The 139,625-nt window shown below is 52.9% G+C and overlaps 2 protein-coding genes across 6 annotated transcripts; one reads left to right on the forward strand and one right to left on the reverse strand.

Annotated features, from left to right (window-relative positions):
* The first annotated feature begins 12,697 nt into the window (after positions 1–12,697).
* MYH9 (myosin heavy chain 9) lies at positions 12,698–105,694 on the forward strand. The gene is made up of 41 exons (XM_030856098.2): positions 12,698–12,908; positions 46,046–46,383; positions 50,567–50,723; positions 63,990–64,017; positions 64,790–64,883; positions 68,927–69,019; positions 69,499–69,562; positions 70,124–70,222; positions 70,630–70,773; positions 71,512–71,607; positions 72,419–72,537; positions 74,337–74,489; positions 75,491–75,664; positions 76,351–76,524; positions 78,822–78,936; positions 81,438–81,631; positions 81,960–82,081; positions 82,858–82,927; positions 84,758–84,918; positions 85,766–85,874; positions 86,892–87,023; positions 87,419–87,625; positions 88,151–88,288; positions 88,934–89,057; positions 90,973–91,144; positions 91,930–92,142; positions 92,804–92,948; positions 94,163–94,369; positions 94,594–94,698; positions 95,050–95,202; positions 96,329–96,577; positions 97,530–97,742; positions 97,896–98,108; positions 98,409–98,570; positions 99,632–99,760; positions 101,023–101,111; positions 101,194–101,317; positions 101,616–101,824; positions 102,468–102,576; positions 102,682–102,854; positions 104,143–105,694. The coding sequence occupies exons 2-41, from the start codon at positions 46,051–46,053 to the stop codon at positions 104,258–104,260; spliced, it is 5,883 nt and encodes a 1,960-aa protein (XP_030711958.1). The 5' UTR covers positions 12,698–12,908; positions 46,046–46,050; the 3' UTR covers positions 104,261–105,694.
* A 15,647-nt stretch (positions 105,695–121,341) lies between these two features.
* LOC115852859 (apolipoprotein L2-like) lies at positions 121,342–138,354 on the reverse strand. 5 transcript variants are annotated; one of them, XM_060305861.2, is made up of 3 exons: positions 138,229–138,354; positions 132,814–132,931; positions 121,342–122,535 (listed from the first exon to the last, which is right to left on the reverse strand). In XM_060305861.2, the coding sequence occupies exon 3, from the start codon at positions 122,478–122,480 to the stop codon at positions 121,674–121,676; it is 807 nt and encodes a 268-aa protein (XP_060161844.1). In that variant the 5' UTR covers positions 122,481–122,535; positions 132,814–132,931; positions 138,229–138,354; the 3' UTR covers positions 121,342–121,673. The 5 variants fall into 5 exon arrangements, with proteins under 5 accessions (XP_060161844.1, XP_069902529.1, XP_060161840.1 ...); XM_070046428.1 differs by lacking the exon at positions 138,229–138,354 and adding an exon at positions 133,029–133,161; XM_060305857.2 differs by lacking the exon at positions 138,229–138,354 and adding an exon at positions 123,274–123,342 and having other exon boundaries at positions 132,814–132,918.
* Positions 138,355–139,625: the final 1,271 nt, after the last annotated feature.

A 139,625-nucleotide genomic window follows, 5' to 3' on the forward strand; every position in this document is an offset into this window, starting at 1 on the left:
AATAGCCTGTGATCTCTGGCAAGTCAAAACTGCTCATTCTAGCCTCAGTTTACTCACCTGCAAAATGGGGATAAACACAACCTTCCTCAAACAGTAAATGTCAAGATGAAGCGAGGCAGCATGAGAATGCAGATGCAAAAGCTAAACGCTGTAAACCTGCATGAAAGTTGGTTATTGTCATCTGATGAGTGGATAAGCAAAATGTGGTGTAGCCATACAACGGAATATCTTTCAGCAATAGAAGGAATGAAGTACCGATACATGGTCCTGCGTAAATGAACCTGGAACACTCATGCTAAGTGAAAGAAGCCAGACACCAAGGACCATATATTGTATGATTCCATTTACATAAGCTGTCCAGAATAGGCACATCTATAGAGACAGGCAGTAGATTAGTGGTTGCCTAGGGCAGGGGGAGGAGGTTGGGGGGAAATGGGGATTGACTGCTAATAGATATGGGGTTTCTTTGGAGTGATGACGAAAATGTTCTGGAATTAAATAGTGGTCATGGTTGCCCAACTCCATGACTATACTCAAAATCACTGAATTGTACACTTTACATGGGTGAAAGGTATGTGAATTATATCTCAAAAAAGTTCTTAAGAAAAATAGAGGCATGGTTATTTATTCTCCAGCACCCATCTGTGGAAAGACACCATGCAACAAACACAAATGAATAATTGTATTATCTAACATTGATGTCATGCTTTCACATCTATTCTTTTTTAAAAAGTTTTTATTGAAATATAGTTGATTAACAATGTTGTGTTTGTTTCAGGTGTACAGCAAAGTGATTCAGTTATATATATATATATATTCTTTTTTTAGATTCTTTTCCGTTATAGGTTATTATAAGATATTGAATATAGTTCCCAACAGTAGTTCCTTGGTTATCTACCCCCTATATGGTAGTGTGTCTATTTTAACTTTTATTAGGTTATTTATTTGTTCATTCGCTTTACAAACATTTAACTGTGCCGGGTCATGGGGATACAGGCACAAACAAAGCAGTGATCTGTGCAGAGGAAGCTCCTGGCTCCTTGTTCGGAAGCAGGCAGGCTGATAGTACAAGGATGCTATGACAGAAACAAGCCCAGTGTGTTATGGGAAGAGGACCTCCGTACCAGGTAGGAAGATCTGAGAGGCCTCCTGAAGGAGTCAACACACTCAGAGGCTGAAGAGGAATGGGGAGAAGTGTGTGTGCATCTTTGAGTGACGGCAGGGAGACCAGGGTGGACCCTAGACAGAAAAAGGTAAATTGGGCTTGGGAGCCCATGCACCAGATTCCTGGCATGATGTTTGTTGAGTGTGTGCTAAGAGAGAGGCCCTGAGTACTATTCCAGGAAAGGAGAAGGCATGGTCCTGTGCTCAGTAATCTTTTTTTTTTAAGATGTGATATATTTTATTTAATTAATTAATTAATTAATTATTTTTTGGCCATGCCGTGCGGCATGCGGGATCTTAGTTCCCTGACCAGGGATTGAACCCGTGCCCCCTCCAGTGGAAGCCTGGAGTCTTAACCACTGGACCGCCAGGGAAGTCCCAGTAATCATTTGTTGAATGAATAACAAATTTATAAAATAAGGACCCTCAGGACCCACCACCTCGGATACTGACTGGATGCAAATCTCCCCAGAGATTCCAACGTCCACTGGAGTGGAAGCTCCTCTGTAGGACCGCAGGTCACCTGATTAAGCCCAGTGTTTGCCCCACTTAAAGACGATGCAAAGCACCTGGAGGGCTTGTTAACATGCAGATTTGGATTCCGTGGGTCTGGGCTGGGTCCTGAGACTCCGGGCTTCTAACCAGCTCCCAGGTGAGGCTGGTGCCGCTACGCTGCTGGTCCGGAGACCCGAGTTTCTGCAGCAGGTCCTCGTCCTTTCCTACCCCTCCTGCCTCCTTGACACTTCCCACCCAGGCACCGAGCTGCTGAGTCCTGCACAGTCTGTGTCTTCTCCCCACTGGGGCTTGCACTCAGTTTTCCTGCCTGGAATAAGCTGCTCCTCCCGCTTCCCCTAGATGTCCTCCTTCTGCCCCCACACACCCCTCAAGTGCTTATTCTTTGCAGCCCTTACCAGGCTGTTCTGTTAGCACCAGCATCAGAGCAGAGACTGAAGCTTGTCCGTCACCAAATCCTGGCATCTGGCACAGGGGCTGGCAAATAACCCACCCTCAGGAAATACTTGGGGATAGCACTTACTCCGCCCTGACTCCTGTGGGTGTTTGACGTACATGATGTCGTTTCATCCTCACAACCACCCAGCTCTGTAAGGAGTTATCATCATCCCCATTTTCCAAATGAGGATACTGAGGCACAGTAGGTGCTGGAGTCTGGATTGTGACCCAGGAGGCAAAAGACAGGACACGATGGAAGGGGAAACGTGTGGTCAGAGGATGCTCTATGTCAGGAGGAGGGAGGGGTCTCTTGCTAGAGGGGGATCGGGGTCTGGACGGATGGGTTGGGGCCAGCGGGCAGAATCGCCAGAGAAGGTATGAAAGCAGTGGTGGGACAGTGGCCAATTCGTAGAATGGGCAGGTTCAGTGAGCTGCTGCTGCTTGCGGGGTGAGTCCCTGCAGAGGACCAGAGGGTGACAGGTCTTATCAGGAGATTGGAGATAATCGCATGCAGCCCAGGAAACCAGGCTAGGAGTTTGGGCTTCACAAGGAAAGCACTGCAAAGGTTATTGGCCGGAGAAGGGCAGAACGTAATCTAGGCTCTTTGAGGGCCAGAGCAGAGTCTACGAAGACAGAGCATCAAAATGAGAGGTTTTGGATTTTGTGCAGTGAGCACACCTGGGTTCAAATCTCAGCCTCACCACCTATTAGCTGAACAACCTTGATCAAGTCACTTAACGATCTGTGCTTATTTTCTTCTCTGTAAAATGAGGAGCAAAAGTCATGATGATTGGGTCGTTGAGAGTAATGAACCAATAATAATCCTAAAGTTGTTATCAGAACGTGAGCGATCTAGTATAATCTTGGACAAATTACTTAACTCCTCTGAGCCTCGGTTTCCTCATCTGTGAAATGGGGGAGAATAATAGTACCCACATCAAAAGACTGAGATGAGGATGTAATAAGGCAATGGATGTGCCAAGTGCTTAGCTCCATGCCTGACACATAGTAAGAGTTCAGTAAGTCTGTGCTGAGCTGATGCTCATAGCTGGGCTCCAGGACATCAATCTTGGGATGTGGAAAATACCAGTGGAAATGGGAAGAGACAGTGGGGGAGAGCCCTGCTGGGAAGCTCAGGTCACGGTCTGGAGGGGAGGAGGGGAGGGCAAGTGCCCGAGAGCAAGGAGATGCTGGGGAGAAGGAAAGGAAGACTGGGTGAGGTGGGGGTAAGGGGAGTGAGGAGTGAAGTCAGGGAGTCAGGGAGGAGAAAGGACAGGGGAGCGAGAGAGGCCTCTGGGCTTGGGTCTGGTTGGCATGGAGAGGCTGGCAACGTGAGTAGAGCTGGGAGTCAGGTGTGCAGACAGGTTTGGCGAGAACCTCATCATCACACAACCGAACAATAGGGAAATGCACCAAGAATCTTGGGTAAAACTGTAGGTGATTTAGATGTTTTTCTTTATGCTTAAAATTGTTTTCTAGGTTTAAAAAATGAGAATGTATTATTTTATACCTATATTTTAATTTGTAGCGTATCTTTTTATATTTAAATTTGATTTATTTAAATAGATAATACATTCATATGAGTCTCAATTTAAGAGAGAGAAAGGTTTTTTTCAGTGAAAATTCTCCTACTCCTGTTTCCCCATCAGCCAGCTCTTCTAAGAACAGCCAGTGTTACTTCTTGTATATCCTTCCCAAGATACTCTATGTTTAGTCCAAAATGTATTATCTTAGCATAAAAAATTATGTGGATTAAAAAAGACTGAAGGGCACGTGCAACAAAAGAAAAAAATAGGCAAATTGAACTTCATGAAAAAAAATTCTGTGCATCAGAAAACACTATCAACAGAGGGCTTCCCTGGTGGCGCAGTGGTTAAGAATCCACCTGCCACTGCAGGGAACTTGGGTTCGAGTCCTGATCCGGGAAGATCCCACATGCCGCAGAGCAACTAAGCCCGTGCGCCACAACCACTGAAGCCTGCACGCCTAGAGCCCACACCACAAGAAGACAAGCCACCGCAATGAGAAGCCCACACACCGCAACGAAGAGTAGCCCCTGCTCTCCGCAACTGGAGAAAGCCCGCACGCAACAACGAAGATCCAATGCAGCCAAAAAAAAAACAAAACAAAAAACAGTATCAACAGAGTAAAAAGGCAACCCAGAGATTAGGAGGAAATACTTGCAAATTATATATCTGATAAGGGATTAATATTCAGAGTATACAGAGAACTCCTAAAATTCATCAACAAAAAATCCCAACAGTCTGATTCCAAAATGGGCAAAGGACTTGAATAGACATTTCTCCAAAGAAGATATACAAACGGCCAATAAGCGCACGAAAAGATGCTCAACATCGCTAATCATCAGGGAAATGCAAATCAAAACCACAATGAGATACCATCTCACAGCCATTAAAACGGCTACTACCAAGAAAAAATTTTTTCATCTATTTTCCTGTTGCATATATCGTCTTTGTTGACAGTACTTAAAAAACAATTTATTATTACAGAAAATAAGCAGAAGGGAGGATGTGGACAAATTGGAATCCTTGTGCACTCTTGGTAGGAAGGTAAAATATATAGCTGCTGTGAAAAACAGTATGGTATTCCTAAAAAAATTAAAAATAGAATTACCAAATGATTCAGCAATTCTACTTTTGAGCATATACCAAAGAACTGAAAACAGAAGCGATATCTGTGCATTCATGTTCACAGCAGTATTAGTCACAATAGCTAAAATGTGGAAGCTACCCAAGTATCCATCAATGGTTAAAAGGATAAGCAAAATATGGGATGTACATGCAATAGAATATTACTCAGCATTAGAAAAGAAGGAATTCTGACATATGCTACAACATGGATGAAAGTTGAGGACATTATGCTATGTGAAGTAAGCCAGTCACAAAAAGGCAAATACTGTTGATTCCACTTACCAGGAGTGACAGACCTAGAGTCAGACTCATAGGGACAGGGCTTCCCTGGTGGCGCAGTGGTTGGGAGTCCGCCTGCCGATGCAGGGGACATGGGTTCGCGCCCCGGTCTGGGAAGATCCTACATGCCGCGGAGCGGCTGGGCCCGTGAGCCATGGCCGCTGAGCCTGCGCGTCCGGAGCGTGTGCTCCGCAACGGGAGAGGCCACAGCAGTGAGAGGCCCGCGTACCGCAAAAAAAAAAAAAAAAAACTCATAGGGACAGAAAGTAGAATAGTGGTTTCCCAGGAGGTGGGGGCAGAGCAAGAGAGGAGGATGGGGAGTTACTAGTTACTGGGTATAGGGTTTCAGTTTTGCAAGATCAGAAGAGTTTTGGAGCAGGATGGTGGTGACGGTTTCACAACAATATGAGTGTCCTTAATGCCACAGAACCGTACACTTAAACCTGATTAAGATGGTAAATTTTACGTTATGTATGTATTTTAACCACAATAAAAACAAATTAAAAAATAGAGACTGGGGCTTCCCTGGTGGCGCAGTGGTTGAGAGTCCGCCTGCCGATGCAGGGGACGCAGGTTCGTGCCCCGATCTGGGAAGATCCCACATGCCGCAGAGCGGCTGGGCCCGTGAGCCATGGCCGCTGAGCCTGCGCGTCCGGAGCCTGTGCTCCGCAACGGGAGAGGCCGCAACAGTGAGAGGCCCGCGTACCGCAAAAAAAAAAAAAAAAAAGGGAGACTGAACATCAGGAAGAGGCTGGTGTTGGAGATACGGATTTGCAAGTCATTCACATGGCTATAATATTTAAAAGTGGGGGAGTGGGTTAGAAGCCCAGCTCTAGGACAGAGGAGAAGAGGGGAGAAGAGAGCTGGAAATAGGGGGAACCTCAGTATAGTATGTGGCACATATGCTCTGAAGCTGCGCTGACATGGGCCGAACTCTGATCCCACCACTGTGTGAACTTGGCAAGTCACTTAAGTTCTCTGAGCCTCCTCTTCCTCATCTGTAAAATGGAGATAATATTCATCTCTAACCTCACAGTATCCTTGCGAGGATTAAATGAGATGATATTTAAACAAGGCATTTAGCACCGTGCCTGTCACATGGTAAATCACTCAATAAATGTCAGCCTCTGGCAGAGGCGCTATTAAAAGTATTTAAGGACAGATACAACCCAGGTACCAACCAATTGGAAGAAATACCACCTTCAAAAAACAGATGCAGGGGTTTCCCTGGTGGCACAGTGGTTGAGAGTCCACCTGCCGATGCAGGGCACACAGGTTCGTGCCCCGGTCTGGGAGGATCCCACATGCCATGGAGCGACTGGGCCCGTGAGCCATGGCCACTGAGCCTGCGCGTCCGGAGCCTGTGCTCCGTGACGGGAGGGGCCACAGCGGTGAGAGGCCCGCGTACCGCAAAAAAATAATAAAATAAAAATTAAAAAAACCCAAAAAACAGATGCAGCGCAAACATGTGCATTCCAGCAATCATGGAAGAGAGAAAAGGGAAGGTGACCAGTCCTTCTGGGGAGTTTCTAGAAAGTCTGTGCTGGGAGGAGGGGATGTCGAGCACCTTCAAAATCCATCCAGGAAGGCAAGACCTGAGTGAGGCATTGGGTTGTGGACCACGGACGGGCAGTTTTCGGAGAGAGGGAGGGGCCCAAGGTGAATGAGAGCAAGGTGAGGTATCAGGGAACCTCATGCAGATGCTGCGATTTAAGGCTCGCTTTCTGGAGAAGTCTGCTGATGAGAAGGAGGGGAGAACGAGGAATGTATCGCCCATTAGAGTATTTTCACTGCCCTAAAAATCCTCTGTGCTCTGCCCTGTTTGGCCCTCCCTCTTCCCACAACCCCTCGACAACCACTGATCTTTTCATTTTCTCCATAGCTTTGCCTTTTTCAGAATGTCATGTAGTTGGAATCATATAGCAGGCAGTTTTTTTCATATTGGTATCTTTCACTTAATAATATGTGTTTAAACTTCCTCCACGTCTTTTCATGGCTCCAGAGTTCATTTATTTTTAGTGCTAATATTTCATTGTCTGGATGTACAACAGTTTATCCATTCACCTACAGAAGGACATGTTGGTTGCTTCCAAGCTTGTGCAATTATGAATAAAGCTACTATAATCATCTGTGTGCAGGATTTTGGGTATATGTAAGTTTTCAACTCCTCTGGGTAAACACCAAGGAGCACAATTGCTGGATCATACGGTAAGAGTACATTTAGTTTTGTAAGAAACCACCACACCGGCTTCCAAAGTGGCTTTGCATGCCCACCAGCAATCAACGAGAGTTCCAGTTGCTCCACATCCTCAGCAGCATTTGGTGTTGTTAGTGTTTTGGATTTTGGCCATTCTAATGGGTGTGTATCGGTGGCTCATTGTTGTTTAAAATTGCATTTCTCTGACAACATATGATGTGGAGCATCTTTTCATATGCTTATCTGCCCTCTGTATATCTTTTTCTGTTAAGGTCTTTGTCTTTTTTTTTTTTTTTGCGGTACGCGGGCCTCTCACTGTTGTGGCCTCTCCCGTTGCGGAGCACAGGCTCCGGACGCGCAGGCTCAGCGGCCATGGCTCACGGGCCCAGCCGCCCCACGGCATGTGGGATCTTCCTGGACCGGGGCACGAACCCGCGTCCCCTGCATCGGCAGGCAGCCTCTCAACCACTGCGCCACCAGGGAAGCCCGTTTTTTTTAAAAATAAATTTATTTATTTATTTTATTTTTGGCTGCCTTGTGTCTTTGTTGCTGCGCGCGGGCTTTTCTCTAGTTACAGCGAGCGGGGGCTACTCTTCGTTGCGGTGCGCGGGCTTCTCATTGGGTGGCTTCTCTTGTTGCAGAGCACAGGCTCTAGGCGCGCGGGCTTCAGTAGTTATGGCACTCGGGCTCAGTAGTTGTAGCTCACGGGCTCTAGAGCGCAGGCTCAGTAGTTGTGGCGCACAGGCTTAGTTGCTCCGCAGCACGTGGGATCTTCCCCGACCAGGGCTCGAACCCGTGTCCCCTGCATTGGCAGGTGGATTCTTAACCACTGCACCACCAGGGAAGCCCCATTGTACTGTTGATAGCCTTTTCTCTTCCTAGTTTTTGGCTGTGTTAAGCTGCTATGAACATTTCCTTCTTTTAAATTTTATTCATTTATTTATTTTTGGCGGCAGTGGGTCTTCGTTGCTGCACGCGAGCTTTCTCTATTTGCGGTGAGCAGTGCGCGGGCTTCTCATTGCGGTGGTTTCTCTTGTTGCAGAGCATGGGCTCTAGAGCACAGGCTCAGTACTTGTGGCACACGGGCTTAGTTGCTCCCCGGCATGTGGGATCTTCCCCGACCAGGGCTCGAACCCGTGTCCCCTGCATCGGCAGGTGGACTCTCAACCACTGCGCCACCAGGGAAGCCCTAACTTGCATTTTATAACTAATGATGTTTAGCACCTTTTCATTTGCTTACTGGCTAGTTATTTTTTTATGTAGTACTCATTCAAGTCTGCCCATTAAAAAAAATTGGGTTGTCTGTCTTTTTCTTAACATAGATGTTCTTGATAAATTCTGGATACACACCCTTGGTTATATATAATGTACTGTAAATATTTTCTCCTAGTCTGTGGTCTGATTTTTCACTCTCTTAAATGTATCTTTTGATGAATGAAAGTGCTTAATTTTAATGAAGTTCTAGTTAACAATTTTTCCTATGGTTCCTATTCATAATTTTTGTGTCTTAAAATCTTTTTGCCTACTTCAAGGTCATGAAGAACTTTTTTCTAGAAGTTTTATTGTTTAGTTTTCACATTTAGGTCTTGGATTCAGCCTAAACTATTTCTCTCAAAAGTATAAGACAAGGGGTAAAGATTCATGTTTCCATGTGCAGATAGGTGATTGACCTAGAACCAGTTATTAAAAAGACCATCTTTTCCCCATTTATTTTGCAGTGGCACCTTTGTAATAAATCAGATGACCATATATATATGTGGATCTCTCAATTTTATTTTAAATATGTGTGTGTATAAAGATTTGAAGGAAATAAGATTTGTTAACAGTTGCTACAGTGTGGTGGTAAGGTTGTGGGTGGTTTTGATTTGTCTTCTTTTTGATGTTTTTCTACACCAACCGTAATACTATTTTAATACTCAGACAAAAGAGATAAAATATTTTTCTAAAATATTACGAGGGTAGACACCATTGAGGGTGCAGGTTCTGGGAGATAGAGGAAGGGTTAGGCTGGACAGTAAGTAGGAGGGCTTCCTGCTTTAGGGAAGAATCCAGGCTAGTAGATGGGGAGGAGAGAATTCAGAGTTTATCTGACAGGTTATCTTCTGAGTGACCTCAGTTTCCAGGAAAGGGTGGTGTAGGAGACTGAGGGTGAGGAAAATGGAAATGATCATTTTCCATAATGTTGTGTTGTAAGTACACATTGTTAGCGGTTTATAAAACACTTATAAGCCTGCTTCTGTGTTCCTCCCAACAGTTCTGCGGACTGGGCAAGCCCCCGTGATTACATCCATTTTATTTATTTAAATTTATTTATTTTTATTTTATTTATTGTTGGCTGTGTTGGGTCTTCATTGCTGCACGCGGGCTTTCTCTAATTGCCGCGAGCGGGGGCTACTCTTCGTTGAGGTGCGCGGGCTTCTCATTGTGGTGGCTTCTCTTGCTGTGGAGCACAGGCTCTAGGCGCTTGGGCTTCAGTAATTGTGGCACACGGGCTCAGTAGTTGTGGCTCGCGGGCTCTACAGCGCAGGCTCAGTGGTTGTGCATGGGCTTAGTTGCTCCGTAGCATGTGGGATCTTCCCGGACCAGGGCTCAAACCCATGTCCCCTGCATTGGCAGGCAGATTCTTAACCACCGCGCCACCAGGGAAGTCCCTACAACCATTTTACAGATAAGGAAACAGATGCTCTCTGATTCCTCTTCAAGCATCCACTAAGGACCATTTTATGCCAAGCCTTGTGTCAGTTCTGGGTCCACAAATAAGTCATACTTCCTATCTGCCCTCAGGCAGCTCTTAGCAGAGAAAACAGTTAAGTACATGGACAATTAAAATCTAGTGTGTAAAAAAAAAAAAAAAATCTAGTGTGTAAATACTATGAGAGATAAATTCAAGATGATGTAGGGGTGGACTTCCCTGGTGGTGCAGTGGTTAAGAACCCTCCTGCCAATGCAGGGGACATGGGTTTGAGGCCTCGTCCGGGAAGATCTCACATGCCACAGGGTAACTAAGCCCGTGCACCACAACTACTGAGCCTGTGCTATAGAGCCCGTGAGCCACAACTACTGAGCCCGCATGCCACAACTACTGAGCCTGCGTGCCACAACTACTGAAGCCCACACGCCTAGAGCCTGTGCTCCGCAACAAGAGAAGCCACTGCATGAGAAGCCCACGCGCTGCAGCACAGAGTAGCTGCTGCTCGCTGCAACCAGAGAAAGCCGGTGCAAAGCAATGAAGACCCAACACAGCCAAAAATAAATTAATAAAAATAAATTAATAAAAATAAATTAATTAAAAATAAAGATGACGTGGGGGTGAGTCTTTTTCTCCCAGTTTTGAAAAAATTATGCAAGTGATATATGTGTTAGAAATACAGATAAGAAAAAGAAAAAAATCAGTCACAGTCCTTCTGCCAAGACATAACCCCTACTTACACTTTGATATAATGCCTTTTAAACCTCGTTCTCTCTCTGAGACATACATACATGTACACACATAACACACACACAAACATTATGAAAAAATAAATGAAATCCTGCTATCATAGCATTCTATAATTTGCTCTTCCTCACTTAGTATATTTTAAGTCAGTAAATACAAATCTAGATACAATTTTTGATGACTTTCTGGGTAGTATTCAACATGTGGATGTATTAAAATTTATTCAACCTTTTACATTGTACATTTATTTCTAATATTTAATGACTATAAACAATGTTGTAAAGAACTTTTAAACCCATCTTGGTGCACTTTTCCAGTTATTATTTTATGATTAATTATCAGAGAAAATTGATCAATTTATTTTCCCACCTGTATCTCTAAACCTGGCTAACAGTGGACATTTTTATTTATTTATTTTTTTAATTTGATAGGTGGAAAATGGCATCCCGTGTAGTTTTGTTTGTATTTCAGATGACTAATTTTTTCATAATTACGGGCCATTTATATTTCTTCTCTCTTTTTTTTTTTTTTTTTTTTTGCGGTACGCGGGCCTCTCACTGTTGTGGCCTCTCCCGTTGCGGAGCACAGGCTCCGGACGCGCAGGCTCAGCGGCCATGGCTCACGGGCCTAGCCGCTCGGCGGCATGTGGGATCTTCCCGGACCGGGGAACGAACCCGTGTCCCCTGCATCGGCAGGCGGACTCCCAACCACTGCGCCACCAGGGAAGCCTTATATTTCTTCTCTTTTAATAGCCTGTTCCTTTTTGGGCTATTTTTATTTTGGAGTATTGGGGGTTTTTCTTATGGAAGCAGAAGAGCTCTTTACATATTGTTGATAATAATTCTTTGTCACAGAGTTGCAAAATCTTTTTTCCAGTTTTCTCTTGCCTTTAGATCATACTTTTTTTGAAGCTCATTTGGGAGAATAGTCATGATAGGAAGAACATTCCAAAAGGAAATAGTAATGAGAAATTTGCCCTCTTAGATATAAAATGTATTATAAAGCTACCATCCTTAAAGTATTGTGGAACTGGCACAGGAACACACAGAAAGGTCACTGGATACAACTCAGAAACAGATCCAAGAATATATGAGTTCGGTAGGTGATGGTGGTGTGTGGATAGCTGGCTATTACAAAAATTATATTCGATTTCTTTCCCACTCCAGAATTCAAATGAATTCCAGATGGATTAAAAATGTAAAAAAATCTTAAAAAAACAAAATTAATCCTCTTGTGTGGGCAGTAACCAGGGGAAAAAAATGCGCTTTGCCTACCTAAAAAAACCCCCAAAAACATTTTGCAACAAATACCCGAAAGGAAGTGTGCGAGTTAACCACGTGGAGGTAAAGAGAGGCTCGGAAGGGCACTCCAGGCTCAGGGAACCCGTTCGTGCAAAGGTCTGGAGGCTGAAAGACGGCAGCATGCCCACTCCAAAGAGCGGGTCAGAAATCGAACTCAGGGAGCACAAAACGGATCCGGGGCTGAGTCCAGGTCCGCCCCCACAGGCCTTCTTAATTGTAAAATAGCACTTTTCCCATATATGGTACTTAATGTCTGTTCTGGTAGAATGACATGGGTCAGGGAAAACAGCTCGCGGGGCGGGGTGTCAGAAACCCGGACTTCCCCAGTCTGCTCCCGCCTGGCCTCGCCCTGGGTCAGGCAATGCGCCAAAATCCCGGCCGGGAGGCCTCTGAGAGTCTAATCCTCCTGATTGGACTCTCTCTGTGTCAATCCTCCTCCTGGAACCTGGTTGTCTGTTGGGCCCGCCCTAGGGGGCGGGGCTCCCGCCTAGGAAGCGCGGGGGAAGGTGGAGAGGGTGGAGGTGGGGGCGAATGGGGAGAATGAATTCCCACCCCTCTGTTCCCATAGGCTCCGCCCGCTGCCTTCCCACAGGTCAATATGTCTGTCCATCATGACCAGAAGCGGGCTGGAGTGGGTGAGACAACTCGGGAGGCGGATTCATCCCGCCAGGCTCCGCCCCGCAGCCGGCGCCCCGCTCGGAATGGGCCCGCGCGGAGAGGGCGGGGCGGGAAGGAGGCGAGGAGCAGAGCAGGGTGCGGTGAGGCGCGCATATCACCGCGGTTCCTGAGCAGGGTACCGAAGGCTGAGCGAGGCTGACCTGCTGCAGCTCCCGCCTCAGGCGCTCGTCCCATCCCGTAGTCGCCCGAGCGCTCGAGAAAGACCTCTCGGGAGAAGCAGCGCTTGTTCCCCGGGGCAGATCCAGGTTCAGGTGAGCGAGCCCCACCGGCGGGTCCCGCCCCAAGCAGGCGAGCGGCTACGGGACGCGCGGCGTCTGGGGCAAGCGGGCCGATGTGTGGTTCTTGGCCTCCGCGCAGCCGGCGACCGGCGCGGGCGGGCGCGAAAACTGCGGGGCCGGTCCGGGGCACCGCATCCTTCGCTCCGGGAGGGTCTCCGGGACCTCTGCGCGGACGCTCCGGGAAGGCGCCGTTGGAAGCGAGGCCTCGTGGAGCAGAGGAAGGCTTCGGGGCCGAGCGCTCCCCGGAAACCCTCCGTTCCACCCGCCCCCTCCCGCTGGCGCACTCCGCCAGCCGGGCACCCGGGAGCCTCGACCTCCCCCTGCTGTCGGGGCAGGCGCCCCGCCCTCGCCTCGCCCAGTGCCCAAGTTGGGCAAACTTTTTAACCCCTTCTGGGGAGCCTCTGTCCCTTGGACCCAGCCGCACGGGTGAGGGTAAGGTGGGAGGCTCGGGGAGGGGGTTCCTTTGGAAGTTGCCGGGCGTTTTCGAAACGGAGGTAACGGGTAGGCGGGGACCGTTTGGCAACTGTCAGGGCGTCTTCCTGAGTCAGAATCGGAGAATCCTGCTGCAGACATTGCGCTCTGCTGTTTCACCCCTCCGCTCCAGACTTCCTCATTCGGCCGGCTGCGATCGGCTGGGCGGAGGAGGGGAACCGGGAGAGGTGCGGGTGGGTGCATGGGAAGGGGTACCCGGCGGAGACCGCGGCTCGAGGCAGGAAAGACTCCCCTCCTCCCCCACAGATCCTCATCCGTTGACTTTTGACTTCTGCTCCCCGGGAGAGGAAGGCCCGCACCAATGTCCGCGGCCCGGCGCGCACCTGATTCCAGCGCACCTGCGGGCCGCCCCAGCAGGGCGGGGGCGGGGAGAGCTGGGCCCTGCTCCTCTAGGATCCGGCCTGGGCTATTGCATCGTTCCCGTTTGGGCCAGATCCGGGGTTTTCTACTTACCTCCCACCCCCACCCCGCCCCATTTGTCCCTGTGCAGGGTCCTCACCCCATGCTATCCTCGGGCCACGCCGAGGGCGGGACTGCATCCCCCCCATCGCATGCCTCCCGAGAACCCCGGTGTCTCAAACAGGCCAGGTACCCTCCTGGACCAGGTTGTCGGCTGTCTTGAGGCGGGGGCAGGGCGAGCGTCGGGGCTGCTGTCTGCGGCCCCACCCAGCCGGTGTGGGGAGAAGGTTCCCGGGAAGTCCCAGGTCCTGGGGACGGGCGGTTCTCTCCGCTGGGCACTTGAGAGGCCCAGTCGCTTCTCGGTTCAGTGCACCCTTTCCTGGGTTTAACAGGATCGCAAAGTAACGAGTAACTGTCGAAGGGGAAGAGCCTTAGAGCCTTCCTGCAACACTGTGGCCATTTCTGACTATCTGAGCCTGTAACCTCACCGGGTGCTTTATTCCCTTTTTGGTAGGGAGGGAGGCTGCCTTAAGGCCTATTTAGACAGTCACTTGATTAATATTAGTCCATCTACGTACAAGGCTGCTAGGGGTGGGGGGCGGGTACACAGATGTGTAACTGAGCAAATATTTAACTGGCTTCTCTGTGCCAGGGACTCTGCCAGGTGGTAGGGGGGTGAGGTTGAGCAAGACCTGGCCCCTGCCCTGGGGCATCTAGGGGAGAGCTGAAACAAATCTTCAGATGACTCTAATGTGAGGCAGAGATGACAGAGACTCTAGAAGGGTGCTGTGAGTCATGGGGATTGGGAGAAGGGAGCCAGCCTATCCGTGGGGGAACCCAGAGGCCTCTGCCCAGGGGCAGTTGACAGTCCTCAGGGGGAAATAGTGGCCCAGTGACTGAAATACAAAAGCAGCCTGTGATGAGTGTCCCAAGCAGGCCGCAGACAAAGGACTCGAGGAATTCTGAGAGGGGGCCACTACTGTCTGGGATGAGGAGGGAAGCCGCCCCCAGGAAGGAGGACGTTGCAGGTTTGGCAAACCAGGCAAGCATTCAGTGTCGGGAAAGTGAGGACTCATTTAGTGGATAATTGAGGGGTAATTAAAAACATCAAGAGATTGCTCCATGTAATTTGAGAGCCGCTGTGCCCCCAGATGGCTGCAGGGTGACACTGAAAAGCTCTACTCTTCACATTCAGCAAGTCCCGGCAGTGCCCGTGGGCAGATCCAGGTGCTGGGATTGGCAGGCTCTGTTTGGGGAAGGGCAGCCCAAGAGGTGCATTCTGTGGGGCTCCTAGTCTGAAGGGCATTTGAGGGTAGAGGAAAGAGAGGGGCAGGGCTTTCTGGTTTTTATTTTTTATTATTTTTTTATTTTTATTTATTTATTTTTTTGTGGTACGCGGGCCTCTCACCGTTGTGGCCTCTCCCGCAGCGGAGCACAGGCTCCGGACGCGCAGGCTCAGCGACCATGGCTCACGGGCCCAGCCGCTCCGCGGTTTGTGGGATCTTCCCGGACCGGGGCACGAACCTGTTTCCCCTGCATCGGCAGGCGGACCCCCAACCACTGCGCCACCAGGGAAGCCCTATTTTTTATTTTTAAACTTTTTAACCTAAGGGGTTGGAGATGGGACCACTTCCCTCTTACAGGATGAAGGACGCATGTTAATCACAGCCTGCCTCTTGCCCGTTTTTGCTCCAGAAAAAAACAAAACAAGGATCTGTTGAGGGCTTTTTAAAGGGAGAAAAGCGCACTCAAAAATGCTGCATTGTTGTGTTGCCTGGTGGAGGGTATTGCTAGAAGCCAGGCTAGCTGTGCTTTCTTCACTTCCTCTTCCAGCTAATCCTTCCATAAAGTACTTAAGACAGCCTTTACCAGCTTGACATCCTTATTTCAAAGGGAGAGGAGGGCTTGGCTGTTGTTTTCCTGTGAGCCTGGCCCTACCCTTCTCTTGGAGGGGGAGAAAGAGAAACCCAAGGCAAAGGGAAAAAAGAAAAAAAAAAAATCCGTGCCTTGACAGCTTCCTCCCAAGCATCATGTTCCAAAAATATTTAGAATAACAAAATCTGTGTGTCTTCTTAATTAAACAAACGTCCTAATTTGCTGAGCATAATACAGCATCTCTGCCCGCAGGGGCAGGAAGTGCATTTTCCCTTTGTGCAGCCTCAGAGAGTCACTGCCTCTCGGCTTTAACCCTTGGTGTGCTGAGCCCCTGGGCTTAAGCCCTCTGGTGACAATGGCGTGGAACCCCGGCTGCCCCCTGGGAAGCGGTGAGCCTGTGACTTATGGAATCCCGTTCTTGAGAGCTGGGAAGAGTGGGGTCGTGAGCTTTGGCACTAGGCAGAGTTCAGCTCCCGACGCTGCCACTTTATGACTGTAAGCAAGTCATGTCACCTCCCTGAGCCTCAGTGTCCTCATCTGTAATATGGGAATCATGGTGCTTCTCCTGCAGGGTTAGATGTAAGAACTAAAAGAAATAAAGGATATAAAGGGCCTGATATATAGTGACTATGTACGTTTTTAACTTAACTCCTGGGGTGTCCGGTGAGGAAACGGGAGGCGGGGTAGATGGATTTCCCGGCTTTTAGCGCAGTGCTGTTTGTACTTCTAAAAATGGTGCGCTTGTGTGTGTGCAGTGCTCATTGACCACAAAGCCCGAGTGGTGAAAACACAGGTGCTTCCGGGTCCCATCTGCTGATGCTTTTGGATGCTCTTGGTGATGAGCTTGTGCTCACTAGCCTTGTTGCAGGGCCCTGGCCCAGGCAGAAGGTACACAAACTCACTGCGATTTTAGTTCTCAAACACGGTTTCCGTGATCTAGGAGAGAGCCAAGGGGTGACATGCAGAGAGCACTGGACTTAGTGTCTGGAGGCCTGGCTTCTGGCTCTGGCTCCGGTTGGGGGAACATTTGATTTTGGTAGGAGGTGCCGTATCGCTCCGTAAAGGCATCATACCAGTTTATGTGTCCACCAATTATACCTGAAACATGCACTTTAATTTCTCCAAGATTAATTTTAATTTCTCCAAGATGCCCCAGTTTCTTAGGCACTCTCATGCCCTGTTGGTGGGAGTCTAAGTTGTAACAACTCTCTTTTGAGGAGGTAGTTTGGCAATATTTGTCAAAGCATTGTCTTTCTGACTGATTTCTAGGAACTCACCCGGCAGATAAACTCAAACGTGCAAAAGGAAATGTCCGAGGACATTCTTCGCAGCATCGTCATAGAAAAAGACAGGAAACAAGCTAACTGTCCATTAAGAGGGTCAAATAAATCATGGCACAGCTGTACAGCGGGAATCCTTGCAGCCCTTGAAAAAATGAGGCTGACCTATAGGTACCGATAGGCCATACTCTTCAAGATACATTGTAAGTGGATAAAACTAGAAGCAAAGTAGGATACGTGTTGCTCCCTTTTGGGTGAAACAGGGTGTGTCGCCTGGGCTCTATGCACGGAAAGCTACAGAAACCCGGGTAATAGTGGTTGTCTCTAGATAGGGCCCAGGAAGCCGGAGTCCGGGGTGAGCGTTACTTTTTTCACTAAATGCCTTTTCACATGCGTTGCCCTTAAATAGTCAAAAATTCAAAATTTTCTTAGTTTTATTATCTATACAAATAAGTGGTCGGCTGGCCAGTCTCAGAGGTCTCCGCTTTAAAATGCATTTTGCTCAGGATTCCAGATTGCACACTGAGTGCCTATTGTATGCAGGGAGGGAGGAAGGGTCTTAAAAATGGGCTGAATTGCTCTGTGGTTGGACCATTTTCGGGCCTGTTTTCTTCTCCATGATGTCATATTATCACCAGAGTAACCCCTTTAGACAAATGTCTACTCTGATCCACTCCCTCGTGTTCTGGAAGATGGTAGATGGTTGCTTTTTCTCTGCAGTATGAGAAAAGGAAGCCTGCAAGATGTGTCTGGAAAGTATTTCAGGATGCCCCTTTGCCAGCTTTCCCACAATCCCCCTGGCTCCAAACGGTCCTCTTGTCCTTGCCTGGGGAGACCACCCTGACCAGAAGACCAGACCTTTATTCTCTTGGGTCCTCCTCATTTGGAAACTTGGGGTCATTGCAACCCACCCCGTCTCCGGTTGTCCCTCACACATCTGGCCTGTGGTTTTTATGTATTAATAACATTGGAAAAGCCCAAATTCTTGAGAAGATGTGATCAGAGGGGTGTTTTGAATTGGAGGGCCCCGATCCCCCTCTCAAGGAGGACTGCCTTAGTCTTGCATGATGTGGGCCCCCGAGAAGACGTAGGCTCTGCTCACCACCGAGTTGGTGCTTTCAGCCGGTGGAAGACCCCTTCAGGGTCTCGGGCAGGGCTGTGTCCCTCCCAGGCAGCCTGTAGGCCTCCTGGAAAGTGGCGTGAGTCACACAGGAGCACCCAGAATGAGCCTGCGTCTAAAATGGGCCTGCCAGCCCGTGGGCGGGCGGTTTGAAGTCTGGATGCCAGCCTGTATCTGCCCCCTCTGCCCGCACCTGCCCCTCAGGCTTTGAGGGGCACCAGATATTTGGGGAGCTGCCCCCTTGCGTCTGATGCGGGTCTCTTTAAAAAGTAACTGAGGCAGGCAGGCTGCAGTTGGACTTTCTCAGGCCCTCATTCTGCCGACTGGTTTCTCCAGCCTGAGGTGATTCAGTACCCAGGATGGGACACAGCACACCCGGGCCTGGGCAGGTGGGCCCAGAGAAGGCTCCTGGCCGACCTTTGGCTGAGGGCGAGGCCGTGTAGGGAGTTTCTTTGCAGCCTGACTCTCAGGTTCTCACCGTGGTGTCTTCAGCAGCTGTCTTCGTCTCTAGCCTGGGTGCGGAAGCCTCCCGCTGTGGCTGGAGGGAACCTTGCAGGGCCTTCTGGAAGTTGCCACTGAAGGGTATGGCTTCCTGCCTGGGCAGGTTGGGCTGTGGCCTGCAGGGAAGTCGAAGGTGCAACCGACCTTCCCCCCGCCTGCAGGTCACTTCCTTAGGGCCTCTCAGAGGTCCTTGGTCCTTATGGTCCTTACCGTGTTGCCCAGAGGACCAGGGGTCCTCCAGGGGAGGTCCCTCTCTCACCTCCATGGATGTTATTTTAGGAACTTCCATCTCAGGTTTTCTTTTCCTTTCATTTAACTCTAATCCTGAATGATGCCCCGCTTAAAAGGAAAATCAACAGCGACAGGACAGTCCTCCCTACTGAATTTGCTTAGGATTATAGAATGTCTGAGCTGGAAGGGGTCTTAGGGATAGTGTAATTTTTGCCGCCTCCCCCCGCAGTTAGAGGAGTGAGTCGCCCAAGCTCATTCTGTGAGTTGGTAGAAGAACGCCCTGGCCCCTGGTTTCCCTTAACCCCAGTGCCTTTCTCTCAAAATCACGTGGCCTCGCTTAAAAGTGGTTTTGAGCTGTTATCATGCCTTTCCTCAACTTTATGCACTGTTTAGCCCAGCAACACGTACTTAGCTCCTTTAATCTTCCCTCAAGAGTCTGTTTTTCCACACCCTTAATCTTTTTCTTTTGGGGGGTGGGGGGGAGGGGCCCAAGGGTTAAGAAATGGGGTGGGAAGTGTTTCGGGTTTCTCTGAACTTCTTCCAGTTGGACAGTTCCACTTGGGCTGGAAGTTCCTGCAGCTCAAAAATCAATATTTCACATGGGGCAGCGCCAGGCAGCGAGCGGGTGGGCCACTCAGAGAACCACACCAGCTCTCCACGGTCCTTCAGCCAGTCCTGGTTTCTAGTAATTTTAGACGTCACTTAACGTCTTGGGTGATCGCTGTGTTGTATCTTTGATACAAAACCCACGTAGAGGGAACCAAACCAGAGCTTTGGGATCTGGTGGAGCTAGGACCAGACCCTTGCCTTTCCTCCCACTGCTAGGCTGGAGCCTCAGTTTCCTCATCTACCACATGGAGATGTCGCTTTTGTAGGCTTGTTGTAATTTATATATAAACATACGCCAAGTGGGCCAGTTCTTTCCTCCTCCTCTTCCTCCCTTTTGCAGGTCGTCGCCAACATCCTCTGTCCTCCGGTGTTTGGAGATGTATGTTCAGGTTTTAAAGATTCTGAATTTGCGCAACAAGCCCGTCCCTCGATAACGTGGTGCGGAGGGATGACTGAGGAACCTGCGAAAGTTTCCCTGGGCTTGGAGGCTGAGGTTTTCCAGGCCTGCAGCCTTTGCATTCTTCTCCGCAGACCGTACAGTTCAACTGGTGACTGATCTGAGTCGGTTTAAGCATTTTAAAAAAGCGATTATAAAGCTGCCAGGGCACCTTTTTTTTGAGTTGTCTATGTTCAAAAGCCGCCACATTTCCTGTGTTTTGCATTAAGTCACAGGGCTGGAGAAGGCAGCTTCCTGTCTGATAAACATAAAGACGAGAGGCATTTGGAACCATTTGGGTGACTTAATCTAACTGGGCTGGAATGGGGGAGAAGGTTTTAGACCCCACTGAACTGAGAGGTCAGAGGTGGGGTCTTCTTTCATCTCTCCATCCCCAGTTTCTCGCCAGCGCCGGGCATGGACTTGACCTCTCGTCCTTGTTGCACGAGTGGAGTTCAGGTCTCACTGGTACCTGTGCCTGTAAGCCTGGGGACGCGGGGGGCCAGGCAGCCAGAGCTCTAGATTGCCGTTTAGTGATCTCTCCATTTCATAAAAGGCGGATGCTCGGTACTTGTCTGGAAGTCTCTGGGATAAGAAAGTTGGTGGCAGGGAGCTTTTTTAAGTTTTAAAGTTTTAAAGTTTTTGTCTGTTTTTTAATATTGAAGAGCCAACTGTTGGGTATTGATCCCAAATTTCTTGGCCAAGTCAGTCGTCAGAGATGCCTTGGGCTCCTGCTGTGTGGCCTGCCCTGTGCTGGGCCTGCTGGGGCTTCAGTGGGGACAAGGGCAGAGAGCCCATCCCTGGCCTCAGGAGCCCTACCCTTTATTAGGGAGTTGGGACACTGGGACGGAGACTTGGGACGTGAGGCAGCCCGTGCCACCCTGAGTGAGCAGGGATTTCTGGGCATCTCGAGCCAGCTTCCTGGAGGCTAGGATCATCTGGGAGGAGGAGGGAAGATGAGGAAGGTGGGCAAGGAAGGAAGGAAGAGGCTCTGGTGGAGGGACGCTGGCCTGGTAATCAGGATATCTAGGTTGAAGTCCCAGCCCTGCCCGTAATAGTAATAACAATAAGAGATAAATTTTATTGAGCACTTGCTAGGTGCCAGGTGCTGTGCTAGTGCTTTTACATGAATTCTCTCATTCAATTCATTCCCAGGAGGTAGGAAGTTGATCCCCATTTTACAGATGAGACTGAGCAGGGATTCAGACTCAGGCGCCCTGACCCCTGTGTGTCCCTACAGATGCCCTTCCCTCCTGGGCTTGCCTGTTCTCACTTGGCAGTGAAGGGTCAGACTGGTCCCTGAGTCCTCCTTCCTCGCCAGTGGCCGAGAATTAATGAAAAGAGTAGGGCTTTGGGCCGGGGCAGGATGGGGCACCTCACCCCTAGTGCAGTTAGCTGTTTGGAGCGAGGTTGCCAGTTCGATAGTGTTGCCTTGGCTACTGACTTCACCTTTAACCTCAACCGACCATTTTTCAAATGTGTGTGTGTTTTGTCCTAAGGGAGGGCAGCGTAAATCCCGGCTGCCGTGCCTGCCTGCTGTTGGCGGGGACCTGGCTGGTCCTCACTGGGAGCCAGCCAGCCAGAGGGCCCGCCACCATCTCCATAGTGGGCTCTTCTTGACATCAGCCCACTTGCAGACTTGCATTCCTTCCTGCTTCCTTTGTCCATCTGTCTATCATCATTCAGTAACCACTCCTCAGAGCTTTACAGTGTATGCTGGGTGCTTGCCTGGGTGCTGGGAATAAGGAGGGGAAGGAATCAGGGGCCCTTGTTTCCAGGAGCTGTTGGTGTCCCACCAGAGTGCTGGGGGCCCAGGGGGATCTGAGAAGGCTTCCTGGAGGAGGTAGCATCTGAGCTGATTGCAAGGTAGGGATGTGGCACAGCGCATCCAGGGAACAGGGCTGGGACCTTGTTCATTCACTCAGACTTCGGTGGAGCTTTGTAAGCGTGATGCAGGTGGCCAAGGCCCTCTGAGTCACCCTGGGCTAGTAAAAGATTTCTTCTCCTTAGTGGCTCCAGGCCCCGGCCCCATCTCAAAGCCCCTTAAGCAGCCCAAATGGCCCATTAAGGTCTGCTTCCTTGTGCCATTTCCTGGGCAATGTGGCGGTCCGGGATTCCACTCCCAGGCCCTTAACCTCTGGGTGGCTGCTGGGAATTCTGCCTGTGCCCTCTGGTTATGTGGTCAGCAAGGACACTGTTCCCAGCTGAAGGATTTGGGATGACATTTTTCATGGAGTGTTGAGAGAGACAGTTGTTCCTGGAATAGGTTCCCTTTTTCTTTTTTTAATTAATTAATTTTTTATTTTATTTTATTTATTTTTGGCTGCGTTGGGTCTTCGTTGTGTGCGGGCTTTCTCTAGTTGTGGCGAGCGGGGCTACTCTTCGTTGCAATGTGCAGTCTTCTCATTGCTGTAGCTTCTCTTGTGGAGCACGGGCTCTAGGAGCACGGGCTTCAGTAGTTGTGGCATGTGGGCTTCAGTAGTTGTGGCACGCGGGCTCCAGAGCGCAGGCTCAGTAGTCGTGGTGCACGGGCTTAGTTGCTCTGCAGCATGTGGGATCTTCCCGGACCAGGGCTTGAACTCGTGTCCCCTGCATTGGCAGGCGGATTCTTAACCACTGTGCCACCAGGGAAGCCCCTCGTTTCCCTTTTTAAAGTAAAAGAAAAGCAAGGAGGGGAGGTTTGTTTATAGCACAAATGATATAATAACAAACCTGGCAAGAAGCAAATTTGCCCCTCACTCCATCCACTGTTTGCATTTTTCTGGGTTTCCTGTCCATATACTTGCATATTTTACAAAATTAAATGCTAAAATTAAATTAGATACTGTCGTGTGTTGTGACTACTCAGTGCTGTAATATAAAGTTTCCTATGTTGCAGCAGTCTCCACAGTTATTATTTTAATCGCTATGTTATGGTCCACGGTGGGAAAGAACCATTATTGACTTTGCCAGAAAGTTCCATGGGTTTTATTGAGTCTTTTGGAAATTCATTAATGCAGCAAATACAGAAACTGTTGGGTGGTTAGGGTGTAGATGAATGAGACATCCCAGATCCTGCCCTCAGGGGGCTCACAGTCTATACCCAGGGAAGAATCACTTCACTTGGGTGTCGTTGGTTGTGATGGTGGTGAGCCCTGGAGAAAGTGGCAGCTTAGATGCCCTGGTAGAGTTGATGGAAAAGGTAAAACCACTTTGTCATCAGTGGTGAGAAAGCGCAGGAACGTGGACCTGGGAGATCTTTCTGGGCTCATTGGAGGAAGATCTTTATGCTCTCCCTCCCCGAGTGGTTGGTTCACGCAGGTCTGGACCAGAAAACGCCTGGGGTGGGGTGGCGGTGGGCGGTAGTGAGGGACAGCAGCTCCGAGGGACCATGTCAGTGGGGGGGGGGTTCTGGCCCTCTGAGGGAGGCCCCTTGGTGACCACGGTGGGAGGCGGCCAAGGGTGGGGACATCTGAGAACCGTCCAAAGCCAGGCAGGCCACTTGGGCTGTGCTGTGGCTCCTGCCTCTGGGGAAGGAACCAACTGTGGCAACAAGTTGCAACAGCGTAGTTTTGTTGTAAAGAGGAAGTTGCAGAATCTTAGTGGCTGCTTTTAAGCAGACAGACCTTTACAACAGTAAAGGAGTTTTGGGGGGCGGGGCTGGGTGTGAGGGGAGAAGGCGGGTGGTCAAGGGCCTAGAAACTGGGCTACAGTGTCTTTGTTCTGGTGTTTTCTTTCGTTCCAGATTAATGGCTTCCTTGCCAAGGCTTCTTGCCTCTTTCCAGCTGCCCACTGCCCCTGTCCCCCAGCCCCAGCTTCTGGCTCAAGGGAGCCTGGCCTGAATGCTGCAGTCTTCCTAGAGCGCAGGAGAGAAGCCAGCCCCATCCCCGTACCCACACCCCGAGGGAGTGAGGGGGGATGAGAGGGCCAGGGCGGGCCGTCGTCACTGGGACACCTCCGTGGTGCTGTCTGTTTCAGGTTTTGCCGACCTCATCGGGTCCCCTCTCCAGGCTGCAGCGGCGTTTTGGATCAGTACCAGGTCCGCAGGGTTGAGGTTTCAGTAGGAGAGCTCTGTCGTCCTCAGTGTGCTCCCCTCTCCATCAAATACACACTCAGAAAACCAAAAACAAACCCTAAACCTCACCTAACCTTATTTTTTACATATTGACTTTAAATTAGTAATGAGAATAAACCATTAGCTGGGGATTTCAGCACTTAGATCATAATGTTCCCTGGTGGTCAAGGTGAGGTCCAGTGTGTATCTTTTTTTTTTTTTTTTTGCGGTACGCGGGCCTCTCACTGTTGTGGTCTCTCCCGTTGCGGAGCACAGGCTCCGGACGCGCAGGCTCAGCGGCCATGGCTCACGGGCCCAGCCGCTCCGCGGCATGTGGGATCTTCCCGGACCGGGGCACGAACCTGCGTCCCCTGCATCGGCAGGCGGACTCTCAACCACTGCGCCACCAGGGAAGCCCCAGTGTGTATCTTTTTTAAATCTCCTGTCACCTTATTTACACTACTGTTTGGCGGTGATGATAGACTAGAGATTATCTTTGAATTTATACGATTTAAAATTATTTACCAGCTTTTATATTGGAGGAGTAGAGGTGGGGCAGGAATAGAGAATTAGATAAAGCGGAAGGAGGCAGCGGGGCGTGGAGAAGGGAGTGGGTGACTCTAGAAGTGGCAGCTGGGTTTAAATCCCATTTTTACTCAGTTTATTTATTCATTAAATATGTATCAAATGCTGGCTGTCTGCTAGAGTCTGTTTCAGTGCTGGGGATACATGACTGGGTAAAAGTAACCGAAGTCTGTGGTTGACGTTCCAGTGGGGAGGAGCAGACAGCAGACAGCCAAACAGGCTCACCGTGGCAGGTCAGGGTGGCGGTCATGCTGTAGAGAATGATGGTCAGGTGAAGGCATGTACAGAGCACCAAAGGCTGGGCTGCTTAAACAACAGAAATTTATTTCTCACCGTTCTGGAGGCTGGAAGTCCAAGATCACAGTGTCTGCAGGGTTGGTTTCTGCTGAGGTCTCTCTCCTTGGCTTGCAGATGGCCTCCCTCTTGCAGCCTCTTCACTCAGTCTTCCCTCTTTGCACACATCCCTGCTGTGTCCAAAGCCCCTCCTTTTACTAGGACACCAGTCAGATTGGATTAGGGCCCACCCTCATGGTCTCATTTTCACCTAAAGACTTCTTTAAAGACCCTCTCTCCAAATACAATCACATTCTGAGGTACCGGGGGTGAAGGCTGCAGTATGTGAATTTGGGGGGCAGGGTGCAGACCATAAGAGGGGAGAGGGGAGTGGGTATGTGTCAGTGTCAGAGGAGGCCTCTCTAACCCAGGGACACTCTAACGGTCCCTCTAGGACTTCTCCCTACTTCACCAGTTGTTCCTTTAACTGCTTCGAGCCCCAGTTTGCTCACCTGTAAAATCTGGTTAATAAAACACATCTTGTGGTGTCCTTTGGGCAGCTAAAGTGTGGAAGTCACTCCGTGCACTGTCTGGTTCATGGGGGACCCCCAGTAAATGTGTCTCCATACCCTCTTCTGCCCCCCGCCCGCCCTTGGTTCACAGAGCGCCTTTGCCTTCTGTCTTCTTTCATCCTCTCTGCTCCTGAGTTCCACTCCTCGACATCAAAGTGCCGCAGTAACCAGGCCCCCAGAATGGACCAGGGGTGGACAGTTCTTAGGTCGCTCTGCCTTCCTTACAGGGGTGATGGCATCCTCCGCCCATTCTTGTGGAGCAAGTGTTCTTGGAGATGACTTCTCCTCTCTGAGGAGCCATAAACACTGCTTTTACGTGAGCAAGAGGAAACGCTTGCGGAAAACTCTGCAGGATTAGAAAATCCCAGTTGCTGGCCGAAGTGTTGGGTGGCTGCCTGCCAGGGAGAGCTTCCCTTGCTCTGTCAGCACCCACGCCCCCCACTGGTTTCTGTCTTAGCCCTTCTCGACCCTACTTGCTGGTGTCCCTGCCCTATTAGAGGACTTGCCACTGGAACCCTTGCACTGTATGTGGCCCACTGTAAGCACTTAATACATGCTTCAGAGAGGAGTGAATATATTCATACTGGAGCGTGAACCAAACAGACCTGGTTCAGCATGAGCACTGTCACTTAGCTCTGTGTGACCTTGGGTAGATGGCTTTATTTCTTTGGGGTCTGAGGTTTAACCACTGTGCCATGGTTCTGTCTGGTACTTGTGTACATAGGCAGGGGACTTGGAGTCAGACCCTCTGTCCTAATTCGGATTCTCCCCTGTGCCAGCTCTTGGGGGAGTCATGCATCGTTCCTGTGCATATGTTTCCTTGTCTGTGGAATGGGGAAAATAACTACCATGAGCGTTTTGGTGCTCAATAAAGTTTAGCTTTATTGTTTATTTGTTTTATTAACATACAGTTTCTCCAGCCCAGTGCCAGGCTGTCTATTATAAATATATCTATTTTATCCATTTTTAACAAACCGATCTTCATGTACTTTTTCTATCACTGTGAAGTTTGAAGTCACACTCAGGTTACTGCAGTTGAAGTCTCCCACTCCCACGAGGGTGGCGGTATCGATGTTCCCATTTTAGAGCTAGGAAAATCGAGGCTCAAAGAACCTAAGTGCCTCACCCCAGGTAGTACGGGAGAGATCTCAGGTCCTCTCCCCGCTCCTCTAATTTTCAGGCCAGTGATTGTCCATATCTGCTTCCGTTGCCTCTCTTGCCCTCTCATCCCACTTAACCCTTTAAGTAGATAGTGTCTGTGAAGCTGGGGGCTTGTAGACTTTCACGCTTTTGTACACAACCTTAATGCAGTGGTTGTCGGCCCGGTGCCTCCCTGGCTTATGGTGCCAGGTGTGAAATACAGCCTTCCCTGCTCCACTGGAGACACACATCCGTGGGCGGCAGGTGCGGGTGGGCGGCCAGGTGTGTGAGATGGGCTCAGCATGGCTCCTACAGGGAATCTTAGCTGTTCCCCCTCAGCCTTCCAGCACTGCTCCTGCCTCCTAGCTGCCTCCTGGCCGCCTCCTAGCCCACCAGCCTGCCTTCTGCCCAGAGCTGGGCCCGCTGCCCCCCAACCATCTCCTGCGCCTGCCAGGGTGTGGAGGAAGTGGCTGTGTTGCCCCGAGCGCTCATGAAAAATGCCTCATCACGGGATACATCACTGGCCGCCGAGCCCGGTGGAATTCCCAAGGCCCCGTCCGCACTGTGGCTTCTCACCTCCCTCCAGACCTCCCTGGAGTTGGTTCTGCCCACTTGCTGGCTGGCATTTGAAACCTCACATCAGTGAGGAAGGAACAGACAGTGGCCTCCAAGGCCGAGACTGAAGATGCAGCATGGCAACGTCCCTCCCAGCCTCTTACCAGCCACGTGCCCTGGAGCCCGGTTGTCCTCAAAGTGCGGACACGCTGGGGACACTGGGCCGAGGGCTCTTCCGGGTTGCAAACCCCCGTGTGCAGATCTCCACAGTCTACACACCTAGGGCAGACCAGTGTGACAGAGGCTGAAAAAGGATGGCTCTCTTCCCCTTTAAGACAAGTCTCAGGCTTTAGTTATCCTTAGGTTGAAGTAGCCAAGCCCCCGTCCCCTCCTGGCTTTCAGACAAGAATCTGAAGAATGTGATACTCCACTGAGGACCTGAGCAAAGATGGGGGCTGGGGCAGGATTCTGGGCCCTTCGGGGACTTTCGCCTGCCGCCTTTGTGCTCCTGGACCTGGACATTCCAAACTGGTTGTGGTCGGGAGTGTGAACCACAGGCCTGTTAAATTCCTGCCTCCTCAGTGGGATCCGCAGGGGACAGCTGGGAGGGGCGGGGAGGGAAACCTTCCCCTTCTGACAAGCACATCTGAGAGAAATCGGGTTAAAGGAGTTTGCAGGTGAAACTTGCCTGATGCGAGGGGGCTTGCGTCGGCCGCTTGGGTGCTGGGTGGCAGGGAAGGTTGTGGGCCGTCCCCTTCCTGACCCATTGCTGACGGCCGGCCACCAGGTCTTCTCACCAGCCTTGCCTACTGCTCTGTGCCTCTGCTGCCTCTCTGCATGTTCAGAGCCTGCTGGGTAGGCGCAGACTCCGCGGTACAGGCAACAGCAGCTACTTCTTGCACCCTGGGCTTTGGTTTCCTCATCTGCAAAGCAGGACGCTAACAGAACCTACCTCTGCGTTGTCGTGTGCAGTAGTGAGGTCTCATGTGAGAAGCACCCAGAACTAAGTGTCAGCATGGTCCTGTACTAGGGGCTTTGTGATTCCTGAGATGAAGAAAGGGAGGTGCAGAATGCTTAAATTATGTTCCCAGGACTTTCCTGGTGGTGCAGTGGTTAAGAATCCACCTGCCAAAGCAGGGGACATGGGTTCGAGCCCTGGTCCAGGAAGATCCCACATGCCGCGGAGCAACTAAGCCCGTGCGCCACAACTACAGAGCCAGCGCTCTAGAGCCCGCAAACCACAACTACTGAAGCCCACGCACTTAGAGCCTGTGCCCTGCAAAAAGAGAAGCCACTGCATGAGAAGCCTGCGCACCACAACGAAGCGTAGCCTCTGCTCGCCGCAACTAGAGAAAGCCCGCGTGCAGCAACGAAGACCCAACATAGCCAAAAATAAATTAAAAAAAAAAATTATGTTCCCAGAATCCCTCAGCCAGTGAATGGAGACTCCAGTGCCCACATCCAGGTTGGCCGGATGTGTCCCATCCTGCGCTGATCCCACAGCCTCTGTGGGGTGTGTGTGCACACGTCTGCGTGTGCACGTCTGTGTGTGGGGGAGGGGAGGCTCCGCCCAGGGCAGGCTGGTATGGCCGCATCTGGCCACTCCCTAAGGCAGGGTCCACCACGGTTTCTCTCACACAGCTTCAGCCTTGGCCCCTCTGGGACCAGCCTGTGGCCCGGGCAAAGGAATGATTCTCAGCGGGTGGTTAAACAAGCGGCGGCCAGGTTTCTGGTGACAGATGTGGTGAGGTCATCCCTGCGACCAGGCTCCCTGCTCAAGGACAGCTGGGCTGGCCGACCTTTCAGACACGGGTGCTAGCACACTATGCTCTAGGAGCTGTCATTCAATTTTTGTGTCAAGTGTGAAATAAGTGGGTTTTATCTTCACCCCGTGTGTGGCTCGTATTTGGGTCACTTTCTCCCGGGAGGGCGAAGGCTCTGGGATGCCGCTTGTGCAGACTGGCTTCTCTGGAGGGCTTGTCTCTGCCCGCCCTCCAGCCTGTGTGCCCAGGGCTGGCTCCCTGCTGGCTCAGTGGTGAACAGGCCCAAGGGATGGAAACGAAAGGGAGACGGTTTGCCGTCCAGTTTTGGATGTTTTGTTTCTGCCGTCCAGAGTGATCAGAGCAGCCCAGGGGACATGGCCTCCTGCTGTCACCATCCCGGGTCCTCTGCTTCCCAGGCAAACTCTCACTATTGGGCCATCCCGACCGCAGCCCCTCTGGAGATGATGAAGGAAGAAAACCCTCTGAAGTCAGTTCACGTTGCCTTGGTGGAGAAGGAGGCCACTCCAGTGCCCCTTTGCCTTTGAGCTGGTAACCAGGGGGCTGGTAAAAGTCCGTGGACTGTACTTGAGGGTCTCTGTGACCCCCTAAGTTGATACACAAAGGGTTCACAGCCTCCAACCAATTCTCAAAGGGGTCTTTGATGGCTGGAAGTGTTAAAAACCACTGATCAAGAGAAATGGGGACTTTGGGTTTCCTGTTTATAGAGTGTGTGTGTATGTGTGTGTGTGTCTGTGTATAAACAGATGTGCAGAGGCATATCTGTTTATACACAGACACAGACACACACACACACAGGCTATTATCGGCAGCAAGGTCTGTTCATTATAGGGTTAGGTGACATTGTCCCCAGGATATAAATGCGAGGAGAGTACCCTTCCTGGGGCAGTGGGCTTTTCCTCTCCCATCTCATCTGTATGAAGCCTTTTATATAGCACTTCTGGGCATCTCTTCAGTGTGGGGCTCTGCCTGGAGCTTTGAGTGGTGATGTTTTGATAGTAGTGGATTTGATCTGTTGTTACTCTGCATACAGAAGAAACTGGGCTCTTCTTTCTTTCTGTCCTTGTGATTTTCCACCTGGGCTCCAGGTCCTCAAAAGATGTTTCCTAAACCCCAGGTCCCCACAGGTCACTTCACCTCCCTGAGCATCGGTCTCCCTCTTTTTTAAGGGGGACGGTGGGGAGCAGGGAATGGGGCAGGGGCCGTAGGATACCTGCCATGGCTTTACTGAGGGTGTCGGGATCAAATGATGGGAGCGGCAGGGGACCAGCAGTCCAGCCCATGTCAGGTGACTGGGCTGCTACAGCTGCCACCTTACAGGCTGGAGGTTTGACACCGCCCCCCCGCCCCGCCCCAGCCTTGCTTTGGCTTTGGACTCAACTTTTGCTTGTGAACTTCACTGTTATCTTGGGCAAGTCGCTGGCCTAGTCTGAGCCTCACATACCCAGTGAAGGCTGAGGGCAGATGGGTGTTTCTCAGGCTGTCAGTTGAGACTCGCTGGTGGGTTGTGAGATTACCGGTGGCAACCAGTAGTGTTAGGAATTAAATAGACTCGAGTGCATAGCGTGCACATATCATTTTGCAAAGCTTTTGTTTGACACATTTGCGTATTCGCGATAAAAAGCTTTTAAATCTTTTTTTTCTACTGCGACTTGAGAGTTTAAAAAAAATGTTGGCGCCCCCAGGATGAGATGCTTCTTGCGGGGGGCTGGGTGAGGTGGGGTCTTTCAGCCCTGACTTGTGTGGTTCCTGCCCACAGGTCTGAGCTGAACTGGGTCTCCTCCACCCCTGCAGCTGAGCCCGTAAATGGAGCTCCCTGCAGGATCAAACTCTTTAACTAAAGTTCTTCACAAAATTCTGGGAAGTGAGCTGCATTCCTGGGGTGGAATAAATCATGCTGAGTGAGGCTAGGCAGGATGTGACTTCAAACCCCCCGAGTGGGCTTTGTGAGGGCAGCATTTGTGACTGACTCATTATGAGCTAGCTCAGCAGCGACACAAACTCCTTGAGAGAAGAGGCAAGACTGTCCGGGAGGGGCACCGGCGGGCCCGGGGCGCCGCCAAGCACCGCTCCTCCCTTAGCTCATTTTGGTCCCCACAATAGTCCTGTGAGTTGAGCCATGCTCTGACCGCATTGCAGAGATGGGGCTGTCAGCTCTCCGCTGGGGGCTGCACAGCTCCACGCCCTCCTGTCCTCCCAGCTGACCCGGGGAGTGGGGGGGCAGCTGGTAGTATCTCCAGTTGATGCATGGAGAAACCGAGGCCTAGGGGCCCAGTCAACCTGGCCCAGTTTGTTCTGTTAGTAAAGTGACGGGTCTGCAATCCCCCAGCCAGTCTTGGCTGTCTCCTGAGTCTGATTTTCTAAGACGCCTTCCATAAAGGTCATGAATTAAGTTATCACCATTTGGAAGGTCTCTCTCCTCTCAGGGCTGCCTTACTTAAATGACTGCCTGATCAATACAGGAAGATCGTTGTTGACCTCTAGCCAGTCGTGTGTCAGTTAGAAACAAAACAGAGATTAGTGTACATCAGATTTAGCTGGAAGGGCGGTGGAGAAGAATGAGGCTGCTGATACGATCCTGAATGGCCACAGAGAAGGCTCAGCCCATTCTGGGCCTTTACTGCCTTGTCTACTAAAGAGAACCACTGAGGTTTGGAAAATAAGATGCAGGATTACTGGGCTTATCCTCAGGCACTTTAAGAATGGGTGGCAGAGAATCGGTTGGGCTTGGTCCTTGGAGTTTGGACCTTTCGGGAGACTGGAACCTTCCCCATTTCTAAAGTTCATTAGGGATTACTCAGCACCTACGCAGGTCCGTCCTCAGGGACCTGGTGGTGACTGGGATCCACCGTGGCCCTAGAGCTCTCAGCCCAGCAGAATGGGATCGGGATGGCTATTGGTGGCAGCGGCTACGATATTCAGGGATTTTGTTTGTTTTTTGTGTCATTTGAACATCACTCAGAATAACAAGCTGCCAAAGACCTGGTGGGCCCTGGACTGAGGGGTCTTCAAACTTGTCTTTCGTTTCTGACCTCAAGTTGGGCTTCTCAGCCATCGTGATGTGGACTCAGGAAACCCGCGTGCTGCATTTTCCCATTGAGACTGCGGCCGTATAATTAAATCTTCTCAGTATGGTTATTTTTCTGTGTTGGGCTTCAGCAAACTGTGCTTGCGTGCTTGGGGAAAGAAAAACCGTCCTATCAGCAGAACCAAAGGGAAGGAATAACTTGACTGCAGGGATCTGAAGGTTTGTGTCGCCCCTGTGCGAGTGTGGGAAGCTCTTGAGGGTTCAGGAGATGCGATCTGCGGGAGGACAGGGTGGTGTGTCCGTGCACAGTTCCTGATGAGAAGTCAGCCAAGCTATTCTGTCAAACCCGGGGGTGCATCTGGGAGGATAATGGGCACCTTGCTCTTTGGGGGGGACCCCACCACCACGTCTGAAACGACTTGCTTCTCTACAGTTTCTCCTGGGCAGCCGAGTGGAAGGAAGCTCATTACCGAGTAGGTGAGGCACCTGTGTGATCTCACTACACAAATATTGAACCAGTTAAAAGCAAAGTCAACATCCAGTGCAGACAACTTACCCGCAGACCTGCTGGCAGCTGCTCGCCCAGCTTCTTCCCATTGAGTGAGAGCTGCATTGCTGCTGTGCCTGTCCTGTCCTTTGACACCAGACAGGAGGGGTTAGGAGGGAATGGTGATTCTGCTGGACAGCCAGGTTCCAGAAGACACAACGTGAGCTGTTAACCCGAGCATTCTGAATAGGCGAGTTCACGTCCACAGGCACCGACTGACTGAGGACCTTCTCTCTGAACCCTGGGCTCAGTCAGCACCTGAAGGAGTTCCGGGGACTATGGAGACAGGCAGAGAGGTTCTGGTGGTTCTGGTATAAGGCAGACTGTGCTGGAGCAGGCCTGGGGAGAGGAGAGAGAAAGAGGAATAATATACCGGCTGTTAGGAAAGGCTGCCTGGGTGAGTGGAGAATTGTGATGAAGCGAAGACTGTCTTCTGGGGAGTTGTATGTTTTTTTTGTTTGTTTGTTTGATAAATTTATTTCTTTATTTATTTTTGGCTGTGTTGGGTCTTCGTTGTTGCACGCAAGTTTTCTCTAGTTGCAGCGAGCGGGGCCTACTCTTTGTTGTGGTGCATGGGCTTCACATTGCGGTGGCTTCTCTTGTTGCGGAGCACGGGCTCTAGGCACGCGGCCTTCAGTAGTTGTGGCATGCGGGCTCAGTAGTTGTGGCTCACGGGCTCTAGAGCGCAGGCTGAGTGGTTGTGGCCCACGGGCTTAGTTGCTCCGCAGCATGTGGGATCTTCCCGGACCAGGGATCGAACCCGTGTCCCCTGCATTGCCAGGTGGAGTCTTAACCACTGCGCCACCAGGGAAGTCCTGGTTTGAATGAGAGTGTCTGGCAGGGGACAGGAGAGATGGGGCTGGAAAGGTAGTTGGAGGCACTGGTTGCGGGAATTGGTTGGGCTCTAAAGGCCATAGGGATCTTTCTCTTTAGGTGGGAAAGGTCGTCATTCTGAATGGTGGATTTCTTAAATAGCAGAGCTGTTTTCAAGCTCTGCTTCCTGCCCTGATTAATTGCTTGATTCATTCATTAAAAATGTACCTTGTGGGGCTTCCCTGGTGGCGCAGTGGTTGAGAGTCCGCCTGCCGATGCAGGGGACACGGGTTCGTGCCCCGGTCCTGGAAGATCCCACATGCCGCGGGGCGGCTCGGCCCGTGAGCCATGGCTGCTGAGCCTGCGCATCCGGAGCCTGTGCTCCGCAACAGGAGAGACCACAACCGTGAGAGGCCCGCGGACCGCAAAAAAAAAAAAAAAAAAAAAAAAAATGTACCTTGTGGCCCCTGAGGACAGGATGGTATCTTAGTGGAGGAGACTCAGTTGGGCACTTTGGTCTCTGACACATGATGCAGGAGATCTATGCCCAGGACACTTTGGTGCCACTGGCCAGAGAGTTCCTGGGATGCTGGGTCACTTCTCACTTAGGAGGAAGTGACCGCAGTGGGCATGGACTGCCAGGGTTCTCCTTGCCTGGGTTCTCCCTGAGCTGGGCTGTTCGGAGTGGTAGCTCAGAGGGTGAAGTCTGCCTCCATTTGCCCCCCCTCGTGTGGCACGTGATCTCTTTCTCCCCAGCCTTATCAAGGAACTCTTTCTCCTCTCAGGTTGGAAGCCCCCTCCTGGCTGGTGCATGGTACTTTCCAGCTGCTGACTTCTCTCATTGCCCTCTTAAACTGAGGTCAGGGAGGGTGATCTCTTTATTTCATTTATTTATTTATTTATTTATTTATTTATCCCCCCCCCCCCCCCCCCCCCCGCAGCGAGGAGGGTGATCTCTTTAAAATACAAATCCAGGGCTTCCCTGGTGGCGCAGTGGTTGAGAGTCCGCCTGCCCATGCAGGGGACACGGGTTTGTGCCCTGGTCCGCGAGATCCCACATGCCTCGGAGCTGCTGGGCCTGTGGGCCATGGCCCCTGGGCCTGTGCGTCTGGAGCCTGTTGCTCCGTAACGGGAGGGGCCACGGTGGGAGGGGCCATGGTGGTGAGAGCCTACCGCAAAAACAAACAAACAAACAAAAAAAACAAATCCAGTGATGTCACCCTCCCCCACTTCCCCTTGTCCCTAGAGTAAAGTCCACATTCCTCAACTTGGCTGATAAGATACTGGGTGAGCAGCTGTGCACCCTCCTCCTCCACCCCCAGTCTCCAGCTACTCCCTCCCACGCCCCCTGCCCCTCCCCCCGTGCCTCACTAGGAGGAGGGAATCTGCATACTCAAGTCTGGTGTCACTTTTGATGGCCTGGGTTCCTTGGGTGCAGGCCGTGTATCTCGGCGTTCCCTGGGGAACTCAGGAGTCCTGGGAAGCCCCTCCAGATGGCCTCTGAGGAGGGAAGGGTGAAGGGGATGGGATCTGGGGCTCTGGTGCTAAATTCCTCTCTGGCCTGTCTCTGGTCTGGTTTTCTTATCTGCTAAGCATCAGTACGGGCTTGGGTTGGAATACTGCTCATGGAAACAAGTCCCAGCTTCTTCTGTAAGCAAACAACATTCCTGAGGTGGGGAGGGGAGGGGCCCATCCGCCATTCTCCCATTCCTCAGCAGCTTCTGGGCTCTGGGCTGCTGGGGGGCCCCTCCCCCCTTCATAGCCTGGGGAGAGTGAGCACCTCGGGGTGGGGGCTGCTGTGAGGTTGGCCCTGGGTGACTCAGTGGCTGAACAGCCCCCGTGCTTATGCAGGAAGGCTTCTGTGTCTATTATCTTGTTTGAGCCTGACAACAGCTGCCCAGCAAGGGTCACCCAGCTGGTCAGTGCCAAGCCGGACTCAACCCCTGCTCCTCTGCCACAGACCTCCTGCACACATCCCACCAGACCAGCATTTCCCAGGCCAGCATCAAGAAATATTTTTCATGAAGGATATTTCTGGGCGTTAAGCCTGAATGGGCAAAATGAAGTGGGTTTCCTTACTGCAGGCTTCTGAGAACCTTCTGTGTGCCTCTCGGCTCAGCAGAAGGGCCATGGGATGCAGCATTTCCAACCTTCCTTGGCCAGAAAACCCTCTCCCCTTGGGCAAATCACTTAGGAGGCTAAGGTGGCTAAGAGTCACGGGATTGTACCGCCTTGTTCTCTGTGGAGTAGCGCAACCTGGAGAAAGTCACCAAGCTTCTGGAAGGTTTTTTCGTAAGTCCCAGGTATCATTCCAGGAAGGGTTAGGATTAATCAGGTCAGGAGGACAAGACAGAGGAGTTGGGAGGCAGTTCCTAGTAAATGTCGGATTCTTTGCTGGGAAGTTGAGTTACAGCTCCTCCAATGGTTGACGGTCCATACTTTTTTCTCTTTCTAAAGCTAGGAAATTGAGGTGTTCCCAGTTTGAAGATCACAGGAATCCTGAACTGGGGATCAAACCCAGGGCCGTCCAACTCCAAATTCGTGCCCATTCCATTCCTTTCCATCATGGTGCATTACAAACATTTTATCTTGGGATCTGCAGAGTCGGTGCCCCACCAGGCAGTGGTTTCTCCAAGTCCTGTCTGTCTCTTTGTTCTGAATTGATACCAGAGAACGTGCCTGAGGCACTTGCTCAGCAGATGCAGACCAAGGACAGGAGAGGCAGGAAGCATGGCCCAGGGCTTTTCCTGGCTCCCAATGAGGGCAGAGGCCTCGCCACCGCAGCTGAGGTCCTTTCTGCTATGTCTGGTGGTAGATGGCAGGCACCTCCATCTTGGTTAATCAGGGGGCGCTAGATGGTTCCAGAAAACTGAGATGGTTTATTCAGCCTTATGCAGAGCTTCTTGGGGTCCAGTAAGTTATCTTTAGTACTATTTCTCTTTGTGGGTTGAAAGCCCCAATATGCTTTATTTCCCTTTTTGCTTGGGGGATATAAAAATTAGTCCACAAATGGCTCGGGTTTTGTAACAAAGAAGACAGATAAGGTGGCTACGACCCTGGTGTGTGCTTTCAGCTCTGCTCTCCCTGTCACTTCAGCTCTTATACTCTCTGGCTTCTTTGCATAGCGCTTCGAAAACCTTCCCCATTACTCCTCCTGCCTCCTCTTCATCTTGTTCCTTATTCATTCATTCAGGAAACTTTAACTGAGCACCTGCTCCAAGTCGGGCATTGCCCTAGACGTTTGAAGACGAATGAGAGCTGGTCCCTGTCCTCAGATAAAACTGCACATCATGACAATCCAGCTGCTGGATTACTGCAGTGGATACAGGACAGAGCCCAGAGGGGAGGGACGTGAGGGAAGTCTTTTCACAGCTATCAGAGGACGGAGTGTGGAGCTATTTGAGAGAGGGTTCCTGGTGCAGAGGACACCTCTTCTTCGAAGGCCCGGAGGCGTAAGCAGAGTGGGATGTGAAGGAATTGTTTATGAGGATCTGGGAAAGGCTTAGGCTGCACCACAAAGGGAGGGCAGGGGGAAAGGAAGAGCTAGGAGCACAGAGGAGATCAATGGGTAGGGTCACAAGGGCCTACTCACCGTGCAGAGATGATTTGATTTTATTTGGGGGAAGTCGCAGAGCCCTTGAACTGTTGGATGGGCTAGGAATACCAATAAAATAGAAAGTAGCATGCCTAGAAATGGAGCTGCTGAGTCATCCTGAAGGCAGTGAGGAGGCTGGATTTGAAGGAGGTGGAAGATGCAGGGCTTCGAAGAAGAACCAGCAAGGAGTAGCTGTAACAACCCAGAAAGGACTGGAGGCAGGCCTGGTATGGAAGGGGTGCTGGCCATGAGGTTGGTGGAGGGCTTGCTAATCCACCGGGGAGGAATTGACAGTGACTGTCTTGGGTGAAGAGAAGGACAGTGTCTTAGCTGGAGATGGAGACCTAGAAGAGGGTGCAAGTTTGGGGAGAGGAGGGTGGGGGGAGTTCAGGTGTGATGATGCTTGTGGGTCCACCAGGTGGAGACGTCCCTCTGGTAGGTGGGAAACATTCACCTGGGTATCATCCCTGGAACTAATCCTTTTTCTTTTTACTTTTTATCTTTTTTTTTTTTTTTTTAATTTTTGGCCATGGGCTTCCCTGGTGGTGTGGGGGTTGAGAGTCCGCCTGCCGACGCAGGGGACACGGGTTCGTGCCCCGGTCCGGGAGGATCCCACGTGCCGCGGAGCGGCTGGGCCCGTGAGCCATGGCCGCTGAGGCTGCGCGTCTGGAGCCTGTGCTCCGCAATGGGAGAGGCCACAGCAGTAAGAGGCCCGCGTACCGCAAAAAAAAAAAAATTTTTTTTGGCCATGCCGCTCGGCTTGTAGGATCTTAGTTCCCTGACCAGGGATGGAACCCGTGCCCTCGGCAATGAGAGTGCAGAGTCCTAACTACTGAACTGCCAGGGAATTCCCTCCCTGGGACTAATTCTGATTTGCCAAAACCATCCAGTAAATAGCATTTGATGGATTTCTCAGGACTATGGGGTGAGCTGGCCCAGCCATGGACGCGCTCCCCCCTGCCCTGCCCGCAATGTGGCTGCTTTCTGTCTTCCATTAATCAGGGCCTCTTTTTTTTTTTTAATTAATGAATTTATTTATTTTGGTCTTTGCTGCTGCACGTGGGCTTTCTCTAGTTGTGGCAAGCGGGGGCTACTCTTCGTTGCGGTGCACAGGCCTCACATTGCGCTGGCTTCTCTCGTTGTGGAGCATGGGCTCTAGGTGTGCAGGCTTCAGTAGTTGCAGCACGTGGGCTCAGTAGTTGTGGCACACGGGCTTAGTTGCTCCTCGGCATGTGGGATCTTCCCAGACCAGGGATCAAACCCATGTCTCCTGCATTGGCAGGCGGATTCTTAACCACTGCGCCACGAGGGAAGCCTGTCACCGGGGCCTCTTGATGCTGGTGAACTTTGCTTATGAATCACTGCCTGAGCTGCCGTGTTGGAGGCTCTGAGGGAGATTCATGTCCTGTCTGGGGAAGTACATCAGCCTCCTTTGCCTGATTTATTTTTTTTAACTGGGCATTTAGGAATCTTTAAAGTACAGTCCAGTAGTGGTCGTATCCCTTAAAATACAGTGTATTACAAGGGACAGTCCTTCCTCGGTGACAGCACCATCCATGATGGTCATTGTTTGGGTCCTGGGAATGATTTCACTCTGAGGACTTCTGTTTTGAGAGTTGGCTTGTGCCCTTGAGAGTTGGGAGAGGATTTACTAAGGAGAGGTCTGGGTCCCTGATGCAATATTTGTTCATACTAATCCCTTAAATCAGTGGTTCTCAACTGGGTGCAGTTTCCCCCCACTCCCCACCTTTGGCAATGTCTGAAGACAATCTTGGTTGTCAAAACTGGGGACCAAGTGCCCCTGTCATCCAGTGGATAGAGGTCAGAGATGCTGCTAAACATCTTCCAATGCACAGGACAGGCCCCACAGCAAAGAATTATCTGGTCCCCAATGTTCACAGTGCTGAGGCTGAGAAACCTTGCCATAACTGATCACATAATTTTGTAGTTCATGAAAAACTATACCTTCTCCCTTGGCCTGGAATACTTTTTGATCATCCTTCTCCTCCCCCATCAGTATTCTACCCATCTTCCGGGACCCAGCTTAAATGTCATCTCCTCCATGAAACTCTGCCTTGAGTTTCCAAGTTTTCCATTGAATCACCCCTTTCTCTGTTCCTACAAGCAAGTTGCTTGTTCCTCTGTTTTCCTTCATGGAGTCTTGATCCGTGGTTGGTGGCATCTGCGGATTTGAAGGGCCAGCAGTACTTCTTCTTCATCCATACAGCCAACCTATCTGTTGGGCCCCCACCATATCTGGTGCTGGGTGCAGCTGTGAAAGGGAGAGGAGACCAAGGAGCTTGCTTTCTGTCCACTCTGTACTCTCTATAAAGTCCCAGATTGGCACTGTCACTAGTGGTATGTGTCTATCCTGTCATCTCACTACATTACAAGCTCCTTGGGTCCTCTGCACCTTTGTCACAGTATTTTTGCACGTAGAGCCTCAGTATGTATTAGTTGATTGAATAAGTAAATCTCATGAGTTTGAAAATTTCTATATTACTTCAGCAGGTGCTTTCATAGGCTCTTTTTTTTATTAAAAATTTTAATTTTTATTTTATTTATTTATTTTGTGGCTGTGTTGGGTCTTCGTTGCTGCACGCGGTTGCAGTACGATGGGGTGAGCTGGCCCAGCCATGGACGCGCTCCCCCCTGCCCTGCCCTCAGCGTGGCTGCTTTCTGTCTTCCATTAATCACCTGGGCCTTTTTGTTTTTTAAAATTAATTAATTAATTAATTTTGGTCTTTGCTGCTGCGTGCGGGCTTTCTCTAGTTGTAGCAAGCGGGGGTTACTCTTCGTTGCAGTGCACAGGCTTCTCATTGCGGTGGCTTCTCTGTGTTGCCGAGCATGGGCCCGAGGCACGTGGCCTTAAGTAGTTACGCACACGGGCTCAGTAGTTGTGGCTTGTGGTCTCTAGAGCGCAGGCTCAGTAGTTGCGGCGCACGGGCTTAGTTGCTCCGCGGCATGTGGCATCTTCCCAGACCAGGGATCGAACCTGTGTCCCCTGCGTTGGCAGGCAGATTCTTATCTACTGCGCCACCAGGGAAGCCCAGCTCTTTTTTTTTTAACTTTTTATTTTATATTGGAGTATAGTTGATTAACAATGTTGTGTTAGTTTCAGGTGTACAGCAAAGTGATTCAGTTATACATATACATGTATCTATTCTTTTTCAAATTCTTTTCCTTAACAATGGAACTCAGGCACCTCGATAGTTTAATTTCACTCAAAAGCAATGACTATAAGGAGAAAGAGAAGGGGCCTGTTTACCTGTGCTCTCTGGGATGGGGGTGGGGATTAAAAAAAAAAATTAAAGGGGCCTGCTTGCGTACATCAGTGACTGAGCTGAAACAGGGCTCTGCTGTCTGGGTTGAGGCAGCCTGGGTCTCTGAACTGGAACCTTGGCTCAGAGAACTTGAATGGCTCCCCCAAGGTCACGGCCCTCACCTTACTTTTAGCTCCGCCGATTTAAGGTGGAAATGTGAAGAGTCCCTTGTACAAACCAGCACAAGGGGATGGGGTTTGCAGCCTCGAGCTGGCATAATTAGAGCTGGCATAATTAATGTCCGTTTCACTGGTTTGCTTCCCCAGCGGGGTTCTAGGGTTGTGTTCTCCCCATGGCCGCGGAGAGCTCGCGGGAAGGCAGTCTCAAGTGGAAACTGAGCAGGGCCTTGCAGCCGAGTGGCTCTGAGTTTGAACCTGGCTCTTGTGACTTGTCTGAGCCTCATTTCCCCCACCTGTCATATGCATATGATGACATACCCCTTATGAAATGATTGTGAGGACTGAGTGAGAAAACGGAGAGCTCAGTAGCAGGCTCTCATTACTTTAAGATGAGTTAAGATGGTAGCTTTAAGATGAGTTGTGATGACTTTGAAAGCTCCAAGCCTAGAAGTTGGCCCGTGGAAGGCTACATAAATCCTACCGTCTAGGAATGGAAAAGCTCACAGTGTCTGGACCACTGATTTGTCCTAGTACAATAAATTATGTCTCTAAGGGGCTCGCAGATTCTTTTCCAAACAAGCACACAAGCAAGTACAAAGAGAACCAACCAAGGGGAGGGAGGGAAGGAAGGAGGGAGGGGGAGGGAGAGGATGCCTTCGGAAAACAGGAAGGAGCAAAAGATCCAAATGGATCTTTGGGGGGGAGGGGAGAAGGCAAAGAATCGAGGAATGACATTTTGTGTTAAAAGCAGAGGTTTTTGGTCAACCTATCTACTTTCAGTTTCATCATTTCCTGAGAATCCTAATTTAGCCTCTGGTTGTGTCCTCTCGATTATGGCCTAAAAAGGCAACGACTTGGGTTTCTTGGAGTTGGACTGGCACCCACAGGAAGCCGGCATGGAAAGGGCTGGCTTTAGCCTGATCTGATCTCCAATGGGCCAGAGCCGCCTCCTTTCTCCTTAACCCGTTGCTGGCCTGCTGAGTCCCACAACTTCCCAGGACTTCTGAGGTTCCCTGATCTGAGCCACGAGCTCTTTCCTGCAGACGGTTTTCTTAGTGCTGGTGTCGTTGCTGCCACGTGGGTACCCTGCCCAAGCGGCCGTGCACACCAGTGTACCCTCGGGGGCCAGAAAAACACCCGGACAGATGTTCCTTTGCTCCCATAACTCCACTTGAGAACTTATGTCAAGGTGGTCCATTAGATAAGAGGAAAAGAGCTAGTAAGCGGTATTTTTTTTTTAAATCACTTTGGAATATCATGCAGCCATTAAAAGTGATCACTAACGAGGCTTTGGGGTCAGGGGTCCTGGGTTCGAGTCCTCCTCGCCCCCAGCTGTGTCAACAACAGGTTACTTTCCTCTCAGAGCCTCTGCTTTGTCCCCTGTAACAATGAAGCATTTGGATAAAAACCATCAAGAAGCAGACTAAGAAGCAGACTATGGCCCTGTGGGGAAGTGGTCAGAGTGAGGAGAGAAAATACAAAATGTGAAACTCCCTGCCTGAGATAGTTAAAAATCAAGTGTTTCTATGAGCTGGGACTAGAAGGGACCATTAAAAAAAAAGAGAGAGAAAACTAATTTTTGTGGGGAGAGTGTCAGGAATTTGGTGGTGCGTCTTTTTCTTTCATCTTGTAAACTGTTCTATTACACGCAGTTTTAAAAAAATTTCAGAGGCCGTTTAGCATGGTCCCAAGACAGAGCGGGGAGAAGTGGCGGGTGCTGGCGGCCGCAATCAGGCAGCCGCCTCCCTGGTGTCCTTTCTATAAAGCCCCTTCCTTCACTGCTCACAGCTCTGGACGGTGGCGGCTTGCTCCACCTGCATCCTTAGAGGTGAGAGTTAACCTGTGTGCTGGCTTCCCCGCCAGGGACACAAGAGTCAGCAGCCACTGGGGCCCAGGAGCCTCTACCTGACACAGGTGGAAACAGGAGCTCCGTTGCTGCCCTGTGGCCCCCAAATCCTTGAATGTGGATGTTCCTGTCCAGGCCTGGTGAGAAGACTCTTGAATAGAAACTCCATTGTTTATCGTGACCTCTGCAGCTCTCCCCACCGGTCTAGCCCCATGTATTGATCTGGGCACATCATTCCGGCAGAGTCGCTGAAACCAAAGGGCTCTGTCCTTGGCCTGGTCAAGCAGCCGTGTTTAATGAAAAGTCCTGCTCAGAGAGGGGTGCTGAGGCCAGTCGGGACTCCTCAAACCCACTGTCCAGGGGTGGCTTGGCCTCGCTGGAGGCAGAGGGCTGCAGCCCGATTCAGCTCTGAGGGGGTGGGGTGTACCCCTCCCTCTTATAGGAAGTATGGCTTGGCCTGCAAATCTCAGATAGCTATCAGAGGTAGACCGTGCTGGCCTGTACCTGCCCCCTGCCCCCCCACTGAGGCCTGAAGGTAGGGTAGAACCAGGAGCTGAAGGTGGGGGGTTGGGTGGAGTCTTCCCTGCTACCTGCTGCAATGTTCATGGCCTCCAGTGCAGGCTCACTGATGAAAGGGCCTGGCAGTTCACCCAGATTCCCAGGGTAGGCCAAAGGCCAAACGCCCAGGGCCTGCAACCTGGAGGTAGCCCGCATACTCTTTGCTCTAGGTTCCCCCGGGGTTGGAGTTGCTGGGGTGAACTGGAGTTTGATGAGGACCAGAAGTCATTCTGCCATCACTGAGGGATCACTCACTGTTGACGGTCTCAGGCCGAGGGAGTGAGAATGTTGGATTTCACCCTGCTCTGCTTTTTTTTTTTTTTTTTTTTTTTTGTGGTACGCGGGCCTCTCACTGTTGTGGCCTCTCCCGTTGTGGAGCACAGGCTCCGGACGCGCAGGCTCAGCAGCCATGGCTCACGGGCCCAGCCGCTCCGCGGCATGTGGGATCTTCCCGGATCGGGGCACGAACCCACGTCCCCTGCATCGGCAGGCGGACTCTCAACCACTGCGCCACCAGGGAAGCCCTGCTCTGCTTTTTGACAGGCCACATGGTCCATACAAGGAAGGCTCATTCTCAGCCTCCCTGGCTGCCTGATGATGCCCAGTGAATATCTGCTGAATGTTGTGGGATGCATTCCCCTGTACCGCCCGTGCTCCCCTCAGCTTACTGACAGTTTCAGCCCAGCCCCAATGTTGGCCTGACTTCTTTTGCAAGACCCCAGGCACAAGTATGCTGGGAAGAGGCCAGGCCTGGGGACCAGGCAGATCTGGGTTAGCCCATAACTGGGCCGGGCAACTCTGGACAAGCGACTTGCCCTCTCTGGACTGTTTCCTCATTTGTAAACTGGGGAAAATAAGAGCTTTTTTTTCCCAGGGTGACTGATGGTTAGGTGAGGTTGGGAATAAACCGAACTTGATGTTGGTAGGTAGGTACTTAATGATTGGCCCCTTCCCCCCTTCTCTTGGAGTGATCTTGTAAAGGGTGCCTTCACCGGACTGGGTTGGTGGAACTCCTAACGAGCAGTGGACTTGGGGTTTTGGGGGACAGGGTTGACGTGAATCCCTTTTTGCATATCGATGGGAGATCGTCCTCTCCTTTCCGGGTTTCAAGTCTGAGGAACCAGCAGCCAGGGAGGCTCTGTGCTCACTGATTGTTGCGAGCTCTCGAGCACGGTGGTGACGTGACTGGGGAGATCGGTTTGGGGACCCTGGGTGCTAGGACTTTGCAGAGGGCGACTGGCCCGTGGTCAGATGGACGGCAGAGAGGCAGAAGACAACTGGTATTTACTCTGGCACAGAGAAGCCTTTGATCTGTTTGAACGGACTGGCCAGTGTGGAGGTGAGGACGGCTGGATTTGGGCCTGTCTAGCCTCCAGACCCACCCGGAAGATGAGGCCGGCCAGGTGGTCTGCAGCCATCCCATTCCTGCCTTGTTTGCTGCTGCCTGACTCCGGGCCCTGCCTGCTGCTTCTGGGGGTGGTCCTCGCAGGTGGATGGCGCCCCTTGGTCCCCCCAGAGGGGCTGCCAGGGTTTGCTTGTGCTGCGAACGTAAACAAAGCCCCTGGCTGAGCTCGCTGGGGAGGCTGCCAGGCCCTGCCGCTTGGCTTTGCCTTCCCTTGTGGTGGGTGGGAGCTGGCAGACTTCCTAGAAAACAGCCTCTCCTGGAGTGAGTCCAGGGGAGCCCCTCAGCCTTGATCTGGAAACCATTTAATGAGCCCAGATAAGAAGGCCTGGGCAGCCCAGACTTTCGCTTTTGTTCTCTGCCTCCCAAGCCTTCAGCCTCCTTGGCATCCAAATTCCTGTTGGGATCAGGAAGCATGAAAGACTGTGAGACTCTGGGTTTGGATCTGGGGTCCTCCTGGCTTCCTGGGCCTGGGGAGGGAGCCTTGATCTCACAAGGGAAAAGCTTCCCGGTGTCATGAGCTAGTCAGTGAGCTTCTGGGTTGTTCCTCTGGTGGCTGTGGGCTGGCTCTGTCCTAGACCAGGGTTTCTTTTTCTTTTATTAATTTAATTTAATTATTTATTTATTTTTTGGCTGCGTTGGGTCTTCGCTACTGCGTGCAGGCTTTCCCTAGTTGCAGCAAGCAGGGGCTACTCTTTGTTGTGGTGCACAGGCTTCTCATTGTGGTGGCTTCTCTTGTTGTGGAGCACGGACTCTAGGCAAGCAGGCTTCAGTAGTTGTGGCATGCGGGCTCAGTAGTTATGGCTCACGGGCTCTAGAGCACAGGCTCAGTAGTTGTGGCGCACGGGCTTAGTTGTTCTGCGGCATGTGGGATCTTCCCAGACCAGGGCTCGAACCCGTGTCCCCTGCATTGGCAGGTGGATTCTTAATCACTGCGCCACCAGGGAAGCCCCTAGACCAGGGTTTCTTAGTCCTGCTTTTGGTTCACTCAAAGCAGCTGTCCTCCCCGCTGATCCCAGCCTGAGCCTGTGAGCAGGAATAAGTACTGTGGTTAGACTGTGGGAGACCACAGAGACCAGGAGTCCTTCTTAGGTAACTCTGGACTAAACCCCTTACCTCCAGAGAGCTTCTGTTTCCTCATCTGTAAAATGGGATGATAACACGTACTTTACCCACTTTACAGAGTTGTTAGGAGGAGGATCTTCTGAGACAGTGAAGTGTGTGTGATAGTATTTCATAAACTATAAAACCACTCAGATAAGAGGGATCATTATTTTATCTTTCTTTTGCAAATCAGCTTCAAAAAAGGCAAACACACATGGACTTATGTTCTCCTCGCCCATAAATTATGAGCGTTGCCTTTTTACATTAGTGCCTCAGAAGGGAAGCACTCATTACTCTCCACGATGTGTCCTGGAGCCTGACTTCTTTTCTTCTCGCCTTATTTCTTCGGCGATGGAATTAAAATCTGTTGGCAACATATTGGTGTTGCGTTTTCTTCTCTTGGTTGACTCCGTGAAGTAAGAAAAAGTTTTTTAAACTGGAGCCTTCCACTCTGTGCACTTGTAGTCAGTTGCCTTTTTTGGGTTAACTAGAAATGCGTTCTTGTTGGAAGTCCTCTTAAACTGTGTGCTCACTTTCCTGCCTTAGCAGGTGTGGCTTAGTGTGACTCTAATTACATCTGTCTGAGACTTATTATGCATATCATTTGGCACAATCGTTGTTTATAGATTTGTTTGTGCATCAGTCCTGGGATACGACTTACCGTTAATTCCTTACTGAATCTCTGATATCAACTTGTTTTTTCAGTGATGTACACCTTTCTCCCGAAAGTAGAGGGCAAGAAAATTTTGACAAATTGTACGATCTGGTTATATATAATTTTACTTATCATAATGCTGTACAGTTTGCACACACATGACGCGAGTGATCTCTCTGTGGCTGGTATAGTTGTAGCTAACGTTGTATCCTTTTTTTCTCCCGGTCCTGGCTCTAAGTCACCATGGCGCAGCAAGCTGCCGATAAGTATCTCTATGTGGATAAAAACTTCATCAATAACCCGCTGGCCCAGGCTGACTGGGCCGCCAAGAAGCTGGTATGGGTGCCTTCAGACAAGAGTGGCTTTGAGCCCGCCAGTCTCAAGGAAGAGATGGGTGAGGAGGCCATCGTGGAGCTGGTGGAGAACGGGAAGAAGGTGAAGGTGAACAAGGATGATATCCAGAAGATGAACCCACCCAAGTTCTCCAAGGTGGAGGACATGGCGGAGCTCACGTGCCTCAACGAAGCCTCGGTGCTGCACAACCTCAAGGAGCGCTACTACTCAGGGCTCATCTACGTAAGTGAGCGGGGCTCTGCACGGGTGGGAGGTTCCAGGGCTCATCTACATAAAGTGGGCGGGCTCTGCACGGGAGGGAGGCTCCAGGGCTTATTTACATAAGTGAGTGGGGCTGTAGGCGGGAGGGAGGACCTAACGAGAAGGAGATACACTGACTGGTGTTAAGTGGAAAAGTCCTCCTTTATAGACCAGCTTCTCCCAGGCTTCTGATATGGCAGGTGGGAAGGATTGAGGCCCAGAGAGGGCAAGGGACTTATGCAGAGTCACACGGCCAGGTACTGGCAGGCCTGAGACTGGAACTCGGGTTTCAGTATCTCTGTCTTTCTTGATGAAAATATTGTATGGACCAAATTAAAAGCCCCTGTCCCTTGGGGTATTAACCACTTAAATTCAGCATTAGTGACCTGCAGAAAAACAAACAGCCTTAAAGGAAGCATTGCTTGTCTGTGGAGGGGAGATGGGAGCTAAGTGCTCTTGTCTGGGAGGGGGACTCTCCCCTTGGCATCCTCAACTGCTTACGTTAGAACCACTCCGCTGGCTCTAAGAAATGGGTCCTGCTCAGCAAAGCAGAGTGATTCAGGTCATGGGAATTGGAGCCTCCAGGATCTGATTCCAGTCTTGGCCCTTCCTGACCATTTGACATGGCTACGTGGGGCCTCACTTCCTCATCTATGAGGAGTCGTGAAAGCATTGTGAAGCACCAGCCAGCCCTGGGCTCGCGGAGAGCCTCGGCTCTGTAGCTGCTCCCTTTTGTCGTAGGTGAAGGTAATTCCGACCCTCTGCTCGGCCTTTTATGGGTGTCGCTGTTCAGCCTGGGTCCTGTTAGAGCATTGCTGAGTGTGAAACAAGTCGGTGGCCTGCACTTGCCTATCAGCTGGCTGCAAACAGAAATATTAGGAAAGTGCATTTGACGTTAGTTGCTTCATCTCTCAGAGCGTGGGTTTTACTCTAGGCAGGCATGGACCTGCGCCTACAACTCGTGGGCAGGACCAGAGCCTTTTCTCCAGAACTCCTCAGCTGGAGGCGTTAGGCCTTAACTCCCGTTTTTGCTTCTTTGCTGGCATCTCCCGTGCGCAGATCCTCCTGCTTCAGTCCAGCCTCCTCCTTGGCATCCTCACCAAAAGGAAGTCGATTGTCTGTGCAGTTGCCCTAATGGAGACCCCCAGCAGGTGCAGAGCTGCGGGGAGATCAGAGCCGCTCGATGGGGCTGCCTGGGCAGGGGGCGCTGCCTCATTCACAGGCCCTCTCTCTGCACACGCTGTTCCAAATTGCGACCCCGGGAGCCTTTGTGCGGTGTGTCTGCCTGGCGTTGTGGGGAGCGTGGCTAATTCTGCGCCACAGCTGCTCTGTCTGTTTCTTTGGTGGGGGGAGGCCCGGGGGCAGGGGGCAGTCGGGCACAAAGAGCTTCTGTGGCCCGTGAATGGAGCAGCTCCCTGGTGTGGCCATGTGGGAGCAGAGCCACTTGTTCGGTGTCTGCGCCTCCACGGGCCTCCAGCAGGATGAGCTCACAGTACAGCCCCTTCCTCCCACCTGAGCTGCAGTGCTCATTCCCCGGGGCTTAGTTTCATCATCCACTGATTTGATGGGATTAGCCCAGAGAACTTTGAGGTCCTCTTGAACCCCCCCCATGGGACCATCTGCCCACCCAGCTGTCAGAAAGGCTTGTCCTAGTAAAACCCAGGCCCCTTCTGCCGTCACCACCAGCTGCTTCCAAACATCTGGCCCCGTGGCACGCCCTAAACGTGTGGCCACGTTGTCCTTGGCTTCGTCGGGCTGGAGTTCCTAGAGTGGGGGTTTTCTCAAACCCCAGGAACAAAGCTCACTTGTTTCTGAGCCCCTGGGATGACCTCGCTGCTCCCTGGCCTGCTGTGTCAGCCCCACCCGACAGTCATGGAGGGAAAACCAGAGGCTTCCCGCCGTGCTCCCGTCTTCCCATAATACCCGAGCTGCAGGCTGCCAACACCTCGTGCAGACTTCTTCGCTTCAGAGCTTTCCTGGTACCTCCTGAAGAGAGTAGTTGGAGGGAGAACAATTGACTGATTATCCCAGGAAGAAGGAAACTCAGGGCCCTGCGTCCCGTCCTCCACGCAGAAGAGGCAGTCAGGCACCCTTGTTCATTTCCAAGGTCATCTGCTCTTTTGCACGGGGGCCGGTGCGTGGTTGGTGGGTCCTTCCCGAGTTCTGCTTTCAGCCTGACTTCTGCTTGAAAAGTCCAAGACCTGTAGCCCCTGGCCAGTGCTGGGAAGGGCCTCTGTGCTCCCGACTGGTTCCTGTGTGGACCCTGTCTTTGGATTCAGCCACAAGATCCACCCTCAGTTTTGGCGAGACTGGAGTGGGCAGGGTGGAAGGGACTGGATTGACACACACCCAGCCCCTCAGATGTTGCCTGCTGTTGGATCGGGGGGCAACACTGTGGACAGTGAGGGTCGAGGCCACCTGTAGCAAGGGAAACAAAAAGATGTGAGGAGTTTGGAGAACCAGCTTCCATGACCAAGGAGGTCTGCACTGGGGGGATTGTGGAACCTAGGTCTGCTCCCAGCTCTGCCAGGAACTGCCTCGTGGCCTTCAGCCATCACTCAACAGTCGGGGCTGCAGGTGTGAGTCACAGCTTATGGGCCTTGCTTCGCCTGGCTTCTGGGCCTGTGGCCTGTTTCCCTAGGGAGAAGGTGCTTGGGTTGCTCCAGCTACCTAAAGAAAGCTGTCCCCCCACAATGAGCACCCGTCACCTGGGTGGTCTCAGGGGGTCTCGTCCAGCTATTAAGAGTCTGTCTTTTTTTTCTTGTCGGGGAGAAGGATCTTGAAAAAAAAAAAATAGCGGGAAAATTATTAGAAAAAGAGGACACTGAAGAAAGGCAGATCTGCCTAGACTGTTGCCACCGGAAACTGCTTTCTTGACCTACTCTGAGCCTCTCTCCACGGCTGTGCTGGGTGCTGTGATCCGCATAACCACTCAGTGAGGATCAACTAGTCTGCGTGTGCCCATTTTACAGATTGAGAAATGGAGGGAGAGGGAGGTTAAGAAACTTGCCCTTGCTGAGGTTTGACTCTGGGGTCTGATTTTTTTTTGGGGGGGGGGTCTGATTTTAACCTGGTCATCTCAGACTTGGGGTATCGGGTATATTCTCGGGAGCCTCACGAGGAGTGTTGACGAATTGGGTTCCCCTTCAAGAGGAGACCTGAGTCTTGGAGAAGGCTCACAGGGGACATGAAGGTGGTCTTTAAGTTTGTTTTTTGGTTTTTTTAAAAATTAATTTATTTTTATTTTATCTTCTTTTATTTTTGGCTGCGTTGGGTCTTTGTTTCCGCGCACGGGCTTTCTCTAGCTGCGGTGAGCGGGGGCTACTCTTCGTTGCAGTGTGCAGGCTTCTCATTGAAGTGGCTTCTCTTGTTGCGGAGCAGGCTCTAGGTGCGCGGGCTTCAGTAGTTACGGCTCGCGGGCTCTAGAACACAGGCTCAGTAGTTGTGGTGCACGGGCTTAGTTGCTCTGCGGCATGTGGGATCTTCCCGGACCAGGGCTCGAACCCGTGTCCCCTGCACTGGCAGGTGGATTCTTAACCACTGCACCACCAGGGAAGCCCCCCCGGTCTTTAAGTTTTTTAGAGATTTTCATGTGAGTGTCTCTGGAAGGTTCCAGGGAGAGAGGTATCTGTCAGCGATCTGTCATCCCACAAAGCATCCTAGATGGTTGAGGAGTGCCATGAGTCTTTCCCCGTGCTGGGAAAGTTTAGGCTTGGATATCTCAGCGGGTCCTTAAGGGTAGAATAATTTGTATTTCCACACCGTTTGCTTGCTGCAGCCGAATCCTTTTCCCTTTGTGCATCTCTCACGATGCCAAACACATCTTTATCGTCCTTGGATCTGAGCTTCGTAACTGGACTCCTACTGTCCACGAAGCTTGCCCCAGATCTCGCCCGCTGCACACGCTTGTCAGCGTGCACAGCTGGCAGCAGTCTTGCAGTCGAGGGAGGCTCCCCTCAACTGAAAGAGCAGAGATGGTGCTGGTGCCCCAGCGCCTCGGCAGGTCTGCCGGAGTGGGGCCCGGAGAACCGGGGGCTCCAGGGGGGGCTTTCACATCAGGCTGACTCGGGGTCCTTAGGGGCAGCAGGCATTTTGCCACAAAGGGTGCACGACGTTGAGAATCAGACTTGCTAACCCATTCCTATTTGCCGCTCTTTTCTTTCAGACCTACTCAGGCCTGTTCTGTGTGGTCATCAACCCTTATAAGAACCTGCCCATCTACTCCGAAGAGATCGTGGAAATGTATAAGGGCAAGAAGAGGCATGAGATGCCTCCCCACATCTACGCCATCACAGACACCGCCTACAGGAGTATGATGCAAGGTGAGCGCCGTGGCCTTCCCAGGGCTGAGTCTTTACCTCTAGCCTTGTTGGCGTCTTTGCAGGTGCTCCTTCACGGTGATCTTGTGGCTGCATTGGTGTTGATGGCACTGGTGAGGGGGCCGTGCATTGTGGAGGTCTGTAAGCCATTGCGTGAGAGTCAAGACCAGCGGCTATCAAAGGAGATGTTTGTTTGTTGATAGAATGTTCAAGAAGCTTTAAAAAATGCATTTCCTAATTATTTTCCCAATTTCTCATTCTTGTCAGGAGCTCCTGTGCCAGTGCTCTGACTTTCAGGCCCCCTTTTCCACCAGTTACTTCCTTTCCTTCATTCTTTTCACCTCTTCTCTTCTACACAGTTTGGAAACATGCTTGAGTTTTCACATCTTTAAAAAAAAAAAACACACAAAGTCTCTCCTGGATTCTGTGCCCTACTGTAGGTTGTCTCTGCTCTCTCTCCCCCGTCATAGTGGAGCTTTTTAGAGGAAGTATCCGTGCTTACCACCTCTGTTCACTACCTCTCAGCCACGCTCCTTGCCCTGCACGTCATGCCCCCCATTCTGTGTGACAAAGGCCACCCTCCCTTCTGTGGAGCTCTGAGCTCTTATCTTACTTAACCTCTCCCAGGATTGGACAGTCTTACCCACTTCCTTTTGAAAGCGCTTCCTTCCTGTGACTCTCTGGTTCCCCTAATCTCTGCCTTGCCCATCTGCATGCTTCTCCCCCGTTACACCTGGTGCTTCTCGAGGTCTCGTCCTCTGGACCATGGCCCATCCACTCGAGTGGTTTCGCCATCACTTTCCAGCTGAGGGCCGGCTCTGTTAGCTGATTGCTGCCAGCCACTTGCTCCCAGCTGCCATTTCTCCATCCACCCAGTCACCTAAGCCTGGAACCTGGCTCACCTTACACTGTCCCCTTTCTCTCTCACCCCTTTTTCCAAGCCAGTCAGCGCTCTCTATAGATTTTCTCTCTTTTAACATTTCTGACCTCCTTCCCCCTCTTGTCTCTGTGGCCCTGGCCTTAGTTCAGGCCTCTACAATTTTTTGCCTGTACTATTGCTGTGCCTCTTAACCTTTGCTCTTAATAGAGCCCTCTCTCTGTGCTTCTATCAGAGAGTCGTCTTTCTGGAATGCAAATCTGACCAAACCCCTGATTTGAACTCTTGAAAAGTCTCCTCAATTGCCCCAGAGATAACCCTTAAACCCTCCAGCAGCATACGGTGCCCTTTGTAATTGGCCTGCTGCCTACCTCTCCAACTTGCTGGCTACGTGGAACTCCTTACATTTCTCCAGTAGGCCTCTCTGCCTGAAGCCGCCACGCCTGTTCCATCTGCCCTGCAATAGCTGCCAAGTCTCCAGTCTTTTGTTAAAGGCACGACTGAAGCATTACTGCCAGCCTGGGAGGATGTCTGGGCTAGCCCTAGTAATACTTTGACTTAGGTGTGGACTGGGCCCAGGTTGCCTTTATATTCTCAGAGCTTAGTCAACTCCCTAGCACAGGGCTATGTTCTCATATCTTGTATGGATAGTGGTTTTTCACGTCCTATTACATGGGCATCCTTTTTTTTTTTTTCCTTTAAACTTTGTAGTCAATCTAGGCTGTGGTGGTGATGAGTCTTATCGTATTAACAACTTCGTCCCTGGTTTAGTGGTTTAAAATGGCAACGTGTGGGTCCGTCTTGTACCATCCACACAGTGCTGTGGAAGGTGTTTCCTTGCCAAGCTTGGTGAATTACGTAGGTTGTACACGTTTGGCCTACCCTTTGCCTCATGTTCACGTCTATCAAAATTCGTTGAAGAAGTCAGCCCTTTAGTTTTAAAGTAGGATGTCTGTTTCAGAGTGCTAACTAGAACAGTCTGGTAGGAGAACATTCTGTGGGATTCCGGAAGAGCCTGAGTCTGTCTCTAGAGGTTATGAGTCAGTTTTCTCCTTGTTCTCATAATTGGCCTCATGCAGGAAGTGCACCCTGGAGTATTCTTGAGCTCCACACGACTGAGTTAGGGCATGTTCCCACACTTGGATCCCAGACCTGAAAGGTTTTCTAGCAAGTGGGATTTTTCACTTCTTCCCAAGCCATTATGATAAGAATAATGTGGTGATGTACAGCATGGTGCCAGGAGTCGGAGTCTCTGGAACTGAACTGCCAGCCTTTTTTCTGACAATCTGTGGGACTTCTTCCCAAAGAGATTTCGCCCAATTATTGTGTGTTCAACAACCACAAAGAATTTTGAGGGGCAAAAGTCAGCGCTATAGGTTGGATATAATTGTGGAAAAAAAAAAAAAAGGAGCTTGCAGAGGACTGGAGCGTTCCTGTGTGTTGATCAGGAAGTCTTGGCCATAATGCAATGGCCTTGATGGGAACTGAGGAGCCACCCCAAGTTATGAGGGTGAATGGGTGGGTGTTTTCATCTTTTGGACATCTGTAGGCACAGGAAATCTAAGGTCTTGTTGCTTTTTTAAAATTACCTGTGTGGGTGCTGGGTCCGTGTACTTTCTAAACCTCAGTCTGAGAAGTTTTTGCCCGTTTCTGCTTCATGTTAGACCCGGTGCAGCTCTTCAGCCCCCATGTTGACCGAGGACGTTTCCAAGTTCCCTCTTGTCACACACAGTTGACCCGCAAAGCAATCAGCAACAGATTTCTTGTTCTTGGGACAGGGAGGAAGTTAATTAACAGAAGTTGCCCCTGTTAGGACAAGATGGTTCACCAGTAAAGTAAAGGAAGGTCTCGAGCGGAGCCTTTGGTGCCTGCCCTGAGTCAGGTATGGACAGTGGAGCCTTGGGGTCTGCAGGCTATTAGAATCAGTGCCTCCCTTTTGGAGAGCGTGTCTTACTTATTAGCACATGCTGCCCCTCTGGCTTAGGGGAACACAGGTCTGTTCTCTGACACTTCCATCCTAAAAGCCACAGCCAGACAGTTCCTTTTCTGCTTTTTCTTTAAACAGGAACTAGAAAAAGATTTCCTCCCTGAGCTGGCCGTGGCTTATGACATACTAGCATTTATTCTGCCAAATAGGGGAGTTGGTGACTTTGTCTGGAGACGTTTATGAGATGAGCTCTTTGACTTCTCCCAGGGACCTCCCTCCGTCTTACATCTCTTAAATGCTCTGGTTTGCCTGTAAGTCCTGATTTACGCCTGCCGTCTTGCAGTTAGTACTAACACTGCCCTCTCTCCCTTTCAGAAGCGCTCCCGTTTAGATGATGAATTATATGGTTACTTTACCTGTTTGTCGGACGAAGCCAGGGTTTGGGGCTGGATATCCATTCTCTGTTTTTTTTTTGGGGGGGGTGGGGAGTTTGTCCCGAGCATTATGGGATGCTTCACAGCATCTGGGCCTCTACGCACTCGATGCCAGCAGCACCCTCCCTCTGCAGTTGTGACAACCAAAAAGGCCCCTAGACATTGTTACCAAATGTTCCCTGGGGGGCAAAATTGTCCCCACTGCAGAACCACTGGACTAAGCATTGCAGATTGGTTTTATTCTAAGTGTCAGCTCCTGTCAGTAGTGCCTTGCCTAACCCTGTGCTGACAAAGGATCTGAGACTCAGTGCCAAGGAATGCTGGGGTAGATTAGTGCTGTCTGCCGTGGGCACAGGTTGGGGCATGGCAGCATATGGTAGCCTGGATTAGGCCACGGAGGTAGGAGATTGGAAAGTGCCTGAATACTGAGAGGTTGAGTACATTGCTCTGGCACCGGAGGCGACGGCAATCCAGGTGGAGAGACAGACATGTTTGTACACAGGGATCTGTGGCCAAAGCTGTCTAACAGGACGAGTTGCCACCTCCACCTGGTGCCAGTGTGACTGCAGCAGGTGTCGGCTGTCTTGGGAATTCAGAGGAAGGTGTGGCCGCCGAGGCCTAGGGTGGTCGGAATGGCACCCTGGAGGTCGGCTCCTGTGGAAAGGCTGGCAGGTATATGTCAGTAAATGGTTGCAGCACAGCCCAGACGTGCCCGGCCCAGTCTTGTTTGTTTTAATCCTCAGCCTTGGGTTTAATTAAAGTTGCGGTGACCTGGTAGGTTCACCCTCCCAACCCTGGCTTTCCCGTTCGGTTAATTTGTTGTCCTGGGCATTACTGGGTCTTCCTACCTTGTGGTTGAACCGTTCCTCAGGATTCTGTAAAGCGCGGAAGGCTGGGAAAATGAGAGAGCGGGAGGCAGACGTCTGCCCTGCGGGGACAGGGTACCCAGGGCTGCCCGGGTAATTCGGGAGAAGCAGCATCGTCCGCCCTGCGGGGACAGGGTACCCAGGGCTGCCCGGGGAATTCGGGAGAAGCAGCACGTGGTCTGTCAGACGCACGGCTGGGTGGGGAAAGGGCGCTTCTGACTTCCACCCTCCGTGGGAAAGAGTGTGTGTGTTCTCACAGGAGAACCGGCCAGTTGAAGAATTTGAGCTCAGTTATCTCCCCAGGAATAGAAGAAAAAGACCCTCTTCTTTGTTAATTAGTTAGAATGCCAGGTTTGGTTCACTTTCGGTGACTTTATGGTATTTTAATGAGCTCCCAGCATTTCTGGGGGAGTGGCAGCAGGGTTTGCTCTCATTCCCGACCTAAACTAATCCAAGAACTATTTAACCCTTCGCTCTGCACTAATCCCACCTCTGCTTCTCAGCGGAAGCTGCCCCAGGAGTGGTTGGTCACCAAGGGCCTGGTGAGTGTCCACGTGCCTCTTGGTGCTTGACTAACCTTTTCGGGTAAACAAGGAAGGGCAGAATTTGAGCGTTCTCTTCACGTCTGAGGACGATCCTCCTGCATCACAGGTAAAGGGACAGGCCCAGAAACATTAACTAACTTTGCCCAAAGGCCCACAGAGAGCCAGCCCCAGAAACCCGGTCCCCCGACTCCCGCCCTGGTGCCCATCCTCCAGGGCGCCGTGGGTCCTCCTTCCCCCTGGCTGGTGTTTGGAGGAATGCCCCCGTCCTGCTGGCTGGTTAGGGCCGGAGGGGCCCTCCTGCCCCTCTCTCGTCGTTCTCCCGGCCCTGCTGCCTGTTGCCCCCGTGAAGCTGTCTGCCCTCCAAGGTCTTTCTGAGGAAAAGCTCCATGTTGGGGAGGTGCTAGGAAGTGCTTCGAGGGTCCAGCAAACCATGCCTTTGAGCAGACTCACCGGGACAGGCCGCCGAGGAAGCCGCGGATGTGATGATTCCACCTAAGCAGGAATGTGCCGGCCAGGAGGCTAAGGCCCTGCCAGGGAGCCCTGCCAGCCGGCGGCACACAAAGGCCCCGCTGTCTGAGGGAGGCCTGGAGGCAGCAGCTCACCCCGAGGGCTGCGCTCTGTCACCCCTGCCACACGGTTACCCCTGCCGGCCGGCCATGCTGGACGCAGCCCCTCTGGGGCCTGCTGGGGGCGGGGGCGGCCTGGGAGGCAGGCAGGTACACTGCAGCAGGAGCGTGAGGGTCCAGCACCTGGGGGCCCACCTATCTCGGGGGCCGCCTTGACAAATGACACAGCGCTTCTGGAGTAGGTCAGCAGAAGGCGTCTGCCAGGTCTCTCTCGGCCTTAGCTTGAGGGAGAAGCTTGCCTTGTGACCAAGAAGTGTGCAGAAAAGAGAGCGTGGGGTTCAAACTGGTCAGCGTCCGGCTCCGTCACGTCCTGACCGACTGGGGTCCACTTTGGGCCTTCATTGTCTCATCTGCCTCTTGGCCGGATAAACGTACTTGGCAGGTTTACTGTCAGGATCAAACAAGGGGCCGTGCGTACGGTTCCTGGCCTGTGACAGGTGCCCATTAGAAGGTAGCAGTGGGACCTGGAGATGCAGTGTCTTGACTAAACAGTCCCTGCCTTCCGCAAGACCTGCACACGGCATATCCCGTCCATCCACGCTCCCATTTGCGTGATGAAAGTGGTGACCAAGTGCTTCCTCAGGTGGCTTCTTAATCTCCTCGGTGAGCATCCTCCCAGAGGCCAGGCTCTGGGTACCAGCACGTACAGGAAGTGGCTTGTTGTAGCTGATTCCCTGTAGTGCCCGTGTGATACACAGGTGTGCAGTGGCAGACGCAGCCTCTAGCTTGTCTGATGTGGTCCATGGGCCTCAGCTGGCAGCACGAGGCCTTGGGGTCGACGTGGCCTCGGGGGTCTTCAGGAGAATGTTGTGCACGCGAGAGACGGTTCCTCCGTGGCACTGGAGTCGTCCTCTGTTGATGTGCTGGTGGGCTACCAGAGGGGCGTCGTGACAGGCAGCCCTTGGCCCCCTGCCCCCACACCGAAGCCCGGACAAGGAGGCTGCTTGGTCAGGCCCCCCCAGAAGGGAAGTCGGCCCGCGGAATGAGGCTACTTAATTGTGGTCACGCCTGTCAGTCTCATTTCTATATAACGGTCTTTCTAGAAGAGGAATCTGTGGTTAATGGGTCCTTTTCAAGGATTCAGCTTTCGGCTTGTTTTTTTTTGTTTCGTTTTTAATCCAACCCAACAGGGCGGCTCTGTGTTGCTCTGGGCCGGCTGAAGTGGGAAAGGAGATAGAAGTGACCTCTCGGAACCTGAAACTGTGGCGGTGGTCGAGAGCTTGGGCCCATGTCTCTGTTACTGTAACCCCCCTCGCCCCAACAAACAAACAAACAACAAAAACTCACCTGCATCGTCTCTAATGGCTGAGCTGCTCTTTGCTTTTTTTTTTTTTTTGCAGTTCGCAGGCCTCTCACTGCTGTGGCCTCTCCCGTTGCGGAGCACAGGCTCCGGACGCGCAGGCTCAGCGGCCATGGCTCACGGGCCCAGCCTCTCCGCGGCATGTGGGATCTTCCCGGACCGGGGCACGAACCCGTGTCCCCTGCATCGGCAGGCGGACTCTCAACCACTGCGCCGCCAGGGAAGCCCTGCTTTTTGCTTTTAACTTCCCTGGCCTAGTTCCTCTCTCACTACCTGCTGAACACTGCCTAGCAGCTCGTTTTTCCTGTTTACCCAAGTTCTGGCCCTGAGACCCCAGGAGAGCATGTCCTGGTATGTCAGGGCTGAACATTGGTGCATTTGGAGAAACGGGTTGCTTTCTTCCCCTGTCTGATTTCTGGAATTAAGCTATCAGAGGAGAACAAAGTAAATTCCCTAAAACTAAAGAGATAAAGAGAGCTGAGAGTCTGCAGGCCTAAAAGTCAGGATAATGTAAGTGGCTTCTGTAAAATCCCTTTAGTCTTGACCAAGGCTAATGGCCCAGTATCGACCTTTGTAATAAATTCCGTTCTTCTGGCAAACGGCGCTGACTGGGGCTCGGGGTGCCATTCCAGCTGGGCTTCCTGACTCTTGTCGAAGAGCTGGTCTCTCCAACACGAGCTGGACTGCAGACGCAAATAGGGCAGAGCTCTAAGCTGAAAGCTAAGAACAGAAGCCCTGTTCCAGGAGCAAAATCTGGCCCAACAGTTACCAGCCCATCTTTTATTTCATTTGAGCGCCCTTCTCAAGGCGACCGGAGCCACTGGCTTCTGCAGGGAGCATCTTCACGTGCCACTGTGGTTCGTCTCCTAGCATTTGTGTTCCTGGTTCTCCAGGTTTGACCGAACCTGGGAATGGGGCATTCGCAAAGCCTGCTGTCCTCCTTGGAGAGCTGTTTGTGCTCCGACTTGGAGCCAGGTTTGTCCTGAGCTTTGCCTGGCGGTGTCCATCTCATTTCCTGCTCGTGTCCCTTTGTTCTTCCTTCCTGTCCTCCCCCGAGAGCCCAGCCCTCTGCAGAGCTGTGACCTGTGGCTTAGTGCTCTCTGTACCAGACTCAGCCAGGGCCTCCTCCTGCCTGTCTTTTCTTTTCCCCGAGGGATTGTTTCAGAGCAGGGCAGAACTGGCCTTGGGGGTTTTCAGGTCCCCCCGGTGTCCTCGTGGCCTTTGCAGTGGGCCGTCTACACTCACACGTGGCTTTGGAATCTCCCTCCATCCTGGAAGGCTCATCCTCGGCAGCAACCCCACATGAAGTTTTTGCTCCGGCCCTGCCCGCAGGAAGGTGGATAAACAACGAGCAGTGGTTTGGGCAGGTTTGCCTGTGCGCTGGGAGCCCACCTGTGTGAGCCGCCGGGTGCATTTTGGCCAAGAGAGGGCTTGTCGGGGGCCTCGCTTGCCCCCAAACAGAATGAAAGAGCAGTCCCTTGGGCTTCTTCCTAATTGTCAGGGGTGCTGGTTGGGGAGGGCTGCCCAATCTCTGTCTCCTGTACCTGGGTTTCAAACCCCGACCCTACCCGGGGGAGCATGTGGGTGGAGGCAGTGGTTGGGGCCAGCTGGCTTCTGGCCTGGAAGCTGCTGACTGAGCGTCTGCTTGGTCCGGGCCCACCCTTGTACCTGGCAAGAACGTCGCTGGTGCCCACGCCGTGTGCTTGGGAGCCGCTGGCGGGCTTTCCTCCTCGCTGGCTGACCGCGGGGCAGGCAGGCAGGCAGGCTGCCAGGGCTCCGCGACACGAGGCCGCTGAGGCGTGGCACCAACCCGCAGCCTCTGCTAGCAGGAAGCATTATTTTGCACCTGCTTTTCCTCACCTCTCCGTTTGCTTCCCAAGCGCTTGTAACCCAAGCTCGTGAGTTGGGCTGGCTTTGGAGAAAGTGGCAGACAGCTCGCGAGGCCGGTGTGACACATCGTGAGTGGGGATGGCCCGTTCCGCGCAGCACTGAGGCTGGGCTGCCCGTGGCACAGAGGGCCCTGCCCTGTGGGAGCAAAGTGGGGAACTAGGCAGGCATCTGGAGGCCTGGGTTCTTAGCCCAGCTTACGTGACTTTGACCAAGTCATTGGGTTTCTCGGGACTTGGTGTCCTGACCTCTAGATGCAGGTGATTGGACTGCATGCTCTCTAGAGCCTTCCCAGCCTCCAGGGTCTGAGCTCAAACCCACAGGTCTCTCCATGTTTTACACCTGGCGAAGTGCTTTGCATTTTGGCCCATTGGGACCAAAATGCTGCCCCGGAGTTTGCCCCAGCAGCCCGGGGCTCCCATCCCAGGTGACACGGAGCAGGGGTCCCACAGGGGTCTGCTGTGCAGTTTTCGCAAGACAACCCCCTTGGTGGTGGACAGTCTGAGGGCCGCTGGCCATGGGTCGCGCCGTCTCTCACCCCACGCAGGTGTGTTGTCCAACCTGTAGCTGCCCTTGCATTCGTTTTTGCTTGGCCCGTATGCACGGCTGTCAGTTCTCGAGAAACCCGGCTGACCTGAAGACAGGTCCCGCGGGCAGGACCCTCTTCCAGGTGCCCCCAGAGAGCAGCCCCGCGGCAGCTCGGCGGGCGTTATCTTAGTGAGCGCTCTAGTGAGTCAGCCCCGGGCAGCCGCTGTCGGTGAACCGGGCCCGTTCCCTTCCTCCTGTACTTCCTGTCGGGGCTGATGTCACATCGCGGCTGAGCAAGCCTCGTGGCCTTTTATGGACAAGAATCGGCAGCTCCTCTCACAGAGGAAGTGAGCCAGAAGGCCCCTCGCATAAGCCCGTACCTGGGCCAAAATACCTGCGGTCAGGGCTCCCCTCCGCCCACCTGCGCCGGGGCCTTCTGAGCCGGCTGGAAACACCTGTCTGTTTGGACATCGGAATCGGCTCCAAAAGGCCTCAGGGCTTTTGGGGTTTAAAATAAAATCAGGGGAGGGAATGACCTCATCACCGAATATGTAACTTAAAAGCTATCTCGCTGTCGTCATTCCAAGGAGGCTGCGCAGTGGGGGAGCTGGGAGGTGCAAAGGGCTGGGGGTCATTAAGGACAGTTTCCAAGCGCCTGCACTGTGCCTCGCGCTTCAGGCACCCGCATCATTCGGTCCTTGGAGCGGCCCTGCCCTCTGATTCCCCAGAGGCCAAGGGGCCAGGCATCCCGAGGGGCCGTGCAGAGCGAGGATCGTGCCCCGGGCTCTAGGGTGCGCAGCCACTGGCTTTCTTCTCTCTGCCGCTGCTCCAGACACATGGACTGGTGGTTGTAAAGTGTGCTCTCAGGAACCCCATCTCCATTGCCCAAGCAACTCTGATTTTTATCTCCTGCTCTTCATATTAGGGACTCAGGAAGACTTTTATCCTGAGGAAAGGCTGCTGCTGCTTTTAAAAGAGTTGAAAAGCCCTGAAGAGATTCGTATTCTGTCTCTACCCCGTCCCTGTCAAGTCAGTACTAGGGCAGGAGGGGTTCAGGGGCCTAAGTCAGGCTAACGTCTTCATTCTGCGGGGAGCCTGTTTCCCAGAACAGGGCTGTCTTTGGTGGGCGCACTCCCCTGGTTCTGGGCTGTCGGGTTCCTGTCTGTCTGTCTGTCTCCTCTGTTGTGGAGGAAGGAAGGGTGTTTTCAAATAAGCCTTCGGTCCACGTAGACCCAAATAAGGACTTGAGCGAACAATGGAGAGGTCTGGACTCTCGAGGTCCGTGTCCTGAGAGCTGAGCATGTGGGGAGTGAGCATTAAGGAGGGTCCCAGCCGGAATGCACCGGGGCTCTGGCAGAGTGAACTGAGCCAGGCGGAGAGCCGGCTGGCTGCTGAGAATTCCCTCCACCCCCTACCCAGAAGAGATGCTTCTGAGCTCAGGAACCGAGCAGAAGTGTGGTGACACAGGCTTGGGCAGACCAGGGACAGCGCCTGCCTCACCTACCTCCTAAGAGATTACAGACCCAAACCCACTGTAAAAACTGCGAAGAGCGACGCTGGGGGCCACAGTGTCATTCGTGGTGGGCAGGTGGATTCGGGGCAGAGTTGAGGAAATCAGAAAGGCCTCCCATCACTTTTCCTCTGTGAAAGCATTTGCCCAAATGAATGTTCTGGCAAAGCAAATTAAGGCTTCTTTAAAGTGTAACATGCAAGGATTGGAGGGTTTCCTTTCACGCTGTGTTGACAGTGGTCACTTGGCTTCAGGAATTGGAGGTGGAAGGTCAGAGGGGAGGGAGAGCTGGAGACGGTGGGGTGGATGGAGGTTACATGAGGAGTTCGGGTCTGAAATTGGGATTTGCAGCGTGTGCAGGCCTGTGTGTATGTGCGTGTATGTGCGTCTCTGTATGCCGTGCACCTGTGTGTGCACCCACAGGCGTGTGTGTGTGTACATGTGCCTGTGTGCATACACACGTGTCTGTACATGCTCCTAAGCATGCCTGCATCCGTGTACATGCACTGTGTGCACGCGTGTCCACGTCCCTGCATGTGCGCACGTGGGTCTGTGTGTGTGCACCCACATGTGTGTGTTTGGGGGCTCTGCTTCCTGTTGTTCAGCAGTTCAGCATCCGACTCCTTCTCACACAATCAGAGGAATTCCAGCCATCCCGGGGACCAGGCCTGGGCAGCCCTGGGAAAACAGTTCTTTCTGGGAGGGATGGGAACGTTTCCTTTTATGGTAGTGGCAGCCGCCTGCCACCCGCCCGGCCCGTACAGGTACATTCTTGCCACTCTCCCAGCGGGGACGGAACACGCCCGCTGCTGGGCCTCTGCCTGCCGCTGGGCCTCTGCCGACATGCAGTGGGGGAGGTGCAGCCCCGTCGTAGCTGTTTTGGTTCCAGACTCATCAAGGTGGGGTGGGTGCTGGAAGCTGCCACGGCTTCCCCAGCCTTTAGCACCGCTCCCGCCGTGCCTCCCCGCCCCCCGCCTTCCCTGCTGCCTTATCGGGACCCTGCCGGGTCTATGAGACTCTGCCCTGCTGTGCAGCCTCGCAGGACCTGGTCCTGTGGGAAAGTCCAGAGGGTGCAGCAAGGTCACCCTCTGGGTCTGCTCTGAGCCCTTGCCCGGTGCGGGGCAGGGTGTGGGCTGTGTCTGTGTGAGTGGCCGGGTTCCCTCCGCACCCCGCCCCCCACTGTTGATATTTCCAGGGGCTGGAGGGAGGGCGGGGGCAGCTGCAGCTTGTGTTGGATGAGCGGTTTCTTTTTACTTCTCCCTGGCCGGACTTCCTCTCTCCCTCCCGAGACAGGAGAAGAGGTGGTCATAAATGCCCACCCGTGCAGGCTGCTGGGATCAGTGCGCTGGAGGCTTCCCTCACGGAGAGGCTGGTGGCCTCGCTGCACAGTGTCTCTACTGGTGCCGAACAGCTAAGTCCGTCTCCCGAGGCCATACACACAGGCAGCCCTGAGTCACCCTCCCGACGCCCTGCAGGTTCCTGGCTGGGCAGTTGAGCCGGTGTGGGTGTCCTTCCAGATCACCGACATCGGTGTCTATCCAGCACTGACACCACTGACAGCTACCAGAACCCTTGCTAGTTCTCAACTAGTTCTCCCGCTGCCCTGACCAAGCCGTCGCCACCCGTCACAGCGACTTCATGATGGGGAAGTGGACAGACAGCAGCCGCCTGTGGGGTTCACTCTGTCTACAGGGCTCCGGGCTGGGTCCTTTTCATGTTCTTTCTGTTTTTCAAACTAATCCTGCCAGAGAGTTAGTAGCATGTTTACTTTATGGATAAGGAAACCGAGACTCGGGAATTACTGACCTCGCTGCAGCCCAGTGTTGGTCAGTAGCCTGGTCCTGGGTTCAGGCTGATTTGACCTCCAGGAGGTGGGGGTCTCCCAGGCGATGGGATAAAATGAGTTTATATTTTCAGCTGTTGCTTAAAATTGCACACTCGGTCCTGAGCCAGGTCAGCCCTAATATCTTAAAGCGTTTCTGCGAAACTTCTCTTTCAAAGCCTGGCATCACCGTTCCTCCTGCCTTCCAGGGGAGTGCACTGTTTATATCCATACTTGCTGACGGGTTCACAGAGCTGGGAGAGTTGCTGAAAGTTCCTGCCCCCGGGCCTGGAGACCACAGGGCTCACAGCAACTGGTCAGAAGCTGATTCTGATGAGCCGCCGTTCTTTCCGAGCTGCCTCCAAACTCCCATTCCTGAGAGTTTTCCCCGTGCCAGACCCCACACTGGTGCTTTCACGTGTGTGACTTCCACGCATACCATCCTCCCCCAGGGCTCCAGGAAGGCCGTGCCGAGACAGCATCTTAGCCCAGGCCTGTCCCACGGCAAAGCCAGCCTTGACCTCACCGCTCAGCCCACGTCTTACCTGTGCCTCTTACCCAGATGGGGACAGTGTTTAAAACACCTGCCATGGCCCTCGTTTCTAACAGCGTCAACCTCCAGTTAGAAACACGCGGGGCAGGAAAGTGGACTTCCAGGGAGCTCTCCAGAGGTTGGCTTTCTCGGGGGAGCAACAGAACTCTTTCAGTGTCACGGGGCCAGGTGGGCGGTCAGGGCGGGCAGTTTGAGCTCCCGGAGGAGGGAGCAGCTGCCCCATGTCGCTGCCACCCAGGAGTGTCCCTCCTCCCTGTGACGGTGGCATGGAGGGCCAGCGTCCCAGGCCTCACGCTCCTGGGAAGTGGGCAGGGCGATGGGCGGCTCTTCAGAAGCCGGAGCGGGAGGCTTTTCATGTCTGCTGGAGGTTAACCTGATGTCTCTTTTGTTTCAGACCGAGAGGACCAGTCCATTTTGTGCACGTAAGTGTTTCTGTCTGGGTGGCAGGTCCTGCGTCACCCTGATCTGCTCTCACTCTTGAAGGCCCCTACCAAAACCTAGGTCGATGAGATCCATGCCCAATTCAAGCCCCTGCCGCTTGCCCAAGGGCCAGGCTTCATGTTGCTCCTTAGTAGTCCTGCAGCGTGGATGGGCTTGATTTCACGGCCAGAGATTTAATCTCCTTCCTCAGAGGAGGCGGTGGGGATGAGGGTGGCAGTGCGGAGAGGAAAAGCAAGCATCTTCTCAACAAGACAGGGCTGGGAGCTGCTTGGGCCCCCAGGACACATTCACTCTGGTGCCGAACCACGGCTTTCTTTATCTGGGCTTCTCACCTCCGTCCTCTGAACCTAACGAGGAGCTGATAAATAAACCCGTAGCCAAGGAGATTAACGGCACGAAACATTCCTTCGAGTGAAGTTTCGAGGGGACATGTATACATGCCTTTGACCCCTGAGTCGACAGCCGCCTAAAACTGACTCCTAAGACATTTGGAAGCAAAGGCTGCTAAGTGACCAGGGCAGGCAGCGGACAGATGTTTACTCTGGTCAGGGCTGCGGAGGGCCATGGGAAATGGCCCGAGTGAGGATTTCAGAGCTTACCATTTGTTTGCCCGTCCCCTTTCCTGCTCCTGGCTGTTGGGTCCCTCACTGGCACCCCACAGAATGGGAGACAGTAGAGCTCGTAGTGGGAAAGGGGCAGACGCCGAGGGTTTGGCCACCTCTCCCCTGAGAACTTCCTTGGCTGTCCCGGCAGGGGCGAGTCTGGAGCTGGCAAGACGGAGAACACCAAGAAAGTCATTCAGTACCTGGCTCACGTGGCATCTTCCCACAAGAGCAAGAAGGACCAGGTGAGTGCAGGCCTTCCTCCCCGAGGAAGAGAACTCAAGGATTCGTGGTTTGGCTCAAAATGAGAGTATTTGCGGGGCTGAAGCAGAGGCCAGGCCTGCTTTCACTGAGGCTGGGAGTAGGTCTGGTGGTAGCCCGCCCGTTTCTCCCTTGACCTGCTAACTTTGAGTCGGTATGGAAACCGGAGACCGCCCGAGGTTCGCAGCTAATGCTGCGTGGCCCCCACCTCTGAGGTCGGAAGAGAGGTTCTGAAACTTGGCTCTCAAGTTGATGGAGACGTGCAGGATCTCGGGCAGGCCTGCACTGGAACCCCTGCTTCTGTTGCCTGCTGTTGAAGTGCCTCTGGGTGGACAGCCCCCAGCGAAGAGAGAACGGGCAGCTGGAAAGACATCTCACTTCCCTTTTTTTCCCCTCTCCCTCTTGGTGGATTGTGGTCGAACCCAGCAGTGTCCTCGCTAGGTGAGCTGCACGTTTACTGCACGTTCTACACCAGGAATGCGTGTTCTGTCCATCGTGTGCCCTTGAATTACGATTTTTTTTTCTAAGCAGCTTTTCACCCCACACCATTGTCACTCTCTGCGTCTAGACCTCTTCTTGTAGGCTCGGCTCACTGACTGTCTTGGGAGGAGGGGCTGGGTTGTGACACACGGTGACCTCGCGTGCACTCTGAAATGACAGCTCCTGCAGAATGGGGACAGGCCTCACCACCTAGCTGTTCTCAGATGCTCCAGTCAGGCCCAGAGTTCCCACGGGCACACGGCATGGAAGGCCCCGTGCAGAACCCTGACCGAGGCACAGCGGAGTGGTCATCTGCCCTCCTGGACCCTCACACGCTCAGTGTTCTGGACCAGATGGAGATGGGTGGCTCCCGCCTGCCACCACAGTGCCAGCCCGAAGCAGTGCTGGGAAGGCCGCGCACAAGGCTTCCCCAGAGTGAGGTGTGGTCAGTCGGAAGCATGCCCGTGTGGTGCTCTCTTTCTCTCAAGCACACACTCTTAAACTTCCCCGTGAAATCTAAGTGCCAGTGGTGTCCCCTCAAGCCATCAGGGGGAACTGTGCCGTCTGGGTGCCCCCCGCTTCCTGGGGCGCCGTGCGCAGCCTGTATAAGTAAGTAGTGGTGTGTGTCTCTTTGCATGTGGATCTGGGGTGTGTCCTGCAGAATGTCCTAGAGCACAGTCTTCTGGAATCGAACCAAAAGTAACTTTTCATGTGTCCAACTTCGCAAGGCATTCTGAATCTTTCTCCAAGAGTTATATTTAGAAACGAATCAAGTTTTCTTTTGCTCCCTCTCTCTACCCACCTCCCTCCCCCATTTTCCATTCTTTTTAGGGGACCTATTTTTAAAACAGGGCTGTGAGGTTAGGAGTTCTCTAGCTGTGGTTTTCCATCTCTGGATTTGCAGTAAAATCCATTTCCCAACTATTCATTGAATGCCTAGTATGTGCCTGGATTTCTGGAGGGTGGCCTTGGAGTCCCTGCCCTGCGGGATGGGAGGCGGTACCACAGTTAGAGAGCAGGGCTCCATGCGCCTTCCGTCATGGGCTGCTCCAGCTGCAGGGGGGAAGGCAGGCCCCCAGCACTCAGGACGGCAGGTGAGGGCTGTGACATGCAGGGGCACACTTGTCACGTCCCCTTTCTCAGGTCACTTTTTGTGGCGGGCACCCTGTCTCCGGCTCCAAGTTCAACTCGAGCGATCGAATAGGCTGCCCTTGGCTTCCCGTGACTGCTCAGGTCCTCAGTTGTGAAGGCCATTGACCAGTGTGGTTGATTTCCTTGCCTGAAGCTGTGAAGGGATTGCCCACACACAGCTGGGCCACGAGGCACTCTTGAACTTGGTCTGCGCCCTTGTGTTCTGGGCCTGTCGCAGCATACTCTGGGGGCGTGCGCTCCCCTCCGTGACCCAGGTGCTCATCCCAAGACCGCCCGTCGGGACACCCCACACCTTACCTTGTGGGGGACCGGGCTTTGGCCAGACGGCAGGTTGGCAAAGCAGAGCTTGGTGAAGGGACTCTCCAGGTGGGCTTCCAGAGGCTGAACAGTGGCCTTTCACGCTCTTCCTCTTCCTCGCTCTGTTTTCTGTGTGCTAGTTAGAGCCCCGGGCAGAAACTCCACCCAGTGAAGCCCTTCAGGAACCGGGTGGGTAATTCCAAACCTCGTGAGCACACACTGCCTACCTTGTAATTTCACAGTATGTGGATTTCATTGAAAAATAAAGGTCTCTTCTGTTCTCAATGAAGAGAAACCCATAGGTTAGCTGCCACCATTGTCAGCAGAGAGCTCGGCTTGGGAATCCGAGGTGGTCGCTCCTGGGTTGGCCTGGTGGTCCCACGTTCCACGGTAGCAGCCCGTGTCCCCGACAGAGGCCTTAGCTTTGCGTCCAGGCTGGCGGCAGGCTCCGGTAGGGGCCAAGCTCCCATCTGACTGCGGGAACGGGAGTGGCTCGGCCAGCCTGGCAGCCTGGCCTGTGCTTTGAGAGGATGTTGTAGCGGGTGGGTGAGCAGAGCGCATCCAAATCTGGCTCCATGGGCTGCCTTGGCCGCCTTCCCAGGCCCGCCTGAGCCCGGGGGATGGAGGCCCAGTGTCCTATGACCGCTGGTGCCAAGCACTCCCGTAGAGCCCGCCTGTGGCTCCACTGACCCTCCTCCACTTAATCTGTGCGATCCGAAAACAAGACTCCCCAGCCCTGGGAGGAGCCCTGACCGGGGCTGGCTGTGGGAAGAGGAGCGTCTGCCGGGGCCCCTTCTGGTCTCTGGTGGGCTCGGCCCGACCCCAGAGCATCCTGGGTGCTCTGCCGACAGGTCTCGTCTGCGGCAGGTGTGCCTGGGAGGCTGTAGTTCACGGCTCTCCCGGGAGCCCCGGCTACTACCCGTTCTGCCCTTCGTCACAAATTACAGGCAGCCTTTATTTCCGGAAAGTCCTGGCTTGACTCCAGCCCCGCTGATAAATATAAAACCCCACCTGGCCCTTGCGTGGTGTCCTCTCTCCCTAGAGGGTGCCCGGCTATGCAGGTGAACAAGAGCCGTATTTTCCTTAGGCAGTGTTAGTTATTACCTGGCCTGCTGGCAGGATGAAAGCCCTGCCCACCTGACAGGGTAGAGCCCCCAGGTGGGGCCGGGGATGCAGGGGAGACAGGGCAGTGACTGACAGGTGTGAGGTAGAAACCTTGAATTCGATGACCTACTTTGCTGGTTGATGGCTGGATGACCTTGGGCAAATCATTCCCCCTCCCTCAACCTCTGTCTTCTCTTCTCTGAAATGGGGCTATTCTGTCTTTCCTACCCTAAGTATCGTGAGAATCCAGGGTTAAGAAGGCATAAATAAGGGGGCATGTTGTCAACCACCAGGTGTCATGAGACCCCAAGTCGGGTTTACTGGTGTTCTCGACAAGTGATTCAGAGCGCAACGTGGGCCTTGTTGATCCCATGCTCAGATGCCTGAGCTGCTGGGAGCAGGTTTCGGGGCGGGGGGAGTGGAGGACAGGGGACCGGCAAGGGGAATGCAGAGTTTATTCGGACACGGACGAGACGAGCTGGTGTCTTCTGTGGATCTGGTTCCCTCTCTCCTTGTCCTGTGGGAAAAAAAAATTTTTTTGCGGTCTGTCAGGTGGGGCTTAGAGGCAAGGAAGACAGAGGGAGGCCAGCCTACCTGGGAAGGAAACTGTCCAGGGGAAGGAATGGCGCCTTCGTGTCTCTTTTTGGCTCACGTGCTACTTCGCGACGCATCCTCCAGGGTTGATCCAGGCCACTGGGCCAGGTCCCCAGAGCTAGCTGGGTGAGCCGCCTGCTTTCCTTTTCGATCCCTGGGAAGTAAGCCCAGGGAAGTAAGTTCAAACCAAGCAGGGTTTCCAGATGCCTGGCGGGAAGGTCACTCTGGAGTGACACGGGGACTGCCAAGACCGGTGTGGCCAGAGCCCATCCGGAAGCCCCAGTCCCTGGCAGGTCGGATGTGTGGACACAGCTCTGCCACCTCCCCTCCACCTGGCGGGGCAGGTCTGCCAGCCCACGCCGCTGCCTGGCCCTCACTGCCCCTCTGGGTTCCTTTCCAGGGCGAGCTGGAGCGACAGCTGCTGCAGGCCAACCCCATCCTGGAGGCCTTCGGGAACGCCAAGACGGTCAAGAACGACAACTCCTCTCGATTTGTGAGTGCTGGCGCTCACGGGCGCCTTCCCACCGGCCGCTCGCGCCCCAGACGCGGAGGAGGGTCGGACTTGGCGCTTCCCGGCCGGCCTGTCGCGTGCAGTAGGCTGGGTCACGCACCTGTATAAGGAGGCTGCTCGGCTCAGGTGGTAAAGCCAGCGAGGCAGTGGGGAGTCCCTGCCGGTGCCCTGCTTGTCCTGCTGTAACCGGCAGCCGGTTAGAACGCAGGGCCAGACCAGGGAGGAGGAACACCTCCAGATGACTTCTTCCCTCCTCCCCTCTTCCCCTCTGTGGCGGAACTTGGGCCCGGCTCAGGCTTAGCCGTGTGGCCCTTCTGAGTCCCGAGCACCCATGCAGTTGGGGTGCGGGGCCCCTGGCCGGGGACACAGGCTCAGTCTCTTGGCTTTCTGCCTCCAGGCTGTACCACTGGAGGTGGGACTGGAGGATGGGGCCTCTGATCTCTTCATCCGTCTTTCCTTAGGGCAAGTTCATTCGCATCAACTTTGATGTCAATGGCTACATTGTGGGAGCCAACATTGAGACTTGTATCCTTGTGGTTAATTGTAACAAGTGTTCTGGGTCTGGGGGGGGAGAGATGTGACCTTGATGGAGAAGAAGCTGCTTCCTGATTCCAGCAGTTTCCCCTCTCCGGGCCTGTTATGACACCTTGTCTGTGCCGCCCGGAAGAGGACCGGGATTAAGCTCACTGAGAACTCAGCTCAGAGCTCAGGTTTCTCTTTACGGGCGGGAAAAAGTTCAGCTTAGAATGGGATGGAACCACGGAAGATCATCCAGTGTGGGTCCCAGAGAGTGGAACTGGGTGGACGCTACTTTATCTCTCCCTGGTGTTAGAGCCTGTGCTGGTGAGAGTGTTCTGAGCTCTGTTCTCTTGTGAGAAGGGGGCCCTTTAAACAGATAAGGCTCCCAAGTGTGAGGGCTGCTGCCGCACAGGCTACACCCGTGGAGGGTAGGGCCAAGGTAGTTGGCCTTTGTCTTGTTTTGCCACTTTCTGCTGGTGAAGTTCCGTGGCTTTGGACAGGGCTGGGGGCATGTGGAGGGCTGGCTGCCCCCTCTCCAGCGAGCACGATTCCTTAATGTTTGCAAAGACCTCCTGGAGAAATCTCGTGCCATCCGCCAAGCCAAGGAAGAGCGGACCTTCCACATCTTCTACTACCTGCTGTCTGGGGCTGGGGAGCATCTCAAGAGTGAGTGGTGGGCCCACAGCCTGACACGGGGGCTCCCCCTGCTGTCGGGCCACACACTGCAGTTAGGAAATGAAATCTCGGCCTTTGGGTGGGCCAGAGGGGCGTGACTTCCGTCCCTGGGCCGGCTGACGGCTTGGCCTCTGTTTCCGACCACGCCAGAGGAAAGCCTGGCAGGTCCCTGTGCAGCTGCGGACCTCGGGGCCCCAGTGCTCTCAGGCGGGGGGGGGTCTACGTGCGTGCCCCTCTCACACGCTGGGGAGAGTCGGCCTTTCCAGCCACTCCGCGGTTTCTGGGGTATTTCAGGGCGCTCCCCGGTCTCCCACACCTTTGAGGTCACGGTGTTGACTGGAGCCTCTGGTTCCAGCACCTCCTGACCTTCACGAAACCTTGCCCTCTGCCCCCCACAGCTGATCTCCTGCTGGAGCCGTACAGCAAATACCGCTTCCTGTCCAACGGGCACGTCACCATCCCCGGGCAGCAGGACAAGGACATGTTCCAGGAGACCATGGAGGCCATGCGGATTATGGGCATCCCAGAGGAGGAGCAGATGGGTGAGGGCCGCTCCTCCCGGGGCAGCCTGGGGAGCACTTCCTGCTGGCGCCGGCCCTTAGGGAGTCTGTAACGGCCGGGAGGAGGGCCCTGAGTGTGTGGTAGACGGTCCCTCAGATTGGAGGCTCAGGATTATTTCTCCCGGTCGTATTGCCTGGGGACATAGGGGAACAGAGGACAGGCTACTAAGTGCCCAGGGTCTGGGTCCACCACTCGTGCTCTTGCCATTTGCTAAAAGTGGGCTAGTCCTGCTTTGTCCAGGGTGAGCATGGAAGGGGCTTGGCTGGGGTCTCCGCGCTGGCGGAGCTCAGAGTGAACACAGTGTGCGGCTTGCCTGTGTCTTCTCGTTTCTCTAGAGGGAGGGTGAGGAGGGCCTGAAGGCTTTATTTTAGGAAGATTGGGAGACTTCCATTCTCTAGCGTTAGGGTCAGTCACCTTAGCTCCACAGATAGCATGTGAATGGATGGGCGTGGCTGTGTCCCAATAAAACTTTATAAAAATAGACCACGTGCCCCTGGGTAGAGGCGCATCCTTGGTCCGGACTTGGAGATGTTGGGAATGTTAACAGAGCTTGTATCTAAGCTGAGGTCAGCCAGAGGCCCTGGAGACATGCTTTAGGCCGAGGCCTGGCGCCCCCCACGTGGCTCGTCTTGCCTGAGGGCCTCTGGGGGGAGACACCCCACTCAGGGGCTTATTCCACCCCCCGCCTGGTTCTGACCTGCCTTCGATTGCACCTGAAGGCTTGCTGCGGGTCATCTCGGGGGTCCTCCAGCTCGGCAACATCGTCTTCAAGAAGGAGCGTAACACCGACCAGGCATCCATGCCCGACAACACAGGTGACCGCATGGGCCCCTCACCTGAGGTAGAGGGGCAGGTGCCTGGGCTTGCACTGGCTTAGGAGAAAGAGTCTTGGAGAAATTGCACACACTCCTGTCTTTTCTGTTGCGTGTGTGTTTGTGGCTGCCCGTCACTCTGTACTTTTTGTGAAACACACACGAACACGACCCTGCTGCTTCACAGAGTAAGCATCAGAATGAGTTCGAAAACCCATGATCCTATGGCCCAGCATTTCCCCTCATTTGTTCTGAGACCAGACCGGTTGTCTCTGTAAAACAGTCATTTCTGCTGTCACTTGCCTTGCACGTGTACTCGCAAGGACATGAAGCAAAGTCGTCACCCCAGCTCCTCGGTCACTGCTAGTCCCTTGGGTCGTTGCAGCTGACTCGCTTATGTTAGCCTTCACATGCGCTTCTTAGGGGCTTACGTTACCCTTAGCTTCTTAGGGGCTCTTGAAAAAATTTGACCCACGCGCGTGTGGATTGCCCTGTTCCGTCCCCTGTGTCTGGGGCAGCGCTGCCTCAAGTCAGTCCTGTTTGTGGGTAGGACCCTCTTTCACACTCAGGACATGGCCAGGGGTGTGCGGAGGTATGGACGCCAGGCCCCCGGTTAGGACCCGTGCTGCCGGCCTGTCCGAGGGGAGAGCTGGCTGTTCCGTGTGCCGTGGGGGAAGGGCCGGGGCCCGGGCTGGTTGTCCGGTAACGATCGCCCAGTAACCACAACTTTCCCAGGGTGAGCAGAGGGACCCATTCTCTTGGGTTTAATTCAAGCCTTTTACCCGTTCCCTCCTTACCCTTTGAAAATCATCAGCTGCCCAAAAAGTGTCCCACCTGTTGGGTATCAACGTGACCGATTTCACCAGAGGAATCCTCACCCCTCGCATCAAGGTGGGACGGGATTACGTCCAGAAGGCTCAGACGAAGGAGCAGGTAAGCCCTCTGGCTGGGGTCGGGCCGCCTCCTTTGCAAGGGCCGCTGCAGTGGCCAGGTTGAGGCCTGCGCTGCAGCATCCTCGGTGTTCGGTACTGTCGCCTGGGTTCCTCACTGGGTCCTCGCAGCACCTCGGAGAGCAGGTGGTGTTACCCCCACTGAGAGCACAAGGAAGCTGGGCCCAGGGTCCAGGAACATGGCCAAGGCCCCCGCCTAGGAAGCGCCGCCCTCGGTGGGAACTCTGGGCTGCCATGTGCCTGTTCCCTGGAGTCGATGTTGAGCTGATGGGTGGGCGAGGATGCAGGGGTATCCTGTTCCAGGATAAAGCGAGGCAAGCCCAGAGCGTTCCTGTAGCACAACTCATCCTGGTGCCAGGGCGGCGGCACCCGCCATTCTTGGAGCCCAGGCCTCAGGGCTGTCTGTCCCCCACGTGCTGTCCTGCTGCACGTGGCGAGAGCCGGGCAGGGGTCTGTGCTGCTCGCATGTGCCCGCCGCCCAGGACCCGAGTCCCTGCCCGCAGGGCCTCTGTGGGTGGTTTCTAGTTTCTCTCTGCCCTGGCGCTGGGTGGTTTTAGGCCGCTGCTCCTCCCGTCTCTCAAAATTACTTTGAATTCACGTTGATGAGTTCTTTTTCCAAAGGGTGCCGTCCACGGGGCCTCCCGCTGGTGGCTGACAGCTGGTTCTGGGCAAAGCCCTCCCTCCAAAGCTGTTTTCAGAAGGCAGCGGGCATGATTATGACCAACTGTTCATTTCCCTGATAATTAAAGAAGCTTAATTTTTTCATTATGAAAATACTACGTGAACACTTAAGATTCAGAAAAATCAAAGAAGTCTAGAGATGGAAAAAAATTGCCCCAGTCCTACCCAGTGATGCTTACTGGGCAGCTTTTTCCTTCCTGCAAGGCTTTTTCCTTCCTGCAAGGCCTTTTCCTTCCTTCTTTTTTTTTAAACTACTCTTTTTTAAAAAAAATTTACTTATTTATTTATTTTTTGGCTGCATTGGGTCTTCATTGCTGTGCGCGGGCTTTCTCTAGATGCGTCGAGCGGGGGCTACTCTTCGTTTCGCGCGCGGGCTTCTCATTGCGGTGGCTTCTCTTGTTGCAGAGCACTGGCTCTAGCTACGCGGGCTTCAGTAGTTGTGGCTCACGGGCCGTAGAGCACAGGCTCAGTAGTTGTGGCGCACAGGCTTAGTTGCTCCGTGGTGTATAGGATCTTCCCGGACCAGGGCTCAAACCCGTGTCCCCTGCATTGGCAGGCGGATTCGTAACCACTGTGCCACCAGGGAAGCCCCCTTTTTTTCCTTTTTAAACGTAGTTGTCACCTTGGCTTTTCATTACGGAACTTCTTGAACATTTGCACAGTAAAGTGGAGAATAGCGCAGGGAGCCCATGTGCCCATCACACAGGCGTCTTCAGGAGTCACTGACTCAAGGCCAAGCTTGGTTCCTGGTTCATCTGGTCGCCCTGCACCCCTAACTGTGTAACTTGAAGCAAATCTCGGACATCTTGTCATTTCTTCTGTAGATACTTCAGTTCGTCTCCGTTTATTTTAAAAAGGTCTTTGCAGATGTCTAAGTTCACTCTGCCTGTATTGTTGGATATTTAGGTTACTGCAGCTTCCTTCATTGTAGACACCACCACAGTGAACGTATTTGTGCATGAAGCTTTTTTTCCATCCTTAGGGCTGTTTCTCTTGGTGGGGGGGGGCGGTCCACAGGGGACATTACTGGGGCAGAGGGAATGAGGACTTGAAGGCTTCCTGTATCTGACTCCCCGCCCCCCCGGGTGTCCCCTGCACCAGGCTGACTTTGCCATTGAGGCCTTGGCCAAGGCCACCTACGAGCGCATGTTCCGCTGGCTGGTCCTGCGCATCAACAAGGCTCTGGACAAGACCAAGAGGCAGGGCGCCTCGTTCATCGGGATCCTGGACATCGCCGGCTTCGAGATCTTCGATGTGAGCTTCTCCCTTTTGCCCCCTCCCGCCTCCTGAGCCTCTGGGCTGCCTTCTCCTGGGACTGGGGTCCTTTCTCCCATAGCCCCACAGCAATGCGAGCTGGCCACCTCCTTGCTTGTGTGGAGACACAAGACGCCGGTTGGGTGTATTTTTAGCTTAAACAAGATGCCCTGTGGGGTGAATTGGGAGATTGGGATTGACATATATACACTAATATGTATAAAGTGGATAACTAATAAGAACCTGCTGTATAAAAAAATAAAATAAAATTCAAAACTTAAAAAAAAAAAAAGAAAAGATGCCCTTTGCCAACCAGAAATGCTGGCAAGAATGATACCTTCTGGATGGGGTTCCAGGAGGCCTCATGGACAGGGGCTTTCTGTTGATTCATTGTTTATGTATTCTCAAATATTATGAGCGTTGTGACAAGATATGGTCCCTGCCCATAAAGACATCAGGTAGGAAAAACTGATAAAGTAGATCAGCAGAGGTTCTTATCCTGGGGTCCATGGCAGATTTCAGAGGAACCATGAACGTGGGTGGGGAAAAAAAATCACCTCTTTATTTTTACTAACTTTTCATTGAAATGATGCAGTGTTTTGAATTGTGGCTTGAACAGAGTGTGCAGACCTCAGTTGCATTAACAGTGGTTGGATGTGTCACCACTAGAAATCAGACGTTTTCACGTCACAGCAGTCATTGAAGAGATATAATATCAGTTACGTTCGTCTCCTTCAATATTCTGGAAGTTGTTAAGCCCGTGGCTCGTGCCTTTTAATGAAGGAGCACCGTGTATTCCTGTCACAATATTTTGATGATTACATTTCAGCATAACTTCTTTCTTTTAGAATCTATTTTATGCGTTTAAAAACTTTATCCTGAGATAAGGGACTTTACAGGCTGCTGGCGAGGTCCGTGGGCCCCAGGAGGTTCTTGCCAAGGGACTTGCAGGCCGTGTAGCGGGAGGGTGGCACGTCCGTGACCCTGTCTCCCTCTTGCAGCTGAACTCCTTCGAGCAGCTGTGCATCAACTACACCAACGAGAAGCTGCAGCAGCTCTTCAACCACACGATGTTCATCCTGGAGCAGGAGGAGTACCAGCGCGAGGGCATCGAGTGGAACTTCATCGACTTTGGCCTCGACCTGCAGCCCTGCATCGACCTCATCGAGAAGCCAGTAAGAGCCACACCTGGGGGGGCTTCACCCCCGCCCTCTTCGCTCTGCCCTTCTGGGGCTGGAACTACCCAGAATTCTGACATGAAACGATTTGCTTTTGCGATGAGTTTTTTTTTCATCAGTTGCATTTTCTAACAAACAAGAACCCATGTGGCTCCCAGGCCTGTCAGCCAGTCCCCACGATGTCCGAGTCTGCTCTCTTGTTTTATAAACTCAGTGTACGGAAGGCTTTTGGGGCTCTGGGGTGCTTCCTCCTCCTCGGGGGGCTTGTCCTAAGTGTCACCTGTCACCATGTAGCTGTGTGGATATGGAGGGCGGGGGAGGGGATGCGGAGGGACTCGGGGAACGGGGCATCTGCTGGGGGCAGCCTCTGGACGTGGGCCGGGGGTCTGCTTGGCCCATCAAGCCCGCCAAGGGATTTCCAGTGCACTCATTGGAGAGCCCTTCTGATGCAGCTGTAGCCTAGACCCCAGCAGTTTCTTTTGAGCTAGAGCTCTTAAATTGAGTGCTTTCGGCAGTGCTGCTGCTTCTTCTTCCTCTTCTTCTTCTTCTTCTGTTTTTTTTTCCTCCCTGCGGGGAAGCACTGCCTACCTTCTGGAGAGATTCTGGGCTTGGGCTTCTTACGAGGGCAGGAATGGGTGGGTTTCCAGGTCGAGCTCACCCGTGCGACGCTGTGCTTCCTCCAGGCAGGCCCCCCAGGCATCCTGGCCCTGCTGGACGAGGAGTGCTGGTTCCCCAAAGCCACGGACAAGAGTTTCGTGGAGAAGGTGGTGCAGGAGCAGGGCACCCACCCCAAGTTCCAGAAGCCCAAGCAGCTGAAGGACAAAGCGGATTTCTGCATCATCCACTACGCTGGCAAGGTGAGGCTCACACGCACAGGAAGGTGTCGGCCGGACCTGCGTAGGAGACTTAGAGGCGATTCTAAGACCGGGAGCCCCGAGGTGTGGGGCGGGGCGCAGTATCCTTGTCCCGTGACTCGTCCGATAATGTGCCTGGTGCCTTCAGCATTCACGGGACTCCCCCACCTCGCCAAGCACCATCACGTGTTCCGTTTTGTTAGAAGCTTGCAGCAATCCTGTGAGGTGCTCAGGCTGGTGTCCTGTTGTGTGTTATCATTAGGTGCATTTTCCAGGCGCGGAAATGAGATTTGTGCTAAAGACACAGGCCGTGGAGTCTGTGTTAGAGCTCTGCCCCTGTGTGACTTTGGGCTGGTTCCCTCACTTCTCTGAGCCTTGGTTGAGTCACATGGAAAGTGGGGGTGACCACCACTGAACTGGGTAACAGGGATTAAAGGAGCTTGTGAGCCCAGAGTCGGCGGTCGGTGCTCTGGGGCAGGGCCTCTCAGCCTCCACACTGCCCACTCGGGGGCCGGGTCAGTCTGTGGTCGGGGCCCGTCCTGTGTGTTATAGGATGTTTGTCAGTGTCTCTGGCTTCTCCCCACCAGAGGTCAGCAGCACCCTCCCTACTTGCCAAACCAGAAATGTCTCCAGACATCCCAGAACATCTGCCACATGGGGGTGGCACAGTCCTCTGGGTGAGACACACCCATAGATGATGGCTTTGTTATTGCCAAGGCCACCGGCCAGTAAGTGGCAGAGCTGCCTTCACACCAGCTGGCTTGTTCCTGGGGCTTGAACCTAACTGAACAGGGATGTCCCGAGTCTGCAGAGGTCCGTGCTTAGACTAAAGCTGGGTTTTCTCAGCAAACTGTGTTGCTTGCATGGAGTATCTAACTATTGGTTACACTCGGGTGTGTGATGAGATTTATTTATTTTGGGGGGCTGTGCCGTGCGGCTTGCAGGATCTAAATTCACCAACCAGGGATCGAACCCGGGCCCACAGCAGCGAAAGTGCCGAGTCCTAACCAGTGGACCACCAGGGAATTCCCACAAACTCCCTGTTTAAAAAACCTCTGTTTTCTCGTTACCTAAGGTAATGGCACCTAAAGCCCCATTTCCACTTCCACCCCTGTTAGAAATGTAGCAGGGCTTTTGTTGCACTGTTGTCTGTGATGCGGAAACTGGGAACACCCAAAAGCCCCCGAGGGGCCTGAACGGTGAGACTGACCGTGTGCATCCTCGCCTGCGCTGCACCACAGCAGCTAAAAGGACAAGGATGCTGCCTGTGCCCGGGGGACAGATGGCCGAGACACTCAGCTCCAGGGTTTGTCGTCTCCCAGGAGGTAACTCTGTCCCTAGGGAGAAAGAAGCCACCATCCTCTACCTTGTCATCAATAGCAGTACGTGTGCGGAAACCTGTCGAGAGGGGCCAGGAGGGGACCACCGGCTGAGAGCGGCGGTTACTGCTATGTGGTTTAGGGCGGGAGTTGCAGCAGCTTCCCGCTCTGTTTGTATTGTTAGAATACATAATGTTGTACCACTCTTGTTATTAAGGACATATTTCAAAAAAGATAAGAATAGGGGGCTTCCCTGGTGGCACAGTGGTTAAGAATCCGCCTGCCAATGCAGGGAACACGGGTTCGAGCCCTGATCTGGGAATATCCCACATGCTGCAGAGCAGCTAAGCCCGTGCGCCACAACTACTGAGCCCGGGAGCCACAACTACTGAGCCCACGTGCTGCAACTACTGAAGCCCGCGTGCCTAGAGCCCGTGCCCCGCAACAAGAGAAGCCACCGCAATGAGAAGCTGGTGCGCCGCAACTAGAGAAAGCCCGCGCACAGCAACAAAGACCCAACTCAGCCAAAACTAAAATAAATTAATTAAAACAGAAAAAAAGATAAGAATAACACATATCCAGGAAAACCTGGGTATCCTGAAATGACAAAGAAAAAGTAAAACTTACTTGCCTGTTACTAAAAAGAAATATTACCACATTTTGGTTAACGTCCTTTCAGGATTTTTTCTTTATGTTCACGTTACCTTAAAAAAATTAAAAACAGAACATTCCGTGGTGTAACTATAACCATTTGCTTGGGGTTCGCGTGGCTTAAATTTTTTGCTTTCTGCGTGATTCCGCAGAGAACATCTCATGGAGGCTCCGCCCTGGCCACTCATCATTTCCTTCTTGGGGATGCAAATGCCGGGCCGGGGGTTCACAGTTTTTAATGTTTCCGCCTGTGGGGTCGGCTGGTCATCGGAGAGGCTGCGCGCGCCGAAGTCCCCCAAGCAGCCCGTAACCTGGGGTCCCGTCTTGCAGGTGGATTACAAAGCTGACGAGTGGCTGATGAAGAATATGGACCCGCTGAACGACAACATCGCCACGCTGCTGCACCAGTCCTCCGACAAGTTCGTCTCAGAGCTGTGGAAGGATGGTACGCCCTTGGCCCTCACCCCGCCTCCCGGTGCCCCCGGCTGGGCCTCTTCCCTCCACGGCAGCGGGCCGAGCCCAGGACGTGGACCGCTTAGCACCCGGGAGCCTGGGATCCTCCGACCCTTACGGTCACCCTGTCCTTGAGCCCCGAGCATCCTTGAACATGCTGCGCAGCCACTTGCTCTTGGGCAGAGGCTTCCCTGGGCTCCGCGGCCACAGACAAGCCCTTTCTAGCGCGGGGGGTGGGGGGGGTCGCGTGATGGCCCGGCGCCCAGGTTCCCGTCCCACTCCTTACTGCCTCCCTGCCTCTCCCCGGTAGCTGGTAGCTCCGGAAGTCGTTCTTTTCCTTGTCTCTGCTGGTCTCTCCTCCCTTCTGCCTGGGTGTTGCTTTAACCTCTCTGTTGCAGAGACGCAGAGCACCCAGAGAGCCCATTTCTATCAGCGCTTTCCTACCCTCCTCCTCCTAGAACCAGGTGACTGGCTGCCCGGTGCGGCGTCCGTCCGTGTGTGGTGCACCCAGGGCTGCGTGACGAGCGCTTCTGCTCAGCGTTCTCTGCCGTGGCTGCTGCTGCCTGACTGTGCCCCTTCCCTGGTCTCGGCCCCGGGCTTGTGGGGAGGGCCCTTCCCCCTCCCCATCGCCTCCAGGCCTCCAGTGGAAAACCAGGCACATCAGGGCCGTGTTTTGATATTGACACTTCTTGTTAGATCTTAAAAGGAAAAAAAATCATTTTACAATCTATATCCCCTTCAGAACTCCCGCCCGTGAAGGCGGCGTCTCATTGATTGCATGGCTGCCGTGTCTCAGCACGAGGTGCTGTGCGCACTGCTGTTACACGTTCGTGTGTCTGTGCGTGCGTGCACCTGTGTGTGTACGCAGCAGTCACCTGCTCCTCCCGGGCCAGGCCTTCCGGGGGCAGGGCACACTTACATGAAACGGCGAGTTGTTACGGGGCGTGTTTGACCTCACGCTGGGCAACCTGAGTGGCCGTCACAAGCCACCCACTCCCAGGACACCTTTGGTGGCCAGAGGGGCCCTGCGGTGGCTGCATGAGGTCCAGATGCCTCCCGTTTTAATTGAGAGGGTTCATCGGGTCCATCCTCACTCCCAGCTTCCCTCTTGAGCAACAGTCCTTTGTGTTGCCTTCAAAAAAATAAGAGATCTGGCCGCAGAGGAATAGGAAACCGACTTTGTCACAGAATTCTTAACTTTTGTAGCCAGCAATGGAAGCTTTCAAATTTAACATTGGCTCTTGCTTAAGACTGGCCTCAAATTGCCGGCCACTTAGGTTGGGTTTGTTCGTTGTTTTGTTTCCGCCTGGGAGGAAGCAGTTCATTTCATTGTTCTGGGTGGGAGCCATGGTGATGAGGGCTTCTTCCTTGGAGGGTGGGCTTAGATGATAAAGACCCCTGAGCTTGGAGACCAGGGGAGACGAGAGGGAGAAGGGGTCGTCACTGGCAGAAGTGGTTGTCTGGAACTCTCTGCTCCGACACCATTCCTGCTGCGCTAGGTCCCTGATGTAGAGAGCCCTGCGTGGGGCCGCTGCAGACAGAGAGGGGCTCGTCCAGAATCCTGCAGGCGACGGCAGAGTCGCTTTAGAGCTCCTGCCTTCTGACTCCTAGCCCAGTGCTCTCAGGTAAAGGTCAACGTGAATTCAGGGTGCTGAGTTTTTCATTTCATCTGGGATCCGAGGACTACAGGGTTCCTGTAAGTCAAGTTGAACACCTCCTCGGAGCCAGGCAAGTGGACGAGCTTGGCTCGCCGCTCCAAAATGCGTTATTAGGTCTGTTTTCTTTTTACAGTTATTCTCATAGCAAAGGGTTGTTATTTACCAGCCATCACAACACTCACCAAAAGGCTACACAGCTCCTATCAACTTATCTGAATCGCAGCTAGTGTGAAAGGGGATTCTGTTTTGTTTTGTTTTGTTTTGTTTTGGAGTATAATTGCTTTACAATGTTGTGTTAGTTTCTGCTGTACAATGAAGTGAATTAGCTATATGTACACCTATATGTCCTCCCTCCCACCCCCATCCTCCACCCTCAACACACACACATCCCCGCCATCTAGGTCGTCACAGAGCACTGAGCTGAACTTCCTGTGCTTCCAGGTTCCCACTAGCTATCTGTTTTACACATGGTAGTGTATAAACGTCAATCCTAATCTCCCAGTGTTAGCTCTGTTGTGTCTCTGGGTTAGGAGCTTTCCAGGGTGGCTGAGATGAGCGCCGTGGATGTGGAGTTAGCCTTCACAGGTGCGCTGCTCCCCTCAGTGGCTCTGCACCCTTTCCAAAGAGTGCTTCCTGCTTTCTGCTCCTTGCTCACAAGGCCACCTTCGCTCAACATTTGGAGATGACTTTAGCCTGCTGTGTAGACTCCAAGTAGAAACAGTCTGCTGTTCCGTAGTCTCCTCTCTTTCTGTCCAGATTGTCTGTCTGTCTTTCCCACCCCTCCGCCCTCACCTGGACCGCCGGGTACTCAAGTGCTTCTGCGTGCTCTCTGCAGTGGACCGCATCATCGGCCTGGACCAGGTGGCTGGCATGTCGGAGACGGCGCTGCCAGGGGCCTTCAAGACACGCAAGGGCATGTTTCGCACGGTGGGACAGCTGTACAAGGAGCAGCTGGTCAAGCTCATGGCCACGCTGAGGAACACCAACCCCAACTTCGTCCGCTGCATCATCCCCAACCACGAGAAGAAGGTGTGGGCGGGCACACATGCGGGCCACTCCACTCTTGTCTGTCTCCCTGTGCAGAAGCTCTGTCCCCCGCCGCACACAGTGGCCTCGGTTAAGTTCCCCGGCGGGGTGGCTCAGGCACCCTTAGGGGCTAAGCTGCCTTCGTAGCCTGTGTTTCTGCCTCTCCCGGACCTGGATCACGTAATTAACTGGGCTGTCAAAACCTGTGGGCGGCAGCGACTCCCAACTCCCTTGGGGGCTTTTGCCCTGTTTCATGCAGAGGGGGCTGCCCCTCTCTCCATCAGTTCCTGGGTGCAGAAGTAAGAGCAGGTGCGTGTATTTTCCTCCCTAGGCTGGCAAGCTGGACCCCCATCTGGTGCTGGACCAGCTGCGCTGCAACGGGGTTCTCGAGGGCATCCGAATCTGCCGCCAGGGCTTCCCCAACCGCGTGGTCTTCCAGGAGTTCCGGCAGAGGTGAGCAGGGCCCAGGGCCGGCTGCATCCCAGCAGGGGCCTCCGGTAGGGGAGCCGTTTCCTCGTCCACATGGAGTTGAGTTCCGGCCGGCTCCTCACACGGTTCTCTGTGCCACCGTCTGCGGGAGGAGGGATTTCTCTGTTTTGTTTCTGAAACAAAAGTTATCTCATTGGCTTTCACTCCTAGTCACTTTGGGAGCCTGGCGCTGTTTGCTACAGTTAGAGGAGCTCTGGAAAGAAATTAAAGGAGGATCAGCTGGAGCCTTGGGTATTAAAGGAACTTGATGGAAATGGAAGTCTGCTATGTGTGCAGAGGGGGACAGTAGTGACACCGGCTTCTTTGCTTAATGACTGTGTTTAGCGCCAGTTGCCGTCTTGATGCAGCCCTGGGTTTAATTTCTTGGACCACCCCGTTGATTGGTGGTTCCCTGCAGCGTCTCAGTGAAGAGGTGGGCGTGGCCTTCTGGGGTTACAGATGCGGATGCTGGGTGATTAGCAGTTAGTAAGCCCACTGCAAAACTCACCCTTGAGTGAATGAAACAGCCCGACATGAGTTTCCATTCGCTTTCTGGAAAGCACCAGGCCTTCCTCGTGCCATTTGGCCTAAGGAAAGAGCAGGGCGGGGTTCACCAAATATCCCCTTTCCTTAGGAGACTCTGTGGAAAGAATTCTACATCTGCTACACCACAGGGACGACCCTAATCTCTCACGTATGTTCCAGGCCACGTGGAATCCAAGCGAGGGCTAACCTGACCTGGCTGTCCTTCTCTTCCTCAGATACGAGATCCTGACACCAAATTCCATTCCTAAGGGCTTCATGGATGGGAAGCAGGCGTGTGTGCTCATGGTGAGTCGAGCTGCTGGCCCCGCCTCCTGTGTTGGGTGACCCGTGGCCTGCTGGGCATCCGTGTGGCCAGCGCCCCTGTGACTGGACAGGGTCCTTTGCATCCATTGGCACCGTGCTCTCTTGTTCCTCCAACAAGCCGGTTCTGACTCTGCCAGGTGCCCTGAGCGGCAGCCCCCTTAGCCCTTGGTGGGGTCAGGACAGCGTGTGGGAGCCAGGTGGGAGGGAGGAGGCCAGAGCCGCGGCGTGGCAAGGCTGTGGTGTGAGACGGCCTCTTCCTTTTGGGCACGTTCTGGTTCTTTCTTGCGCACGTCTCCTCCGGTCTTCACATGCGGTGTGGTCGGCGGGGCAGCTTGCCACCAGGGCGCCACGACCAGCCCAAAGCTGCCGGTGTCTGAGTTTCTGGACCTTTCCTCTCTTTCCCCCAGCTCTGAACCAGTGCCTGACGGGCAGTGGGCACTGGATTCTGCATAGCGAATGAAGGCCCTGTGGTGACCCAGTGGCCGCGCTGAGGCTGTACCCACTCAGTCGTTTTTCTGCTTTGCAGGCAGGCGTCCCGCTGGGCCTGACGTGTCCAGAGTCAGTAGCCACCACCTCCTGCTTGCTTTACTTCGCGTTCTTTCCAAAGAGTCAGCCGAGGATAGGCCGGGCTTGGGGGTGGGGGAGGAAAGAGAAGAGGGAAGAAAAATTCAACACCTGCTCTGTGCAAAGCAGCACATTAAGGGACAGGGAGATGGGGGCTAGAAAAGGAGGGAGAAGACACAGCTCCCTGCTCTCCGATGCTTGTCACCTGGCAGAGAGGAGGCGTGAAGGAAGAAGGGTGTGCCTCCAGCTCGTGTCTGGGCCGCTGTTTCTCCGGAGGCTGAGTTAGCTGCTGGCCAGTGAGGGGTGTCCCCACTTCTGGCATAAGCAGGTCCCCTCCGTCCAGCCCTGCAGGGAAGATGGGCAGCTTGGGCTCTTCATGCCGGGAGGGAGGTGGGGCGCGTGGCCGGGGGATGCCCTCAGTGGCTCCACCTGCCCTGGGCTTCCCTCTTCACAGGGCCTCTGCCGGGTCGTTCGTGGACACCAAGGCCCCCCGATCCCACTTACCCTATTCAAGGCTCTGCCTCTTGGAGCTTGTTCTAAATCTCTTCTCTCCCAGGCAGACAGTTGGACAGACAGACCCTTGCCCGTGGGCTTAGTAAAAGAGCCTGGTTCCTGAACCAGAACAGCCCGGTAATGGTAATGACGGCTGAAGCCCGTTCGGCACTGGTCACACGCTTGACCCTGTGCTAGGTGCTTTCTGTGCGTTCTCTTGTTTGACTCCCACGGCTCTCCTAGAAAGGAGGTGCTATTATTTGCTTTGTCTGTTAACTTTTCTTTTAATTAAAGAAACCGTTATTCCCATTTTACAGCTGAGGAAATATGGGCTCACGGAGGTCAAGGCCTAGGGTCATCTAGTTAGTATTTGATCCTGGCCTGAGCTGGAGTCTCTGCTGGGCTTGGACCAAACAATGATGTTTGGCCACCTCTGCTTGGAGGGAGACTTGACTGGGCATTTGTAGAGCGTGACTGCAGTGTGCAGGGCGGCACGGGGAAGGAAGAGGAGACCTCCAGGCTCCCTTCAGGGCCGAGATTCTGTGCTTCTCTGCAAGTCTGACTCGTTACCTGCCCCATGCCGGCCCCCACCTGCCTGCTCCCCAGCGTGCCCCCGGCCGCGCTTTCCCTGCACCAGGAGAAGGCTGCCCACAGAGCAGGCCTGACCCAGGCTCCAGGCCCCTCCCCCGTCCTTGGCCTTGCTCCAGGGCTCCGCAGGGGTGGCAAGGGGTAAGTGGCCAACTCGCCTCCGTCTAGATCAAAGCCCTGGAGCTCGACAGCAACCTGTACCGCATCGGCCAGAGCAAGGTCTTCTTCCGGGCCGGCGTGCTGGCTCACCTGGAGGAGGAACGGGACCTGAAGATCACGGACGTCATCATCGGCTTCCAGGCCTGCTGCAGGGGCTACCTGGCCAGAAAGTGAGTCCTGGGACGCCCACCCCACCCAGCCTGCCCCGCGCTCGGGCCCTCCCAGCTCTCCTGTAGCGGAGGACACTGAGGAAGCGGTGGCCTGGGCGCCCTAGTGCCAGTCAGGTGTCGCCCCGGGAGGCCCCCGTGGCCTTCCCTGCCCCCCTACTTCCTGGATTTCTGCCTGAGGTTTAAAGTGAGCTGGTGGGAGGGGTGACTGCGCTTGGATTTGCTCGTCACGAAAGCTCCTACCACCGCTATTCCTTCCTGTGTCCCTCACGTAAGGATGACACCCAGAGCTGGCTGTCCCCAGAGGACGCCGTGCTCCCAGAGGAGGAGGCCAGCCTTGAGTCCCGAGCAGCTCCTGTGGGGGTCAGGGGCTGACTTGCTGCGGGAAGGTGGATGGGGCAGCTGCACATCTGTCCCCTGAGCCCTCCGTGTCTGTGCTCAGGGGTGTCTGTTCCAGCCTGAGATCTGAGCGCTGGGGAACGCAGCATGAGTTTGTGGAGTTTGGACAAATGGACCTGTGTAGGTCATCAGCTGCGGACGTTCTCCCTCTAAACCAAAGCCACAAGATCGTGGGTGGTACCAGGGTGGGGAGCTGCGGTCGATAGACGGACTTGATGACCAGGGCTCACACTTGACTCGGATCTGTGGTGACCTCGGCCCCAGGCACCCTCTGTGAGGTCACCCACAGGATTCTACCCGAAGCCGACCTCCTTCCCGCCACGTCTGTTTCGTGGTGCCCCCGGCAGGGGTCGGTCCCTCCGGAAAAGCCTCCACAAGTGAGGTCAGGACTGTCGGGAGGGAGGTGTGCCGTCCCCCACCTGGAGGGCTGACTGTGACCCTCGCCCCACAGGGCCTTCGCCAAGAGGCAGCAGCAGCTGACGGCCATGAAAGTCCTGCAGAGGAACTGTGCCGCCTACCTCAAGCTGCGCAACTGGCAGTGGTGGCGGCTCTTCACCAAGGTGGGTCTGGAAGGGCCTCCGCGTGACACGGGGGACGGGCAGGCCTCACGCTGGCCTCCTGCAGGGCTCAGGCCCTGGGGCTGGTACTTTGCCTTTGCGTCCCTGTGCTCGGCACAGGAGCCCTGGATGATCCTGCCCATGGGGTCTAGAGGGATGTGAGCCGGGGCACGTGTCCGGCGTGGACGGCCACGGTGCTATCGGGCTGGGCTAGGGCGGCTCCTGGGATGTCAGGGCCCAGCCCGCCCACCACGGCTCCACGTGGAGACAGAGCTGCCCACCCAGAAGCCACGGGCAGGTCAGAATCTGCGCCCGCTGGATGGGTCCTCCCTAGCCTTTACAAAAAATTCGTTAATTAGTAAAGTTGTTCAGGCTGCTTTTGTTTATGATAAGTAATCTGTGGTAATTGCGAAAAGTTAGACTAACCACAAGGGTAAACAAGAAAATAAAAATTCACCTATAATCCCTTCATCCTTGTGCCAACGTCAATATTGAATAGATGTTTCCATGTTTAGTCTGCTTTTAAAAAATTTTTTTTTCACTCCCAGTAAATCTCTGCTGTGTAAACCACACACGTTCTTACGTAGCTGAGCTTTGACTTGTATAAACAGTCATGTACTTTGCATTTTGCATCTAAAATTCCTTCATGAGCATCATTTTTTAAAAGTCAGCATACTGTTCCCTAGAGCTGTTTCATAATTTATCTGACTATTTTTCCAGCAGTGGATGTTTATCTCTCTGAAATTTTCACTGTTATAAACAACGCTGTCCTGAACATCTTCACGTACACATAGGGGTAGTTTCCCCGAAACGTAGTTAGTGGGTCAGAGGCCTATGGCACGCAGTACCAAATTGATTTCCAGAAAGATTGTACCCATTTGCACCTCCTCTGCCCTGCGTCCTACCTGCCCCTCACTCTCATGAGCTTGCGCTTCCACAGGTGAGGGGAAGGCGCCACGGCTCTCAGCCTGGACAGGCATCTTCCCCTGAGCACGTTTCCTCCTCAATCTCCTCTCCTAGGTCAAGCCGCTGCTGCAGGTGAGCCGGCAGGAGGAGGAGATGATGGCCAAGGAGGAGGAGCTGGTGAAGGTGCGGGAGAAGCAGCTGGCCGCTGAGAGCAGGCTCTCAGAGATGGAGACCCTCCAGTCCCAGGTAGGTGTCTGCAGGCTCTGCCCAGGCAGTGCTGCCACCTGCTGGCAACCAGTAGGCGAGGCATGCCTGGTTAATTTCTCTGCCGACCCTGTTCGGGGTTTCGTGATGTAGGAAGGCTACCCCATGGGATGGGAAGCTCATGAGTGTTGGGTTCAAGGCCCAGCCCCTCTCTGACCCTGTTTCCTCAGGATCTTGACGTACAGCTCACGGAGCGGTGGTGAGGGACGGTGGACGTGATGTTTAAACATGCAGGGCAGCTTAAGCGTCCTCAGATGGGAGCTGCTCTCATCAGCAGGGTTCTCCCTGCAGGAGCCTGCACTGGAGACCAGTTCTCCTGTGGGTACAAGTGGCCCGAGGCGGCCGTAAGCGCTCACATTTCCCACGTGTTCTCGCAGCTCATGGCTGAGAAGTTGCAGCTGCAGGAGCAGCTCCAGGCAGAAACGGAACTGTGTGCTGAGGCCGAGGAGCTCCGGGCCCGCCTGACCGCCAAGAAGCAGGAGCTCGAAGAGATCTGCCATGACCTGGAGGCCAGGGTGGAGGAGGAGGAAGACCGCTGCCAGCACCTGCAGGCTGAGAAGAGGAAGATGCAGCAGAACATCCAGGTGCCCAGAGGAGGGGCAGGGCCGGACCTCAGGCATGGGGCGGGGGGTGGGCTGCGTGGGGAGCAGGGGTGCCACGAGTGCCATGGGAGGACAGCCTTTGTCCCGGGGGCAGCCTTGGAGACGTGTTCTCTTTGGGGATTTTTTTTTTTTTTTTTTTACGGCCGTGCCGCGCGGCTTGTAGGATCTTAGTTCCCTGACCGGGGATTGAACCCGGGCCCATCGGCAGTGAGAGCTCAGAGTCTGAACCACTGGAGCACCTGGGAATTCCCTGGGTGGTTATTTCTGACGTGTCAGATGCCTGCCCCACTGAGCGTCGAAGCCAATTTAATTCCCCTCCTCCGTCCTGGCTCTGGCTGGTCTGAGGAGCGGAGGGCGGATGCTTGCTGGACGAGGCCCCTCGGAACACGTGATCCCGCGATTGGACTGGGGTTCTTGTCCCCGCACCCTGGTTTTAAATACATGACCGCACACGTGGGGGCCGGGCCGCATCCAAGTTGCTCAGGCGTCGCCCCGGCTTCCCGTTAGGAACTGGAGGAACAGCTGGAGGAAGAGGAGAGCGCCCGGCAGAAGCTTCAGCTGGAGAAGGTGACCACTGAGGCCAAGCTGAAGAAGCTGGAGGAGGGCCAGATCATCCTGGAGGACCAGAACTGCAAGCTGGCCAAGGTGGGGCGGCAGCCCGGCAGCCGGGGCACGGGGGCGAGCGGCTGGGGCAGCGGCTCCAGGCTCGGGGCTGCGGCTGGGTCCCTGTCAGCGTCCGCCTGGCGACAGATAACAGCTGGGAATCAAGTTAGAGGAGAAGGAGGGACAAGGTCAGGATGCTGACCTCCATCTCCAGAGGATGGGGGTGGCCAGGTTGACAGGGCAGGGCGGCTGCCCGGGACCCTGTGATGTGGGGAGTTACGCTGGCTGTGTGGCCGCCACTGTGGGATTAGGACTCCACTGGTGGCCACACAGAGCAGAAAGTGAGAAGGGCAGGGGCACTTTGGGGGGTGAGGATGGGGGAGGTCGAAGGCATGCAGGAGGTGGCGTCATCCCGCCTGCCCTGAATTCCCTCGCTGACGCTCACTGTCACCTGACGGCTCTTCTCACCTGAGCAGAAAGGGGTGACGCAGGCCCAGCTATTGCAGGGGAGCTAGTGACCTTTCCGAAGGACTCCTTTGATCCAGGAAATCCTAATGAACTTGACCAGGTGTTTAAGGCCCTGCCCCGCCATTCAGTCCTCAGTGTCGGGGTGAGCCGTGCCTTGAGGAGAGCTGACGTGTTCTGCGCTCAACTGACTTTAAGCTCTGACTCACCCTCGCCCCCCAGGAGAAGAAGCTGCTGGAAGACAGAATAGCCGAGTTCACCACCAACCTCACGGAAGAGGAGGAGAAATCTAAGAGCCTGGCCAAGCTCAAGAACAAGCACGAGGCGATGATCACCGACCTGGAGGGTAAGGGGGTGGCGGCAGCAATGGTCGGACTCGGGATCGCTCGAGTGTCCCCTGCTCGGGGGCCCAGGCTGGGCCTCGCTGCCAGGAGCTGGAGTGCCGGCCGGGTCTCCCGCTCGCTGTGTGTGGGCGAGGCTGGGGTCTGTGGTATCCGGCCACTGCCCTCGAGACATGGGGGTCAGCGCCCGCTCCCTGTGGAGTCTGGACCTCCAGGCACTGGTTGGGAGGGACGCTCCCCCAAGTGACGAGTGTTGAGAATTGAGCTCTGGCGTTTCTCTCATGTCGCGCACTTTGCGTTTCCCAAGCTTCTGAGACTTCCTAGGAGCGTCTAGGTTTGACTGCGACTCTGCCACTTACTAGCTGTGTCACCTTGTACCTATTAATCTCCGTGAGCTTGAGTTTCTCTTACCTCTAAGGGGACACAGCGAAAGGGTGAGTGTGAGGAATGAACTAAATAATGCGCATGGATGTGCTGTGTGTGTTGTAAGATGCCGGGCAGGTATCGCGAGAGGCCGTTGCTCCACGTGGGGCAGGGAGACAAGTCATGCCTCCGTCTCCCTGTGCCCTGGGATCCGTGGTGGCTCGGAGGTTGGCACAAGCCCAGGTCTGTGCTGTCTGGGGACCCCTTGTCCCCCTGCCCCTTGAGAGGAGTGGTACAGGGGGCAAGGGGAGCCCAGACCACCGGGGGGGCTCTGAGCTCCAGCCAGAAACCACTGCTCCCTCTGGAGAGACGTGGGGCAGCCCGGTGCGCAGGGCGGTTGTCAGTGCCCAGTGGACGTAGGGCTGAAACCATCTGGGCTGGTCGCTAGGAGAATTTTCCCAGCTTGGTTTCTTGGCCCCTCCTGGGTGAAGGTGTTCAGACCATCAAGGGGAAGAGACGTCCTGACACAGAGATCTCTTCACCTGGGAATAGTCTGAAAGACTCCATCATCCAGGAGGTCCTGGAGCAGCAGGCCCTGGATTGGCAGACGTGAAAGTTTGACGCTAACAAGTCTTGCCAAAGATGTAGAACAGTCAGAACACACACACGCTGCCAGTGGGAGTATAACTTGGTAGACAGTTTCGGAGGACAGTCTGCCAGTGCCTAGTGAGGTTGAAGCTTTGCCTGCAACCCATCCCTCTTGTCCATGTGCCTTGGGAGTCATGGGCAAGAATGCTCACGGCTTCGTGGCTCAGGAGGGCACACAGCTGTAGGCTGTGCCCATCCTACAAGTGCCCATCAGCTGTAGGATAGACAGGTAAGTTGTGGTGTGTTCACATGGTGGAACACACAGACAGAAGTCCAAATGGGTCGATTACAGTGACACTTAAGTTGCTAAATGTCAAGATTTTAATGTTGAGCGACCAAGGTAAGACGAGGAATAAGAGTCGCCAGCCCTTACTGCGCACTCTATGGGCAGGCACGGTTCCAGGTGCTTTCAGATACCAACGCATCTGAGCCTCCCAGCAGCCTAAGGAAGTAGCTTGTCTTATAGCCTTACTACTCAGATGAGGCACAGAAAGTTAAGGACATCACCTAGGTGACGTCATAACAGGAGTCGTAAAGCCCATTGGACTCTGGTCCCGCTGTACCGTCTCCATAGAATTTATATAGGACAGATCCCTAATGTAAGTTCAGATTCATGCAGACATGGTGGAGCCTCAAAGGGAAACGAGGGAACTGTAAACATGAACTTTGGGGGAATAGTTCCCTTGGTGGGAAGGGTCAGTGGGTGGGGTTGGAGAGACAAGGACTTGGAAGCTTATGGTGACGTTCTTGCCCTTCATCCAGGAATTGGGTACGAGTGTGAATCATGATCATTTAAACAGCACGGATGTTTTGTAACAAATATTTGGCATTTTATGTAAGATTTGAAGACAAAGACAGATCTGTAGCCACTGAGGGGTCTGTTCGCATCTCTCCATTCTTCCTTCTCAGAGCGCCTGCGAAGAGAGGAGAAGCAGCGTCAGGAGCTGGAGAAGACCCGCCGGAAGCTAGAAGGAGACTCCACGGACCTCAGTGACCAGATCGCCGAGCTGCAGGCTCAGATTGCTGAGCTCAAGATGCAGCTGGCCAAGAAAGAGGAGGAGCTCCAGGCTGCCCTGGCCAGGTGAGGGCCAGAGCATCAGCCAGTGCCCGCACTCTCAGCGTGCTCCCTGCTGTGGCTCTCGGTGCACCAGTGAACTGCGGGCACGCGCTCCACTGTTGTCTTGGAAGCCAATTAATGACAAAACATTTTCTGTTCACTAAAAGTGCAGTCTAAGGCTTCTCTGTCATTTGTAATCCCCCCAAAAATTCATCCACAACCCTAGTCATCCAATCATAGTAATTCTTTCCTTTCCTTTTTAAAATTTCATGGCTACAGGCATGCTTTTAAAAAATAGATTTTATTTTTCCAGGCATATTTAGATTCATAACAAAATTGAGCAGAAGTTACAGCGAATTCCCAAGTCCCCACGTGAACAGCCTCCCTCATTAGCAACCTCCCCCGCAAGAGTGATACATTTGTTACAATTCATGAATGTGCACTGACACATCATTATCCCCCAAAGTCGGAGCACGTTTGTATTTCTACTTAGTTGCTGTAATCATGGACTGTAGCATTTTATTTCCTTTTTTTTTTTCAGTTAACATTTCATTTTTTTTTAATGTTTAAAGGACTGAATCTTAATTTGGAAAATGAAATGATTCTTCTGTAGGTTTTTGAATTCTCAAAGTGGAATAGCGCTAAGTCTTCTGGATGCGTCAGATGTTTTCGCTGAGAAGAGCTCCTAAGGGCCATGATTATGACTGCCAGAAGTGGCTTTGGCTGCACCTCTCTGAAGCCTTTTCTGCAGACTCTGCTCTCCGTAGGTGACAGTGACCTCGTCCTGATGTTGTTGCTCTCTTTGGCAGAGTGGAAGAAGAAGCCGCCCAGAAGAACATGGCCCTAAAGAAGATCCGGGAGCTGGAATCTCAGATTTCCGAACTCCAAGAAGACCTGGAGTCTGAGCGTGCTGCTAGGAATAAAGCTGAGAAGCAGAAACGGGACCTCGGGGAAGAGCTGGAGGCTCTAAAAACGGAGTTGGAGGACACTCTGGACTCCACGGCTGCCCAGCAGGAGCTCAGGTGTGTCTTGGGACCGACCGCCCCAGTCGCTGAGGGATAGGGGTGGTGGTGCAGGGAAGGGGAGGCTGTGGCCTGGGAGGGGTGGACCCCAAGTCTCTGCATACATACAGTGGCCTATTGTCATGGAGCAGAGAGCTCGGAAGCTGATGGTTCCTCAGCAGCTTCTCCCTAGAGTAGAAGAACTTGGCTTGGAGTTGGGGTGAGGCAAGGGTGGGCTTTAAAGCTGAAAGGCTACAGATGCCTCTACAAAGTGTGTCTGTGGGGAATTCCCTTGCAGTCCGGTGGTTGGGACGCTGCGCTCCCACTGCAGGGGGCACGAGTTCCATCCCTGGTTGGGAAGCGAAGATCCTGCATGCCGCGGCCAAATAAATAAATTAATTAATTTAATTAATCTGCTTATAACTCACTCCTGGCTCCTTGTATTTAGAATAAAATCCAATTCCTTACATAAAAGGCCTACAGTACATTTAAAAAAAAAAAAAAAGTGTGTCTGTGAGCCTGGGCTGTAGGATGCATGGCCATGGAGAGAGGCCAGCGGGCAGAAAGCTTCCTGGGGTGGCCAGTGCCCCTTGCCGGGTGCTCTCTGCTGCCACAGAAGAGCCCCAGGGCAGCACCGCTCCTGGATCCCTGGCCTCCCTCCTGAGGGCGTTTCTCTGTCCAGGTCCAAACGTGAACAGGAAGTGAACATCCTGAAGAAGACCCTCGAGGAGGAGGCAAAGACCCACGAGGCCCAGATCCAGGAGATGAGACAGAAGCACTCGCAGGCCGTGGAGGAGCTGGCAGAGCAGCTGGAGCAGACGAAGCGGGTGCGTGGGCCTCCCCAGGACTGGCTCCGTGAGGCTCTGCCACGGTCAGGGGGCCCTTGCAGGGTCTAGGCTCCAGCCCCTCGTGGCTGTGTGACTTGGGGATGTAGGTCCCTCTGTGCCTCAGTTTCCCCATCTGTAAGGGAGGCTGATGATAGCCCGTCTCCTACAATTAATGTGAGAGTTGGAGTTGGTAACATGTGAGGCACTTGGATAGTAAGGGCTCGGTAAGTTGTTCAAGAATCATTTATTCTCATTATTATCTTGTTCATCAACCTGCCAGACCAGAACATTTCATGGAATTGGAGTGACTCTGAGTTTCAGAGGGCCATCGGGGTCCCCTTTTCTGAAGCCCATCCCTTCTCTAGAACACCCCCAACAGGTGGTCAGTTGGAGTCTTCGTGGGAGAACCCTGGGGATGTTGACCCCAGATGGTTTCTCGGCTGTGGCCGGGCAGTTCCTGAACAAGGCCAGTCCTGCATCCGGTGGCCTCCAGCTCACGGCCACCCTTGGTGGCAGCCCGAGAAGGCAGAGGCTCTTCCACACGGCAACCTGTGCAATATTTTCAGAAACCTGCCTTGTCTACCTGTCTACCTTCAATTTCCACCTGGTTCTGGGCAGGTTGAAACCTTGCCTGGTCCTTTAGCTGTTTTCACCCAAAGTGACTTTGCATTCACGCTGGGTCCGGTTTACCCTTGAACTTGCCCGTGATGCTGTGGCTGGCTCGGTACGGACTAGATTGGGATTGTCGTGTTTATTCTGTAAACTCGGCTTTTATGTTGTTTGGAAGAACATCACTGTGTTACTTTGAACATCAGATTTTCAAGAGGCTTTTCTGGAAGTCTACCTACGAACAATTATAATTTCCATCACCCTATAATAACAGCTAAAATCTTAACATCTGCACTGATGGCATCTTGCCCTTGGACGCTCCCTGAAGCCGGTGCAGGAGGCCGGGCAGGGATGGTGTGAGAGCTGGGGGAGCCCACGTGCCGGGTGTCCGGCCCCAGCTGGGTGCTGAGTTCACATCAGGCCCAAGCCTTCCGAGTCTGGGACCCTTGCCAGCTCGTCATCCCCCAGACTTGCCCAGTGTCGTTTTTGCTGCAAAGGCAGCCAATTCTGGGTCTGGACCCGCCGGATCTTCAATGATGTTAGAAAGACCAGCCTCACATCACAGGTGCCCCCTTTCACGTCTTCGCTTTTCTCCCCGCTGCCAGGTGAAAGCCAACCTCGAGAAGGCCAAGCAGACCCTGGAGAATGAGCGAGGGGAGCTGGCCAACGAGGTGAAGGTGCTACTTCAGGGCAAGGGGGACTCCGAGCACAAGCGCAAGAAGGTGGAGGCCCAGCTTCAGGAGCTGCAGGTCAAGTTCACCGAGGGGGAGCGCGTGCGCACGGAGCTGGCCGACAAGGTCTCCAAGCTGCAGGTGAGGCCTCCGCCGGACCTCCTGGGTCCTGGCCCACATCGCCAGGGCTCCCGCTCTTGTCTCTCTCTCTCTCTCTCTCTCTCTCTGTCTCTGCAACCTGGCTCAATCTGCGAGGCCTCTGGGGTTCAGCCTGTGACTCAGGTCCAGCATGGCCGAGAGAGCCGAGGTGGGGCCCAAGCAGTCGTGGTCGAGCTCACGGGGCTTTGTCTCCCATCCGTGCGCAGGTCGAGCTGGACAATGTGACGGGTCTTCTCACCCAGTCGGACAGCAAGTCCAGCAAGCTCACCAAGGACTTCTCCACTCTGGAGTCACAGCTGCAGGACACGCAGGTAAGGGCGGGACGGCTCCTGTGCCCGCACGGCATTAGCTGTCAGGCTTCTGGGTCTTTGTCTCAGAGCGTCCTCCCCTGCATCCGCGGCTCTCTGCGTCCTCCCCTGCATCCGCGGCTCTCTGCGTCCTTCCCTGCATCCGCGGCTCTCTGCGTCCTCCCCTGCATCTGCGGCTCTCTGCGTCCTCCCCTGCATCCGCGGGCTCTCTGCGTCCTCCCGGCTCCTTGCCAGGTCTCTGCTGGCCGCCCCCTGAATCCGAGGGACTGCTCCCCTCTTCCACCAAGGGTATGGGGACCGCGAGGCCCTGACGCTGCGGGTCCTGAGCCCCTGCCCTCCTTGTTCTCGGAGTAGGAGCTCCTGCAGGAGGAGAACCGGCAGAAGCTGAGTCTGAGCACCAAGCTGAAGCAGGTGGAGGACGAGAAGAACTCCTTAAAGGAGCAGCTGGAGGAGGAGGAGGAGGCCAAGCGGAACCTCGAGAAGCAGATCGCCACCCTCCACGCCCAGGTCCGGAGCTGGCTCCCTGCAAGACACCCCTGGGAACTGTGGGCTGGAGCCTGCAGGCTGGGGAGCTTCTGGCGGGGCGCCCACCTGGACTCCAGGGCACAGCCCTGCCGCTGGGTCCACCCAGGCCTCCCCGAGCTGGACACCTTCCCCTGGGGGAGCTCCTGCCCTCCCCAGACCAGGGCTCATGCCTGGGGTCCCCAAGGAGAATTTAGGAACCCATGAACTTGGGTGGAGGAGACGTACATCGTCATTTCACCAATCTCCAGCTGGCCTTCGGCGTTTTCTTCTGTTACGAATGTAGGCAACAAGCCGTGGCCCTCGCAGTGCCGGTGGCCTGTTCAGTAGAAACCACTGGTCATCGTGTCCGAGCTGAGGGCAGGCCTTGGGAAGGTCATCGTGCTCCTAGCCACTCAGGAGCCTGCTCTCTGCTGTGCTGATAAAGAAGCACGATGGTTACTGAACCACAGTCTTAAAAAATACCCGACACCTGCACTTTTCTATATTGGTTTCTTGGTAATCCTGCGTATTTTGCTTTATGCACGTTCAAACCTCGTTATGAGAAGGAGGTCAGAGTCTTCTCTAGACTCTGAAAGGGTCCGGGGCCAAAGATAGACCAAGGGCCCTCTTCCGGATCCTGTCTTAGGACTTAAACGTGCCAGAAGATCTGCACCAGGTCGGGGAGGGTACAGGGTACCTGGATGGCGGTAGGGAGTGTGCGCACGGTGGCAGCTGTGTGTCCAGATGCGAGGAGGGGGCTGCGAGACGGACGCCTGCAGGCAGGGGGCACTAGGCTGCTGCCTGGGGGAGGGGAGGAGGCTTCCCACTGTAGGCCTCCGTCTTGGTACGAGCGGCTGGTGCGGGTCACGACTGAGAGGCCTTGCCGAGCTGACCTGTGGTGTCCGCCTCCCCCGGGCTCTGTGCGCTAGGCACCGGCCCTCTGCAGAACCTCCATTCCCCTGGCCCCAGAGGGAGCGGGAAGTGGCTGGGGGAGCCGTCTCCGTAACTGGGTTGGTGCCCCATTCCTCCGCTGGCGGGTGGCAGGCCAGCTCCCAGCTGTCCCAGGTGTGGCCACGTTACCCGAGCAGGTGCCGTGCTGGGTGCCTCCTGACCCCTTGCTCCCGCCCAGGTCACCGACATGAGGAAGAAGGTGGAGGACGGCGTGGGGTGCCTGGAGACGGCCGAGGAGGCCAAGAGGAAGCTCCAGAAGGACCTGGAGGGGCTGAGCCAGCGCTACGAGGAGAAGGTGGCCGCTTACGACAAGCTGGAGAAGACTAAGACGCGGCTGCAGCAGGAGCTGGACGACCTGCTCGTGGACCTGGACCACCAGCGGCAGAGCGTCTCCAACCTGGAGAAGAAGCAGAAGAAGTTCGACCAGGTGGGTGCTGTTGGTGCTGCCACCGCCTCATGTCCTCCCCTCTGCAGACACCCTGCCTCGGGCAGGGACCTCTGTCCGTCAGCCCAGCCCGGGGTCACCGTCACCAGCTCGGGAGGAGGCCCTGAGGGGCAGGCGCTCAGAGGGCCCTCCCAGATTCCAGCTTGTTGAGGCGCCTGGAAAGAAAGCGCTCACGATAGGTTTGGGAGCAACTTTTCCCCTTTCCTGGTTTTTTATGTTTTTCGAATCTTCTCTAATTAGAATTTTTCTTTATACGTTCATAGCTCTTGCTTACTCCAGGAGATCTGAGGCAGCTTACCGAGACGCAGGCAGTGGGGTGGGATAGAAAAATGGAATCGTGCAGTCTAAAGCGTTTCCCATCTGTCCCATTTAAGAAATAAGTCCATGGAATAAAGAGGTGCTGCAACAAAGGGAAGGGGGAGGGGGGAAAATAAGATGATACGGTCAGGGTGGGCCAGCGCAGGGAAAAGATGCCGCACGTCCTTGGAGGGGGGCCACAAGGGATTCGCGCCTCCGCGCAGCCAGATTCGCTTTCTTTTCAAGGTAAACACCAACCAGTCATTCAGGAAAACCAGGGGCTTTCCGGGTCCTGAGGGTGAAATATTTACTGCCTGTGGGTTCTCCCGGAAGGGGCACTGAGTGTCATAAAGAACCTCGGTTACTAAGTGATAAAAGTTACACAGACTCCAGTGGGTTGTGGCAGAGGCCATCTCCACCTCCGTCTGCTTATGAGGACACGCTGCACAGCACGTGTCACAATCGGAAGCAGCGGCTCGCTGCTCTCCTTGGTCCCCCTCCCCCCAGTCCTGGCCCCTGGGACCCTCCTTCCCCAGGGAGTTCGGGCCCAGATGCTTTACCTGCCAGAGGCCAGCAGGCCCTAAGCTCTTTCTGAGAGCCGGTTGCTCGAGCCTCATGGTGCCCTTCTGTCTCCCAGCTCCTGGCCGAGGAGAAGACCATCTCCGCCAAGTACGCAGAGGAGCGCGACCGGGCAGAGGCCGAGGCCCGGGAGAAGGAGACCAAGGCGCTGTCTCTGGCCCGGGCTCTGGAGGAGGCCGTGGAGCAGAAGGCGGAGCTGGAGCGGCTCAACAAGCAATTCCGTGCGGAGATGGAGGACCTCATGAGCTCCAAGGACGACGTCGGCAAGAGCGTGAGTCCCCGAGCCCACGGCCGGCACTGGGGCGGGGGTGGGGGGGGAGGGAGATGGCCTCAGGACGCGAAGGATTAGGGGCTCACGGACACTGAGGCTGGGGACTGGGGGCCTTGCGCCCCTCTGTTCCTGACCGCATCCCCTCGGCGGCAGGTCCACGAGCTGGAGAAGTCCAAGCGGGCCCTGGAGCAGCAGGTGGAGGAGATGAAGACCCAGCTCGAGGAGCTGGAGGACGAGCTGCAGGCCACCGAGGACGCCAAGCTGCGGCTGGAGGTGAACCTGCAGGCCATGAAGGCCCAGTTCGAGCGGGACCTGCAGGGCCGCGACGAGCAGAGCGAGGAGAAGAAGAAGCAGCTGGTCAGACAGGTGCGGACGGCCCTCCCACTCCCCTGGGCAGAGGCGGGCAGGGAGCCCCGGGTTCTGGGGGCTCCTTTCTCCTTCCGCTGGGACTGGGGGAGTCCCCTGATTACACCCTCCACGTCCTCACATTCCAATCCTCTGTCTGGAGGTCAGTGACCCCCTCTACTAGGGTTTTATGGTCAGGAGTCCTCCCTGTCCCTGGACGCCCCGTGGACGCCACGGGACTGGACCAAGCCCACCCGGGCCGTGAGCTGAGGCAGGGTCTGTGGGTACGTCCGGTTTCCTGAGCCGTTGGCATCGCCCCAGGTGCGGGAGATGGAAACTGAGCTGGAGGATGAGAGGAAGCAGCGCTCGATGGCCGTAGCTGCTCGGAAGAAGCTGGAGATGGACCTGAAGGACCTGGAGGCCCACATCGACTCGGCCAACAAGAACCGGGACGAAGCCATCAAACAGCTGCGGAAGCTGCAGGTGAGCTCAGGCTGGACCCAACCAGATCCGGCCGCACATGGCAGCGCTGGGCTCAGCACGGGGCTGGGACACTAGTGGGGTGGCCGGTGAATGCTGGGAAGTGCCACGTTGCCCTCCCCGAGGAAGGTCTTGGGTGCCTTTAGCTCCATCTCCCAGATGGAGACCCAGAAGCTGAGCAGAAACAAACTAGTCAGAAGCAAACTTGCAGTAAGATTGTTGTCTTTGAGTGAAACAAACAAGTGTAAACCTAGAAATGCAATGGCGTTATAGTCACTTAGTGGCAGATTTCTAGAATAAACCAGACGTGGCCCATCCCAGCCTTAACGGACAATGGTGGAAGTTTCCAAGCTGATGGTTCAGAGAAGCAGCTCGGAGCACAGAACACATACTTGGCCTCATCAGTAATGAAAGAATAATAAGTTTAAAAAACCAGCTCTGAGATGCCACATCATATCCAGCAAACCGGCAACAATAAGAACGAGTGTAAACGCTGGTGTTTGCGAGGTCGTAGGGCATAGGTGCTCTCATTGCGGTGGCCACTCTACCTGGTACCACTTGGCCTTGCCCAGCAAGGGTTGTATCCTTTGGCCTGGGGAATCCCAATTTGGGATTTATCTCCAAAAGGGAAAAAAACACAACTATTTCCCAAGATCTTCAGAGTTAAAACGAATCACCAGTGAACAAAGGACACGTGACTGCGCCATGTTGCCGGGACTAACCTGGCAGGTGGCCGTTGACCTGGAGCAGTGGGGATGGCCCCAGAGCGCGGGATCCAAGTCAACAGGAGGCGGTAGAAAGTAAACAAAAACATAGCTGGACTAATACCCACCCGGGGACTAACGCTGCCGCAGGTGTGCTTTGTAGATCCTGACAGTTAAAAGCGTGTAAAGATGGTATAGAATAAAGGGAAGCTGTGTCTTTCCTCTTTTGCCCTTTTATAGCCATGTTGGTTGAATGTGGCCACAGGCTGAGGCCCAGCCGTCGGTCCCTGTCGGCGGGCACTGTGTGGGCACACGGGAGCGGTGGGACAGTGGCACCAAGTCTCTCCTCCCCGCCCTCAGGCCCAGATGAAGGACTGCGTGCGGGAGCTGGAGGACACGCGCGCCTCCCGCGAGGAGATCCTGGCGCAGGCCAAGGAGAACGAGAAGAAGCTGAAGAGCATGGAGGCCGAGATGATCCAGCTGCAGGAGGTGGGCCGGGCCGGAGCAGGGCGCTCGGGGCCTCCACCCACCTGCCGGGGCCACCCGGGCAGACCTGGAAGAACGGCCAAGCTCCAGCGATGGGCTGGTGTGGTTCTTGCTTTCTGAAAGAATTGCCCCTCGGGGTTTCATGAAGTAGCAAGGCTCCCTGGTGTGATTAGAACGTGTGTGTGTGTGTGTGTGTGTGTGTGTGTGTGAATTAACTCGTCACCTCCTGGGGCCGGCTCCCTCGCGTGAATCACCACCACCTGTGGTGACTTCCTGCCTGGCGAGGAGGGGTCCCTCCCAGAGGCTTACGGCGCCTTGTCCTCACACGAGGCAGGTCGGGAAAGCGTCCCCAGGCTCTAGGCAGCCTTCTGCCTTGATGATGCTGGCTACCCAGTTGCTCCTAGCTGGGCCAGACATCCAGGCTCTCCTCGTCTGCCCTGACCAGACCGGCTGTGCCCTCCTGCACACGTGGGTCTCTGGTGAGGCCGCCTCACCCTCAGGGTGAAGCTCTTGCCCCCGCCGGCTTTCAGAGCCCCACACTGTGGCCTTAACTCACGTCTTTGTCCTGTCGCCCCTGCTTCCTGTCTGCCTGGAAGGTAGAGGGACCAGCATCCCGTCAGGCCAGGATGATTTCCTGTTTATTGCAACATCCCCGGCACCTGGCTTAGTTTTAATTTTATTTATTTATTTATTTATTTATTTTTATTTTTGGCTGCGTTGGGTCTTTGTGGCTGTGCGCAGGCGTTTCTCTAGTTGCGGCGAGCTGGGGCTACTCCTCGTTGCGGTGCACGGGCTTCTCATTGCGGTGGCTTCTCGTTGCAAAGCACGGGCTCTAGGTGCGCGGGCTTCAGTAGTTGCGGCACGCGGACTCAGTAGTTGCGGCGCACGGGCTCAGTAGTTGTGGCTCGCGGGCTCTTGAATGCAGGCTCAGTACCTGTGGCGCACGGGCTTACCTGCTCCGCGGCATGTGGGATCCTCGCAGACCAGGGCTCGAACCCGTGTCCCCTGCATTGGCAGGCGGATTCTTAACCACTGCGCCACCAGGGAAGCCCTGGCTTAGTTCTTAGCGCTTAGGTATGGGGCTGTGTGATCATACGGCGCCTCAGCTGTGGCCTCAGAGGGGCTCCTGGGAACGGGCTTCGTGGAGGAGGCAGGCCTGGGAAGGGGTTTGGGAAGAGGGGGCCAGGGGCTCAGAGTGCCGGGAACAGAGGAGGGCTGTTGGCTGCGGGCGGCCCCGGCGGGTCACATTCGGGTTCCCGTGGCAGGACCTGGCAGCTGCCGAGCGCGCCAAGCGCCAGGCCCAGCAGGAGCGGGACGAGCTGGCCGACGAGATGGCCAACAGCAGCGGCAAAGGGTGAGCCGGCGCGAGTGTGAGCGGGTGCGGGGTTCCCCGCTCTGGTTCGGCCCCTCTCACCTCCCCCCCCCCCACTCCCCAGTGCCCTGGCGCTGGAGGAGAAGCGGCGCCTGGAGGCCCGCATCGCACAGCTGGAGGAGGAGCTGGAGGAGGAGCAGGGCAACACAGAGCTGGTGAACGACAGGCTGAAGAAGGCCAACCTGCAGGTGAGCGGCGGGGCTCTCTGCACACCAGGGCACCCTCAGTGACGCAGGTGGGCCTCCCCAGTGGCAGAGGCAGAGGCGGCCGCCCCCTGATGCTTAGGGGACAATGTCCTGGTGCCTGCACTGGCTCCTTGGTTCCTCTCTCTCTCGGGCACTGAGCTGCTTCTGGACCCTTTATGCTGGGCAGCTCCCTCTTGTGGGAAGGCCTAGTGATCAGGGGCCCTGCAGGGTCCAGCTGCCCCTCCTCTGCCCCCGGCCGGGATCCCCGCCTTCCTCAAGGTCACCAGCCCTTCTCCCACAGATCGACCAGATCAACACCGACCTGAACCTGGAGCGCAGTCACGCCCAGAAGAACGAGAACGCGCGGCAGCAGCTGGAGCGCCAGAACAAGGAGCTCAAGGTCAAGCTGCAGGAGATGGAGGGCACTGTCAAGTCCAAGTACAAGGCCTCCATCACCGCCCTCGAGGCCAAGATCGCACAGCTAGAGGAGCAGCTGGACAACGAGACCAAGTGGGTGCCCCTCGCCCGTCACCGGCTCCTCTGTGTGCCCATCCCTGAGACTGTTTCCCCCCATCCTGACGGGGCTCTCATCCCTTTCCCTGGGCCTTTTGCTGGGGCTTGTGGAGTTTGAATAGGACCCACAGCCCACTTCTAAAGTTGGGGAGCCTGATGACTCTCTGAGGGCTGAATCCGAGAGGTGGGGTTCCCACCCACCTGGGCAGCCCATCTGTGGGCTCAACAAGACTGAGACTTCTTTGGGGGTAATGGGGGTCAGTCTTCCTTTTTGCTTTTTCTTTGGCTGCACTGGGCAGCATGTGCGATCTTAGTTCCCTTGACCAGGGATTGAACCCGTGCCCCCTGCACTGGAAGTGCAGAGTCTTTAACCACTGGATCGCCAGGGAAGTCCTCTTTTTCCTCGCTTTATATGTGCTCTCTGAGATGTGTCAGTTCCCTTCCCTGAACCTCAGTTTCCTTATCTGTGAAATGGGGCTAATCCCAGTGCCTTCATAAGAGTGTTCAGTAAAGGCGGTCTACCTTAGCAGCAGGGGAAGTACCAGTGAGGCCCGGGAATGGGTGGCCCGGCCTGTGGATTTGTCGGCCAGACCTTCCGAAAGAGGGTGCCCCCCTGAGCCTCTGTGTTCATGCCTTTCAGGGAGCGCCAGGCGGCTTCCAAGCAGGTGCGTCGGGCCGAGAAGAAGCTGAAGGATGTGTTGCTGCAGGTGGATGATGAGCGGAGAAGCGCCGAGCAGTACAAGGACCAGGTGTGTTGGCGGCGGAGCGGGGCCCTGCCCCTTGGCGGCTGAGGGCGGGGAGGGCCACAGGCATGTGGGGTCGTGACCGGGGCCCCTGGCCACGCGTCTCCGCAGGCGGACAAGGCGTCTACCCGCCTGAAGCAGCTCAAGCGGCAGCTGGAGGAGGCCGAGGAAGAGGCCCAGCGGGCTAATGCCTCCCGCCGGAAACTGCAGCGTGAGCTGGAGGATGCCACGGAGACCGCGGATGCCATGAACCGCGAGGTCAGCTCCCTCAAGAACAAGCTCAGGTGAGCCCCGCCGGCCCCACCCGCCCCTTCACAGGACCCTTTCTCCTTCAAAAAGTTAGTTTGTCCTGAAGAGCAGAATTTGGAAAATGAGGCTCCTATAAACTCAGTCACCTTTCTCAGCTAGATGTCAACGAGCGAGGCGCTTAATGACGCCGAGAAAGTGCCGGTCAGAGAGCCCTTCCTCGTTCTCCTTGCCTCCTGGGCTGTAGCCCGGCCTTTTTTTTTTTTTTCTTAAACTTACTTATTTATTTATTTATCGCCGTGCCGGGTCTTTGTTGCTGTGCGCGGGCTTTCTCTAGTTGTGGTGCGTGGGCTTTTCATTGCGGTGGCTTCTCTTGTTGCAGAGCACGGGCTCTAGGCACGTGGGCTTTAGTAGTTGTGGCACGTGGGCTCAGTAGTTGTGGCGCATGGGCTTAGTTGCTCCGTGGCCTATGGGATCTTCCCGGACCAGGGATCGAACCCGTGTCCCCTACATTGGTAGGTGGATTCTCAACCCCTGTGCCACCAGGGAGGTCCTAGCCCTGCCTTTTAAATAAACTCTCCGGGTGATTTCTTCCCGTCCTGCCTGAAGAGTCTGTTCCTGTCGCAGCGCTAAACCTGATGAGAACGTTTTCAGGTTTTGTCAACTGCAAGTTGCTTGAGGCAACCGGCCGGTCCCTGGCGCAGCTTCAGGCGCCGGGTGAATACGGGCATCTTCTAGCTCTGAACCAATGGAAAGGGCTGCTTGGCAATTCTCAAAGGAACGTCACATTCAGGCAGCATGAAATGGTTGAGGCAGAGGGTCTTCTTGGTCGAGATTCTCACTGCTTCCCTCCTTTTCCCAGGGATCGTTTTTTAAAGCATGAAAGCAACAAGAGCAGACAGTCTGGTCAGTGTGTGATACCGCTTTTCTTAGCGGGGACCGGAAGGAGACGCCTGTCTCTGTGCGCTGTACACAGTCATTGTGTGTCTCTTGGTTTCGCCTGTTTGGTGCTGAGTGTGGTCAGAGGGTGGCATTTTGCAGGGGCAGCTTCGTCTGCTCTTGTGCCTCCCCGCTTTGAATCAGCCCCCATTACCTGACGGATTTTTGCTAGTGTTTTGGGTGAAAGTGGGAAGCTTCAGGCCGGGGGGGCAGGAGGGGACAGCCCTCCTGTCCCCGCTGGAGGCTGTGTCCCCGGAGGCCCCCCTCCCACCGTTGCTTCTCCCCGTGGGATGTCAGGAGCTAGTTTCCTCTAAAGATCACTTTGAAACACATGAGCTGTACTGCGGCCGCCTGGCCAGCACTGCTGACCGCTGCCTCTGCCCCCAGGCGTGGGGACCTGCCGTTCGTCGTGCCCCGCCGAATGGCCCGGAAAGGTGCCGGCGACTGCTCGGACGAGGAGGTGGACGGCAAAGCCGACGCGGCTGAGGCCAAAGCTGCCGAGTAACAACCTCTTCTTCTTCTGCTGCCCGAGACGGACGACAGCACCGACTCCACTTCCCCTTCCCAGCCCTGCAGCACCCCTCCTCCCTCCTGGGACTGCTGTGACCGTGACCCCACCTCGTCCCCCCAGGCCAGGGGACCTCAGGCCTCACCTCCCCGCCCATCCCGCCAGGCCTCCTTGAAGGGCTTCCGGCTTCCTCCGCTGCAGCCTGCTCCCCTCCCCCCTCCCCCCCCCCGCCCCCCGGAATCTAATACCAAAGAGTCAGGGTCCTGGGCCCTGGCCCGGGAACAGAGTGACCAGCAGTATCCCCCCCACCCCTTCCCTTGCCGAAAAGCACAAGATGGTGAGGTGAGGAGGGCGGGCCTCCGGGGATGGGCAAGAGAGTTTTCTACGAATCTATTTTTCTTCAGACTAAGGAGTTTTGCTAGCCCGACGCCCCAGAAGAGTTGTCACCTTCCCCCGCCTCCGCCACCCTCTCCCTTCTTTGCTGTTGGCAATCACACGCGGTGACCTCACACCCTCTGCCCCAGCGGCCCCCCACTCCCGTGGGCTCTGGGTGGTCCGGCATGAGCAGGCCCAGGGGGTCCACTTCTGTGCAGGGCACGGGAAGCTGGCGCAGGGAAGGAGGGGCGTTCCTCCCCACCCCTGCCGGGCAGCGCCACCACCACCTTCCTGATTCTGAAATGTCTCAAGTGCAATGATGACCCCTTTCCCTCCTTTGCCGAGGGCAGCCCACCCCTGCTGCAGCAGGGCTTCTGGGCTGAGAAGACAGGGCCCAGGGGCCAAGCTGGAGAGGCCAGCCGTGGCCTCTTCCAACACTCTTGGGGACCAAATATATTTAATGGTTAAGGGACTTGTCCCGAGCCTGACAGCCAGAGCAGTGGAAAGGGCCAGGTGATCTCGAACCTACTCCAGGACTGGAGCCCGAGGGTAGCTGACCTGCACCGTTGACTCAGTATAATTCAAGACTCTGCCATCTGCACAGATATTTTTAAAAGAAAAAAACAGTTGTCTTTTCTCCCTCTAACTGTAATAAATGGTAAAATTCCAAGTCTTTATCACTGCCTTTCCTTTGGAACCACGTCTAGAAGAGAGTAGCTTGTCCTACACTGGTCTACACTGGTGGCTGATCCCCGTATTCCTAACTGTTCTGTATATGCTGCATTTAGACTTACTTATGGCAAAAAAGGCATTTTTTTTTTTTTAAGGAAACAAACTCTCAAGAAATCATGAAGATATATAAAAGCTACATATGCCTAAAAAGCTCTGAATTCAGGTCCCAGTTGCTGTCACAAAGGAGTGAACAGAACTCCCACCCCTGCCCTTTTTTTATATAATGGAAGTGCCTTAGCATGGTTGCAGCCGCCACCACTACAGTGAGCTGGTTTACAGATGTTTTCCACTGAGCATCACAATAAAGACAACCTTGTGCTACGAGCCATGTGTCTGGGGGTGTCTCTGCGCCGGAGCAGGTGGCCTAGAAGGGACTGTACCTGGGCCACCTAGAAGGGACTGTACCTGGGCCACCTAGAAGGGACTGTACCTGGACCACCTAGAAGGGACTGTGCTTTGCTTCTGCAGCAGGCACCTACTTTGTGCAATTTCTGGAAGCTTCCAGGAATGCAGCTCAGCTGGGGCACAGGCTCCAGTAGGGAGTGACAGTCACGCAGAAAGGCAGGCTGGCCAGATTCAAGGATGCTAAGAGTGTCTCATAAATCTTGGTTCCTTTCAGTTCCTGAGTACCTACTATGTGATGGACACTGAGCTGGCCTGGGGGATAGAGATACAAGGCCCAGGCGCTGACTTCCAGAAGCTTTCTTAGTCATCAGACGATGCAAAGCCTGCCCTATGGAGGTTCATCCCAGGTACCATAGAAGGGGGAATGAGGGAGTCGGTGCTGAGGCCTGTGGGTACTGGGGCAGGGGCTCTTCACAAGACCGTCAGAGCCTTTGTTCCTTCCTTCTTCATGCTTTGAACAAAGGCTGAGCATAGACCAGGCCCCTTGCCAAGCGCTGGGAGTGCGAGGGCAGGGGAGACAGATGTCCCTGCAGTTGCAGGCAGGACGGGGGGCAGGCAAAGGCTCTCCTTAGAGAAGGGGTTTGGTGCCCACTTGATCCAAGGTGTGGACTCAGGCAGCAGGTCTGCATGCGGGCCCTCGGGGCCACTGTGTGGCTGGCCCGATTGCTAAGGAGAGCTGCAGACTCCTAGACAGGGCACCCACCAGGCCTCCAGCAGCCGACCCATCCAGCCTCCGAGGAGGTGCACTTTCGGGCCCTGGGAAGGGAGCTGCAGGAGGTGATGGGAGAGGCGGGTGGGCGCCATCGCTGGAGCCTGGGGTGCCGCTTCCCTTAGAGGTTCTGGGCGGGGGCCTTCCTCGCCGCTCCCAGCTTGCGGTGTCTCCAGCCTTCCTTGGCTCGTGGCCGCATCACTCCAGTCTCTGCCTCTGTCTCTTCGTGGCCTTCTCCCCTACGCTGCTCTCTCTGTGTGTCTCTTATAAGGATGCTAGTCGTTGGATTTAGTGCCCACTTAGATAATCATTGTTGATCTCAAGATGTTTAACTTAAAGGATTTCCAAACACCCTTTTCCACATAAGGTCACATTCACAGGTTGCAGAGATGAGGTCACGGACATACATTTTTTTGGAGGGGGAGCACCCATTGAACCCACTACAGGACCCAACAAATATCGGTTCTCCCCCCTTAAGGTCCTCTGGCTTGACTGTTCACCTTGTGCAGGGGAAGTACTGGACCAGGTGCCAACCTCTGCCCACCAAGGGGGTGCAGCCCCAGGGTGACCTGACCGCCCACCATGCATGAGCATGAGAGCCCAGGGGCTACTGATTCCAAAGGCCCCTGTGGAAGGGAGGGGTCTTTGCTCCGTCTCCAGCTGTCCACGTGCTCTCTGTGGAGGCTAAAGCTTGCTAATGCCCCTCCTCCTCCCAGCCTCTCTCTCATTACTCTTGGTCATCCCTCCTCTCTGCTGGGCCCTGAGGTGGACCGTTCACCCTGGTCCCAGCATGTTCTCACTTCTCCATTTGCGTCCACTGTGCTGTCAACTTTCCCACTGGTCTTCGACTGGTGGCATTAGAGACCTCCTCATCCCTAATTCTGACCAGTTGATTATTTTTGCAAACAATTCCAAATCTTCCACCCAGCCTATGGTTATGAACACAAAAGCTGGCTTCTGCACATGGCCGGCCAGTGTCTGGCACAGTGGTTCTGTGCTGAGAACGTTAATCCTATGTGGTCAGTGCCAGGTCATTGCACAGGGCCATGTATAGGCAAGTGAAACTAGACTAATCACAAAAGAAGAGGGTAGAACTTATCACCTAGATTCCATCTTATTTCTCCTGGGGACCCCAGTGGGCTTTGCCAGTGACACCACTTTGACTTTTGGTATTGGAAGAGTCGGGTTTTGGGGGTTTTTTTTGCAGTCCGCGGGCTTCTCACTGTTGTGGCCTCTCCCGTTGCGGAGCACAGGCTCCAGATGCGCAGGCTCAGCGGCCATGGCTCACGGGCCCAGCCGCTCCACGGCATGTGGGATTTTCCCGGACCGGGGCACGAGCCCGCGTCCCCTGCATTGGCAGGCGGACTCTCAACCACTGCGCCACCAGGGAAGCCTGGAAGAGTCAGTTTTTTTAAATTAGTTTATCAGTTAAATCTTGATTACTAATGGAAATGAAAGGGCGGGCATATGGATAATTAAAAATCGATGAACCGATGGAAGGGAGACAAGGTGGTGAAATAGAACGACCTTGAGCTCACTTCGCCTCATGAGCACACCAAAAATCACAACTAACTGCTGAACAACTATCAATAAAAAAGACTGGGATCTACCAAAAAAAGATATTATACATCCAAAGACATAAAGGAGAAACCACAATGAGACAGTAGAAGGGGTGCACTTGAGATATAATCAAATCCCATCTCACCCAGGTGGGTGACTCACAAACTGGAGAATAATTATGTTGCAGAAGTTCTCCCACAGGAGCGAGAGCTCTGAGCCCCATGCCAGGCTCCCCAGCACAGGGGCCTGTCATTGGGAGGAGGAGCCCCTAGGTAGTTTGGCTTTGAAGGCCAGTGGGGCTTGACTGCAGGAGCTCCACTGGACTGAGGGAAACAGTCTCCACTCTTGGAGGGTGCCCACAAGGTCTGGTGTGCACTGGGACTCAAGGCAAAGACAGTGACTCCATAGGAGCCTGGGCCAGACCTACCTGCTGGTCTTGGAGGGTCTCCTGGGGAGGCGGGGGCAGCTGTGGTTCTCTCTGGGGTCATAAAATCTGGTGGCGGACATAGCAGGGAGTGTTCACCTACATGAACTCTGGCTGGAGGCAGACATCTTGGGTCCTTGGCCCCGAGACCTGGCCTCACCCCAGTGCTGGGATGCCTTAGGCCAAACAGCAGACAGGGCAGAAATACAGAACCACCTTGTCTTTAGACGGGCTACCTAAGGAATTCCTGAGCCCACAGGCCTCTCTAGACACACCCCTTGATACAGCCCTGCTCACCAGAGGTCCAAGACCCAGCTCCACTCACCAGTGGGCAGGTACCAGCCCCTCCCACCAGGAAGCCTGCACAAGGATCTAGACGAGCCTCACCCACCCAGGGGCAGACACCAGAAGCAAGAAACTACAGTCCTGCAGCCTGTGGAACTGAGTGCACATACACACTCGGAACCTACCCTAGGACCAGCTGGTTCCTGGCCCTTGGGTGATGAGAGGGGAGTATACTGCTGGGACACAGAGGGCATCCCCTATAGAGGGCCACTTCTCCAAGGTCAAGAAACATAACTCACCCACTACATACATAAAAATATAAACAGAAATTTAAACAAAATGAGACAGCAAAGAAATATCTTCCAGATGAAGGAAGAAGATAAAATCCCAGAAGAACTAAGTGACGTGGAGATAGGCAATCTACCCAAGAAAGAGTTCAGAGTGATGATCGTATAGATGATCCAAGAACTTGGGAAAAGAATGGATGAGCAGAGCGAGAAGTTACAAGGAATTTTTAGGAACGATAAAGAACAACCAGAGTTGAAGAATACCATAACTGAAATGAAAAATACACTAGAAGGAATCAATAGCAGAATAAATGAGGCAAAAGAACGAATTGGTAATCTGGAAGACAGAGTGGTAGAAATCACTTCTGTGGAACAGAATAAAGGAAAAAGAATGAAAAGAAATGAGGACCGTTTAAGAGACCTCTGGGACAATGTCAGAGGCACCAACACTTGCATTAGAGGGGTCCCAGAAGGAGAAGAGAGAGAAAGGGCCTCAGAAAATATTTGACGAGATAATAGCTGAAAACTTCCCTAACGTGGGAAAGAAAAGAGTCACCCAAGTTCAGGAAGTGCATAGAGTCCCATACAGGGTTAACCCAGGGAGGAAAACGCTGAGACATGTAGTAATCAAATTGACAAAAATGAAAGACAAAGAGAAAATATTAAAAGCAACAAGGGATAAGCAACAAATAATATACAAGGGAATCCCCATAAGGTTATCAGCTGATTTTTCAGCAGAAACTCTGCAGGCCAGATGGGAGTGGCACAATATATTTAAAGTGATGAAAGGGAAAAACCTACAACCAAGAATACTCTTCCTAGCAAGACTCTCGTTTGGATTTGATGGAGAAATAAAAAGCTTTACAGACAAGCAAAAGCTAAAAGAATTCAGCACCAACAATCCATCTTTACAACAAATGCTAAAGGAACTTTTCTAAGGGAAGAGAAAAGACCACAACTAGAAACAAGAAAATTATGAATGGAAAAGCTCACCAGTAAAGGCAAACATATATTAAAGGTAGGAAATCATTCACGTACAAATATGATATCAAAGCCAGTAATTGTGATAGGAGGAGAGTACAAATGCAGGATATTTAAAATGCATTTGAAATTAAGAGCTCAGCAACTTAAAATGATTTTATGCTATACCAAAACCTCAGGGTAACGACAAACCAAAAATCTATAATAGATATGCACACAAAAAAGGAATCCAAACACGACACTAAAGATAGTTATCAAATCATAAGAGAACAAAAGAGGGAAGAGGAAAAGAAAGACCTATAAAAACAAATCCAAAACAATTAACAAAATGGCAATGAGAACATACATATTGATAGTTACCTTAAATGTAAACAGATTAATTGCTCCAACCAATAGACGTAGACTGGCTGAATGGATACAAAAACAAGACCCATATATATGCTGTCTAAAAGAGACCCACTTCAGATCTAGAGACATACAGACTGAAAATGAGGGGATGGAAAAAGGTATTCCATGCAAATGGAAATCAAAAGAAAGCTGGAGTAGCAATACTTATATCAGACAAAATAGACTTTATTTTATTTTTTTTAATTTTATTTATTTATTGATTGGCTGTGTCGGGTTTTAGTTGTGGCACACGGGATCTTCGTTGCAGCATGTGGGATCTTTTGTTGTGGTGCATGGGCTCTTCGTTGTGGCATACAGGCTTCTCTCTAGTTGTGGCACGCGGGCTTAGTTGCACTGCGGCATGTGGGATCTTAGTTTCTCAACCAGGGATCGAACCCACATCCCCTGCATTGGAAGGCAGATACTTAACCACTGGACCACCAGGGAAGTCCCAAAATAGACTTTAAAATAAAGACTGTTACAAGAGACAAAGAAGGACACTACATATGATCAAGGGATCAATGCAAGAAGAAGATATAACAATGGTAAATTTATATGCACCCAAGATAGCAGCACCTCAATACATAAGGCAAATGTTATCAGACATAAAAGGAGACATTGACGGTAACACAGTAATAGTGGGGGACTTTGAGTCCCCAGTTATGCCAATGGACAGATCATCCAGTGACAGAAAATTCATAAGGAAGCACAGGCCTTAAATGACACATTAGTCCAGACGGACTTAACTGATATTTATAGAGCATTCCATCTGAAAGCAGCAGAATACACATTCTTTTTTTTTTTTTTTTTTTGCTGTACGTGGGCCTCTCACTGTTGCGGCCTCTCCCACTGCGGAGCACAGGCTCTGGACACACAGGTCCAGCAGCCACGGTTCATGGGCCCAGCCACTCTGCGGCACGTGGGATCCTCCCAGACCGGGGCATGAACCCGTGTCCCCTGCATCGGCAGGCGGACTCTCAACCACTGCGCCACCAGGGAAGCCCAGAACACACATTCTTTTCAGGTGTTCATGCAACTTTCTCCAGGATAGATCACATGCTGGGTCACAAAGCAAGCCTCAGTAAATTTTAGAAAACTGAAATCATATCAAGCATCTTTTCCAACCACAATGCTGTGATATTAGAAATCAACTACAAGAAATAAACTGCAAAAAACACAAACATCTGGAAGCTAAACAATATGCTATTAAACAACCAGTGGATCATTGAGGACATCAAAGAGGAAATCAAAAAATACCTAGAGACAAATGAAAGTGAAAACACAATGATCCAAAACCTAAGGACACAGCAAAACAGTTCTCAGAGGGAAGTTTATAGCAATACAAATTTACCTCAGGAAACAAGAGACGTCTTAAATAAATAACCTTACACCTAAAGCAGCTACAGAGAGAAGAACAAACAAAACTCAAAGTTAGTAAAAGGAAAGAAATCATAAAGATCGGAGCAGAAATAAATGAAATAGATACTAAAAAAACAATAGAAAAGTTCAGTGAAACTAAAACCTGGTTCTTGGAAAAGATAAAGAAAATTGATAACCCTTTAGCCAGACTCATCAAGAAAAAAAGGGAGATCAATCAAATCAAAATCAAATTAATAAAGTCAGAAATGAAAAAGGAGAAGTTACAACCAACACCACAGAAATACAAAGGACCATAAGAGACTACTACAAGCAACTATATGCCAATAAAATGGACAACCAAGAAGAAATGGACAATTCTTAGAAAGGTATAATCTCCCAAGACTGAACTGGGAAGAAATAGAAAATATGAACAGACCAATTACGAGAACTGAAATTTAATCACTAATTTAAAAATTCCCAACAAACAAAAGTCCAGGACCAGATGGCTTCACAGGTAAATTCTACCAAACATTTAGAGGCACCATAACACCTATCCTTCTGAAACTATTCCAAAAAATTGCAGAGGAAGGAACACTTCCAAACTCACTTTATGAGGCTACCATCATCCTGGAAGCAGACAAAGATAGCACCAAAAAAGAAAATTACAGGTCAATATCACTGATGAACATAGATGCAAAAATCCTCAACAAAAGACTAGCAAATCCAATGATACATTAGAAGGATCATACACCATGATCAAGTGGGATTTATCCCAGGCATGCAAGGATTTTTCAATATCTTCAAATCAATCAGTGTGCTATACCACGTCAACAAATTGAAGAATAAAAACCATATGATCATCTCAATAGATGCAGGAAAAGCTTTTGATAAAATTCAACATCCATGTATGATAAAAACTCTTCAGAAAGTGGGCATAAAGGGAAGCTACCTCAACATAATAAAGGCCATATATGACAAACCCACAGCTAACATCATACTCAATGGTAAAAAGCTGAAAGCGTTTCCTCTAAGATCCAGTCTTAAATGTAAGACCGATACTAGAAAAGTTCTAGATGAAAACATAGGCAGAACAACTCAGACATAAATTGCAGCAATATTTTTTGGTTCTGTCTCCTAGAGTAAAGGAAATAAAAACAAAAATAAACAAATGGGACATAATTAAACTTAAAAGATTTTGCACAGCAAAGGAAACCATAAATAAAACAAAAAGACAACCTACAAAATGGGAGAAAATATTTGCAAACGATGGGACCAACAAGGGATTAATTTCCAAAATGTACAAGCAGGTAATACAACTCAATACAAAAAAAAACAAAGAACACAATCAAAAAATGGGCAGAGGATCTAGACATTTCTCCAAAGAAGAAATACAGATGGCCAACAGGCACATGAAAAGATGCTCAACATCACTAATCATCAGAGAAATCAAATCAAAACTACAATGAGGTATCACCTCACACCAGTCAGAATGTCTATCATCAAAAAATCTACAAATAATAAATGCTTGAGGGGGTGTGGAGGTAAAAGAACCCTCCTACACAGTTGGTGGAAATGTAAATTGGTACAGCCACTATGGAGAACAATATGGAGGTTCCTTAAAAAACTAAAAATAGAGTTACCGTATGATCCTGCAATACCCCTCCTGGGCATATATCTGGAGAAAACTCTAATTTGAAAAGATACATGCACCCCAGTGTTCATTGCAGCACTATTTACAACAGCCAAGACATGGAAGCAACCTAGATGTCCATCGACAGATGAATGGATAAAGATGTGGTATTTATATATGCAATGGAGTATTACTCAGCCATGAAAAAGAATGAAATAATGCCATTTGCATTATTTCATGGATGGACCTAGAGATTATCATACTAAGTGAAGTAAGCCAGACAGAGAAAGAGAAATATCATAGGATATCACTTGTATGTGGAATCTAAAAAAAAAGAGAGAGAGAGACAAATGAACTTATTTACAAACCAGAAAGAGTCTCACAGACATAGAAAACAAATTTCTGGTTACCAAAGGGGGAGGGGTGTGGAGGGATAAATTAGGAGTTTGGGATTAGCAGATACACACTACTGTACATAAAAGACATAAACAACAAGGTCTTACTGTATAGCACAGGGAACTATATTCAATATCTTGTAATAAACTATAATAGAAAAGAAAACAAAAGAATTTTTGGATGTGCTTGGGGGAGAGTGGGCAGGGGCTTTCCCAAGAGTCTGTTTCAAGACAGGGACCCAGGGGGACTCTTCCCCATGGCTTGTGGGGAGCTGACCACTTCCCCACCGGGCCCAGCCAGCTTCCTCCAAATTCTACGGCTGGGCCATTACCCATCAGGCCATCAGTGGCCATGACGGTGATGTTTATTGGTCAATTCGATGTGGTGCTGGCCCCAGGCCTGAAGCCTCACAGCACAGACGCAAAGAAAACCCAAAAGAAAATCTGCCACGTGTGGGAAATTCAAGTGTTTCCTCGGGGCCTCGTCTGCCTGGTCTCAGGAGGTTTCTGCCTGTCTGTTGGCCTTTGTCTAAGCCTCTCTGTCTTTTTCTCACACCTCTTTCTACTTCGTCTCTAACGTGCTCTCCCTCTCCTGCTTCTCTGAATGCTTTTCTCCTGCCTCTTCCTCTCTGCATCTCATGCTCTCCAATCTTCTGTCACCCTCTGTCTCTGGTTCTCACCTCTGCCTCTTTTTCTTTCTCTCACAACCCCCTCTGCCTCCCTTCCCCTTTGCCTCCCTTCCCCTTTTCCCTGTCCTTCCTCTTCTCCATGCCTGCCTTCCTCTCTCTCCCCTTCTCCTCTTCCTCCCTCCTTCCTCCCGCATCCCTGCCCCCTCTCCCCAGGAGCTCCTGTGCAGAGACCCAGCCGGCCTCTCTGAGAGACAAGGCTCCCCAGGGGCCCAGCAGGAAATGCAGTTTCCCCTCTGACCCTGTCAGCTGGCCTGGGGGGCTGCAGCATGCCTCCCTCCCGCTCCACTCAGGCAGCCTGTGCAGGCTCCCGGGGCTCAGGAGGGAGGATCTCACTTTTGAGGGGCTCTGAGGACCGCCTTTCCCAGGAGCGTGGAGAGCAGGGAGCTGGGCTGGGGCCGGGGGAGGGGGGGAGGAGAAGCCCAAGTTCACTGAGCACCTCCTGGGTGTTGGCACTGCATCAGGGCCTGGGGGCGGGGGGAGCATCGATGGCTACAGTCCCTTTCCAGGAAGACAGAAGGACCCATAAGGGCAAGGAACTGGGGGGCGGAGTGGCACGAACCAAAGCCTAGGGGCAAAGAGCAGTCTCTGCAGAGCTGGGGCTTCCGGGCCAGCCAGGGGGGGAAGAACCACCCGCACGGGTTTGCGCTGTTCTTAATATATTTTTACATCCGCTATATGACCCTTAGGAGAGGCGGTATGGTGGTTAGAAAACGTCCAGGGGTCAGAGTCAGAGGTCTGGCTTCCGATTCAATTTCCACCTTGCTGCCTGCATGACCTTGGACATGTCCCATGACCTCTCCCAGCCTGTTTCTTCATGTATGAAGTAGGTGCAAAAGACCTGCTCACTGCAGTGTTACAGAGTAGATGGGGGGATTAAAGGAGGGGTTATTGGAGAGAGCTCAGAGCCCTGACCCTTGAACCTCGGCCCCGTAGCCACCTCTTCTTTGCCTCCTGGGTACCCTCTGTCCAACTGTGGTGACAGGGGCGTGAAATCCCTGCAAAACATCAAGCTTGTATTTCGTGTCTTTTAGAGGCTCTGCTCTGCACCTGCCCCCCTTCCTGATCTCCTAGTTTCATAGAGATCTTTTTTAAAAATTTATTTTATTGAAGTACAGTGACTTACAATGTTGTGTTAATTTCTGCTGTACAGCAAAGTGACTGTTTTATATATGTAGATATTCATACATAGATTCTTTTTCGTACTCTTTTCCATTATGGTTTATCACAGGATAGTGAACACAGTTCTCTGTGCTGTACAGTAGGACCTTGTTCTTTATCCATTCTCTGTATCACAGTTTGCATCTGCTAATCCCAACCTCCCCCTCCATCCCTCCCCCACCCCCCCTCCCCCTCCCCTTGACAACCACAAGTCTGTTCTCATAGAGATCTTTTGTAGAGGAGTGGTCCCAGCACAAGCGGCACCAGAACCACCTGGGAACTTGTTAGGGCACTTGTTAGTTAGTTAGTTAGTTAGGCCCCTCCCCAGACTAACTAAAGCAGAAACTCTGGGGTGGGGACCCTAGGTTCTAATGAGCCCTGCAGGGGCTTCCAATGTTCAGTCAATTTGAGAACCCTGGGATGGACCCCCACCTGCAAGGTAGATACGCTAATAGTATCCCCGTGGCACAGGTGAGGTTGTGAGGCTCAGGGAGGTGACTGGCTCACCCAAGGCCACGCAGGTAAGAGGTGCTAGAGCTCAGGCTGGAACCGAGAAAAGTAGTGCTCTTTCCACGTCGCCCTGCACCTCCAGCCCTGGACACTTCACAGGGCCCAGGGCACAGGTGCTTCCAGGGAAGTTCCACCCAGCCACTCCCAGGGCACTGCCCTGCCCAGGGACCTCTCCCTCTTCACCTGCCATGTGTCACTTGGTGCAGGGCCCTGCATTCGGCTCCAGTCTCAGGGTCTGATAACTAATTTACACTCAAGTAGAAATGGCTGATAATTCCTTCAGGGGTGCCTGCTGCTTTTTAGGGGCTGTTCATGGTAACCAGGAAGAAAGAGAGCTCATGGCAGGGTTCCAGGCTCCTTGTCAGGAACGCGTGTGTGTTTTTGTGGGAGGGCTGTGGACCTCCAAGCACAGGCAGAATGGTGTCAATGGTGTCGTGGAAACAGTACAGGCCCTGCCACAGCAGGGTCATCCCTGCCTAGGAGCCTGGGCAAGCCACTTCATTTCCCTAAACCTTCATTTGCTTACCTGTAAACAGGCAGGATTCCTATCTGGTTGCCTTAGGAGGGTCCATGAGATAGGCTTTATCAGGTGGCCCTGCCCTCCCCGGATTGCCCTGGCAGGCTGCTGTGAGCAGAGCCCAATCAGGGCAGAGTCACCCCATGTTATAAAGTAGGCAGGTCCCTTTCTGGGACAGCACTTAGTGCCACCCATCTGTGCCAGCTGCCAAAGGACTGCCCAGGGTCTGAGTGCCTGGCAGTCCCTGCTTCTGGAAGCCTTTTGTGTTGCTGGTCTGAGCTCCAGGCGAGCCCTGGGCTGGGAGTCAGGGCCCTTAATGTCTGCAGGGAGGAGTCATCAGGGAAGGCTTCCTGGAGGAGGTGGTACCGCAAAAGAAAAGTACTCAGAAGTACCTCCCTGCAGACATACATATAGAATGACCCCCCACCCCACCCCCACACTTCTTTCCTTGCTCTAGTAATCCCCCCCTTTCAGATCTGTCGGGAGGTTTTCATTGCTCCTAGCACAGTGCCTGGCACACCCAATAAATGGGGGTTGAATTCATTTGAAGTCCAGTCAATCAGGAGAGGTAAGAGAAAGAGAGATGAAAGGGGTACCAGCGGCTTTCCAGAGATGGGGGCCACAGCTGGAAGGGGCTCTTTTCCAGGAAGGCCTGCAGATGGCAAACAGCTGGCCGAGGGTGTCTGTGACTCACCCCACTCCCACAGGCTGGTGGATGCTGCAGTCAGGCTGAGACAGGAGTCAAAGGCCGAAAGGAATTTGGATAAGGACAACACAAGGCCTGGAGTATTTCCAGAATGCAGGCGGTTAGGCGTGCGGGGAGCTGGGTCAGGACAAAGCTGGGTCAGGGCAAAACTGCCTGATTATGTTACTTATTTAATTTGTTTGCCTGGATAAAATATTCACGTGGTACAAAATTCAAAAGGTACAAAGAAGGCATCATGAAAAGTCTCCCACTCTCCCATTCCTGTCACCCAGGCCCGCTCCCCAGAGGCAGCCTGTGTTTCCAGTTGCTTCTACAGACATCCTTCCTCTCCTTTTCTCCACTTTTTTTTTTTTTTTTTTTTTTTTGCTGTACGCGGGCCTCTCACTGTTGTGGCCTCTCCCGTTGCGGAGCACAGGCTCCGGACGCGCAGGCTCAGCGGCCATGGCTCACGGGCCCAGCCGCTCTGCGGCATGTGGGATCTTCCTGGACCGGGGCACGAACCCATGTCCCCTGCATTGGCAGGAGGACTCCCAACCACTGCGCCACCAGGGAAGCCCTGTGTCATTTTTCAGATGAGAAAACTGAATGCTTGTGACAAACCCTCTGCCTGAGACTACTTTCAGTGTACAAGGGCCCAAAGTAGGAACAAACTTCCGGTCCCTCTGCCCCACAAGATGAAGGTCAAACCCTCACGGGTTCCTCCCTTGACCTTTTTTTTTTTTTTTTTGCAGTACACGGGCCTCCCTCTGTTGTGGCCTCTCCCGCTGCGGAGCACAGGCTCCGGATGCGCAGGCTCAGCGGTCATGGCTCACTGGCCCAGCCGCTCCGCGGCATGTGGGATCTTCCCGGACCAGGGCAAGAACCCATGTCCCCTACATCGGCAGGCGGACTCTCAACCACTGCGATACCAGGGAAGCCCCCTCCCTTGACCTTTGATGCTCATTGTGACCCTGCCTCAGCCCACCTGTCCCAGCTCATCTCCTGATGTTCTGGCCGCCACCCTAACAGGCCACCCACTTCCTTGCCTCCACACTTCCCTGCTGGGACACTTTGGGTCACGTGGAAAAAGTCAGGTAGAAGAACTAGGTCCAAATATCCGTTGTGTTACCTGCTGTGTGACCTTGGGCAAGTCACTTCACCCCTCTGAGTCTCCCTTTCCTCAGCTGTAAAGTGAAGAAAGGTCTAAAGCCTACGTCTCAGCCTAGCGCCTGCCACACTATAGACTAATTAATGTGCGATATTTGAAGGAAGGAGGGAAGGAAGAGGAGTATTTATTGTGCCCCCAGCGTGACACTGAGGGAGACACAGTGGATAGTGTGGTGAACACGCTGCTTCGCTGGAGATTTTTCTCGAATGGGCTGCGGATGTGGTTAATGGCAGCAGGCGGTGAAGTAACTGGGGCTTTGCAACCGTGGGCAGGATTCGCCCCCACCCCCACCCCCACCCCCCACCCCAGCAGCGGAGCCGATGACCTTGGGCCAGGAATGAGGGTGGGGAATTACCCCAATGTGACAGCAGAGGAAAGGAGACCTTCCCAATCCGCCCTCCCCCACCTCCCACCCCATTCACTCAGCTGCAAGTGGTGGGAGCCTGAATTCCCCTTTTACAGGCCACCCTGGCTCTCCCTTGCGTCCCTAGCACTTAGCAGTTGGAGGAGGCGAGGCCGGGGGCCCTCAGAGAAGGCGGTGAAAGGAGAGGCCGTCACAGGCCTCACCCCGCAGCGAGGCCCAGCCCAGCGGCCCTTGGCAGTGCCCCAGCCTCAGGTGTGCCCCTCGGCAGGGAAGGCCTGGCTGGGCCTCTCTCCTGCCACTCTCTGTGGGATGAAGGGCAGAGCAAACGCGCCCCAGTCTCGCTGGTCCCGCCTGGACTCTCCACCTGCCAGCGCTTCTCAAACCAGCAGCACCTGATGTAAAAGGAGCGGGAGGGCGCGGGGAGGGGAGGAAGGAGGGGACCGCGGCTCAAGGACTAACCAGAGGTCCCCTCGACAGTCCCTTCGGGTCTCCATTGTTTTCTTCAGAAACCTTGGGAATTTTGCTTTCCACTCCCTAGTACCTCAGTGTTGGTTTTCCTAGAACCCGATTCCTTCCCCTCCTGCCACGAAGGGTGGGAATAAACCTGACTGCAGAGAGGGTACCATTCCTTTCTAGCCGTGGCATCCCTCACGCCCTGGCACAGCCCCTGTCCCACAGACACCCTCCTCCCTCCATACAAGCCAGCCTTTCCTTCCTCTCTTCCCAGATCTTACCCCGCACCGCGTCACCAGAGTCCTCTGAACCCTGACCTCCACTGTGCATCACGGTCATTTGTTTCTCTGGCTGCCTCGGCCTCCACAGTGGCCTCCCTCGAGGGCGGGGCTGCAGACTGCCTCCCTTTGTGCCCCCAGCCCTCAGCACAGGCCTAGCGCTTAGGTGGACCATGCGGGGGAGAGATGAGAGAATGAATGAATGAATGAACGGGAAGGGTTCTCGGGGCCTCTCGGGGGCTGTGGTCGGCCTCCCAGAGGTGTTCCCATCCTAATCTGGAAAACCTGCAAATATGCTGCCTTATAAGGCAAAAGGAACCTTGCGGGTGTGTTTAAGTTAAAGATGCAGCGATGGGAACAAATTCCGCTGCGGACCACAGCTTCAGCCTGGGCCTGAACGTTCTGCAGGCCCTTCCTGATGGCCTGCCTTGCCGATTTCAGACCCGTCTGGACAGCTCCCACAGCTGCAGGACCCAGGTCCTTACCATCGGTCCATCCATCACTCAGTACTGTCCACTGAAAAAGAGCACACCCTGAAAGGTGAGAATTCTGTTATATTCTGTGACCTTACTGAGACCACAGCCCGGGAGGCAGCCTCTCGGGTAGCTCTGAGGGACTATTGCAAAGAAGTAAGGGAGGAGCCAGGATATAGGAGTTTTTGCTGAAAACAAATGAACAACAAACGAACAACAAAAAACACATGTAGTCGAACATCAAAAGATTACTGCTAACCAGAAACATGGTTTCCAAAGGGGAAGGGGCATGGAGGGATAGGCTAGGAGTTTGGGATTAACATATACCCACTACTATATATAAAATAAATAATCAACAAGGACCTACAGTATAGCACATGGAACTGTACTCAGTATTTTGTAATAAACTATAAGGGAAAAGAATCTGAAAAAGAATATATATATATATTCTTTTTATATATGTAAATGATCACTGTGCTGTATTCCTGAAACACTATATATATATTATATTTTTTTATTTATTTGTTTGCACCAGGTCTTAGTTGTGGCACGCAAACTCTTAGTTGTGGCATGCATGTAGGATCTAGTTCCATGACCAGGGATCGAACCCAGGCCCCCTGCACTGGGGAGCACAGAGTCTTATCCACTGCGGCACCAGGGAAGTCCCACTGACACAATGTTGTAAATCAACTCTAATAAAAAAATCCATGGGGCTTCCCTGGTGGCGCAGTGGTTGAGAGTCCGCCTGCCGATGCAGGGGACACGGGTTCGTGCCCCGGTCCGGGAGGATCCCACATGCCGGGGAGCGGCTGGGTCCGTGAGCCATGGCCGCTGAGCCTGCGCGTCCGGAGCCTGTGCTCCGCAACGGGAGAGGCCACAACAGTGAGAGGCCCGCGTACAGCTAAAAAAAAAAAAAAAAAAAATCCATGAACACAAAAGCCAGAAATTTCTATGTTCGCTTTCTGGCTGTGGTCCCCTTGGGGTGATGGAGGCCTTTGGTGAAATGCTCCGAGGGGCAACATGGAGGGATAAAGAAATATAAGAGCAAGAGAGATCACATCTGATGGTATGTCACAGCATCTCCCATCTACACACCAACAACAGGCATTTAGAGGGACAGAGGATGAGGTCAGGGCTGGGTCAATAAACTTGGCTCCCTGATCATGGGATTGTTGGGCAAATAAAAAGGTTTTAGTTTCCTATTAAGGTTTTTAAAAACTACTGCAGTGGAAATTGATCTAGAGAGATGAACACAAAAGGTGACATTTATTCTGTGATTTTTTGAAATAATTTTTGAACAGGTGTACTTGAGGTTTTGTAACTCAACTCGAGCCAAGAGGGAGAATTTAGGGATGAAAATTACAGGGTTTGAATACAAGAGGGTTTAAGGATTTCTCTTCCGCTAGGAAAATAGCATAGTCCAGCCAACAGACCAAAACAAGAGTCAGAGAGAACAGCCCAGCTTCCCCACTTTTATCTTTTTATCTCACTCTCTTTTTCCCTCTAACAAGGTGCCTCCGCACCTTGGCCCTGCACGTGTCCCTGGTCCCTGCACAGCTCGGGGGGTGGGGAGGTGGAGTCCAGCCCTACTGCAGACTCTCATAGATGTTGGTGAGCTCCTCCAACTTCTTCTCCAGCTCCTGGGCCTTCTGCCTCAGTCTTTCAGCCGGCTCCGTCTTTGCCCCCTCATGCAAGTGCTTTGCCTCTTTCACCAGGAAGGCCACTTCCATCAGAAGGGAGAGACCTGCACTGGCCACACCCTGAATCCGGGCCTTTTGGGTCATTGCCAGAGCCGTGCCTCCAAAGGCTTTCTGCACCTGCTTGCCACGTTTTGCTGAGACTTGCCCCGTGGTCGTGAAGCGCTTAGCACTGGCTGCTAAACCAGGGTTGCCTTTGGCCACCTTGATAGCACGGACGTTGTTCTCAATGCCTTGCATGGCTTGGAAGACTTTCTCTACAGAGGAAGTAAACTGGGCTGTGCTGTTAGATACAACCCCCTCAAACACCTCCTCTTTGCTGTCGGCCGTTGACGTATAGCGACTGGCTTCGGTTTCTAATGCCAACGTGCTTACACGTTCCACGATGGTGGTGGATACATCGGTCACAGCAGCCGCTGCTCCCAGCCCTAACCCAGTGGCTAAGAGTGCCAGACTGGCCCCCATTGTCACGGGTGCCAGAGACAGACCAAGGATGGTCAGGACACCAGACACAGTGCCAGCAGAGTGGGCTGCCACATGGGAGATGGTGCAGTCCCTGTGGAGCTTGTCAGCCTTCTCTGCGAGAGCATAGAGCTTTGTTATGCCCTCCTCCAGCTCCTCCTTCATCCGAGGATACTCCTCCAAAAATCTCTCCCTGTCCAGCTGGTCTTCTATGACTGTGTCTTGATCGCCCATGGCCAAGTCTGTTTTCAGCTCATTCAGATATTCACGTAGTGTATCTGCCTCTTCTCTGTAACAATGAAGGTCAAGGGATTAGAAAGATAGATTGCTCGTCCATAAAATAGGCTCAACAAGATCTATCCTACATAAATTATAGAGATTTTATTATAAATCAAATAGAAAAGAATTTTACAAATGTAAATTTTTTTTCAACATTAAACATGTTTTGTACCTTGTAGGTGCTCCGTATACTTATTCAATCATGGAATAAATAAAAAAAGGTCATCTTAGGACACTCTCTTTTTTCTTTCTATCCTTATCTTTATTTAAAATTTTTTTTAACATTTTTATTGAAGTATAATTGCTTTACAGTGTTGTGTTAGTTTCTGCTGTATAACAAAGTGAATCAGCTATATGCATACGTATATCCCCATATCCCCTCCCTCCTGCATCTTCCTTCAACCCTCCCTGTCCCACCCCTCTAGGTGGTCACAAAGCACCGAGCTGATCTCCCTGTGCTATGCGGCTGCTTCCCACTAGCTATCTATTTTACATTTGGTAGTGTATATATGTCCATGCCACTCTCTCACTTCATCCCCACTTACCCTTCCCACTCCCCGTATTCTCAAGTCCATTCTCTACGTCTGCGTCTTTATTCCTGTCCTGCCCCTAGGTTCATCAGAACCTTTTTTTTTTTTTTAGATTCCATAAATATGTGTTAGCATACGGTATTTGTTTTTCTCTTTCTGACTTATTTCACTCTGTATGACAGTCTCTAGGTCCATCCACCTCACTACAAATAACTCACTTTTGTTTCTTTTCATGGCTGAGTAATATTCCATTGTGTATATGTGCCACATCTTCTTTATCCATTCATCTGTGGACAAGGACAGTCTTAAGATAGGGATTTGATAAAGACGCCTCAGAGGCAGGTCAACACAATCACTTCCAAAGAGTAGGCAGAGTGGGAACTCCACAGAGAAGCACAGAGACGTGGGATTGGAGCAGAAAAACCTTCATTCAGAGAAACTTAGTGTGTAGTGAGGAGTCAGCCTGCTCTTTGCCCTTGGCCACTGGGAAGTGGTCCCTGAGCCCCTAGAATATTCTGGCTGATAGGAGTGTCCTCGTCTGCCTGGGCCTTTGGCCACTGGACAGGCTAACAGGGTGACATGTGATGGGGCCTCTGGGTCACGTGGTATCACATCTGACCTCTGGAGGAGCTGGACACTAGGGCATTAGTCTGACCTCCGGGAGGGCAGGAGACAACCGCTCAGCTGTGCAGGCAGCAAGTGACTGAGCCCAAATAAAACTCCATACGCTGAGGGTCCTGTTGAAAAAGGTTCACTCCTCGGCCAAGTTTCAGTCAGGCTCTTCTGAGCCCTCTTCGCCAATAGGCCTCAACCTCCGCCCTTTGCGTCCTGTTCTTGACGGCCTGTATTGCCCAGTCCCAGCAAAACTTCGTCCAAGTCAGTTTAGTGAGAAGCCTTCCCACTGTTTAGATCTTATCATGTTTGATATCTGATCAAACTCCTCATCTCCCACCTTTGATGCATACGTCCTTTACTTGCTTTTAGCAAGAATCCTGTCAGCAAATTTCAACAAGAACCCCTCTGCCCTCGATGTCTCCTCTCAGTGATTTTCCATCCCACGCCCCTCACTCTGATCATTGGCTACCAATCCCCACTCATCTTTGCTGTGTTCGGACGTGCGCCCATCTGTCTCCTCTGCTGCGATGGTCTTCACGCCTATCACGATAGTCCTGAAGAGATTCTCCCTTATCGTTTTAACAAGAGTCAGAATATATTTCTTTAAACAGGGTGAACGTCCCTGGCGGGCAGTGCTCCGTGTGCCCTGCCACACACTGAATCCAGGACAGGGACACGTCCTGAGGACAATGGAAGCTTCCTGTGTGAAACCCGCCCAGACTCTGCCCTGTGGCTGATGGGAACCAGCATCCTTCCCTGTAATAAACCGTAACTGGGATCGTGACAGTTTTCAGGGAGTTCTGTGCCTCCTTCTAGGGAATTCTCACACCTGATGGTAGCTTTGGGGATCTCCCAAATTTGCCATTGGGGTCAAATGTAAGGACAGTCCTGGGGACCGTGCCTCAGACTTTGAGGAACGGCTAGCTCTGCGTACTTAGAATTAAAAAAAAAACAAAACCCAAACTCAGAGATAAAAGTGACCTTAACGATCATTTTGCCTGGCATCTGCTGTCTTCCAAGCCTGATGCCCTTGGCCTTCCCAGCTGAAGGTCACTAGGTCCCTCTGCTGCCCCAGTTGACTGGGAAGCAGGTGATATGCTATTAACCCTCGTTCCCCTTGGACTCTCCAGCCCGCCTCACTGATTCCTGACCCATCGCCCAGCACCCCCGACCTCTCAGGGGTCACCAGCCTAACTCATACCTTAGCTGGTGACAACCACACATGCCTGCACACCAAGGCCATGTGCGACTTTATGGAACCTCTCAAAGATTCAAGAGACTTTAGGAAACATCCACATGAACTGCTAAGCCTGGAGAGACCTGCATTCGCACAAGCTGGTGGAGGAAGACTTTTCCTCTTTGGTGGGGACTTGTGAAGTCTCGTCAGAATCCCTCAGATGACACAAAATCGGCAGCCACTCATGGTGATGCTGGAGGTCTCACTAAGCCACACGGCCTTCCCACTGGTCAGGGCTACTCTATGTAGATTGGAAGAGGGTCCCAGATGGCAATGGAGAACCCCAGGCCCCAGGCAGGGTGTGGAGGACACAGTCACCCAGGGCCCTCTATGCTCAGCATGAGGGGATCGAGTCAGGGAGGGAAGAAATGTCCCCTCTCCCACTCACAGGACCTCTGCTAGGGTCACAGCCCCTTCAGTTTTGTGTCCTAGGGACCCACTCGCCTCACTCTAGTCCTGGCTCTGCTGCCCAAGCCTTCCTACTAGTCCTCCAACCTGGACCCCTCTGCTCCATCCTGACCCCTGGGTCCGACCCTGGTCCAGGCCTCCCTGGGCCTTTGGACGAGATGATTGCACTCGGTTCCCTGCCTCTGACCCTGCAGTTCACTCTAAGACCATCAGATTGAATTGCTATTCCCACTGGACACATGACAAATCTGAGACTCCAACTCTTAAGCTCAGAGTCCCAGAGCTGGGCAGGGGTAGAGTCAGGATCCAACCCAGCTCCATGCAATTCCACTCCAGCCTCTCTGCCTTACGGGCCAGCAGGATCCTGCAGTGTTGGTACACTTCCTAAGATGGAGATGAAAAGGGCTCCAGCCAGAATCCCTGGGAACGCAAACTGATGGTGTCAGGATTTTCTGACTTGTCCTAAATAGAGTCCTGCTTGGGCCTCATCTCTAGGAAAAAGGCTCTTTGGCCCCATCTCTTCCCAACAAGCTTTTTAAAAGTTAATATTAATTGAGCACCTACTATGTGTCAGCCATCATGCTAAGCACTTTGCATACATTTTCTCAATTTCCTCACAATAAAATTGAACAGATGAAGAAACTAAGGCAGAGAGTAGTTCAGTAACTTGTCCAAGGTCGTACCATGCCCCTTCCTTGCAGGTTTCATCTCTTCTCAACCTGAGGCTGTTCACTGCCAGCAAATGACAAGGAGGAAACTTTACCCACGGAAACTTGAGAAGGAACATCCTCGACCCCAATCACAGGATCCTGCCTGGAAGAGGTGTGTCTGCCAGGAGGAAACGAGCCTGGGGCATGGGGCTGTGGGTGACATTTCTGCTGCATCCCTGCAGGTTACCTGGGCAAATCAGCCTCGGCCACAAATCTCTTCCAGCCTTCGTCTTCAGTGAGCAAGTGTTGCAGTTTTTCCCTGCTCACTCTCTCCCGGAAATAATTAATGACATCTTTTTCTTTTTCCTGCTTCACTGAGGGAGAAAGGAACCCAGGGCTTACATGGAGGGAATCCACAGCACTAACTTTGCAGGCAGTTGGATAGAGCCCGGGTCTTGTTGCTGAGATGAGGACCTCAGGGAGGCCTCACTCCGATTAATATTCCCTGGGGTCTGAGATTCTCTGTTAGTCCAGCAGTTTGTACTCGGAGGTCCCACCACAGGAGCTCAGACCCGACCTCCGGCCTGGGAACCAAGATCTCACAAGCTTTGCGGTATGGTAAAAAAAAAAGAAAGAAAAGAAAAGAAGAAAGGAGTAGTACAATGTCAAAGAATCAAAAACAAAATAAAAATAGAAAGATAAAAAATACATTAGGAAAAATAAAACTATAATTGAAACAACTGCAACAAGGTAAAATAAAACCACAACAGAAAAAAGAAAAAAAAAAGGGGGCGGGGGAAACAAGCCCAAAGGAGAGAACAATAACAAAGTATAAAGAATAAAATTAGAAAAATAAAAGCTTTATTAGGAAAAATAAAAATATAAAAGAATCATCAACAATGAATCAACAAGGTAAAACAGGACCCTAATCTAATAGAGGAAAGGAAAAAAAGTCTTGGCTATGGGGGCGGAGTTTAGGCAGGGGTGGAACTTAGGCAGGGGCGGGGTTTAGGGTGGGTCGGGAAGTAGGGGGGGTGACGTTTGAGCGTGGGGCGGGGCCTAGTGGGAGGGGATATAGGGATATACTATGCATATAGCTGATTCACTTTGTTATACAGCAGAAATTAACACAACATTGTAAATCAATTATACTCCAAAAAAGATGTTAAAGGAAAAAAAGAAAAAAAAAGAAAACAGTATTTAAAACATCACAAAAATGTAAACCCTCTGATTTTTTTAAAAAATCTAAAGTAAATTCATTTATGTGCAAGTCCTGGCTTTCCAATTTTGATTATTTTGGAGACTTTTTAAAATTGAAGTACAGCTCATATGCAATATTAAATAATTGATAGGTGTAAAATACAGTGATTCAAAAATTTTTAAGTTTGTATTTCATTTATAGTCATTATAAAATAATTTTTATCTTTTAAAATAAAACACTTTAAATATGAGAAGTAAATGTACTTGTTAACCAATATAAAAATTAAATTACACTGCTAGAAGTTGAGAGGTGAAGTCACTGAGGGGAGGGGGAGGATTAATACTTCATTTTTCAAAGTGGGGAGTCAAGAAGAACAGGCTCGGGCTTCCCTGGTGGCGCAGTGGTTGAGAGTCCGCCTGCCGATGCAGGGGACACGGGTTCGTGCCCCGGTCCGGGAGGATCCCACATGCCGCGCAGCGGCTGGGCCTGTGAGCCCTGGCCGCTGAGCCTGTGCGTCCGGCGCAACAGGAGAGGCCACAACAGTGAGAGGCCCGCGTACTGCAAAAAAAAAAAAAAGTACTGGCTCCATTTGAGGGCCTAAGAAATGAAGGTGTAAATAAAGTGCTTACAACTACAAAGTTTTCTATTAGAGGATATAAAACTAGTGATATAATGATACTAGGAGAAGGTAGGGAGAGATATAAGAAAAAGTAGGAAAATGAATGAAATCATTATCTTTCCTGGTAAAGTAAACAAATAATATCAAAATTTTTAAACCAAGAAAAAGAAAAAGACAATCCCTAATATCTATTAGCTATTGTGGTTGATGACTCCCCACTTTGTACCAGGCACCATTCTAAGTGCCTGGTATGCCTTCACTCACTTTTAGTTCTCACAACGACCCTGTAAGCAAGGAAACGGAAGCTCAGAGAGGTTAAGTAATTTACTCAAAGCACCCAGCTTGCGCTAGGGCAGGAATTCAAGTCCAGGTTCCTGTCTCCAGAGCACACACTCACACTACTCTCTCTCCCAATGTAATAATATCATTTAGAGAGATCGATTAACTGTCTAAAGAAAAAGGTTTTCCTTGGGAGGTAATGAGCAGAGCCCTCTGTATGAATTGGTTTGTTTTAACCATATGCACTTATTACTTTGTATTTTTTTAACTTTAAGAAAGCAGAAGTCACTTTAGTAAGTAAGCCACAAGAAGGGGTTGGTTTCAGGCACCACCACCTTAAGGATGATGGAAGCAGTTGGATCAAGTGCCAATAAGAAATGAGCCTGATGTGTCCTGATGTGACAACGGTCAGTATAGGAGACACGTTCGTGTTGATGAAACCAAGCTCTCTAAGAAAAGTAGGGATAAGAACAGGGGTTCAAGCAGAATATCAGAGTGAACTGTCACCTTAAACAGATACATTTTCCAGCTGCATCTTGCCCACCCACATAGGCACCCATGGGCTTCTGTCCACTCAGGGAAGCAAGACTCCTTGCAGGGGAAGTGAATTCCACGGGCCGGCATACCTGCTACTCCAAAGGCAAGGATGCTCTCGAAGATGTTCGGAGCAGCGTTTAGAAGGGGCACCCACGTATAATAATAATAATAATAATAGATAATGATTACTATGATCATGCTTTTAGGCTAGGTTGAGTCTGTGAAAGGCCATGAGATCATAATAATATTCAAATGAGAAGAGTTTAGATAAAGTGTGTCCAAAGAGGGAGATATAAAGTCAAAAAAGGTAGCTATGCTCCAAAGAGGTGAGTATAACGGGAAATATTTCACTGTTAATTGAATTTAATAAGAAGAGGAGTTTTAAAGTGTATGGGGATATTCCCTTCTGTTTATTTACATGACTATTTATAAAGGATTGAGGAAGAAAACAAAGAAACAGCCTCTGACATCCCAGGCTGGCCTGGTATCACAACAGGGTGATGCTGTTCTCCGGTTGGATGTACAGACTCTCAGAGAACACCAACCTCAGACCACGGTACCCTGAGAGCATGAGGAAATGGGACAGCAAACACCCATCACTGCGCTGCCCCCAACACAGCACTCCCTCCCTTGGCTGGAAAGCGTGACTGTCCTTCTTTACCGATTAGACCTTTCTCCTCACTCGTCTCCCCTCTCCATAGATGGATTTACTGGGACACCTTCAGTGTGAACTGCCCCCCATTCTCTGCAGCACCCGATCTACAGAGGCCCCATTTCCTTAGAGCCTCCCCCAAATGACCTGACCTAAGCCCCAATCCTAGAATCTTTCTTTCCAACGCCTTCTTTCTGCGATGCCCAGGGTTCTCCCTCAGGAAGAGTAACAAACAGCTTGTCCACTATGGGAGTGTGCCTGAGGCTGCAGGCACTGACAGTGTGGGTGGAGGGAATACACACAGGCAGGCCGCCAGGGGTAAGGTTGCCTAAAGCAGGTTCCTTTCGCTTTCCAAGCCGCCCTTGCTCTGCTCACTCCCCGGCTGGTCCCTTTCCCGCTCCTGTGCTTTGTTCTCAGACTTGATCTTAACAACACAGTGTTCCTGTGTCCTTGGATGCTTTCCTGCCCACCTGCTCTCCTGCAGTTCCACTTCCTCCAAAGCCATTCGCCTCCCCCCTTGACCCTTCTGCCTCCCGTCTCAGGGCCTGGACATCAGGTATGTGTTGCTGGGCCCCTCTGCGGTGAGCGGTGACCGTATGACCCAGTCCTGGCTAACAAGGCACAGAAGAACTCAGCAGAGGGGGGCCTGGAGGCTCCCTGCTGTAAGGGACAGGTGGGAGAGGAGAGCTGGCTCGTCCCCTGCCTCCTTCTCTGCCTCGAAGCTGCACGAGCCCGGGAGCCAGGGCAGCCAGTTGAAATCTTGAAACACAGGAACCAGGAGGCAAGGAGGGGGCGGAGGAGGGCTCGGGCAGAAAGCCTGGATCCTGGATGACTCCAAACACCTGTAAACGGGGCTGCGCCCTCGACCTCCTCCTTCGGTCCTTCTCTGCCGCTCCCGGCCTGGCCCTGACCCTCGTGTGCACCCCCAGCTGGGTGTGCATGCTGGACGGTGCTCCCTCCTGCTGGATTACTCTACGTGGCGTCCTCCTCCGTTAGCCTCTGGTCGATAACTTCCGGGAACAGTTGTTGGTGGGAGAAGCCTGTCCCCACCCAACTGCATAGCCAGACACGCCCTCCCCTCCCTGGGAGCCGACAGAGATTCTCACCAAGCACCTCCCTGCATGTAGCCGCAGGGCATCCTGCTTGGTCAGGGAAAGGAGGGGTTAAGACAGGATCAAGTTCAGAGTCCTTAGCCCAGCCTCCAGGCCCTCCTACTGCTCTAGTTCCGGTCTTCCCACCACTTCCTGCTTCCCTGGGCCTGGTCCAGGTGCCTGGAGGACTCCCAGCTGCCTGGCCTCGGATTTCCCCCCCAGCCTCCGGGCGTTTGCTCGGACTGTTCCTCCCCCTGCAATGCCTTTCCCCACCTGCTTCACCAGGTGAAATGTTACTGTTCTTGGAGGCCCAGCGCCAAAGCCTCCTGCCGCTTCTTCCTTCCCCCAATTCCTCCACCGGCTCCCCGGGAATGTTGTACTTTCCTGGTCGTGGTTCTATTTGTGTGGAGTTTCTTCAGCTCTGAGCACCCCTCAGGGGCCCTGTCTATTCTCTGCTGCACCTTCTGCTCTAGGGCCTCCGGGGCACCCTCCGCCCTCCCGGGCACAGCCTGGCTAAAATAGGAGGTGTGGGACCATTATTGGGATTTGAAACAACCAGCTTCTCGATGACACAGCACAACCCCAGTTCCACCCGCGTGAAATTAGAAAGAAAGGGAGGGGGAAGGGGGAATAGAAAGAGGAAGAGGTGGAGGAGAAAAAAAAAGCTTCTAATCAATGAAGGATTTAATCCCAAAGGGATCTGATTTAACCAGAAAGAAAAAACTACAAAGGTACTAAAAGAACTATTGAAAATAATGTTGATTTATGGAAACCTTTCTAATTCACACAGAAATCCCACAAGCTATAAAAGAACTTCTGATCTATTTGACCTCTTGAGAATTAAAAATTGTAAAGGACACCGTAAACCAGGTCAGAAAACAATCAGAGACCAGCAGGCACTGTTTGCAATACTTACAGTAGACAAAGTCAATATCCCCAACACACAGAGAGCCTACAAGTCCACAGGAAAAGGCTGAAACCAGTTTTTAAAAAATGGGTAAGAGATACGAACAAACAATTCCAGGGGAGGTGACTTGCCCAGGGTCACAGAGCTCTCAGTAGGCAGAGTGGAGGCCAACAGCAGACCTTGTGACACAGGTATGTCAGGCATGGGGATGTGATTTTAATAACCCAAAAGTTTCTAGGTGTGTCTCTGCCTGTATACACGCATAGATCTAAGTTCACGCCCTACCCCCCCCCCCCGTTACAGTCACATGTGATAAAAGAATTTTCACATATTGAGATATAGGGAGGTGATTCTGGCTTTTACATGAGTTTAATTGACTTTATGCTAACTAAAACATTTGTTTTTGGCCTATCAAACATACACCATACATCGATTTTAGTTATTAAAGAAGACGGCGCATTGACCAGAAGTAAAGAATGTCCCCGCTAAAAATAAAGATGAAATGCCTCCCTTCCTGGGAAGCCAGTGCAGTGTTCCTTCCATGTTAGGATTTCCTTCCTAGGTACCAAGGCCATACTGACTCGCTGTGTACATGCTGTTCTGTATTTTGTGAAACCTTGAAGAAAACTATCCCTGACTCGTCTGACGGTCTTTGTTTTGACAAGACGTAAACCTGTGCTGAAAGCCATGCTTCTCCAGAGCGGTGTCTCACAGTTATCTGAGAGGCTGTCTTCTGGGCTAGAGGCCTCAGTTAGTTCAAAGAAAACCCTTTTCTACTCCTATTAAACATTTTTTATTGATTATTTTCTTTGACACAGGTGTACAGTTTGACTTTTCATCTCAAGATTGCACAACAGCAAACACAGTGCAGGTCTCTGCAGCCAGGTCATCCCACTTCCTCAGCGGGGCCATCTTCCCCGCACAGGGCCACCCATCACCCACATCTTGAGCAGTAGGCCCGGTGAGCACCTGAAGACAGAGCCCTGCATCCCCTTGCTTGGTCTCCTGGCCCTCCCCTCTCAGGCCTCAGTATCTCCCCAGGGCCTGGTACCGAGCAGGCGCACAGCAACAGGGTGGGTGAACAAACCTTGATTCCTTGTATCTCCAAATAAATCCTTGACCCCTTCAGCGTCACCACAGCGCCCTGGGGGCTGCTTCAAGGTGGCCAGGCCACAGGAGGAGAGGTTCTGACATTCATACCCTCCTCCACCCACTCTGCTTCCTCCAAATTTCCCGAAGGACCGAGTAACCCCCAACACCCACCTTGCTCCTGGGGTCACCACTCATGTCTCAGGAGTCTGCATTTCGAGCTGAGCTCACCTGAGCAGGTGTCGCCCTCCCTCTGCACTGTTTAGGGGCCCAGGGGGCGGGAGGAAGCTGTCAGACAAACCTGCCTTCAAATCCAGGCTCTGCCCCTGCTTCACCTGCCACCTCGGGCCCATGACCTCACCTCTCTGAGCTTTGATCTCCCTTCTTCTGTAAGTCAGTGACAGTCATACTTTTCTCAGACAGTTGTCCCGAGGATGGGGAGATGGGTGGGGATCCTACACGCCCCTGCTTACCCAGGAATCTTCCTCTGGCCGAGTGTGAACAAGATCCAGTTGTTCTCAGCTATGCAGATGCAGCCACTAGCTGTGCGTCTCTGCAATAACCACACGCACCCGCTGGGCCCAGATATACCTGGAGAAGCAAAAAAGAAAGTGAAAGCCCTCACCGCTAAGTCACTCAGGTCAAACAAACACTCTACCCACTAGGCCTCACCCTGGGCTATTCTCACCCTGATGCTGACCCCCATAGAGAAACAAGTCCAGCCCTGACATTCCAGGTCCTACTGGGCTCAGCACATCTTGCCTTGGGCTCCTTGAAGGAAGACCTTCCACCAACAGACTGTGAGGCCCTTGGCAAATCACTCCCCCCACACCATGGGCTTCTTCCACGCTCCCTCTGCCCTCTGCACCCGCCCACACTCGCCAGCCTGCCTGCCTTATCTACCTTCACGCCTCCAGCACTCGATACGGTGCCAGGACGTACCAGACGCTCACTGCATACTGGATATATTGCTGCTGCTGTGTGCCACGCCCACACGGGTTCTAGGCATTTGCTCACCCAGGAACTTCCGTCAGGGACACTTGCTCCTACCAACTTGAAAAATCATGCTCATCTTCCAAAGCCTAAATCTGGCATCACCTCCTCTGAGAAGCCCTCCAGGACCCTCCCCTGCAGAGTCCACTGTGCCCTGCTCTGCTCCCATGGTACCCTAGAGAGGGGCCTAAGTTCACCCCTCAGCCACTCTGGCCACAACCCCCCTGCTCCTTTCGATCAAGTCTCTAGACGTGGCCCTGATGACAGGAACAGCACCAGTGCCTCTGGGTCCTAGTGACCCACACGAGGAGGCCCAGCCTTGGTGGTCAAGGCCATTTGGATGGATGTAAAGTTTGTGGGAAGGGCTGAGAGCACGATGCTCTTTTCTCCCCTGGCTTATTTGCATTTGACAACAGATCTCTCCTCTCCAAACGGAAGACTTTTACAGGAAGGCCAGTGACCTGGCAACTCAGGAAAGTCTACAACAGAAAGCCAGTCCTGTTTTCTGTTTGGTTCCTGAGCAAAGAGCCACCGTGGATGGAGGGCTGAGTGTGTGTGTCAGGTGCTGTGCTGGTACCATCCACACAGTTCCTGTTTAATCTCCCATTAGCTCTAAGAAGTGTTGGCTCCATTTTACAGGGAAAGAAATGGAGAAGAAAAGGTCCCACAGCCTGTAAGTGGTGCAGCTGGACTGCTGGTGGACTTTTCTGCTTTGCCCCAAGCAGAAGTGGCTGGAGTGGGCCTCCTATCAGGGCTGCTTCGTCCTAGGAAATGTCCCTGGGGCATCGTGGCCAGCTCCTCCCAGCTTTTGAGAGAGGGACAGAGGAGTGATGGGTGTTATCCCATGAGGACCACACACACTGTAAGTCTGGTCTTACAATCACCCGTAACATATGCCAGGTATATAATGTGATTTTGCAGATAAGGAATCCGAGGGGAGGGGAGAGGCTGGAACTTTCTTCCACCAAATCAGGGGAGGGCCAAAGACTCAAACCGAGGTTGACATTTGACATTTGACACTTGCAAACACTGCTCCTTGCTTAATGTTATTTTTTGTCATTGTTTTCTGTAAACTTCCTTCCTCCGGATTCTTTTCCCTTTCTCTAGCATGACTTTAGCCAAACAAAACCACTGTGAGATGCAGAACTGGATTAAACATCCACGTGAGCTGTAGCCAGGTTGACATAAATGTCCTCAATGCAGAATCTTCGCCGAACATGAGTGACCTCCATAAAGACAGGCTCATGGCAGAGCCGCTAGACAGGGGCTGTAGACTCAGACCGAGGTGAGGATTAAGCATCTCTTCACTCCAGGGTCATAAGCTGAGACCACCCCATGTGGAGACCCTGAAGATCTAGTGACTATAAAATCGGCCTCAGTGTGACCCCCAACATCACAAGAGAAGTCCCCCAGGATGGCTACAGCATGTGACCATGGGGGCTTTTGGGTCCTCCGAGTGGCTGGCAGAGACGGGCACCAGGCGCAGAGCACAGGGGATCACACTCCACGCAGACAGCATCTGGTGACCTCAGGGGAACTGGTCTAGGCCACTGGCTGCCAGGCCGCCAGCATCGTCCACTGGACAATCCTACTGGTCTTTCCTCGGGTGGGAAAATTGGGCCCTGAGGGAATTCACAGCTGTCAGCCTCTGGAAGGTTTAGAACTAAGTATAAAGAGGACCAATACAATCAAGCCCACCCGGGCTTCCCTGGTGGCGCAGTGGTTGAGAGTCGGCCTGCCGATGCAGGGGACACGGGTTCGTGCCCCGGTCCGGGATGATCCCACATGCCGCGGAGCGCCTGGGCCCGTGAGCTATGGCCGCTGAGCCTGCGCGTCCGGAGCCTGTGCTCCGCAACGGGAGAGGCCACAACAGTGAGAGGCCCGCGTACCGCAAAAAAAAAAAAAAAAAAATACGTGCTCGATTGCATGGACTCCCCCTTCACCAAGATCACATATATGCTGACCTTCCCCCCGCCTCTTTGGAGCAGTTTCTCAGAGCTCTCTGAAACGCTGTCTCCTGGGCTGCAGTCCTCATTTCGCCCCGGATGAAACCTAACTCACAGGTCTCACGTTGTGCCTTTTTTTCAGCCGACAGTATAATGTTTAAGAGAATTGGACACATTCTCAGAGTTCACAACAGAGTTTGGATCCTAATTTAATACAGGTAATTGAGTAATTGATTTGGATTAGACGTTTGAAGTTGAAAGGCACTCTGCTAAGTGTCAACACTAAGTACTTTGCAGACAACCTTTACCTGGAGAGAGGAAATAGCCTCACGTTCAGCAGATCCCAAAACAGGAGGGGCGAGGAGTGGCGTGTGAGCGTGGAGGCGGGGCTGTGATGGAGGCGGGGCTGTGAGAGCCACACCACCAGACATCCTGGGGCATGTGCCACGCGGCACCACCAACCTCTATCCTCCTGGCAGTCAGACAACCAGGGAGATCCTGGTCTGGTCTCACTGTTGTGCTAAAATATGGCCTTAAAAATAACAGCATCTAGCCGCTGTGGAAAACAGTATGAGTATGACGGTGCCTCAGAAACTTAAATGTAAAATTACCACGTGATCGGCCATTCCACTTCCGGCTATAGACCAAAACTAATTGAAAGCAGAGTCTAGAAGACATATTGGTACATTCCTGTTCATAGCAACATTATTCACAATAGCCCAAAGGTGAAGCCACCCGAGCTTCCATCAGTGTATGATAGGATAAGAAAAATGTGGTGTATACCTACAATGGAATAGTACTGACATTAAAAAAGGACATTCGGACACGTGCTATAACATGATGAAATTTGAGGACATCATGCTAAGTGAAATAAGTCAGTCACAAAAAGATAAGCACCATATGATTCTGCTTCTATGAGGCACCTAGAGAAGTCAAATTCATAGAGACAGAAAGTAAAATGCTGGTTGCCAGGGGCTGTGGGAGGGGGGAAGGGGAGTTAGAGTTTAATGGGTACAGAGTTTCAGTTTTGCCAGACGTAAAACGTTCTGCGATTTGGATGGTTATGCTGTTTGCACAACAATGTGAACGCACTTAATGCCATTGAACGGTACACTTAAAAATGTTTAAATGGTAAATTTTATGTTTTGTATATTTTATACCAATTAAACATTAAAAATAAAACATCCTTGGGACTTCCCTGGTGGCGCAGTGGTTGAGAATCCGCCTGCCAATGCAGGGGACACGGGTTCGAGCCCTGGTCCGGGAAGATCCCACATGCCGCGGAGCAACTAAGCCCGTGCACCACAACTACTGAGCCTGCGCTCTAGAGCCCGTGTGCTGCAACTCCTGAAGCCCATGCGCCCTGGAGCCCATGCTCTACAACAAGAGAAGCCACCGCAATGAGAAGCCCGTGCACCACAATGAAGAGTAGCCTCCTGCTCTCCGCAACTAGAGAAAGCCCGTGTGCAGCCAAAAATAAATAAATATATTTATTTAAAAAAATATATATATATCATGTCTCCTTACTCCAGCCATTTTATATATATATATATATATCATGATGGCTGGAGTAAGGGGACATGAGGAAATACAGGTGTTTCCTGCTACCTGAACATAGAGTGTTTCTACGAAACCTTTAGCAAACCAAGATGCCATAGATGCGGATGTAGGCCTTCCATCAAAGTTTACTGGCCGAGGATGATCTTTTGGAAAGCAAGGGATGCCCGTAAACAGAAACGTTCAGAAATGTGACAGCACTACCTATCCGAAAGAGCTTTTCGTAGAGATAGACTAGGAAAACAAATGGAATTACTCGACCGCAGGTGAAACAGGGGTTGTGCTGTGTCATCGAGAAGCTGGTTGTTTCATATCCCCCTAACGGGTCCCACACCTCGTATTTTAGCCAGGCTGTGCCCGGGAGGCAGAGGGTACCCTGGAGGCCCTGAAGCAGAAGGTGCAGCAGAGAATAGACAGGGCCCCTGAGGGGTGCTCAGAGCTGAAGAAACTCCACACAAATAGAACCACGACCAGGAAAGTACAACATTCCCGGGGAGCCGGTGGAGGAATTGGGGGAAGGAAGAAGCGGCAGGAGGCTTTGGCGCTGGGCCTCCAAGAACAGTAACATTTCACCTGGTGAAGCAGGTGGGGAAAGGCATTGCAGGGGGAGGAACAGTCCGAGCAAACGCCCGGAGGCTGGGGGGGAATCCGAGGCTAGGCAGCTGGGAGTCCTCCAGGCACCTGGACCAGGCCCAGGGAAGCAGGAAGTGGTGGGAAGACCGGAACTAGAGCAGTAGGAGGGCCTGGAGGCTGGGCTAAGGACTCTGAACTTGATCCTGTCTTAACCCCTCCTTTCCCTGACCAAGCAGGATGCCCTGCGGCTACATGCAGGGAGGTGCTTGGTGAGAATCTCTGTCGGCTCCCAGGGAGGGGAGGGCGTGTCTGGCTATGCAGTTCGGTGGGGACAGGCTTCTCCCACCAACAACTATTCCGGGAAGTTATCGACCAGAGGCTAACGGAGGAGGACGCCACGTAGAGTAATCCAGCAGGAGGAGCACCGTCCAGCATGCACACCCAGCTGGGGGTGCACACGAGGGGTCAGGGCCAGGCCGGGAGCGGCAGAGAAGGACCGAAGGAGGAGGTCGAGGGCGCAGCCCCGTTTACAGGTGTTTGGAGTCATCCAGGATCCAGGCTTTCTGCCCGAGCCCTCCTCCGCCCCCTCCTTGCCTCCTGGTTCCTGTGTTTCAAGATTTCAACTGGCTGCCCTGGCTCCCGGGCTCGTGCAGCTTCGAGGCAGAGAAGGAGGCAGGGGACGAGCCAGCTCTCCTCTCCCACCTGTCCCTTACAGCAGGGAGCCTCCAGGCCCCCCTCTGCTGAGTTCTTCTGTGCCTTGTTAGCCAGGACTGGGTCATACGGTCACCGCTCACCGCAGAGGGGCCCAGCAACACATACCTGATGTCCAGGCCCTGAGACGGGAGGCAGAAGGGTCGAGGGGGGAGGCGAATGGCTTTGGAGGAAGTGGAACTGCAGGAGAGCAGGTGGGCAGGAAAGCATCCAAGGACACAGGAACACTGTGTTGTTAAGATCAAGTCTGAGAACAAAGCACAGGAGCGGGAAAGGGACCAGCCGGGGAGTGAGCAGAGCAAGGGCGGCTTGGAAAGCGAAAGGAACCTGCTTTAGGCAACCTTACCCCTGGCGGCCTGCCTGTGTGTATTCCCTCCACCCACACTGTCAGTGCCTGCAGCCTCAGGCACACTCCCATAGTGGACAAGCTGTTTGTTACTCTTCCTGAGGGAGAACCCTGGGCATCGCAGAAAGAAGGCGTTAGAAAGAAAGATTCTAGGATTGGGGCTTAGGTCAGGTCATTTGGGGGAGGCTCTAAGGAAATGGGGCCTCTGTAGATCGGGTGCTGCAGAGAATGGGGCAGTTCACACTGAAGGTGTCTCAGTAAATCCATCTATGGAGAGGGGAGACGGAGTGAGGAGAAAGGTCTAATCGGTAAAGAAGGACAGTCACGCTTTCCAGCCAAGGGAGGGAGTGCTGTGTTGGGGGCAGCACAGTGATGAGTGTTTGCTGTCCCATTTCCTCATGCTCTCAGGGTACCGTGGTCTGAGGTTGGTGTTCTCTGAGAGTCTGTACATCCAACCGGAGAACAGCATCACCCTGTTGTGATACCAGGCCAGCCTGGGATGTCAGAGGCTGTTTCTTTGTTTTCTTCCTCAATCCTTTATAAATAGTCATGTAAATAAACAGAAGGGAATATCCCCATACACTTTAAAACTCCTCTTCTTACTAAATTCAATTAACAGTGAAATATTTCCCGTTATACTCACCTCTTTGGAGCATAGCTACCTTTTTTGACTTTATATCTCCCTCTTTGGACACACTTTATCTAAACTCTTCTCATTTGAATATTATTATGATCTCATGGCCTTTCACAGACTCAACCTAGCCTAAAAGCATGATCATAGTAATCATTATCTATTATTATTATTATTATTATACGTGGGTGCCCCTTCTAAACGCTACTCCGAACATCTTCGAGAGCATCCTTGCCTTTGGAGTAGCAGGTATGCCGGCCCGTGGAATTCACTTCCCCTGCAAGGAGTCTTGCTTCCCTGAGTGGACAGAAGCCCATGGGTGCCTATGTGGGTGGGCAAGATGCAGCTGGAAAATGTATCTGTTTAAGGTGACAGTTCACTCTGATATTCTGCTTGAACCCCTGTTCTTATCCCTACTTTTCTTAGAGAGCTTGGTTTCATCAACACGAACGTGTCTCCTATACTGACCGTTGTCACATCAGGACACATCAGGCTCATTTCTTATTGGCACTTGATGCAACTGCTTCC

This window comes from Globicephala melas, chromosome 10, assembly GCF_963455315.2.
Source record: "Globicephala melas chromosome 10, mGloMel1.2, whole genome shotgun sequence".
Classification (NCBI taxonomy): Eukaryota; Metazoa; Chordata; class Mammalia; order Artiodactyla; family Delphinidae; genus Globicephala; species Globicephala melas.

What these genes read in the sequence shown, in the direction of transcription:
- MYH9 (XM_030856098.2), top strand. Translation starts at nt 46,051, where the DNA reads ATGGCGCAGCAAGCTGCCGATAAGTATCTCTATGTGGATAAAAACTTC. An exon ending in TCATCCACTACGCTGGCAAG is followed by an intron (nt 76,525 to 78,821) that starts GTGAGGCTCACA and finishes CCCGTCTTGCAG; the next exon opens with GTGGATTACAAAGCTGACGA. An exon ending in GATGATCACCGACCTGGAGG is followed by an intron (nt 89,058 to 90,972) that starts GTAAGGGGGTGG and finishes CTTCCTTCTCAG; the next exon opens with AGCGCCTGCGAAGAGAGGAG.
- LOC115852859 (XM_070046428.1), bottom strand. Translation starts at nt 133,071, where the DNA reads ATGTCAGGGCTGGACTTGTTTCTCTATGGGGGTCAGCATCAGG. An exon ending in CTATGGGGGTCAGCATCAGG is followed by an intron (nt 132,932 to 133,028) that starts GTGAGAATAGCC and finishes TTGCTTCTCCAG; the next exon opens with GTATATCTGGGCCCAGCGGG. An exon ending in GGCCAGAGGAAGATTCCTGG is followed by an intron (nt 122,536 to 132,813) that starts GTAAGCAGGGGC and finishes TCATTGTTACAG; the next exon opens with AGAAGAGGCAGATACACTAC.